General features: G+C 46.4%; 1 protein-coding gene and 1 pseudogene across 11 annotated transcripts; one reads left to right on the top strand and one right to left on the bottom strand.

Annotated features, from left to right (window-relative positions):
• Window positions 1–8,294: 8,294 nt before the first annotated feature.
• KIAA0232 (uncharacterized protein KIAA0232 homolog) lies at window positions 8,295–107,696 on the bottom strand. Of its 11 annotated transcripts, none has more exons than XM_038533075.1 (10): window positions 107,662–107,686; window positions 70,658–71,156; window positions 47,220–47,357; window positions 35,007–35,073; window positions 33,856–33,937; window positions 28,554–31,839; window positions 27,076–27,144; window positions 22,682–22,790; window positions 17,817–17,914; window positions 13,247–15,732 (listed from the first exon to the last, which is right to left on the bottom strand). In XM_038533075.1, the coding sequence occupies exons 2-10, from the start codon at window positions 70,886–70,888 to the stop codon at window positions 15,553–15,555; spliced, it is 4,260 nt and encodes a 1,419-aa protein (XP_038389003.1). In that variant the 5' UTR covers window positions 70,889–71,156; window positions 107,662–107,686; the 3' UTR covers window positions 13,247–15,552. The 11 variants fall into 11 exon arrangements, with proteins under 11 accessions (XP_038389007.1, XP_038389009.1, XP_038389003.1 ...); XM_038533076.1 differs by lacking the exon at window positions 107,662–107,686 and adding an exon at window positions 104,778–104,801; XM_038533077.1 differs by lacking the exon at window positions 107,662–107,686 and adding an exon at window positions 94,976–95,102.
• A 9,800-nt stretch (window positions 107,697–117,496) lies between these two features.
• LOC100688305 lies at window positions 117,497–118,008 on the top strand (annotated as a pseudogene).
• Window positions 118,009–120,512: the final 2,504 nt, after the last annotated feature.

Below are 120,512 nucleotides of genomic sequence, written 5' to 3'. Positions count from 1 at the left end.
AGGGGCCGGAGGATGGCCTCTCCTTTGCAGAAGGCATCTAGAAGCATGTGCTGGAAGATGCATTTGTTCCAGCCATGGCCATAAACCTTGTTTCTCCTGCCTGCGAGCTAGTCCTAGGGGTAAAAACTCTTAGAGCCTACTATTGGTTATGATGGCAGGAGGGGTGAGAAATTGTTAAGTGGCAGTCTCTTAAGAGAATATATTAACACCCTTTACGGTGCCTGGTGCGTAACAGAAGCTTTACAAATGCTGACTTTCCTGGGTGGTTTTCAGGAAAAATGTTGGGTCTCCTTCAAACCCCAACACCATTTCCATTTATTTTTAGAAAACACTAACAAGAAAGTACAGACTTGCTTCAGGCCTGACTTAATTAGCAGTGTAATAAATAGGATTAATAACTCTGCGTTTACAGTGTTCCTTGCACCTCCCCCAAATCCCTTCTTGCCCTCATTCTGAGTCCTAGGGTTTTAAAGCCCCACAATGACTGGGAACCATTGTTCTGAATCCAGAACCAAAAAAAAAAAAAATTATGGCCCACAGATTTACATTTGGCGCCCTCTGTCTGCCTCTTCCTCACCCTCTCCCCATCCTGCCGCCCGCGCCCTGCTCCCTGCCCCAGCACAGAGTCCCTCCCTGGGGTCCATCAGACACTTACACCCTCAGTGTGCCAAACAATTAAAAATACAAGGAACAAGATAAGCTGTGTGGGCATCCACACTTGTGTCACCTGTGAGACCCTCGGCGCCTCCCAGCACCCATCTGTGACACAGAGACAACTGTGGCAGGGTGGTCAGTGCCGTGTCCCCCTCTGCTGCCTCACTGCTGACTGCCTTCGCAAAGTCGTGCAGACTGAACCCCGAGATCCACAGGATTCTCAGCAGCATTGCTCCTTTGAGGGCTGCCAAGCTGTTGCTTGATGTAGACAAGCACCGGCTGTCAGGGTCCTCTGCTCAGTGCCAGGCCCAGCACTGACTGACCGGTCCTTGGCTGTGTCCAGAAGCCTTTCACCATCTACAAGGCTTACGGCACCTTCGCCACCCAAGATGTGTGAGGATTAGAGACAAAGTAAGTGGCAGTGACAGGTAAATGTAAAAAATTGCCTGGCTTTGTAAGTTTGTGGCACGTTTGGGGAGCTCTTGGCACCTCCCCTGTCATACAATGTGCACAAAGTGTGTTGTCAACCGGCCAAGGTGAGGGGGCACATGAGCCTCCCAGACAGCCCACGGAGGGACTCACATCTGACCTCTGAGCCTCCCTGGGCTCAAAAGCAGGAGCAGGTGCCTGATATCCATGGAAACCACCCTCTGCTGGGCCCTGGCCACACAGGAGTGATTGACAGCCCAGAGTTCCTGCCCTCACAGGTCCCCAGTCCCGAGGGGCAGATGGACATGTCACTTCACAAATTCAGCCACATCTTGCAAGGAAAACAATGAACTGACCAGATGCAGACCCCAGAAGGGTCACAAGCACAGTGTCAGGACCCCTACAGGTCCCCAAGCCCATCCTTCAGAGGCGAAAATTGGGGCCCAAAGTGTAGGTGGGGTAGGAGGTGGGCACAGGATGAGGTCGGAGGCCTCTTGTCCTGTAAAACCCCTTTGCATCTCTTTCAGGAGATACAGGGATCAAGTCTCCCAAACACACGTTTTGCTCCTGACTTCCCCAGCCCCCTGAATGTGAGCTCCATAAATATTTGTTGAATGGATGCATAAATGCTGCTCACAGCTGCACCTGTACCTGTAGCCATCCCAGGTGCCCTGTGCTGTCCTGGCTGTTGCATGCCATTACCACAGTCGAGCCCCATAACCTGCCAGGCTGGCACAGTGATTCGCATTTTGCAGGTAAGGAGACAAGCGCTGCGCAGGGAGGCTGTTCAGTCCACGGTTCGCTGCTTGTTCTCCGCTGTCCAGAAGGCCTTGCCCGCTCACCCTCCTCCCTCCCTGCCTCCCTGTCGTCAGCCTCTGTTCAGAGCCACCAGGGCCAGACCATCCCCACAGGTCAAAGGCAGATCGCACAGCCTCCATTTATTCCAAAAACGAGTTTCTCCTCAGCCCAAGCGTTTTCAGAAATCCACCAGAAAGCTTATCCTTTCTGCCTTTACTCCTTGGAGTGTTAACTCCTTCACCGCAGAAGTGGGGCATTCACTTCTTGGAAAACAATGCCTGGAATTTGCAGTTCTTTTGATGCTTCTGGAAACTGAGCCATATAATAAGAAATTTAAAATAAATAGAAACAGAGGCAGAGGGCAGCCCGGGTAGCTCGGCGGTTTAGCACCACCTTCAGCCCAGGGTCTGATCCTGGAGACCCGGGATCGAGTCCCACATCAGGCTCCCTGCATGGAGCCTGCTTCTCCCTCTGCCTGTGTCTCTGCCCCTCTCTCTCTCTCTCTCTCTCTCTCTCTCCTCTCTCTCTTTCTCTCTCTCTCTCACTGTGTCTGTCATGAATAAATAAATAAAATATCAAAAAAAAAAAAAAAAAAAAGGCAGGGAATGCCCAGGAGCACTGGAGGTCAGCCTTCCCATACCCTCAGGCCCAGAGAAGACAGCCAGGGACACAAAGATGGAAAGGTGTCAGAATGGACCAGGGAAGCCACCAACAAGCCCCTGCACTTGGGGGCAAGAAGCAGCACTCAGATCCCCACCACCAGAGCCATCAACTGGTATTTGGCAGTTTTAACAAGTGCACTCACAAGCTTCCTACCTGCAGTCAATTAAACTCCGTGAATGCAGGGAGGCAGAACTTTTAGTAGCAACACTTTCATGAACAAGAGAAGGCATGGCTCCAGCCAAGGAGGAAGCGAAAGAAAACAAGTGTAACACACAGAATGTCTCCGGTCTATTGGTACACTTGAAAGGAGCTATTTTTATCCCAAAATTCAGGCAAAAACTATTCTAAGAAAGATGTTCACTGGTGTTATTTGCAATAGTGAAATGGACATAACATGAATGCCCGATCATGAGGGAAGATTAAATGGAGAGACTTATATGCAGCCATTAAGAAATGTTTAAAGAATTTATTACAGCACAGGAGAAATGCTTAAGTTATAAGGGTAATACTGAATTTTAAATAAAGTATAATGAAAGAATATGGAATATGTATCATCTACAGGCATGAAGAGAAAGAAACACTGATATGAATATTGGAACACACCTGATTGTCTTCTGTCCCTATATATTTAGAAACTTTTAGATTTCCCCACAAGTATATGCTCTGTTTATAATGACAACATGCTGGGATGTTTAGGTGGCTCAGTGGTTGAGCATCTGCCTTTGGCTCAGGGCATGATCCCAGGGTCCTGGGATCGAGTCCCATGTCAGGTTCCCTGCAGGGGGCCTACTTCTCCCTCTGCCTTCTCTGTGTCTCTCATGAATAAATAAATAAAATCTATCTATCTATCTATCTATCTATCTATCTATCTATCTATCTATCTATCTATCTAATGATGATGTACTAAGATACTCACTGCTGGATAACCAGCAGACTTTGAGAAGCACAGTAAACCATCAGATGAGGGCTCTGTGTCCAGGGCCCTTCTTCTCAAAGCCTCAAGATAAGCAAAGCAAGACCTGTTCAGCGCTCATGCTGCAAGAGGTTAGGGAGACCATGCACAGCCAGACAGCCCAACACAGCAACGTGACTGTGGTCTGTGTGACCCACCCTCTGTGACAGCGTCTCTAGCCACCCTAGTGACCCCTATGATGCCGAACTGTTGCCCCGTTTTACTGGGAACAGTGAACCCAGGTGGACCTGGCCCCAAATCAAAGGTCATTCATTCCCAGAGCATCTCATGGAAATTATGGGAAAAAGTGAGCTTATAATGAAACCAAGAGACCCTGCAAATTAGGGAATGCATGGCCTTGCTGGGGCGAGGGGGGAGACCCAGGAGACCCCCTGTGGGCTCCTGGTTAGTGAATCTTTCGAGGTGTCCAGGGCCAGACGTCTTGAAGTTTCTAGGTATGAAGGGAACAGTGGCCAGGGTGAGTCTCCACACTCCTGCACAGCACAGTGGGATTTTCCAAGTAGTCTTGTGTTTTTGCTTTGTTTAAAGATTTTATTTATTTATTTATTTTAAATTTTTATTTATTTATGATAGTCACTCAGAGAGAGAGAGAGAGAGAGAGAGAGAGAGAGGCAGAGATATAGGCAGAGGGAGAAGCAGGCTCCATGCACCAGGAGCCCGACCTGGGATTCGATCCCGGGTCTCCAGGATCGCGCCCTGGGCCAAAAGCAGGTGCCAAACCGCTGCTCCACCCAAGGATCCCAAGATTTTATTTATTTATTCATAAGAGACACAGAGAGAGAGAGAGGCAGAGACACAGGAAGAGGAAGAAGCAGACTCCCTGCAGAGATCCCAATGTGGGACTCAATCCCAGGACCCCGGAGATCACGCCTTGACCAGAGGCAGATGCTCAACCACTGAGCCAAATAGCCTTGTTTTTTTAAAGACATCACCCAGTTGCCTGCTGCTGTCACCATCAGAAAGCACAGCCCGGTTTGGAAGCTGCGGGGTCAGGTCCCATGTGGATGCTGCAAGAGGAGAGTGCAGGAGCAGCTCCTCCTCACACACTATGATCCTCCGAGGGGCACCCCTCCTGGCCACACATGTGCCTCTGTCATTGGGCCTGAGGGCTCTCCGGGTTCACACAACTACCTGGGGTTGTCCTCACAAATGAGCCTTTGCACCTGCTCTGCCCTGTAGCCAGAACCCCCCCGACTCCCTTCTTGCTCCAATTCCTGGTCATCCAGTGAGTGGCTCCTGACATTACCCCAGGTACTGCCCACACCATCCCACCCCGCTTACACCTGTGCTCATCTCCAGGCCACCCTCTCAGATACACTCTTGCCTTGTAGGGTCTCTGTACAGTCCCCCAGGTCCCACAGCCAGGAGGGCAAACGGCAAAGCCATACTGAGCCCGGCACCAGGAATATGTCCACTCCCTTCATCCTGGCACCTGCCTTTGTCACAGAGAGGAAACTGAGGCTCAGGCCGGGGGACCTTCGAGCCCAAGGCCCCACAGCAGCTAAGTACACAGGCAGGATTTGAACCTAGGCCCTCTAGCTCCAGAGCACTGCTCTGGGCCACCATATTATCGAGTGAACTCACCTCCTGCCCCTGGGTCGGGGGGCACACCCACACAACACTCACCCCTCTCTGAGCCTTGGTTTGTTCACCTGTAAAACGGAGATGACCCTGGGTTGCTACATCCTTGGGCTCCTGGGAGGACTTGGGCAGATGGGGCCCCTGGAGAGAGGAGGGCTGGAGGGGGATCAGGGAGGTGTATAGGAGGGAACACAGGCAGCAGCACTCAGATGAGGTGAGTGAGTGCTTCCAGGGCACATGGACTCAAGTCTGTATTCTGAGGGACACAGAGTCCACCCAGCCTGCCTCAGCTCCCCACCAGGGCTCCAAGCAGATGTCTGAACTGAACATAAGCTTCTTCTATGTTCTTCTACATAGAAGAAGCCCAAGAGGGCCCCTCTAGTGCCCCTGGGGCTTAGGCAGGGAGACCAGTAGGGTGAGGAAAGAGGCCCAGGCTCAGAGCCAGGAGACTGGGGGCCCCATCCCAGGTGTGCGGCTCACTACACCTGAGTGACGATGGGGGCGGTGCATATAGCACGCCTGCTGGGAGGCCCCTCTGTTTCCACCACATCAACCTGGCCCTGGCGGGAAGCTCAGCAAGGCTTTGGGCAACCCGTGTAGGGTCTGGATGCCCATTTTATGCTTGGCCCACCCGAAGCAGTGGGACCTTTGAGAGCGCTGCGGGAGCACCCTCCCCACTGCAGACTCCACCGGGCGGGGCGGGGCGGCGGTGCTCCCTGTCCCTCAGGATCTGCGTCTAGGAGGAGCGCAGTGGCTCCCAGAGGAGGGCCGGACTGGGGGGCCTCACCTGAAGGGGGGCTCACCTTAGGGCAGGGGTGGGGGGGAGGAGGCCACATTGGTCCCTTCTGACCCCCCCTTGGGCTCCACTGCTGAGCGAAAACCCCACTTTTCCTGCTTCTGACAGACTTGTTTTCATCTTTCGAGCAATTTTAATGATGGAAAAAGTCCAATCTGTACAAAGCAGGGTGCAGGTTACAGTGAAGCCCCTAGGCCCACGGCCCCCGCCTCATGCTGCTGTGTCCGGTTTCCCCTGAGCCCTTTCCAGTATAGCTCAGATCACAGCTAGTTCGTGCACATCTCCAGTGCCTGAGCTTTTTCCTGTCACGTTTATGTGTCTCGATTACCAGCAGACAAAGGTTGAAGCCGGTGAAGAGGTAAAGAGCACTTTGGGGACCATGATGGTCTCATCGGTGTCACCCCCATCACAGACACGGTCAGTCCTTCCTGAAGTGTAGGTACAATACTGCCTGCATACCTGACCAATTTAACAAGAATTCCTCAGTATTTCTAATGATCTTTAAAAAGGTCTTTTTAAGGCGCGTGGGTGGCTCAGTGGTTGACTGTCTGCCTTTGGATCAGGTCATGATCCCGGGGCCCTGGGATCGAGTCCCACATCAGGCCCCCAACTCTCTGTCTCTCATGAATAAATGAAATATTAAAAAAAATTTTTTTAAATAGGATTTCCTGGGTGACTCAGCAGTTGAGCATCTGCCTTCAGCCCAGGGCGTGATCCTGGAGTCCCAGGATCGAGTACCACATCGGGCTCCCTGCATGGAGTCTGCTTCTCCCTCTGCCTGAGTTTCTGCCTCTTTCTCTCTGTGTCTCTCATGAATAAATAAATAAAATCTTTTAAACAAATAAATAATTTCAAAATTAAAAAATAATAAAAATATCTTTTTATCGTGTTGAAATCAGGATCCAAAGGCCACAAACTGCTCGGAAGAAGATCTCATACACTCTCTTCTAATCTAGATAGATCTTGCCTTCGTTTTTCCTGTGCTGTGTATTTGTGGGTGACACCGGATCGCTTGTCCTGTAGAATTTTCCGCACAATGGACTTGGCTGGTTACAGCCTGCTGGTGGCATTCAATGAGCTCCCTCCACCCTTATTTCCTATAAATTCAGACTTTTATCTCAAGCAGTGGTTCCCAGTCAAGGGCAATTTTGCCCCCCTGAGGACATTTGGCCGAGTCGTCTGAAGTGGGTCTTGGGAAGCTCTGTGTTGGGGATGGAGGCAGGGCCAGGGGTCCCTCCCAGAGTCCAAGTGTGCACTTCTTACATGTCCCACCCGGAGTGGATGGCTCCCCTCACTTTGAGCCAAGTCACCTTGGACTAGCAGGCCCTGTGCTGTCAGCATCACCAGCTGCTGGTTTACTGCCGTCATTAGGGCTGCAGAGTGTTGAGACCTGTTACTTTTCGTTGTAATGCAGTTATGATTTTTATTTTGCAGTTATGATTTTAATGCTCCTTCGCACACAGTTCACAAAGGGCTTTCCCATCCAGGATGGAATAGCCAAAGTCGCTGCCATGCTGGAGGCAGACTGATTATCTCTGAGTGATTTTTCTCCAGATGAGGAGACGGGTCAGAGCAGGGGAGTGATTTGCATAAGACCCCATAGGTCAGCAGTAGCACCTGGCTAAGCCAAGGCGTGGTCACCTGGCTAGAGCTCCATTCACATCAGCATGCGGTGCTCATCAAACTGTAGGGAAGGGAGCAAATGCCACGCCAAGCCTCTTTTAAAAGCTATAAAAGTTCTAGAAGACTATTATGCATCAGCTGATTCTAAAATCCCTATCCAACCTCAGCACTGTTCTATGCGCGACACAGATGGTGGCCCTGTTCACATGCCTTTAGGCTCCCTGCTACCTCCAGAGTGAACCTTTCCCAAGAGACCTTCAAAGTCCCTCACAAAGTGACCCCTCCCGACTTCGTGAATCAGGGCCCTCACCCCCACCATACCCACCTGGACACCACTGGTGAGACTCTGACAGACTAACCAGAGATTCTGGGGTGGTTTGACCAGTTGGCTTTGGTGGCCACTGCAGAGGGAATTAACACCTACGCACCACCCATATGTGCAGGCACATTACTCCTTCTCAGCCTGGTGGTAGGTCTTACTTTTCTAGTTTTGCAGAGGGAGGAAACTGAGGCTCCGGAGGGCAAATGGCTTACAGAAGCCCACATGGCAAAAGCCAGAGCTAATGAAGAGCCCGGCAGTCTGGCCCCAGTGCTGGGCTCCACCAGCTGCTCCGCACAGCCACCCTGTCCACAGGCCTGGGGGGGTGGGGGGGTGGAAGCTCCCCACTGTGCACCCCAGCCATTTTCCAGGCCTGGGGAGGCTGTGCCCAGGTAGCGGTGTCCCCAACTCTCCAGGATCTGTAGCCAAGCCGGAAAGCCAGAGGCTGCCATGAAGGAAATCACTTTGTCAGCAGCCCATTTGCAGGGTGATGGGTAGAGATGGAGCCTCGTGTGTCTCTCCCAGATGAAATGTGTAATTTGTTCTGCAGGAAGGGCCCCACCCCCCACCAAGTGTATAGAATGGATGGTTGTACCTCCCTCCTCCTTGTGCTGGGCCCAGAGATGTTGCATGACCTTGGCAAGGCTGCCCAGCTGGTCAGGGCCGAGTGACCCCAGGGCCGGGTGGGGTGGAGGGACTGCCTGGCAGGGAAATCTGGGGGGTAAGACAAGGAAGAGCCTTCTGATGGGGAGGGCTGCCTGGACTCACACCTTCCTTCAGAGCCCTCGAGAATGGTCGTGGCTCAGGTGGGCTGGAGAGACCCTCTGAAGTTTATCTAGGAGAGATGAGAGAGGACACTGTGAGGCCTTCCTTCCCAGAGAACTGGGGCCGCAGGAGTTTTACTGATTTAGAAAAATAAAATGTATTACTAGCATCGGGTTTATGGCCTAGCACATAGTAGGATTTTGATACTTATCTGTTGATTGAATGTTTTCAAACTCTATTTGTGACCAAGGTCCAAAGACCTCTTTTCCTAATTAGCAGCTTAATGCCAAGATGAAGACACCCCAACCCCAAAAGACCTCAACTTGCAGCCCCCATTTCCACTGTGAGGACTCACTAAGGTCAAGGCATGGCAAGTCATTAGGCAGCAAGGCTCCACCACTCACCAGCCTCACTCAGATGACAGTGTCACACATGATAGCATTAAGCCTGGGGGAAGCATGTGCGAGTGGGGGACCCAGGCTCAGCATGAGGAAGTCACCCAGAGGTCCAGGTGTCTCACTTCCTCCACCACTCAGGAAGGGGAAGTGCAGGTAGGGGGTGGGAGTCTGGGCACATTGGAAAGGTGGGGAGAGAGCAGGGGAGGAAGAGCCCAGAGGCACCCAAATACACGAAAGAGGCTCACCCAACACTCTGGCTAGGGCCTCATGCCCTGGGGGAGCTGCCCGGCAGACATAGTTTTCCAGGGCAGGGCATTGACACAGGTACAGGCAGGTGTGTGGGGCAGGGACCAGTGGCACGAGTGCCATGCAGTGCAGAGTCAAGGACCAGGCCTGCTGCTATTGGGTTTTGTTGGCTGGGGATCCCCAGTGTCTCTGAGCAGCTCCCAGGCCTGTGATCGCTGGGGGGGAGGGAGGCCTGGGAGCTTGGGCACGGCCAGCGGTCTAGCAGGAGAGTCACAGGGCTGGCTGGGCTGTCCGTTATCGCTGGCTTGCAGCTTGCGGTTTGTGGGAGGATGCCGTGGGTATGTGTGACACTTGTGACCGACAGGAATTGGGGCCCCAGGCCTGTAAGAAGAGCTACAGTCAAGCCCAGAGAGGGGTGAGGGGCTTGCTCAAGGCCCTCAGTGACCCCTGGGAACCCTGGGGTTTGGAGTGCTCGGGCTGGGGCCCCTTCAATGCTGCTTCCTCTTCGGCAAAGGGACAATGTACCCTGAAGCCGCCCCAGGCTGGACCAGCGGCCTCTCCCACCAGGCGTTGGGGTGCCCTGTGCTGTCCCCAGGCCAGGCCTGCAGTGGGTCTCGATGAGCCCTCGAGGGGACAGTGGGACAGGTTCCTGTGGAGGCTCTTCGCTCTGCCTGGGGATCTGGAGGAGGAGGGACTGGGGCGATGGAGGAGGGGAAGCCACAGTGGTGGGAAGGTGGGCCCCAGACCCGGGAGTGAGGAGCCAGCAGCAGACTCGGCCCAGGGCCTTGGACGAGACGGGACTGCTGGGCAGGGCCCTGAGGGGGGGGGCATATGTCTGCATGCTACAGCTGAGGCAGCAGGGGTGTCAGAGCAGGAGCCCCCAGGGGCCCAGGAGCAGGGGCCCAGGGGACAGAGAAAAGCGTGTGCAGGGGGAGAGGAGGTGGATGGGGAAAGCTAGGCATGCCCACTCCGGAGCTTGTCCTCGGGCCAGGGGAGGAGGAAGCTTTACCTGCCTGTCACCAGCCTCCCTGCTGGAATGCACAGCTGGGGGCACAGGGCTGGGAGACAGAGGAGGACCAGCTCACCTAAGCCTTCCCGTCTGCACACTGAGGGCTGTCGTCCCCATCGGTGACTGCAGGGTGGGTGCGGGGAAGGCAGGGCCCGCTGGGTGGCAGGCCAAGGGCCGGGCCTCGTCCATCTCCTCAAACAGGTCCCCTGGACAGGAAGTGGCAGACCCAGGGTCTGGCTGAACCCCAGTAGGCCATGTGCCTGTCCCTTTACCCCAGACTTGGACACCTGTTGTGTTGAGCCCCGCCCCCACCCTCCCAACACCACCTGGGACTGCAGCACTCAGGGGCACAGGTCTCAGCAGGGCCTGACCCTGAGGCAAGCAATGCCCCCCCAACCTTCTGTGGGGGAGAAGAGGAAAGAAAGAGGCAGCCTGTGGATGTGATTTGCTTCTGAGAGTTACCCACTGAGGTGTGGCAGCTTCTCCTTTGCACTTCCGGCTTTGCTTCTTTCCTGGCCACACCCCCAGGACACCCCCAGGATGGGACCACGTCCCGCTGACTCTGTGTTCTGGCTGCACCACCGTGCTATCAGCTTTATAGACCCTATGGGAGGTACTGTTGTGATCTCCACTTACACGGACTTGGAACCTCATCTCCACCTTTCAGCAGGTACCTCAGTCTTCCCGCCCATAAAATGGGGCAGGTGCACCTACTTCACAGGGTTGTCCTGAACAAGGCCGAACGCCCGGAAAGATGCCCTCCCCTCCATCCCTATTACTAGCAGACATGCGGTCACCATCCAAGCGGTTACGTGGTGATGTCACTGCCAGTCACTGCTAGTTCAGTAAAGTGGGGCAACCGTCCCTGGCAATCCTCTACCCACATCGGTGACGCAAGGCTAGTGGCGGATTCTCAAGCAGGAGTTCCTTTCCTGGACTCTGTGCTCACAACAGTGCCTTGCCCATGATGCCATCCATCCACTAGCTGCTTTCAAGTTCCTAAGATAGCCATGCAGACACAGGCCCCCCGGGCACTGCTCAGCCACGTACCCCACGTGCCCAGAGTCTGCCAGGGGTGGCATCTGCAGTGACAGGAGCAGCAGCATTAGCCAGAAGAGCAGTGGCTCTACACCTAGAATAAATATTTCATTTAGGGAGAGGGCTCTAGGGGCACCTGTGGGGGGGGGCTCCATCAGCTGAGCGTCTGATTCCTGATTTCAGCTCAGGTCATGAGATCTCAGAGTGTGAGATGGAGCCCCATGTAGGGCTTTGCGCTCAGCAGGGAGGAGACTCTCCCCTCCCCCCACTAATTTTTTTTTTCCTAAATTAAAAAAAAAAAAAAAGAGGGCTTTACACCAGTTGGTTGAAAAGGACTAAGCTGTGATGTCATGATTCCTGGAGACAGAGCCCAATTTCCAGGTGACTACATGCACAGAGCAACAATCTAGCCCAGTACCCCCACCCTGCTCTTGCAGGTGTGGGGCACCGCTGAAGCAAGCAGGCTCACCACAGTCAAAGGGGGCCACAAGACACCCCTCCTATGGACCAGCGAACGCTCCCACGTAGGGGAACACCTTGCTGCACAAATACCCTCCAGTCCTGCCTCAGGTGGTTCCGGGAAGGGACTGCGCCCTGCCACCTCCATCCAATTGGGCGCTGCTGCCATACCCAGAAGCGAAGACTCAGGTTACACCCAGTCAGTGACAACAAGTGACACTGGGTAGCTGGCCAACTAGCTGGCAGACAAGGAGGCTGAATCCTTAAGCCTTGCTCCCTATAAACAATACACGTTTCAAAGGCCAACTCTACAGGGGCACCTGGCTGGCTCAGTTGGAGGAGCATGGGGCTCTTGATCTCGGACTGTGAGTTCAAGCCCCATGTTGGGCGTACAACTTTAAAAAAAAAATCAACTCTAAGTATATGGGTTCTAGAAAAACACAAAGGCGTAGTATCTTCATGCTCTTTTAAGGTGAAGAAAGCATTTAAAAACATGCCCACACATCCCCAAAACCATAAACAATAAAGAAGGCTAAAACATCACTGAAATGCTTCTGTGTAGAATCCACTTGTCCTCCGCTCCGGATGAAAGACAAATGCTAACCTGAAAATAAGTACTCGCCTCAAATAACCAACGCTGAGAATCAGCTTGCACATGATGAGACAAAGGAGGTCCGACTTCCAACAGAGGCCCTGGAGGACCTCCTGGTTCCATGCGATGCTGGAACATCGTGGTGTGCAGAAGGTAACCCACAGGCTGCAGCCTCCTCTTGGGAGCAACTATACCGGGACACACGTTTACAGGTGTCCGCAGAAGTGCTACTCAGAATGCTGAATACACAGAAAAGGAACACTCTAAATGCTGATCAGCGAGGAACCTATTAAATCTCTGTAACGGAGTAATAGAGCTATAGAAAGTTCCCTACACCTACAGTCACTGCCATGAAAGGACGTCAGAGTGAAGACCTATTTCTCAAGTTGCAGAAGAGCCGGTGTAGCATCACCCTGTGATACAGTGCCCCACAGACGTTCAGCTGTCTAGAGAGGCGCTGGGCACGAATGGTAGCAGCTACCATCTCTGGGTGATGGACACGCAGATGAGTTTTCCCTTATACTTTAAAAATACACTGAATTCTCTTTCTACAATGAAAATTGATCGTGTTAATATATAGAGACTTGTTTTCCAGAACAAAAGGATGAAGTTTCGTCTACACCTATAAACAAAACTGCTGTGTTTCTTGCAGGATTCAGGTGGGAGGTGGGGTGGTGGTAGTGGTATGTTTGAAGGAAAGTGACTCATTCATCAGCAGGTGCCCCCCTCCTTTTCCAGCAAAGCAGCATGCCAGCATTTTGAGCAATGCCTGTGCGAGCTAAATCCCCTTCATCCAGAATGATGGGACTTGCGCACCTCTATCTTATCCTGGCGCAGGTAGTTAAGACAAGGCCGAGGCTCTTTATAAATGATTCTTTGCTATGATAAATAAAGACAACCAACTGTTTTTCGAATTTTTTATTTGGTGTTAACTCCACAAGAAAACAAAAAATCAGTTACTCTGGTGTACGTGAAATCAGAACAATACAACCACGGGGAAAAAAATCTCAGCCCAGGAATGGAAAACGGATACTTCAGTGCTATGGATATGCAATGCGCTTCATACCACAGTGCGTTTCAGCGTTTTGCCAACTTTTTAAAAAATGCTTTTTCTTTATGATCATCCATTCACAAAACTAAAAACCACACTTTCAACTCTGTTGCTGAAAGCCTCAGGGCTTCAGCCACTTAGCTATGAAAACAAATAAATACATAATCTGGTAGTCCCCTTGCCCATTTATAATCCACCCCCACCCCCGTGGAAGGTGCAATGTCCTCCTGCCAGTGCGTAAGGAAGTCGGCACCCTTGCCACCTGGAGCCCTGTCTTGATAAAAAGCAGCTGTCCAAAATCAACTGAGCTAAAGGTTGTGTCTGAAATATATTTATTTGGTCTCTGCTACATAAGCAACGATTTCTAGAGTGATCGTCACTGTAGTGATTTTAGGAATTTACAACTTCCAATTCTTTTTTGCCCTTGCTGTTAAATTATATTTCAGTGCAGATGCTAATCACTTTTTAGGAAGCTCCCGGAAGAAAGAAAAATACATAAAACCTTATAAAGTCTGTAAATAAATAACAGCAACATAAACCTTACACGCACACACACACACACACCCGCACACACACATACACACACGCACACTCTTTAAAGTGTCAAAAGATGTGCTGTATAAAAACAAACCCTGACATGTGGTGAGATCCAAGCCAACCGTCCATCAGGTTTCTCACAGTGAGGACACACAGAACCCGGGGTGACTCCACAGCTTTGGAGTCATCTGTGTTCTCAATTACAAGATAGGCAACTGAACCCAGGGCTCAAAGCAAATCATACATTTCTCAGCCACTCCAGCTCCCAGCTAGTGAACTGTACAGGTGTACTGCCTGCCAAGATTCATGGTGAAGCTGTCTCGTCCACGTCAGGCTTTCCTGCCGTTCCTGGTGTTACAGACATGCTAAACTGATTTTACACATTAGGTTTTGTTTGTTTTTAAATAATGAGCTGGTTTAAAAAGAAAAACAATTTGGTTTTACCAACACTGCTCCTCGTAGCTTCACCTGCTGCCCAGTGGCGTGAAAACTCGAGGAGGCGGCCGTCCTGAGTGGACAGGACTCGCAGGAGATGGACTGGCTGCTGTGCCCCCACAGCAAGTGGGAAGCCAGTCCCATGAAGCCATCACACGGGTCTGGGAGAAATGATTTCTCTGCCCGCCCCCAACCCACCACATAGAACTTGCCCAGAACATTCTCTCAAACACAAAATGAGATCTATGCTCTACTAAATCACAGCCACAACGGCGGCTAGCTGCAGCAGCCAGGGCTTCTTCGGGGTGATGAGGTGGCCTTTACTACATGCCAAACCTTTGTTATTTTGAGTTCTGGAGGCTTCAACTCAACGGCGGTCACTAGAAAAATCATAATTTGCCACTAAGACCCTCACCACGAATGACCCCAAAGGGGTGTTTTGGCGTAAATGTAACTGCAACTTCAGAGGCTAGGGGTACACTCCTCCCCTGCTTTGCCTCCCCTGCTACCCTACACCCCACAGCCGTGGCTCCTCCAGTTAGCCAGAAAGTCACAAACCATAGTATCGTCCATGATATTTCGGGGGGAGAATCCTAAGATAGAAAACACAGTATTTTCTAAGTCTCTAAAAGCACACCTTGTGGTTCCTACGTCAAATGTACATGAGAGCTGATTGAATGAAGATCGTGGATGAGTCACCCATGCTTCCCTTTGGCCTTCAGAAAGGCCCCGATCCATTGCAGGGGGAGGTATTTATGTCCCAGTTCTGAGAGAACAAAGCCTAAAGGTTCCAAAGCTCGAGTCTCTGGAGAGCGGAAGTGGTTGCGGACACCGCGGTGCTAAGGTGACAGTGACCCGGCCGCCGCAGCAAGGACAGCAACCGCGGCCAAGATGCGGAAAGCAGGGATGCTTCTAGACAAGCACATGCACACCCATTCTGGATTTGACAACACAATCTAGTCTATTTCAAATAGCCAAGAATTCAACAGCTTGGAAAACAAAAAAATCTTCAACAGGATAGCTGTCCTCAACTCTAAAATAAGCAAGAAGAGAAAGATAACTGCTGATCTGAATCAGTTAATTGAAGAAGAAACCTAAGTTGTTGCTTTAGATTAACAGGCCTCACAAAAGGGTAATTTGCCATCACATATCGCTCTCAAAAAATAATTTGTACTACTCTGCAGGATTAGAGATGAGTTCGAGAAAAGAGCTCCTCTTCGCCCGGGTCCGCCCACTCGCCTCCGCCCTCTGAGCCGGAGCCCTCTGAGCCGGAGCTGGTGCTGGAGTAGATCTTCCTGTGGAAGCCGTTGGATTTTGCTCCGGCATCTCTTTCTCCTGCACACCTCGCTTCATAAACAGAAGACACCTGGGATTAAAGGAACAGTGTTCAACAGATCAAAAGCCAGACTTTTTTTCAGAAGGGCTATGTGAATACAGAGGTTATAGAGCAAATCACTGGCTTTCCTGGGAGAGCTGAAGAGTATGAAGCATCTCACAGCTTCAAAGCAAAACCCACCACACCTCAACTTCATGATCTGTGAAGGGTCCAAAGTCCTAATTCTGTATGTTCAATCCCTGAGACAAAACGTTCCACATGTGGGGGCTGCACAAAACCAACGTCCGGAGCCAACCATAGGTGGGGGCCAGGCCGAGCACACAGAAGCCACCAGGAGGTGGGCACAGCCACATCCTCCCCAGGCTCCCATCCCGGGAGAGCCCCCAACAAGCCAACTGACCAACACAGTTTCACGCTGCGGGGTACACCAGGTGATGTGGCCGACGGGGGAGGCAGAGACAGGACACACACACTTCAGACAGCTGTGGCAGGGAAGGGAGTTCTGAGAAGTGTCCTCACCGGAAGGCTAGAAAGCAAGCCTGTGCAAAGAACAGCCAGAGCTTGCCTGGGAGCCTGGGGGCCGGGCTGCAGAGCCAGAGTTCTAAAAACTCTTTATTGTGTGGGATTGTCCCCCACACACCAGATGGTCAGCATCTCTGTCCCCCCCGGACACTGAATGCAAATGGTAGCCCCTCCCTAGTCACAGTAACTACCAAGGCTCCCCCAGCCCAGGCAGAGTAAATTAGCAACACCACCCTCCCTACTCCATAGCAACTAGTAATGCTCCTCCCACCCCCGAAGTGATTAGCAAAGCCCCCTTCCCTCACAGTGACCAGCAACATGCCACCCTGCCCCCCAGCCAGTTAAGTAACCAGTGACGTCCCCCACAGTCACAGTAACTAGCAATGTCCCAAACCCAGAGTAACCAGCACCCCCCAATCACAGTAAGTGGCAGCACCCCTGTCCCCCAGTCAGAGGAACTAACAACACCCCCACCACAGAAACTAAGAACCCCCACCCACCTGTCCTCAGAGTAACCAGCACCCCCTAGTCATAGTAACAACACCCCCTACTTCCAAATGGCAGCACCATCCCTGTTGGGACCCCGAGGCAGCAGCAGAAAGACGGCCATAAGGAAGGAGGGGAGAAGAGAGGTGAGGCCAGAGGCACGCAGGGGCAGAGCACACAAGGCTTTTGTGGGCAGAGTGCAGTGACAAAAGGCCATTACGGTTAGGAGCGGGAGTCGCGGAGTCCTAGCTGAGGCTCACAGCTCAGGTCTGCACTTGGCTGCATGGCTGCATGGCCTTGACGACCGGGTCCCAAGTCTGTGCCGAATGGTGGGTGCAGTGACGGTACCTGTTGGGCGCTGTGAGGACTGGCAAGGGAATGCTCAGCCTGGGGCCTGGACAGGGTGTGGGCGATGGAAGGAGGTGCAACGGCTGACCGGTGGGGCGGGCAGGGCCGGCAGGGCCGGCAGACAGTGTGTGCAGGTCACAGAGGCCAGAGAGTGGCCCCCAGGCTGGGGTGTGGCAGCAGGGGTGGGGCGGGGTGCCGCAGGGCGCCATTCATCAAGGTAGGGAAGGAGAGGCCCGTGGGCGCCAACACTGTAGGGTGCTTTGGGGGAAAAGCCCTCATAGGACATGGAGAAGAGAGATGCGTTCCCTCTGACCCATCCACCTGCCTGCCTGATGGGGGCTCCCAGGCCTGCTGGGGAGGCAGGCCTGCAGAAACCCAATGCAGCCTGGTGCCGGGGCTGAGACCATGGTGCCACACTGGGCAGGGTCCATCCAGGGAGCACCCCAGATAGGGGGAAAGGCCTCTCTGGTGGTGCCCACTCAAGGGCTTCCAGGGGGAGTGACAAGGTCCGGCTGGTAGGCAGAAGTTCCCTGTGGCAGCATGGGGAAGGACAGACTGCGGGGAGAGAGGACAGGGGTATGGGAAGCCTTGGCAGTAAGCGGACGAGTTGGGAGGCAATGCAGGCAGGGGCTGAGGGCCACAGAGCTGGGTGGCCTGGGATGGCGGACAGGGGGAGCTCCCAGGGCTCCCAGGCTCCAGCCTGAGTGGCAAGGGGGACGTGGCCGTTAGTAAGTTAGTAAGGAGGACAGTCCACTTACCCTATTAAAATCTAACAGACGCTCTTCGTTACTGGGTATGTCTTTACCATCTGGACACTCTTCTATACCATTCTCTCCCTTGGCATTTGTATAACATTCTTAATCATTTTGAATGGAGAAGGGAAAAGAGGGAAAGGGGGGGGAGATTTCATTAAGACACGGTTATGAAACATACATTTTTGTTTCATTTTTTGCTGAAAAGTCAGATCAATCAGGTCTACCAACACTTTGGAGAGCTGAAGTAGTCACTTAAAGCAGACACAGTCGCAGCCAACCAGCCAGGTATGCACGAGCAAAATGCTATGCCAACTTAAAAAGTCCTTTAATAATCTGTTTATTAAGTTTTTTAAAAAAATAGGCCAGCATAACCAGACATGCCTGTTATCCCACCATGAGACATTCATTCAACACACACATATTCACATCTGTAATGGGGTAAGCCCTAGGAACACAGCATAATCACCAACAAGGCCCCAGCTCACAGGGGCGTACAGAGGATGGAGGGAGGCAGACGATGTACCATATGCGTGTTCATCTAACAAACAAACAAAGAACTTCAGACAGGAGGAAGTGCGGTGGGGAAGACAAAACAGGGTAAGAACCTCGTCCGTTCCCCCTCAACTCAACACCACACTAAAGTCCATCTTTTCTGTATCTGCAGAATAGGGAAGAGAAAGGAAGCTAGTGGTTTGAGTAGGTGAGCAGCCCACAGAAGGAGATGGAACTGGAAGCTGGAATTAGAAGGAATCAAATCAATCACTTAGTGCAAAGGTTCCCAGCCCTGGGAGCTTAAGGCAAAGTCTACGAGCCCAAGGAGCAGAGCTTGCCTGAGATCCCAACTGAACTGGTCTGGGTCAGGGTCCAGGGGTCAGCAGTTCTGTAAAGATCCCAGGTGATTCGGAGCCATAGCCAGGGCTAACACCCACCAGGCTTAATCTACACCAGCACCCCCCTGCCCTGCCCACCCACTCCCCCAGCTTCCCCTGCAGCTGCAGAGACACAAGGATGAGAGAAGAGACCGCCAGCAGACCTGATGTGGACCCTGGTTTGAATCACTGAGTGCAAGTCCTGTAACGACCCCAACTGAGCATCTGTTTCCCGGCGCCTGTGGTCCAGCTACCATGAGGCATTCAGTGAGATGACAGGCTACTCTTGTGTGATACCGGAGAGGACAGGACCAGCACTCAGTGACTGCTGTGCCCTCCTACCATTGAGTGCTGTGCTGGGCCCCATCATACTCTCCATGACTTCTAGCCCTCTCTGCCCGCCTCAGGACCTCAAAGTTAGCAGCTCAGGTTCATGACAATTACACGGGCTCTGGGACAACACAGACGTGAGTGGATCCTTGGTCCTGCGACTCACCAGTGATGGGGCTTAGCAGATGACCATCTCTCTGAGCCCCAGCTCCCCCATCTCTGAAACGAGGCAACCATCTGCCCTCATGGAGTCCTGTGCAAGTCAGAAGAGGTGACATGCATACAGCCTCAAGGATGGTGCTGGCACACTTGCTGCTAACCAAGAGCCCGGCGTGCTCATCTGCCCTGGGCTCGCCTGACCAAGCTCTCATGGGCCCCACATGCCCAGCTAGCTAGTTACCCCAGTTACTTCCTGCGCTAGGATATGCCCCTGGACATAGCCAGCTCCCACCCTCCTCCCGATCCCTGCACTTTCCTGCCCTTCTTTCAGAATTCTGTAAGTACAAAAGGAGTGTATGACGTCACAGGCCTTCGGAAAAGGCAGTAGGGATTGCTGACAACGCTCTTCAAAAGCCCCCTTCAGACAGTTCCCATGTGCTAGGTGAGGACCACGTACCAGGCCTGTGCTATGCACACTCCTCTTCTTAAGTACCTCCTCAGGGAGGCACTATCTTTAGCCTCTTTTTACAAATACAGACAATGGAGACACAAAAGGGCTGGTCACAGCCCCAGGTCCACCAGCTGGCCGTGGAGGCCCTGGACTCTAGTTCCATTTTGTCTCCTGGGCCTATAACTGTTACCTATATGGTTTCACTGCTTTCTCTGTTAGACTAAAATAACACCCACACACTTACAATGAGCCTTCCAAACCTCTAGAGTCCAGTGCGTGAGCTGGAGAGACCACACTCGGGACAGACCCATCATGGCATAGAGCACGCAAGGCCCTTAGGCTCTGGCTGCTTGGTTCCAGGGGACCTTGTCCCCACCCCACTCTCGAACCGTTCCCCCTTGCTAGCTACACTACAGGTACGCCACACACATCCTCCTTCTGCACCCACCAGCGCTAGTGCCTGGGCACCTCTCCCTGTAGGTAGCCCTGGATGTCACAGGGCTAGTGTCCCTACTCCCTCTGGTCTGTGCTGGGACATGAGCTAAACAGGAGAATGGGATCCAGTCAGCTGGCCTCTGCATTCCCAGGGCCCCGTACCAGGTAGGACTGTCGGCAACACGTGCTACATGGCCACATGTGTGAATGCACAAGGCCAGCAGGGGGCGGCATTTAGGGCTCAGGCTTCTAGGCCCGATGGGCTCCCTGCTGCAGGGTGCCCAGAGAAGCCGCCTCACTCTCAGCCTCCATCCTGCCTTACTGTAAAAAGGGAAGGCCCCCTTCCTTCCTTCCCAGGGAGGCCAAAAGCTTCCAGGTCAGCCCCTGATTCGGAGAAGGACAGGGCCTGTTATTAACCATCAGCTGCACTCTGGTTTCTCCCGCTGAGTGGGCAAGAGGCCACCCATTCTCCTGGTCAACCTGCTCTGAAGACCACACGCCCCAATGCCCACAGGCTAAGAGAGTGAGGCTCAGAACGTCACCATCCCCACAAGGCAACTGTGCAGGCATTTAAAGCACAGTTGGGAGTTGGAGGTCATTCCAAAACCTGGCTACCATTATCTATCCACTGAGAGTTTCTCTATTTGCCACTTCACAATAAAAAAAAAAAAAAAAAAGCATCGAGCATGAACCTCCCCTTACAGCACGGACCTGGGACTGAGAGCCTAGAGTTGGGACGGACTCCTTTCCAGACTAAGGCTGCCAAGACTGCCCTCGACACACTAACAAAGCCAGAACTCAGGATCTGAAAATCATCCTAAACCCCCACAGGGCCCAGTCTTCCTTGACCCCTGGTGCTGCCTGCGGCCCCATCGTCCTCTCCCTCTGGCGGCAGGACTCTGGGGCACTCAGCCTCCCTTAGCTGTGCTCCTGTTAACTCATCTGTGACTGAATGCACCGGCACATAGAGTGATCTATGTTCAGGCCAGATTTGTGCTCCCCTCACCCTGGTGCCTCCCTGGGCATTGAGTGCAAACAGCTACTGTAGAGCATGAAGCTTCTGGACCACACTAAGCCTGAGCTTGATGGCTAATGCAGGATTCTGGACAAACTGCCAAACCTGAGTCTTAGATTGTCCTCATCTGAAAACTAAGGCTGACCTTGCACAAGGTCATGGTGGGGTCTATGTAAGAGGAAAGACAAGCAGCGCTCCATAAACAATAAAAGGCGACCCAAATATCAGCTAATGGTAGAACAGCAGGTCTTTCATAAATGCGGTTAAATAAACAAAGATGCTATAAATGAACACTCCTTCTATGCTGTCTTTCTGATCCAGCAAACCTCTGGGAAGGAGTAAGGCAAGGCAGGCTCTGGGGAAGGCATTTTTGGGCTCACAGAACAGGGGGAAGCAATCAACCCCATGTCCCCCCGAGTTGGCGAAGGCCAGGCTGCAGAGGGAGGCCAGTGCCAGCGTCCTGAGCACCAGAATTGTGCATGGCAAGGCAGGCAGAGAGCAACACCACTGGCTCCACATTAATCACAAATGAACTGGGAGACACAAAAAACACAAGGTCGTGTGAATACTACCAGTTTACATGCCCCTCTGGCCTTCGGCTTTAATGGCAGAGAGCCGGTCAAACGCCACAGCCCACGGTAGCCTGGGAGCCAGCCAGTAACAGTCAGGGCTGCCCTCGCCCTGGAGTGAGCCCCTAGCCTCTGCAGCCCTCACTCCTCCCCAGACTTCAGGAGTTTTTATAGCTGCTGGGTATGTCTACCTGGGAGGCTCACAGACCACAGTCATCTTCATCAAATGTGCAACTGCTCCATCTCCCCCTCCTGGTCCTCCCCTCAGGCCCCTCCTACTGCTCATGCCTCCCAGAAAGTCACTGAACAAGCCCTGGCAGTCCTCTGCGAAACCTCTCTGACCTGCTCTCAGATACTCCCCACTGCAGGGCCTGAGGCCAGGCCTCGACCATGTCCCTTCCAGAGAACCCACTTGTGGGGGGAGCTCAGAACCCTACTTAGTACCCTCCGCTTTTCAACCCCTTCTCCACTCTGCTGCTAGAACTGTTTTAAAACACACGCCTGACCTGACAGCCTCCAATCTGCAGTCTTTTCAATGGCCTTCCCTTCCTGTGGGTTAAACTTGACCTATATCAGCAGCACTCTCAAACCTCCCGATAGGCTTCCTCCGTCTGCCTTTCTGGCCTCAGCTCTAAGCCAGCTGGGCCCACTTGCCAGAGACCCTCTTGTCCTCGTGCAAGCTGTTCCTCTTACGGACTCTGCCGTTCCCCACCTTCCCCACCTGGGCAGCTTCCTGAAGATCCCCCTCACAGCTGATGACCCCTCCACCACCCCAAGATTCACTGGGATCCTGAATAGGTCTTGGCAAAGGTCGGTCCTTCTTATATGCATTTCCATACCTCTCCCCACATCAGGCTAAGGACAGGATCCAGTGCACACTTGTCTCTGTGTCCTCAGTGCCTGACAAAGGCTGGCTACACCAAGAGCCTCTTGGTAAATGCTTTTTGGACTGCTAATCATAGTGAAAGAATGCACTGCTCTCAATGGATTAGAACTCTGAATGAGTGGATGAACCAATGCCCCAGTATAGGCCTCCTTACCTTCACACTCTGGCGTAGGAAAGAGAGGAGAGTACAAGGCTTTTTCCCACCAGGTCTGCTTCTCTTGACTCCTATTCATTCCCTGAACATCAGTGTTCAAAACGGGAAACTGTTTAAACAAATACAGAAAAAAGTTTACAAACTTTCAGGATAAAGGAGAAAGTTCAAGCATTATTAATTAGGAACTACAAATCCTGGATTTTTAAATCAATGACTTGTTTTTTGTTTGTAACACTGTTCTAGACAAGGTTCATTAATTAATTTTCTTAAGATATTATTTTTTAGTAATTTCTATACCCAAAATGGGGCTCAAACTTATGACCCGGAGATCAAGAGTCACACACTCTGCCAACTCTGCCAACTAAGCCAGCCAGACATCTGAGAAGGTGAATTTAAAAAGCCAAAGTGTTCATAACATATAAAGGAAATTTTTTTAAGGAGCACTTATACTGGGAGTGGAATGAAGATCTTTAAAAAAACAAACACAATAAAATACTTACAAGTCAAAATATCCCCCCAAATATCCCCAGGTAAAGGCAAATTTCTAGATTTGGGAAGAGCAGAGAAATAATGGAGCAGCCCTAAGTCTCCACTGGTATGCAATGCTCCAGAGAAGAGCGGACCGTCTCTTCCTTCACATGTTCTTGGGGGGGTGGGGGGGTGGGGAGGAGTCAAAGACGACGACACTGGATGATAAAAATCGCGTAGGCAGAGTTACCAAGCTACGTAGCTTTATAACCCAACTATGTGCTTTGCTGAGAACCAGAGGATGTTGGGCCTAAATATAAATAAGGCCTGTGGACACTGTATGCACCTCCTGCTTCAGAAGACACCTCACTCTGTGTTCAAGCTGAGAACCTGAGCAGTCTTAGCAAACAATGAACATCACTCCTCTAACAGGACTTCGTTCTTCTTACATGTAAATGGTCTTCCAGATCTAAGAATTTTTGATTCAATAATGTGTGTTTTTTATTATTTAACTAATGAGAAATACATCAATCCTTCATTTTTCACTTAATATAACTTGACAGAAAGAAAGACTCTTAAACTAGATACTGGGGGAAACTGTACTGTCTACCCAGAGTGGCCAGTTAACCTTCACTATGTTCTCCCTCAGCTCTTTCCAACAACAGTAGTCCATACCACGCTGTTATATAAGCAGGACAAGGCTCAGCTTCATGCAAATGAAGTCACAACAGCCAAGGTCTATAGCTAGCTCAAGGAAATTAATTGCATCTGACACATCATTCACAGAACCCCTAGACCTTTCCAGAAAGACCTTGGCTTCTCTATAAGGCACACCTACACTGTGAGATGACAACTTAGTGCTATTTGGGAGGAGCAAGAGGCCTCCTGGACAGAAAAGTTGCCCTCATCCCCAAAGGACCACTAAAGGAAGATGGACTTGGAGACAAGTTTCTACTTGCAAAGAAAACGTCCTAGGCAGCTGCGGAGCAATCAAAGTTTATTCATTCGTGCGAGTGCAGTCACACTGGTTATTGTGTGACCCTGTCCCAAGACCGTGGGAGTAGGGGCGAGGGGGAGAAAGGGAGGGTGGGAAACAGGCGAACGAGCAGGCTGGAGGGGTCAGCATGATCAGAGAGGAGGCTGGAAGCTGAGGAGACTAGAGGGGAGAGGCAGGGCCTATGCCTATTCATCTGCGTGCCTCAGGGCACCAGGCCTACACAATGTCTGCTGGCCTGAAGGAAAGGCTCGAGGGGATGCAGCTCCCTGATTCCCAAACGTCATCCTCCGCCTCCCCACCCTCACCTTGGGCTGAACCCACTGTTGAAGTCATGCCATGAAGTCATGCCAGTTTCTGCTATAGTTTTAGGATTTTTTTCTGCATCCTCCCCTTGAAAGTCAATTCCAAAGGGAGAGACTTCTTTGTCCTGTTCTGTGCTACACTGAACACATACTCAATGAACCTGCATTATCTCCTGACATCATTTCACTTCGCTAGCTCCAGCTTCCGGGTTGCACAGCAAAGAGGACCAGGCATGGCTTAAGCAACCTCTATTGGACGCATGGACTTTACTTCTAGTTGGGGAGGACGGAGGGTGGAAGGGAGACCAGACGAGGACGCAGCTATGGGTGGGCCGGGAGCCTCTGCCAGGGCACTTCTCTCCTCTCCCCCAACAGCTGCTCAGCTCACATTCTCACCTGGACGCCTGTTTTCAGATGACACCTTCGCCGAGAAGCCCACCCTGAGCCCCAGCTTCTAGTGGCATGTCCTCCAAGCAGCCCTGAGCCAGCTCTGCACCTTCCACGCCTCTGGTCCACCAGCACACAATGTCATGGATGGCATGCCATCAGGGAATGTGACCTGACCAGAGACGGCTCTGTGCCTTCCTCCACACCCAGACTAGTGCCCAGACAGAGAAGGCTCCCCGCAAATACTTGATGAATGAAACCGTGAAAAAACAGAGAAGACACAAATTTAAGCCAGAAAGCCTGACCAGAAATGTTTTTAGCAACCGATGGGCTACTCAGAAATTCTTCAGAAGCTGGAAGCTGAGTATGAATGCTAAGTGCTCCCAGGTTTGGAAGACAAAGGTCATTGGTGTTTCTCTTTGAGTTCTACTCTGGGAAGAGCGTGGAAGAGTGGCCCTCAGCCACAGTCAGCTCCCACTCATCTAGGTCACAAAAGGAAAAGAAAGCCATTGTAAATGAAGAGCTGCAGAGGGCTGCTGAGACCAAGAAGAGATACTACGTGGCCTGAGTTTGCCTTCACTGACAGAAGTACAAAGCAGTGGAAAGATCGGACACCAGGCTCAGGGGCAGCAACTCCGTCCCTCTGGGCCTATGTGTCCTTCACAGTCACAGGGAGGGGGACAAAAATCCATCACAGGTCACTGTGGGCAGTGAGGGGGACAAGGTGACAAACCAGAGTGGATGTGACACTGGCACAAGTGGGCCAGGTGCCACAGTCCAAGGACCGCTCCTGCCATCCTCTCCACTCATCAGAACTTTCTGATGGCCACAACACACTGTCCTCGGGCACACTGGCTCCTCTCCTGGACTGGGCCACAAACTGAAGACAGCCCAAGCCTTCTCTGCTTTTCTGTGCTCTAAAGCACATAGCACTAAGTTGACAATAAGAAAATGACAAGAAAGCTTTTGCCACCAACTCATGCATGAATGGGCTCCCAAGGCACACTCCGCACCTTCCATTTTCTATTTCAGAAGCCAAGAACTAACTGCTGGCAGATATCCTGCACAAGTGAGAAACTTCAAGCCTCTTTGCCTCTGCTTATGCTCTTTCTTCTGCCTCTAGGCCCCCGCCTCCTCTCCCTTCTGCCCTGGGACCCGCAGGTGTGCTCAAAAGCCTCCCTCAACTCTCACCGCTAGGCGGGCTCTCCTCTGGGCTCCCACGGCATTTCTGTGCTCACCTCCACTATGCCGCCTACCCAGTTACCTACAATTGCATTTACCCAGATGCCCTAAAACGCAAGGAACTGGCTAGGTCAATCACAGTACATCTGTCCATACAACGTAACAGTATCCAGGAAATCAAAAAGGAAGGCTGATTAGGATAAAGTGCCATTTCTGTGAAAAGAGAAAAAAAGAGGAAACATGTGAACATGTCTTTGCTTCTACGTGCATAAATACCCCTGAAAGATGTGCCAAGACGCATGTTTGCAGTTGCTGTTCAGAAGGACCTATTCACTATGATATATATACCCTCTTATAACTTCTGAATTTGCTGTATGAATAAATTACCTTTTTCAATTAAATTATCTATTTACAAAGTGGTCTTTGTAGCTAGACTGAAATCTTCCAGGGTAGGGATGGGGTCTTGTTCCTAAAGGACATCTACCTTAGTGATGGGCATGTAACAGGTATTCAAAAAATGTTTGACTTGATTGAACTCAACTTTTGAAAAGAATCCATGCTTCTGGACACCAATTCTTTTAAAATGCCTACACTTTAAGGTTTTTCTTTTCCTTTTAAGCAAACTATGCCCAACATGGGGCTTGAACTCATGACTCTGAAATCAAGAGCTGGCCACGTGCCCCTAGAATTCTTACATTTTTAGTCTGCTCTGAAACAGAGCCTTTCATAGTGACCTTCACAACTGGGCTCACAGACTGCCCTCCCCCAGGAAAAGGGGGAAGAGGGCCCCCTAGACTGCCCAGACAGTGTGAGAGTGTAAAGGTACACGCTCTGGTCCCTTCTGGCCACTCTCCCAACCTTTCTGTAGTTCATCCATCCAGGACGTGAGCTCTGCCCCAGCCCTACACCATGCCACGCCACCCAGAGGCTGGGGCTGATGGCAGTGGCTACGCCAACCCTAGGAGACAACCCCACCATGTCCTCTGAGGACTTTACTAGTGGCTGAGACCTTCCAAGGCAACCCAGAAGTCTGATAACACATAAATCCATCAACATACTAGGAAGCGAAGCAATATGGCAGTGGTATGTAGAATCTCGCTTCTTCCCTCTGTTTCTTTCTTCCCAATCTGGAACCAGGTGAAATACAAAGTACATAAAGGAACATTCAAGGATAAAAAAGAGGGGCAATAAGCAAACAGATAAAGGCTAATGACATCACTGGTTTTTGTTCTCGGCAGCCGGGTTTTCAGTGTTTCGGCGGGACTCAACTCAATGATCTCTGGGCAGGCTACTCAGACCAGGGGCCCTTGAGTCATCTGTGGGGCTTCCTCCCACCACACGCACTCAGGTCCCCCCGGTACTGGCCCCACAAGCGAGGAAGGCACAGTCCATTTCCATAAGGAGCTTATAACCTAACGAGAGAAAGTACATAAATGACCCGTGAAACATGGAAAATGCAACAGAAAAAGAGGCACAGGAAGAGAAGAGAGGTGTTAGTTCTGATGCGGGGGGGGGGGGGGGGGGGGGGGGGGGAGGGAAGGGGAGAGAGGAGGAGTTAGGATGTGGGGCGGGGGGGGGGGGGTGTCTGAAGAGAGCCCCGCAGTTTGGGCAGGATTTAGCTATAGCGGAGGCGGATTGAGCATGCACAGGGCCAGGGAGGGAGGGAGGACATTCAGTGGCTCTCTGGCCACAAGCAGCATGACATTCAAGCACATCCAAATGTCTTTTAATCATCTGTTCCTGAACAAAGGCCAGGCACTGTTGATCAAGTAGCGGCTGAGAAATGGACAGATCGCTGTGTTCTGTGAAACCAGTTGTTACCTTCGGTGATATTCTTGCACACTCAATTTAACCTCAAACCACTTCTTAGAGATAGTCACAAAGGGTACAAGGACTCCCATTCACAAAACTACCATTAACCTTATCTTTGACACATAACTCCCATAGCTTTAGAAATATGCACTTGGTAAAAAGCGAGGTCCATCTATATATGTTCTGTAGGAGCCTTTTCGTTGCATTTGGATTGTGGGTTTTTACATGTACTGCCATCTGTCTTAGAGAACTCTATACAGATGTCATTTATTTTACATGCAAAACCTAAGTTCTAAACTGACCAGCGTTTCGGAAGCCATGTGACAGGGTTACAACCTAAAGAAACCATCCGCTTCTGCTCGTGAAGGGCGCGGGGCCTGCTGCAGAGTGACCCAGCACCGCACAATCCATCAGCTGTGAAGGCTGCAATGCTGGCATGCTCAGTTTCTCATGATGCATAGTGCGTGCATATGAAGACAAAATTTCCTATTCTTATGATTTTACAATGTCTTTTCTCTGCAAAAGAGGTCTATTGTCTAGTTCAAATGTATGAATGTCAAAAACCATTCTAAGTCCTTATGTAAAATCATAAGAATGTACATTTTCATATGCTGAAGCTAATTTCCCAATAATTCCACCATATCTTCCATTGCCTGATGTGGCTGGTCCTGCATTCAAGTCCAACCAACTTCAATACCCCCAACACACACAGACAACCACCTACCTCTTCCAGCTGTCCCGAAGAAACTGGATTATCTTCATAAGTGGGGAACTGACAACCTGCTTTGCAACTGCAAAAATTATTAATTTCTTCCTCGCATTGTGCCATTATTTTACAATTTGCTTCTGAGCTTTCTAAAGCAATTTCCAGAGATTCATTCATGCTACATTCCAAACACTGATTCTGCTTCCCCACCGGCAGAATCCCAGCTGATTCCTCCTGAGAATCCAGGGACGTCTGAGCACTCTTCTCCATGCCAGATTTTTTTAACCTGGGGAGGAACTTGCCCGACTCCAGCTCTGATTTTCCATAGTAATGGCCTTCTTTCTCGGCATCTTCTTCCAGCGGTTGGAGATCTGCCTGTGGGTCTTCAAATGCATCAACTTGAGAAGGAATGGGAATATTCGCTTCATCTTTCTCAGATTCAAATTCCGACTCACTTCCTCCCCCTGGGGACAGCTCAGATGCCGAAATTGGGCGGAAGTGAGTCCTGGGAGAGATCCGAATGGCCCGGTACTGGGTTCTGTCAACGCCACATATCCTGGGATGAAACACTTCGCTGTCTGAATCAGAGCAAAGGATGGATTTCGGTTTAAAACTAGGGCTGAAAGAGGCAATCCCTTCGGGTTCAAACGAACACTCAACGTGAAGAACTTGGGAGAACGGATTGCTCAAGTCGAAGGAAGAGAAGGAGTACTCCAGCCCAGGATCTTCAACCTGAAAGTTACCACATGCTCCTAGTAGGTCTTCATGGAAGATAAAAGAAAATCCTTTATGTAATCCGTTTTCCCCACTCCTCGGCTGATCGTTCTGTTCGAACGACACAAAGGGCTTCCATAACTGCCTGTGACCAGGAGCAAAACTGTTCCCTGGGGTCATGAAGACGTCTGTCCCAGCTATGGTCACCACGTCGGAAGCTGCACACTGTAACAGACTCCCCTTGGCGTGGCTGGGCGGCACGACGGCCCACTCCCCGTCGCTACTAAAGGTTTTGAGCTCTCCATAAACTCCTCCGAGAATGAATGTGTTCTCTTTGTCTTGGGCCACATCCCAAGGTTTAGAGGGTGTGGTATAGTCTCCACCGTCCACCTTCGACAGCTCCCCGGAAACAAAAGCTCTCTTCTCCAGGCTGTCTTTCTGCCCCTCCCACAGACGGTACTCGGACCTCTGCACAGCCTTGTGAGGCTCCCGCAGGGTCTCGGCCTCGGCCTCAACCTCCAGGCAGCAGCAGTAGCTACTGACGTCTGGCGGAAACAACTCCTCATCCGCTCTTTCCACGTCTGCCGTAGCCGATGCCCCATCTGCCATCTTTGTCCAAATGTCTTTAATAACCCCTGAGCTGTAGCCACCTCCATGTGGACCGCTTTCACCACACCCTCGTGCAGTTTCCAAGGTTTTGTGTTCCGCCTTTTGCTCTAGCTGAATACCACAGACAGATTCTAGTTTCGATTTTTTCTTGAAAACTAAGGTAGGAATTTCTCCTAGTGTTCTACTGTTTTGCTGGCAAGTTTCATCTTGCAAAAAATCTAGAAGTTCTTCATCTACATAATTCGACGAGACTCTAGGAACTACGTAATTAATATCTTCTGTGTTAAACTGTGTGGACTCTTCAAACTGAATATTTAATGTCTCGTTGTCTGAACGTGTTTCTTCTGAATGGGACCATGGGCTACAAGTTCTTGTTGAAAGATTAGAACAGTGTTCATTTTCTTCAAAGGCACTATTTTTGGTCCATATTAGCAATCTAGACTGGGTTTTCCCAAGCGTATTAGCACTAGAATCTGTATTTTCATTTCCCAAGTTGAGAGTTTCAAACGAAAATGGTAGAACAGAATTACTGCATTGCACTTCAAACACTGAAAAACACGAGTTTATGCCAGATCCTTCATTAATATCTGAAAAGAGCTCCTGATTGCCAGCAAGCAAATGCGGATTGAGTGCTGTGCTGTCCAAGATCGGAGAGAGTCTAATTGGAGAATCTCCTCCGAAACTCTCTCCGTCGGCATCGCCAGAGCTGGATGAACAGCACTCCCAAAACTGAGCCAGATTGCTGAGGTCATGCAGGAAGAAGCCCTCAGCACCCGCAGAGCTGGTGGAGTCTGTCCATATTGCACGTTCCCCTTGCAACTCCATCCCATCTAACACTATGCAACATTCTGCCTCAAAATCTGTTTTCTCTTTGCTTTTTTGTCGAATCATATTCAAGATCCGACTTTCTCCTTGCATTGTTTCTGAGGCACCAGGATCCAACATGGATTGATCAATATCCACTTCATAGAAGTGTGTTAATTCTGATAGATGAATATCATCCAGATACTTGTTGTCCTCTGGGAGAGAACAGAATGAGGTCCCAGTGAGGTCAATATCCTCATCGATAACTGCAGGCATTTCTACAAAATGACCATCAATGAAAGTACCTGCTGCGAGGTATGTTTTATGAATATTATTGTTGCTGATACAAAGACCGTGCACTGATTCCGACAACTCTTCCACTGCCTCTGATGCCAGATCACTCGTATCCTGTCGGTTTCGGTACGTGGTCTCTAGTTTACTCTTCCTACTCAAAGGAACAAAATACTCAGCGATGGGCTCGGTATACCACAGGGGTTCCTCTTTATATTCTCTGTCGTTTCTGGTCTCCAGGGACAGGTCTCTTCCTTCGGTGCTTCCAATGTCCCTTCTCGCCGGGTCCTTCAGGGGCCTCTTCCCACGCCGGCAGAGCGGCTTGATGGAGCCCCCGCCACTGCCGCTGCTGCTGCCCCCCACAGGCACGCCCCTCTCGGCCCTGTCGCTGGCCTTCAGCGACAGCCTACTTGGCCCATTTCGCCCTTTTTTGCTTCGAATTTCTCGGGTCTTGTGTCTCACTTTCACACACTTCACGGATGCTTTTAACTCTCCCTGATGGCCACTCGAGCTTGAGCCTGCTTCGCTTGAGCCAGAGGACCAGGAGCGAGGGCGAATCTTCCCTTCGGGCTTGTGTCGGATCTGCTTTTTGTACAAAGCAGGCTTTTCTTCCACTGTGCCGTGACTGAATGTGTTCTCCTTCTCGCTTTTACTTTTGCTCCGGGTTTTCTCGTGTGCAGTGGTGGGCACTTCGCTGCTTCTTTCCCTGATGGCTTCGCCTTCACTGTTGCAGTCCTTGGGGGAGGATGTGTCTGTGCTAGCTGGTGGGGCTGTGGATGATGAAGAAGAGCTAGAGTAAGAACAGACTTTAGACTTGTTCCACACAGTCATGATTTCCTGCAGGCAAACTGGTTTCTCAGACAGTGGTGGGAATGCCTCATAGTACCTGCAAAACAGAGGACAGAGTTCAGAATCAGGCACTCAGATGTGCGAGATACAGCAAAACCACCTTCCCTCCCAGGCGGGGCAACGGGCTAGTTCACTTTAGCAGTCAACATTTACGTCATCCACAAACTACCAACTTTTAAGAAAAATGAATAATACAGTGAAACATGCTCTCTGTTTAGTCACATGTATCAAGCACCTTTATTTATGTTCAGCACTGAGGTGAGCACTAAAAGAGTATTTAGAAAATAGGGAAGAGGACAGGTTTTATCTTTAAAGTCGTCGTTTTAACTAAGAAGTCACAAAGGACAGATACAACACAGAGAAAAGAATGTAATCTCCAGAAGAAATATCTGCATTTGGATCTCAGTTCACGTCATTTACTATGCATGTGACTTTAAGCTCCTCATCTGATGTCTAGGTCCACATTCTCAGCTTTGAGCCGGTGAGGACAGGACTTACCTCATGAGGCTCCTGGGAGCAGGGGAAACAGGCTGGAGAGCCTGGGATCTGAAGCTGCGCTCCCCGATTATGAACCCTGACTCTGCCCTGACCAGGGTGACCTTAGGCATGTGACACAACTTCTCCATGGCCTGCGAAACGCAGGTAATACTATCATCCACCTCACAGAGCTGTGATAGTACAGGAATAAATGTACAAGAGGAGCCGGAATATTACATGGTGGCTGTCACCACACGAGTGTTCTCAGGAGAAATGCCTGGCATCACACAGGCCCTCAGAGACAGTAGGGGTTATCGAGGATGTTCAAGTATTCAGAAAAGAGGATGCTGGTGCAGCCTAGAACCACTAGAAAAAGTGGACCACAGCAGAGCCTTGACGCCCCAGAAACAGAGCAGCTTAGGGAGTACTACTTATGAGGCACGGGAGTCTGTATGTAGACACAAAACCGGAGGAAACCAGTGAGTACGGGAAATGCAGAACAGTAAAAGTCAGGGAGGCTGCTTTTAGAGGACTTGATGACAATGAGAGTTTCCAATCTGCCGAGAAGCTGGTAGCCATCACAGATCTCAGACCAAGACGGGTTGCCAAAGCAAGAATCTAGAGTTGGGTTGCCTACCAAGGGGACTGTCACTCTGGAGTCAACAGTCAAGGTCACACGTGAAGTGATAAAAGGCCATGTTTTCAAAGGGTCTACACCTGATTCTCCTTTTCAGCCTCTACTAGAGCTGTCTAATAGAAATACATGGTAAGCCTCACATGTAATTTTTAAGGGGTCACATTAAAAGTTTAAGAAGAAAAGGTGCAGCTAAATTCAATAATGTATCTTATGTAACCAAATACATCCATCACATTATCTTTTTGGCATGTAATTGGTAGTTAAAAATATTAATGTAATATTTTACATTCTTTTTTATACCAAGTCTTTGAAATCTGGTGAGAATTTACATTTATAACACATTTCAATTTGAAGTATAGCCACATTTCAGGTGCTAAATAGCCACACGCAACTTATAGAGACCATGCTGGACAGCACAGGTCCACACCAACCAATAAAAGATATAGTCACCTTAGGTTCTAGAAGTTCAGAAGATGCAAATAAAATGTATAGTAAGGAAGTTCTGCTTATAGTGAAGCTGATTTTACTAACCATTTACAAAGAAAGAAGAGCATCTTCAGGAAACAACCTTGACAAGGTCAATGACTTGCCCACATTTCTTTGTAAGCGGCAGTAGACACTTGGTCTCCTTGTATGTAATACACTTTCTTGCAGCTGTCTCCAAAGACTGGTGTGACTGCACATGAATGGACTTTAAATAATAACCTTGCCTGCTCCATTCATTTCACAAATATTGATTCAGTATGTATGATAAGGATAGAACCATCTTATCTACCTCTGAATTCTCAGTGCAAGCACATAGTAATTGTTCAAGTGTTTCATGAGTTATTAGATATGAAACTAAATACAAGACAATGAACAAAAACCGAAAACCACACAGCAGTTATTAGTCTGATTTTAACAAATGCACACTTTATCACTGAATACAATCTTACATACATTTCCACTTGATCCTTTGCTGTAGGGGATAATTCTGCCTCTGGAGAGGGAGACCCCTCTAACTTTTTGTGAATCTTCTCTTCTGTTATGAAACAAAAAATTCAGAAAGATTTGTCTTTTATCTAATTAATAAATGCTCCTGTTTTTAAAGTTTCTCAAGTAACTTGTCAGAAATTACACAGGCTTTGTGGCTTAAAAAGAACTCTATACCATCTGTCCTTTTAATAAAAATCTATTTCTTCACAGCACCAGAGGGAATTCTCTAACTTACCCATAGGAACAATGGGCTGGAGGAGAGAGCTATTCACCTCATCACTGATCCAGTGCTCTAGAGGCACCTGATTAAGAGACTGAAATCCTCTATTAATTTCACCAGGAGAGAACATCTATTGAGATTCTCACAAAATTCTGCACCCATGGACTCTGCACTGCCTCATCTTGACTGATACCGATTTTAGAGAAAATCCAGTTCTCTGTTACAACATCTAGGTGAGCAAGGGCTGTGTGTCAACTAAAATAAAAGCAAAGGGCTATATGTTCAGCTTAGCTCATGGTACTGCTTTAGGTTAAAAACAAACTGTGCAAGGTGGCTCAAGGCTTGGTAGGTAGCAGAATGGCCATGAAGAGGACAAGGAGACCAAGACCCTTGACCTTGACATGGGGCTTTCATTCTAAGGGCTTGCAGAAAAGTTGCCACAAGAAGCTGTAAGGCTTCACGAATCAAAAGGACTCTAATGAGCCTCCAGACTGCCTTTCCCAAAAAACCTGAGAGTCAAGGCATAAGTTCCTTTGGAACCTGAAATACCGTGTCAACACCTTTGGGGTATGAAGATGGGAAAGAGGAAATATTGCTCCTGATCCCTAAGCTTCCATGTGAAGATGAAACAAAACATCCCCACCCCCACCCTGCCCCATGATGGCACCTGTGGATTATGTTACTCCTTTGAGAGCAGGGATCAATCTACAAGTGACTGCAAAGGGTAACCCAGAAGCCACTAACAGCTGAAGACGCAGCATGATGCTGGATGGCGACACACCAAAAACAAAGACTGGCTTCTTGTCTTTGGCCAATTCTAGGATCTCCTGAATGAAGCCTCACAGTGCCCACAGCCCACTGCGTGCAGACGGTCTTCTGGCAGCTGTGTGCTCACCTTGCTTACTCTGAAGGTCTTTCAGCCTGGAGCAGAGCTCCTCCACTAAAGTCTCGATACCGGAGCTCTGTGTGAGAACAGAAATACACATTAGTTTCCTGCCAGGCATTCGTACACCCTTGTTTGTATGTAAAGGTTTCACAAATCTTCCACGTTCCAAATGAAATACGTTATCAATGCTTAAACAACATAAAAGCTGGAACACTACAGGTCTGCCAATCTGATCCAGTCCACGTACTTTACCAATAAAGTACCCTCAATGGCACTTACGACAAAATGTGAAAATATTAATGTACCTCCCAGGATGGCCTGTCTTCCCAAGGGTCAGTGACTAAATGTCAGTCACCACTGAAAATATTTGATATCTAGGTGAGCCAGGTCTTGTACCAGACTCAGTATGAAGGAGAAAAAAAAAACTGCAAAAATCTCACATAGCTCCTCTAGTTGCTCACAGTCTAGAGAAAACAAGGCTAAGTTTTTCTGTTCTTAAGTGAACACTGATAACTGCAACAGAAACGGCAGCATGGAGCGCACCACAGTGCTGAGCGCACTCCCAAGCTCTGTTTTGTCTGCAAGGTCATGAGCAGGGTGTTAGGCTCCAGCAGACGGGGGACATCTCAGGACAGTGCCCTCAGGAGCATGAAACCGGGAGGATCACCAGAACAGCCAAACTTTGAGGAAAAATGAATGCTGGAAACAGACACCAACAATCTTTCACTATGTAGACTTTTAAACTTTAAGAATTTTCTGTTTCTGAAGGAAGAAAGAAAAATCCCTCATGGGGTACAAGAAGAGCAAACGTGTTTCTGAGGACTTTATTCAGTGGTCAGAAGTCCCTTTTAATTCGGAAGGGAGTCTCTCTTAGGTGGGCCTGACCCAGACAGGTGCGCTTGGCTCCACTCAACCCGCTGCCCTCACGGGGCCTGCAGCAGCTAAAAATAGAACTTTTCCCCCTTCACTGAACTCAGAGTGACTCAGCACAAGTATTATGGATATCCTCAACAAGAAAGCACAGAGTGCCAGTTCCAACAGCGAGAAAGAGAACACAGTGAAAATGGTTAACTGTAGACACGGACGGTTACCCTCTACCCATGGCAGATCACAGCTGTTAGTTGGGGACACAGCACAGAGGGGGCGCCAGGGAAATAGATGGGCCCCAAAAGAGCCGTTCTTCCCCTAAAGCCCCTCCTAAAACCCATGGCAAATGTTAGTCACAAACACTGCTCTGACTACACAAACCCATCAGAAAGCCTCTGCTTACCATAATGTTCAAGGGGTGTTGAATGTGGCTGTTTTATTGCATTTCCTCCAGACCACGAACTTAACACCGGTGTCAGCTGACACGCCACTCGCTGCATGCTGTTCTGTACAGCAAGCCTATGTCACTGTGTTTCTAAACCCAGTGCCAGGCTCCAGTGCAGAAGCCCAAGCCTCCAGGGACCCCACAGCAGCTGGCCGTTCCACAGTCTACGTGCGACAGTCATGATAAACCATGCTTTGTCTTGGAAATTACATCCACACATCTGTGAAGTTTAGTTGTTCTGGGCAGTAATGCAGGTTAGAAGTATGTGTATTTGCTCTCATACATAAATGGCAACAAAGCAGTGAGCTCACTCCCTAACTCCATATAGAAAAAGCAAGCTCTACCACCAGGCCTAGATCATCCTGTCCTGAATCCTACAGCATCCTACTTACATTACACTTAATCATTAGACTGTGGGGCTGTAATGGTGAACTGAAAAACAAAAAGGAGTACCCTAAGCAGCACCGTACCCGGTCATCCCCTGGCAGGTATTCTACAGTGAGAATTTGGTGTAGTAACGAGTTCTATATACTTTCCCCAATTATGATATAAACTATTAGATATCCCAGTATCTCTACAGTCTATCATATCCCAGGGGCACTCAAGAATACTGAGAGCCAGGGATCCCTGGGTGGTGCAGCGGTTTAGCGCCCGCCTTTGGCCCAGGGCGTGATCCTGGAGACCCAGGATCGAATCCCACATTGGGCTCCAGGTGCATGGAGCTGCTTCTCCCTCTGCCTATGTCTCTGCCTCTCTCTCTGTGTGTGACTATCATAAATAAATAAAAAATTAAAAAAAAAAAAAAAAAGAATACTGAGAGCCTACCATATCTTAAGAAATAAAGTAAATTAGGGGCATCTGGGTGGCTTAGTTGGTTAACCATCTGACTCAGTTTCACATCAGGTTGGGATCTCAGGATCATGGGATCCTGCCCCATGTCTGCTTGTTCCTCTCCCTCTGCTCCCAATAAATAAATAAAATAAAATCTTAAAAAAAGAAAAGTAACAGTGATAACTGTAAGGAAGAACACGTTATAGGTGAAAAAAATGCTAACATCCTGAAATTATGAACTGCTTTTCCGAACAGTATCACTTACAGTCACTGCACAGTATCAAATGAATATGTAAAAATGCCCCCAAACAGTAAGATCATGCTAAAAATTCAAGTAACAGTATTCTAAACCTGGAAACTGGTGCAGCACACAGGGAGACTGGCAAGTTTCTGATGCATGAGCATTCACTGATGTAGCATTCCCTCAGTCAACCAAAGATCACGAGCACCCGTGGGCCAAGTGTGACCCACGGAGAGAGAGAAAGGGCCCTTGTCCTCCCGGGTTTTACGCTGTAATCATGCCTGCCGCTCAGAGGAAATGGCCAAGTGGAATATATTTGGCTCTGGGGTTCCAACAGTCTAGGTCTTAGTATATGTGCTGCGGAAGCGAGCACACCAAAAGTCTAGGTCTTAATTGTGACCCTGCCACATACTCACAGGGTAGCATGATGTTTGTGCTGCTTGACCTGTGACCCTGAGAACACTACACTTTCTCCTCAAGATTCATGAGGGCAAACTAAGATGTCATACATGTGAGGCACCATCAGAGTGCCTGTCACATCAGTCACCTGAACGTTGGTGCCATTTCTAGATTTCGTGTATGTTTTTCATTTCCCAGAATCTCATTAATGTTATCACTGCCTCTAAAATGCCTTTAAATTTTGCTCTGCTTTGACTTTGAGGTTGGAGGCATAAGAAAGATAATTAACCTGACCCAGCTCACCCCACATCCTCTGGATTCCACCTGGACTCCGTGACCGCTGCCAGCCCTACTCCCTCACCGAGGCTGCCCGTGGAGGCTGGGCCTCGGTCAAATGCGGCAGCTACCATCCCACTACTTCTGGAAACTTCTTTCATTTGCTCCCTTCCCACAACATCTTCGGTCGTCCTCCTCCATGCTCTTCATTCTGCCCATCCTTCTCAACACAAGGGAACAAAGGCGATCACACTCACTGCCCCGTCACCACACTTCTCCATTTTCAAACCATACTCTTAACCACCTCAACAGTTCATCTCTTACGAAGAGATCATTTGAAATGGACACTCCCTAAGTGCTGGAAAGGGACCCTGCTCACAGGCAGCAACTCGGGTTAAATGTCATCCCAGGGCTCTCCACATGACCCTACCTAGATCACCCATCACCAACTCAGTTGCCACACCCGGAAAACAGCGACACCACAGCCACTGTGCTTCCCGCAGCAGCCCCCAGACTTCTCTCCTGCTACAGCTCCTGCAGTGTTCTTGTTCTACTTTCTGGGGATTCCCTCTGCCCTACCTTCCAACTCTTCTGTTGAACTTTTTCATTTCTATCATGTGTTTAGAACAAGAAAAGATCCCTTTGTCCCCCGAATGTGTCTTCTTCACAACAGTCCTGACCTTCAATGCCACGGCAGCTGGATGGAAGAAAGGGATGGGGATTCACCAATTTGTTGACTTTTAGCTTGCAATTTCCATTTAGGCATCTCCTAGCTTCCCCTCTTGGGTGCCTGGTGTCCTGCCTGGTTCTATTTCTCCAGAAAGTATCTACCAGAACAGGGAAAGCCTAGCACTTTGGTGTCCCCAGTGAACCATGTCTCCTGGGACTGAGCCCAGCACAGGCCTCGCCCACAGTGAAACACCACAGAGTGTGATGCATGGGCTCTTGGGATGCCAACTCCTGGGCTCCACCTGCCTGTACAGAGGCCTGTACTAGCCATGTGTAGGTCACAGCTAGTGATCCCTGTGGAGACACCAGACAAGGAGAGGCAATCACGGATCATCCAGTCCCAACTGCTATCTGATTGCCAGAGCATGAGACCCCACCCAAGACCAGCAACAAAACTTCCCAGTTGAGCCCTAGCTGACCCACACAACTGTAAGCAAGTAAAAATGGCTATTGGTATTAAGTCATTAATTTTGGACTACTTTGTCATGCAGCAATAACTAAGGTATACCTTTCCAAATACTCCTGTACTTAAACCTACCCTGCATGTAGATTGAGCTCTTTTACAATCTTTCAGATCTCATAGTTTAATTTCTATTTATTTTATTTTATTTTATTTTATTTTATTTTATTTTATTTTATTTTGAGAGAGAAAACAAGGAGTGCATGTGCAAGCTGGGGTTGGGGTAGAGAGAGAATGTTAAGCAGGCTCCATACTAGGCAGAGAGCCCAATGCAGGGCTCTATCTTGCAACCTGAGCTGAAATCAAGCTTAATTAAAGGAGCCACCCAGGCAACCCTCAGATTTTAATTTCCAAAGCACTGTTGGAAGATTATTGAGAGAAAACCCAACTAGATATTGAGATATGACTACTGGTGATGACATACATAAAGGATCACTCACTTCCATTTTAAAAACCTTTTTAAGGCCAGCCCCGGTGGCGCAGCGGTTTGGCGCCGCCTGCAGCCTGGGGTGTGATCCTGGAGATCCAGGATCGAGTCCCACATCGGGCTCCTTGCATGGAGCCTGCTTCTCCCTCTGCCTGTCTCTCTCTCTCTCTCTCTCTCTCTCTGTCTCTCATGAATAAATAAATAAAATCTTAAAAAAAAAAAAAACCTTAAAAAAAAAACTTTAAAAACCTTTTTAAAATTTAGAACTAAGTTAATGTAAACAAAAGAGCACCATGTGAGACAACTGAGAATCTATAACAGGGTTGATAAGCTCATGCCTTCAGTGGCCAGGAAGTCATAGAAATATGTGATATGGCCAGGTATAATGCAATACATAGCAGGGGCATGTAGATAAACACCTCTGGCCTACTGCCTTTCAAAGATTAAAATAAAAAAAAAAATTAAAACCCCAAACAAAAAGCTGTTTTTGCCAAGGCACCTGCATGAGGGTTGTGAGTCCCATCCTTGACCACAGGAAGGTCAACAAAAATCTACCCATTGGCTGCCTCCAGTTCTTATTTACAGCTGTTCTCTAGAATATGGTATAGAGGAAGAGAGAAATATCCACTGGTAAACATTATCAAATGCCTACTACATGCCAGGGAGGACAAGATCCACATCTTCTTAGAATGATGGGCAAAAAAGTTATAATTTGTCACAGGAAGTAGAGGATGTCAGCCTCTGTTACAAGTAACCATCAAAGAACTTGATTAATCAAAGCTTAAAAAACGGTAAGCTTTGCATCCTCTGCAGCAGGACAGTGTGACACACCCCCTCGTGCACACAGTCTCTTTTACATCTCACACCACAACCCCACACATGCCTCCTTTTTGCCCTCTTACCACCAAGGCTGCAGATTTTTTTTTTTTTAAATTTTATTTATTTATGATAGTCACACAGAGAGAGAGAGAGAGGCAGAGACACAGGCAGAGGGAGAAGCAGGCTCCATGCACCGGGAGCCTGACGTGGGATTCGATCCTGGGTCTCCAGGATCGCGCCCTGGGCCAAAGGCAGGCGCCAAACCGCTGCGCCACCCAGGGATCCCAAGGCTGCAGATTTTATAGCAGCAGCTTTTGTTTCTTTCCTTTCTCATATCCTCACTTGATGTTTGATATTCAGGAATTACTTGAAAAACCAAAATAGCCTACCTTTTCTAAAGACAGATCAGAAGATCTGGCCCCATTAGACAGCACCAGCCATAGCCACAACCAGTGTGGAGAGAGGCCTCAGCACTCCCTACTGCCGCACTTACTCAGCTTCCTACTTGGCCCTGGAAACACAAGATCTCCGGGTCTGGGCGAGATACACTAACAGACCAACCTCTTCCCCAAACCATAAAGCCTCACCAGCCCCCCACTCCACCCAGCCGTCCTTTCCAAGTCTCCACGTAGCCCTATCCACAGCAGCTCACGTTCAAAGGTCTATTCACACCTCCACACATAGATTAGTGGTTCTTCCCTAATTTCCTTTCCTCAGAAATGAAAATTGCATTTTTTAAAAAAGATGTATTTGAAAAAGAGAGAGTGTGTGCAGGAGCAAGGAGAGTGGCAGAGGGAGAAGATCCCAAGCAGACTGCGTTAAGTGCAGAGCCCGACGTGGGGCTCCATCTCATGACCCTGAGATCATGACCTGAACCAAAATCAAGAGACAGACGCTCAACTGCCTGAGCCACCCCACCCAGGCATCTCTAAAAATCGCATTCTTGCAAAAACCACAGCTATCCTCCATAATGTCACCCTTTTCTCCAGCCCAAATCAAGTCCTGTCAGCTCTACCTTCAAAATGTACTTAGAATCTCACTAGTTCTCACTGTCCTCTACCTTTAGACCGCTGCTTTCTCGGAGTCTACCCCGTCCTGTCCCATCCCAACTTAGTGAGACGGCCTGTGGGGTCCTATCAGCACTGAAGTGAGGCTACACTAGCCTCTGCTCCAGACCCTCCAACACTTCACTTCCCAGAGGAAAAGCCAAAATCCTCCCCAAGGCCTACAGGTCTTCTTGCACGCCCCCCTCCCCATCCCATCTATACCGAGGAGGTAAGGTCAAGGCTTCCTCAGCAAGGTAGACAGAGCCGTGAACTCCTGAGCTTTAGCAACCACTGACCGGCTTCGCAGGGGTCTGGCCTACAGAGCGAGCACAGCCTCATTTCTTGCAATGTTCAGAAACTTACACATTTTAAGCATTCCATACATGTCACTTATTACTATTTTGATACTCTTATTATCCAGAATGAGCTAAGTTCACAAGTCAGGTGCAAAGACACAATTAATATGTATTGTCAAAATTAACTTCAATAGTAGACCGCCATGAAACTCAGTCTTTATATATTCAACCCTGTACAGCATATAAACTATACATATGCAAATACTAAGATGTACTACATGCTTCTACTGGTGAGCTTCAATGTTGGAATATGAGCAACTCCAACAAGCCCCCCGCGGTACTCAGGGCATGAATCTCTCAGTGGGGCTCCATGGCAGCCTCAGGCCGAGCAACAGCCCAGCCCAGGGCAAGCACAGCACCACTTCCAAACTTCTTGAAGTCGTCACTGCCTGCGAGCCTGACAGGCAGTTTTGATGCAGTTTTCAGGAGCTCCATTTAAATAAACAGAAATATAACTCATTATTAAAACAAAAACAAGCAATATAAAAAGCTCCAATTCCAGGGACTGAGAAAACAGTACCAAGTAAACTTGAAGGTTCTAAAAAAACAAGAGCGGGCAAACTTTAACCTTGCTTCATAGTCTTTAAAAAGGGGAAAGAGGGGTACGTGGGGGGGCTCAGTTGGTGAAGCATCTGCCTTCAAGCTCAGCATGATCTCAGATCCAGTCACACAGGGCTCCCTGCTGAGTCTGCTTCTCCCTTTCCTTCTGCTCCTCCCCTCTGCATGCTCATGCTTGCATGCTCACTCCCCCCAACCCCTCGCTCACACGCTCTCAAATAAATCTTTAAAAAATATTAAAATGGGGCAAGAGGTCTGGATATAGTTGACATCAGACACACATCGTGTCCACTGACAACACAAACAGACAGCTCAGGAGAGCATCACTTCATAAAACCAGGCATCTGGGCGTGGCGTGAGGTGCACCACCCCCTTTATAGGCTCTGGTACAACTCTAACCAAAGCAGATGCAAAATGTGCTAGAGAAAGCAAGTGCCCAGAGAAGGGCACGTTACTTGCAGATGCAGATGCAGAGAATCAGCAAAGGCACTTCAGCGGGACCTCACAAACAGCAAAGCCCACCAAGGTCATGACCTCCTGGAGGAATCAAGACCAGATGCGCAAATCTTTGCAGGTGCTGCCAAACTTTATTCAACGTATAAAATTAAATTTGACATAACTGAGTTTTCTGTTTTGGTGACATCTCTTAGACAAAATATTGAGCTGAGCAGGTTAAAGAGATGTGTTGTCATATGGGGTACAATTTGTGGGGATAGATTGGGAGGAGACACAGGGTCCCATCACACGTATGCACAAGAGGAGTCAGGGAAGTTAGCCACTCTACCGAAACCATGACACAGTGATGAGTCTGATGCTATGGATGCTTTTATAGCAACAACTAACATGGTACCTGTAACAGGCACAAACGAAAGTCACGAGAAAAGAATTCATCTCACAGGTAATGCATAACATCACCTCTACCTACCTACCTAATATTAGGACAGCCTCTTTGTGTTATTGTCTTGTAGTTATGTCATTAACATTTTAGTCAGAAGGTAAACTTGTTCAGGGCTTTTGATTCTGATCAGATGGTAGAGACTGGGTGGGAAAGTGGAGCACAGAACCACATATGTATCATCCTCGATATTTAGGCAATGAACATCATACCCACATGCAAACATTCACTGTGGCCAAAACAGAAAACAAAACATTTGCATTCAAATTTCCTATGTAGGACCTCCTTATGCCAGCAGACGGATTCTAGAAAGAAAAGCCTGGGGACATACAACCTACAGTTTATGAACATCCACAGTGATTCCTTTCTGTTGTTAGGGACCATGAGGAAAGAAGGTCTTTTTCCAGGTTCTTTCCACTGACTCCCTCAAACCAGGAGAGCTGGCTTAAGAACTTCCTGCTTCCTCTTCATTCCCCAAGCAGACAGCCAGCTCCTTGTACATGTCTCGCACGTTCATTTACTCAGCTCGTTTTCATTTGGTGAGATTAAAAGCATTCATCATTAAGAAAAAACAATGCAACAATTTTTTTATAAAACGAGAAAAACAGGGATCCCTGGGTGGCGCAGCGGTTTGGTGCCTGCCTTTGGCCCAGGGCGCGATCCTGGTAGACCCGGGATCGAATCCCACATCGGGCTCCCGGTGCATGGAGCCTGCTTCTCCCTCTGCCTGTGTCTCTGCACCTCTCTCTCTCTGTGACTATCATAAATAAATAAAAAAATTAAAAAAATAAAAAAATAAAAATAAAAAAAATAAAACGAGAAAAACAGTGATGACTGGACGACTCAATGGCTGAGCGTCTGCCTTTGGCTCAGGTCATGATCCCGGGGGTCCTGGGATCGAGTCCTGCACTGGGTTCCCCACAAGGAACCTGCTTCTCCCTCTGCCTAGATCTCTGCCTCTATGTCTCTCACAAATGAATAAATAAGTAAGTGTTAAAAAAAAAAAATGAGAGAGAGAGAGAGAGAGAGAAGAACAAACTGGAAAAGTAGACTTCACTGGGCTAGAAAAATAAACTTCCCAGCAAAGGAAAGCATTTTTCCCAAGAAACAATGGAAAGAACCACTCTGTTTGCACTGCTCCTACTTCACACCAAGTCCTTTCCAGCACGCAGCACGCTCAGCTAGGATGAACCCGACACGAGCGCCATGAGTCAGGGAAGCAGGCTCTTGCATTGGGTTGGGACAGGTGCCCGTATTCCTCCTTATTCCACAGTTCATGTCAAGCACCCTTGTTTTCCACTCGGCTTCCCTTCACTGTGAGCTGAAGCCAAGAGTCACTTCTCAAGCAACTTTGGTCCAAAGCAGAAATAGGATCCTTTCCCAGACTGAAACTCCTGACTCACATTTTCCTCCCAACCATGACTCAGCAGCTTCTTTGGATTTTTTTCAAAGTATTTACCTGAACTAACCTCCTTAAAAAAAACCACCTGCCATTTTCAACTCCAAATTACTTTCCTTGCAGTGCCAGATAGAAATACCTCCTGGATAACTCTCCAACCACCCTGTTCTTTCAGAGCATTGCCTCTAGCTCCAGGAGTGGACCCCCAGGCAATGCTGCCTGTCCTTGCAGTCCACCGCCTGATCGTGTGTGCTCCTGCCCGCACCCAGCCAATTACCCTGTCCATAGCTGATCGGTGCTTAGGTACTAGCCTTTAGCAATGGTGTGGGGATGGGGCTAGCAGGTGGTGTTTCCCACCATCCGTGCTAAAGTGGAGAAAGCCAGACTCCAGAGAGAGATGGAATGACCCAGAAGCAGAGAGGGAAGCAAAGGAGAGACTGTGGATCATTACAGAAAATAACTTTGACTGCCAATCATTTTCTTCCTAGTTGAGGCGTTCCTCGGGCCCTGCATTTCCAGACGTGGTTTCAGTAAGATATCCCTACGTCCTTTGTGTATATTATCCCACTTTTTCTTAAACTAGGTTCATAATATTTCCACTTGCTGTAATGAGACAGTTCCTCAGACAGCCAGATGAGCGGTAACTTCCAAATCCCTATCCCACAGTCTAGGAGGCAGCAGTTTCAAGAAATCACAAGGCAAAAATCAAAGGGGTGGGGGAGAGGAACACAGTGGGAGAGGACAGGAAGGGTAGGGATGCCCAGGGGAGACTCCCTAACACCTGAGTGTGTGCAATTCCATCATCCCCCGTGCCTGCACTCACTTTCAGGCACCAGGAGACAGGCACACGGGGAGCTCAGCCTCGGTCCCCAAAGAGCACAGTCACGAACGGAGGACAGAAATGAACAACTGCAACTGAGGAGGTGAGGCACGCATGAACAGAACACGTCCGTGCCAGGGGCTCGGGCTCTCACATGCGGCGCTGAGCGGGATGAGAACACACAGCTGGGACGCACTCTTGGACAAGCCTTAAAAGGCATGTGAGCTGGGTGGTGGCCACACAGAATATTATCAAATGGAGCAAACCCAATTATCCCAACATCAGCCATTAGGTAACGCATATGATTCCTTTATTAATCTTCTAATACTTCATATAAAATAGTTCTCGTGTCTTTTAGCATCCTGAAAGAACAAAATGGTTTCAGAATATAATCACCCATTTAATGTTTTTTTTTTAAGATTTTATTTATTTATTCATGAGAGACACAGAGAGAGAGAGGCAGAGACACAGGCAGAGGGAGAAGCAGGCTCCCTGTGGGAAGCCTGATGTGAGACTCAACCCCAGGACCCCAGAATCACGCCCTGAGCTGAAGGCAGATGCTCAACCACCAAGCCACCCAGGCGTCCCATAATCACCCATTTAAATTAAGAAGTTTCTGGAGGACAGAATCCTTTCAATTCAACTCTGCTAATAAAAAGGAACTTAAAACCAGACCATCTCAAATAACTGGTAAAAGCAAAATAATTTTCTAAGTAGAAGGATCTCAGAGAGTACATCTTACAGGGAGTAATAAGAACTACATAGTATTAACTTAAATGGGTGATTATATTCTCAAACCATTTTGTTCTTTCAGGATGCTAAAGGACACAACTATTTCATGTGAAGTATTAGAAGATTAATATAATAAAATAATCTTATGGGGGAGCCTGGCTGACTCAGTCAGTAGAGCATACGACTCTTGATCTCTAGGTCATGAGTTCAAGCCCCATGTTGGGGATAGAGCTTACTTAAAAAAAAATAAAAATTCTTGTAATATTTTCTTAAAACAAAAAATTATATGAATCATAAGGAAATGCAGTGCCCTTAAAACACTAAACTGCTATCCTACTTCTAGGAATGGATCCAAAAGAAATAATCTAGAATATGGAAAAGCCACACATGAAAATATTCTGGAGAGCATAACAGAAAATCAAGAGTAAGCTGAACAGGAGTGTCTGATGGCTCAGTCAGAAGAGCATGAGACTCTGGATCTTAGGAGTCATGAGTTTACGCATAGAGATTACTTAAAAAGAAAAAAAAAAAGAGCAAGCTAAGGGAATATCCACTAATAAAGAGTGTATTATATTGCTGTTGGAATATTATTTGATGAAATAGAACTTAGCCATTACAAAGAAGATAATGTAATAAAAAGATGGAGCATGTTAAATGGGAAAAAAAGGATATATAATTTGGTGGATCCTCTAGTTGTAATATTACATTAAAAATATATATTTTATACAACTTCATTTATGCAGAAAAATGCCCTAGAGGAAGAAGTGATACTGTTCCCACCACAGTGGTAAGATAATGAGTAGTTTACTGTTTAAGTTTCTTTGGTCAAGATGTTATATTTGTATATTTAAAAAAAAAAAAAAAACCCCACCCCCCTCCACCTCTTTTTTTCTTCAGTATTAGAAGTAAAACGGGAACCTACTTCATCAGAAGCAGAGCGAAGACATTGGACAGCAGCCTGTTTTTTCATTTCTTCTAGAGTCAGATCTGAGCACTTTTTCTTACTCTTTCCCCATTTCTTGTAAGCTCCTTTTTCCCAGCCCAGGAAGATGTCATTCTCCTAAAGCAAGATTAGACAGACTTCAATGAACAAGAGTAAATAACAAGTTTCAACACTATTTCTCACACACATTCCCTTCCCAAGAACATTCATCACCAGGAAGTTCAGAGACCACAAAACATGGTCAATCTGAGCGCTTCAGGTTAATTATTCATTTGGTATCTATTTCCCAGGTTCTCATTATATTATTTAGAATTTATGATCTTAAGGAATATGACTCACACACATTCAGTAAATGCTAATAAATAATTCAATTTATGTATGTGTATGTAAATGCAAGTACATCATACATGTAAATATATGATGTAAGGATATTATAAATGCAAATGTAAATTTATGCAAATATAAGATCATATGTAAATGCAAGTACATCATAAATTCCAAACTATATACATAATTAAATGTCTTCTCTTCTGCGCTTCCCACTCTTCAGTAATGAGTGTTCATATTACTACCAGATTTTATCATTTAACAGTTAAATGGTTCAATCCTTATTGCTTTACCTGTAGTCTATAAAACAACAGATATAAAACATTTCATGTTGGCAAGAGAAGTCCCCCCACCCCTTGGTTCCACATGGCCCATAAAAAAAGTCTGAAGAAAATTTGAAAAGCAGGAAGAAAACAAAAAATCATAACTGATCCTACCACCCAGTAAAAACTAGAGTAATTTGGTCTGCCTTATTTGGTCTTTTCTATATGCTTTAAAAATCACAGATTTGAATTCATGCTAGTTATTGTATTTGATTTAACTTACTAAATTGTACCCATCACCTCAATGTTACCACAAATTCTTTGGTTACAAAATATTCTAAGATGTAAGTTTATAGCTATTTCCCTAAAAGGGGACATTAAAGTAGTATTTTTAATTGCTTTGCTACTTTGTTTTGCCTTTTAAAAAGACTTCCATTTGAAAATAAATAAATAAATAACCTTTCATTTGACAAATTATGATTAAAATCAGTGGACAGACAATAAGAGAAAAAAGGTCAGAAAGACAATGGCAAAATTTTTAAAATTACTTAGAAGATGACATGACCTAAGCAAGCCCTCAGGACATATATATGAATATATGAATTAGAAGTGAAAAGAAGGAAAAGCATAATAATAAACTCAAAAGATTTTAAAAGGTCAAATCATATACCATCAACTGTCTAACCCAATTTTTACTTTGATCCAACACATAAAAATTACTTTTAGGCCACCAGGTAAGAGTGGAGGAACAATCCTTCCTTCTATATCCATCGTCATTAGCATACTTTACTTAATTTTTTGGACACATTTGCAGATCTCATGAACCTGAAAAACATATTTTCTGGCAGAGTGGTATCAATTCCAATTTTCCAAGGGAAAATGTGCTTAATGGCCAAGTAAGTCCCATCAGTGTATTTCCGTTTATCTAACAGGTTTGGCTGGACTACACCTGAAACCTGACATTCTTTATCAGTGATATCTTCTGGAGATTGAGTTTGTCCTCTAACAGGAGCAACAGACAGAACCATAACAACAAAGACTCAAAGCTTCCAAAAGCGGAGAGAAATGTTGTAATTCTATTGTTTATGGTATATAAAACAAAGAAAGTAGAAAACTTATTGTGTAATTATGGAAAACAACTCTTTTTTGTTTTGAGCTACTGAGACTGGCTCTTTCTCCTTCTCAAGCATTATAAACATGTTTCTCTACTGAAGCTACATTATAGCTCAGCAGAGGTAACACACATCCAAAGGTCCTAAAAAAGTTTTATTATACAGATAGAAGGGACTTTCAAAATTCAGGCCACATGGACAGGTGCTTTTTCTGGAGGGCAGTCTGACAATACATATCAAACAACTTAAACATGTACATGTACTTTCAGTCTAATAATTCGGAGGATTTATCCTAACAAAACAGTCACCACTGTGTGCACAGATTTAGCCACTGTGATATTGATCAGATAGCTGTAAATCCAGGCAAATAAGAAGAAAACAACTTGGTTAAAAAAGTTAAGATTTATCCAGGCGAGGAGATATTATAGCTATTAAGGTGATTATGAAGCAGGGGCACCTGGGTGGCTCAGTTGGTTAAGTGTCCAACTCTGGATTTTTTATTTCAGCTCAGGTCATGATATCAGGGTCCTGGGATCAAGTGCCACATCGGGTTCTGACTTGAGAAAGGAGTCTGCTTCTCCTTCTCCCTCTGCCCCACCCCCTGCTTGCACACGTTCCTGCGTGTGCACCTTCTATCGCGCTGAGATAAATAAATCTTTAGAAAAGGGGGGGATATGAAGCATATTTATTGACCTGGAAAGCTATCCACAGTATGCGTAAGAGAAATCATTTATACAAAAGTACAATCTCACTTTTTGTTAACACGTGTGCACACACACACACACACACACACATGAATGTGCACTAAAAGGTCTCAGAGAAAACGAACTAAGAGATCACTAAGAAGCTTATCTCAGTGAGGAGGAGAAGACACAGACTTTCTGATTTTTCTTGTAATTACATCATACTCCTACAGTAGTCAAAGTTGTTGCTAATGGAAAATTTACTGAGGCACAAGAATGGAGAAACTCGAAGAGTTCTTGTGGCTCTTCACTTCGGACAGATATCTGGCATCTTCAGGTTTATCCATGAATGTACTCTCACCCATCCATCCAGTGAGGACTTGACTGTTCTCCCTGGGGCACTAGGGGTCATAGGAATGAATGCAGCAGAGGCCCTGCCTGTCAGAGGTGCACAGTCCGGTACCAAATACAGACACAAAGGCAGATGCCTGGGAATGGCTGTTGCTACCATAGAGGTCTACAGAAAGCACTCGGGAGGCCTAAAAAGGGCCTGGCTGATAAGCCAACCCTTCCTACAGGAGGGTCACTGAAGTGGAGTCTTAAACAGTGAACAGAAGTTTAGGCTAGAATAAGGGAGGAACACCAAGCAGAAGAAATGTGGCGCTAGAGCAAGGGATGGCAAATTTATTTTTCTTCAGGGAGCCAGATATCATTTTAAACTTCACAGGACAAGATGATGATCAAGGATATAAATGTAGTTACTTTTACAAAAAGGAAATACATTCTCACAATTTTTTTAATTGATGGATTTCAAATTATAATTCAGTATAATTTTTTGTTCCCAGATCTACTAACAACAAGAATGAAATTCTTTCGGGGAGGGGATGAAATAACATTTGCTTAACTGGGTTTCAAAGTTAGCATTCCCTCAACATCAAAATCAAAGACAAATGTTCATCTGTTAATGCTCATTTTTTAAAAAAAATAACAGCTTTACTGACAAACAATACAGAGACAACCAAATTTACTCTTTAAAAGTGTGCAATTCAGTGGTTTTTTAGTATAGTTCACACTGGTGATTACATAACAATCACCACTACCTAATTTTAAAACCTATTTATCACCCCAAACGGAACTCTGTACCGTCAGCAGGCACTTTCTACCACTACTTTGGCTCTCCTGAGTCACCGGGAACTACGGACCTGCTCTCTCTATGGATCTGCTTATTCTGCACATTTCATATACATGGAATGATACAACAGATTTCCTTTTGTGGCTGGCTTCTTTCCCTCAGTGCAAGCTTTTGAAGGCTCATCTATGTTGTGGCAGTAGAGGTGCTCCACTCTCTTTCCTAATATTCCACTGCAAGGACATACTTCCTTTCAGCTATGAAGGCACTGGCGGGCATCTGGATTGTTTTTACCTGCTATGAACATTCACATACAGGTTTTTGTATTGATGCATATCTTCTGTTCTCCTGATTATACACCTAGGAGCAGAATTGCTGGGTCACATGGCATCTCTGTGTTCAACCATCTCAAGAACAGACAGGCTATTTTCAAAGCAGCTACATATCACCATCACACCAGCAACATTTCAGGGCCCCACCTCCTCCACATCCTCACGGACTCTCATCATCGCCTGGGTTTTTATTTTAGCCATTCCAGCACACATGAAGTAGTGCCTCATCATGGCCTTCATCTCCCTAATGATTAATGAAGTGAGGCATCCTTTCATGTACTTACTGTCATTCTTCCGGAGAAGATATATGAAGGGCTTATTCAATACTTGGCCCATTTTAAAGTTATCTATTCTGAACACGCATCTCTCATTAGATACAGGATTTGCAAATATTTTTCTCTAATTCTATGTTTTTTGTTTTTTTTTTTTTTTTTTTTTTTTTACTTTTTCCATGATATCCTTTGAGGCACAAAAGTTTTTCATTGTGATAAAGTCTCATTTACTGATGTCTTCTACGGCTGCTTGTTTTTGGTGTCCTAAGAAATCACTGCCTCCTCCAAGTCATAAATATTCACTCCTGCGTTTTCTTCCAAGAGCTTTATGGTTTAGCTCTTTTATTGAGGTCTAGAAACCAAGTGGAGTCGATGTATGTGGTATGAAGTAGGAGTCCACCCACCTTTACAGGTGGCTACTCTGTTGTCTCAGCATCTTTCACTGAAAAGACTATTCTTTCCCCCCTTGAACAGGCTGGTTAGACCATGGATATACAGGCTCATTTCTGAACACCTGGTTTCATTTCATACAGCCATATATATGCTAATATCAAGCTGTCTTGATTACTGTAGCCCTATAGTTAGTTTTGAAATTGGAAAGTGTAAGTCCTCCAACTTTGTTGTTTTTAACAAGATGTTTTTGGCTATTCCGAGTCCCTTTAGAGGTCTATATGGATTTCAGGATCAGCTTGCCAGTTCTGCAACACAGGCAGCGGGCACTCTGACAAGGCTGTGTGTGCATCAATGCACCAGGCACTTCTGTCTTAATGACATGGAGTCTTCTGATCGTGAACATGGGAGGGCTTTCCACTTACGAGATTGTCTTTCATTTCTCAGTGACGTTCTCAGTGTGCAAGTCTTGCGCTTCTTTTATTAGATTTATTCTGAAGTACTTTATCCTTTTTGATACTGTTGTAAATGGAATTTTCTTAATTTTTCATTCCCTAAGGTTTTCTATATACAAGATCGTGGCATCTGCAAACCACATATAGTTGTAGTTCTTCCTTTCTAAGCTGGAAGTGTCTTATTTTTCTTCCCTAGCTGCCCTGTTAATACTGATCTGTAATAAGACTTCATGGCTTTTGTCTTTGAAAATGTCTTCACACAAAGATATTCCCAAATTCTGACATTAACTCACAGACATGAATTTAACTAAACATGTTAATTGCCTAAATAAAAGGCATTTATAAAATTCTGTTAGATTCTTCTCTTAATATTTGCCTTTTCACATGTCATCATAGTGTAGATTAGTCATTCCCAAGTCAGAGGTAGGTGGAAGCTTCTCAGTTGAACAATTACACGAATATGAAGATACAGAGGTCCCCTCAGCACCGTGTCAAGCAGAAGCCACAGCTTGGCACCACAGTGTGACCCTGGACAACATCCCGCCACAAAGCTGGGTCGGAGCGGGAAGTTGGCTTCTCGTTTTCACTTCTGACAGAATGAAAATATATAAAGCGGCTTGCCATTATTTGTGAGACAAACAATGTTAGCTGTGAAGATGGCTTTAGAAATTTTGCAGATATGCGCTGTTTTGCCTTGTAATTTCACATTGACTTCACTCAGAAACATTATCAAGTGTGTAGCAAAAGCTGCACAAACAACAGAGTAGTAGATACACTTTGTGCATTCTGGGTTTTCCACTTACTATATCTGAGAGTGCCTTTACTCCTTTTTTCTAGGTTCATATACTGTGTGAATGTATTAGGACTTAATGAAACAGTAACACTGAGCTAATCATAAGCTTTTAAAAGAAAACAGTATAAAAACACAGTTCAAGATATTTCTCTTTTATTGTTACGTTTTCAGTCCCCTATGCTCTGCTCATTACAAGTCCACTGAGGCACAAACATAAAATATTGGCCATGTGCCAAAGGTCTACTTGTTAAACTGCAAAGTCAAGCATGATTTTTCAAAGGCATCATCTTAAAGACAGAAAAATTATCAAGTACCAAAAGAAGATATGGCTAAAGAACGTTCTCCGCGTAGAAATCTATTGCCGAGTACTTTTCCAGACACTCCTGTGAGGTGACATAAGGCTAGAGTTTTGATTGACTTTCTCTTGCTGCCTTCTGTCAAAAAGGAAACGGAGAACTGGAGAGAGAAAAAGAACACACCATTCTGAAATACAGCTGGGATGATGACGTCTCCATCAGCTGCTCAGCATCCACCCCTGCCTCCCACACCTTCCTGTTAACAGCACCCTGAAAAACCAAAACCCTGAAGTGTCTGAATGGGACTGGTGCCACCCCCATCTTTGGGCCCTGACTTGCTTAATACAAATCCACACGTTTCATCCCTTTAGCTACAAAGATTGGCTCACACATAGGCGTGTGACCCATCAGACATGGGCAGTTGAAAAGGAGCAAAACAATAAAATAAAATAAAGTAAAATACAATAAAAGGAAACACCCCCTCTGGAAGCCAGAACCACGCTCACTTTCATTTGCCCTCTACCTTCCCGGGAGCTGGCTGCAAAACCAAGCTGACAGAGGAAAGCGAGTAGAGAGGCAGGGCAGGAGCCCTTGTGACCCTGGGAAAGCTCTGAACTAAACCAGGCTGGGGCCAGCCCTACTTCTCCAAATTCAGTTATAGGAGACTTTTTCTCCTCATAAGCCAATTTAGGCTAAATTTTTGGTTGCTTGTGAATAAAAGATACAGCTAGAATTTGAGGAAGGGCCTAAGTAATAAATCCACTTCTCACTGCTCAAAAAAACGGCAAATTGTCTCTAAAATACAAGCCTAATGGCAGCTTAATGACATCTATGTTTTTCCAGCTAGGTCCTCAGCCAACAGTGACAATTCCTCACTGGCCTCCTTGCCCTCGGGTGCCTAACTAGTTTACCTACCAGCACACAGGCCATCTGCAGTGCTGGTGTGCACAGCAAAGAGTCTTTCTGTCTCAGGGACTGAAATGCAACCCCCAACACAGCCCATCAGGCTCATGAGGCTTGGTCTGCTCACCCTCCCAGTCTCATCCCCCAATCGGACTCCCAGCCCTGCTCTTCTCTGGCCTCACAACACAGGCCCTTCCTGTTTCTGTGACCTTACATGTACTCTCCCTTCTTCCTCCCTTCAACTGCTCAACTGGTCTCTCCTCTGTCATCCCCACTGCCATCGTTCCCCGAATGCAGTGTCCCAAGCTCTGCACAGCCAGTGTTTCACAGATGCCGAGACCAGCAGCTCTCTCTTGAAGACCGTTCCTAGTCAGCTCTGTATTCCTGGCACCTGCTGTGGCATCTCATGGGCATCCACGTGGAGAGTTAAAAAGCAGACATGTGCATTTTACATAATGCAATTATTTATTTTTAAAAATGCAATTATTTATATTCAAAACCTTTTCTCTATTCCATTTGAAGAGTTTACTCCCCACTCCCCATGAAAACCATTATGTCATGGTATCTTAGGATGTCTGTGGACATTAATTTGCATACCCATCACCAGTGCTAACTCCTACTCGGACTGTACTGTCACATTCCCAATGTGTAAGGTTTACTTAAATCAGTGCCTACTGAATGAATGTCTGTTGAAATACAGCACATGTGATAAGACACTGGAGGAACCTAGGACTGGTCATATTTTGTAGGAGTTATTGTTCAGGAGGCGAACAATCTTACAGGGGAACAATGCAAGAGCACATTCTAAGTGGCTCCAGGAATAAGCAAGCTGTGCCAAAGGCAGATATCACCAGTCCACTTAGCAATCAGTACTGGGATTATTTTTACTGAACCTCTGCCAATATCAATAATGCAGCTACATTTCTAGAGTGATGGCCTCCCAGCTAGAAGATACACTCAATTAGGAGATATAAAAGACACTGCAACAAAGCTACAATAGTCAAAATAATGTGGTATTAGCAGAAAGACATTAGACCAAAGGAACAGAACAGAAACCAGAAAGAGACCCTCGCATATGCGGGCAAACAATGTTCAATAAGGGTGCCACAACCACTCAGTGGGAAAACGAGTATTTTCACAAATGGTGTTAAGACTGGATGTCCACCTGCAAAAGAATGTCACTGGATCCAAACCTCATGCCATATACAAAATCCAACCAGAAGTGAATCAAAGGCCTATATATAAGAGCTAAATCTATAAAACTCTAGGAGGAAACATAGGACAAAGCTTCACATTAGTTGTGGAAGAGATCTCTTGGACAGGATGCCAAAGGCAGAGGCAACAAAGTAAAAATAGACAAATTTCATGAAAATTTTTCTATTTTGTACAACAAAGACACTCTCCACAGGGTGAAAAGGCAGCCCACAAGATGGGAGGAAATATGTGCAACCATGTCTCTGATGGGGGGTGGGGGGGGTTAACACTAACACATATGGAGAACTCCTAACACTTAACAACAGCAATAAACAGCCCGATTTAAAAATGGGCAAGACAGTCCTCCACACAAGACACCCAGATAACCAGTGAGTACAGGAAAAGATCTTCAACATCACTGATCATTGGGGAAAGTCCAAATCAAACCACAATGACATACCACCTTACACCCATCAGGATGGCTACTATAAAAAAAAAAAAAAAAAAAAAAAAAAAACAGAAAATAATGAAATTGAGTAATTTTGTGGAGAAAATGGACCCCTGTGTACTGTTGGTGAGAATGTAAAATGGTACAGCTACTGGCAGTTTCTCAAAAAATTTAAAACAATTACCGTATGATCCAACAATTCCACTCCTGAGTACATAACCCCCAAAAATTGAAAGCAGGGTCTCAAAGAGATACTATTTCATGTTCATGGCACCATTATTCTCAACAGCTAAAACATGGAAGAAACCCAAATGTCCACTGACTAATGGATAAGCAAAATGTGGCATATTCCTACAGTGGAATATTATACAGCCTTTTAAAAGGAGGAAATTGTGAGACACCTGGGTGGCTCAGTGGCTGAGCATCTGCCTTTGGCTCAAGACGCGACCCCAGAGTCCCAGGATTCAGTCCCACATCAGGCTTCCTGCATGGAGCCTGCTTCTTCCTCTGCCTGTGTCTCTGCCTCCCTCTGTGTCTTTCATGAATAAATAAAATCTTTTAAAAGGAGGAAATTCTGACATGTGCTACAACATGATGTCATTCAGTACATAAATAGACAAGTACACTGTGATTTATCCAGATGATGGAATATTATTCAGTGTCACAAAGCTCCGGGCTATCCAGCCACAAAACGATCTCGAAGAACCTTAAATGCATATTACTAGGTGAAAGGACATTCTGGAAAAGGCAGAATGACGGAGGCAGTAAAGAGATCAGTGCTGTCAGGGCTTGAGGGAGGGGGATGAACAGGTGGAGCAGGGAGGATGTTTGGGGTAGGGAAACCACTCTGCAGGATACCGTGATGATGGATACGTGTCCCTCACTATGCATCTGTCTAAACCCAGAGAATGTTCAACACAGAGTGTGAATCCTAACGTAAGCTATGGACTTCAGGTAATTACGTATTGGTGCAGATTTGCTAACAAAGGTACTGCTTTGGGTGGGGATGTTAATAATGGGAGAGGCTCTTCATGTGTGGGGCAGGGGATTATGTTGGAAATGTCTTCCTCTCAATTTTACTGGGAACCAAAATTACTGTAAGAGTCTTTACGGGCAGCTAGGGTGGCTCAGCGGTTTGGCGCCGCCTTCAGCCCAGGGCCTAATCCTGAAGATCCAGGATCGAGTCCCATATCGGGCTCCCTGCATGGAGCCTGCTTCTCCCTCTGCCTGTGTCTCTGCCTCTCTCTGTGTGTCTCTCATGAATAAATAAATAAAATCTTTAAAAAAAAAAGTCTTTACCAAAAAAAAAAAAAGTAACTGGCAGCAGACCAACTCCCCTGCCCAGCCTAACCAGAAAAGCCAGATAAAATACAAAACCAAACCAACACATAACACCTGTCCTGAAACATTAAGAGACTGCAAAAGTATCCAGGCCTTGAAAAGACAAGGAGGGGCAACTGTCCTCGTCCTCGATGAGGGCAGCTGCCGGCACAGGGGAACAGACACCGGAGCCTGCTTTCTCCTCTGGGAAATGTACCCTTTTGAGGCCCAGGGCCCTTTAAGAGACAGAGAAAGCAGTGGAGCTGGGGGAGGCCCTCAGGCCTGGACAGAAACTGCTAGTGAGGCAGGTGCCAGTTGCCCCGAAATAAGGGACAAAAGAAGGGGCGGAAGACAGGCCACACTGCTGGGTTCTCCTCCAGACACGAGGAGCGTGCTGAAGCTGTAGGGCACACCGGGGCTTGTGTCGATGGTACAATGTGCTATTTGTCTATCTCAGTGTTATTAGATAGACATGACCTTTGTGAATATTCACCCATTCATTACTACCCTGGTCATTACGTACTCAAAAGCAGAAGGAAAAAAATCCTCTTGTGTTTCTGGTGCAGAATCCATGGTTGCTCCCTATCTGGAACTAAAAAAATTTAACATAAGAATACCTAAAGCAATCACACAGATTTAAGGACGATCATGAAAGAGCGTACAAAGATGAAACTCCTTCAAAAAACAAAAGAACAAAATCATGACGACTGAATATCACTACAAATGGTTCATTTGTTTCAAACACAAGTCTCAGAATGTAGTACAACCAAAGAACATTTCCCCAAACTTAAAAGCATTTTAGAAGTAAATGCCACTTTGTACGCAGGTACTTTGAAAGGATTTTTAAAATTTTATTTATTTGTTTATTTTAAGTAGGCCACACACACAGCACAGAGCCCAATATGGGGCCTGAACTCACGATCCTGAGATCAAGACCTGAGCTGAGGGGATCCCTGGGTGGTTCAGCGGTTTAGCGTCTGCCTTTGGCCCAGGGCATGATCCTGGAGTCCCGGGATCAAGTCCCACGTCGGGATCTTTGCATGGAGCCTGCTTCTCCCTCTGCCTGTGTCTCTGCATCTCTCTCTCTCTCTGTGTGTCTCTTGTGAATAAATAAAATCTTTAAAAAAAGAAAAAAAAAAAGACCTGAGCTGAAATCAAGAGTGGGACACTTAACTGACTGCACCACCAAGGCGCCCAGAGGGCTGCTTTTTGACAGCTCAGCACCCTAATTACCCCAGACTACCTCTGGGGCAGCATCCTCTCAAATTCTTGGTCCCTATGGCTCCAGGTGTCCCCTCCTCCTGGGAGGTGGGTCAGGAATCGGGGCAATGACCAAGCTGCCCTACCAGGAGGAGCCCCGGCTCTGCCTGCTGTGCTCACACAAATGAGGGTGGGAGTCTGGGGCTACAGTGGAGAGGGGAGGGGGGGGCAGGGTGTGTTTGAGAATAAAGGCAATAGATAAGACAAAAGCTTCACAGTGGGGCAGAGACTACAGAAGGCCCCAGGTCAAGCTGCCACTGAGGCCAGCCGTAGCCTCTGGACATTTCAAGTTTTTATCTATTTATTTCAAGTTTTTTTTTTAAGATTTTATTTATTTATTCATGAGAGACACAGAGAGAGAGAAAGAGGCAGAGACACAGGCAGAGGGAGAAGCAGGCTCCATGCAGGGAGCCTGATGCAGGACTTGATCCCAGGACAGCAGGATCATGCATGCCCCAAGCCAAAGGCAGGTACTCAACTGCTGAGCCACCCAGGTGACCCAAGATTTTGTTTTTAAGTAATCTTTACAACCAACATGGAACTCAGACCTACAATCCTGATCAAGAGTCGCAGTCTCCACTGACTGAACCAGCTGAGTACCCCTGGACATTTCCAACCTTTTAAACCAATAAATGAAAATAAATAAATAAATAAATAAATAAATAAATAAATAAACAAACCAACCAACCAACCAACCAACCAACCAACCAACCAACCAATAAACGCTCCCAAATGGACTAGCTGTGTGACCCTCAGCAAGGAACTGAGCCACTATGTGTAAGCACCTCTACCTACAGGATAGAGAGCTCAGGGCCGCTGAGAAGGTACAGGGCATGGAAAGTGAGCACTCTGACTTGTGGCTGCCTTGCAATACATGGTGTGCTGGTCTCTACTACCACTTCTGTGTAAGTAAGTCCAAGCTGGGTTTTCTGTGATAATCAAAGGCTCCTTGGGACACCCAGGTGGCTCAGTGGTTGAGTGTCTGCCTTTGGCTCAGGGCATGATCCTGGAGACCCAGGATCGAGTCCCACATCGGGCTCCCTGCATGGAGCCTGCTTCTCCCTCTGCCTGTGTCTCTGCCACCTCCCCCCCACATTAATAAATAAATAAAATCTTAAAAAGAAAAAAAAGGCTCCTAGTAAAGATTTCATGATGCTGAGAACATTAATATCTAAAGACATAAATGTTTTAATAAACGCTTGGATGATAGTCTTGATTTACTTAATTATAGAAGAAAACCAAGTATGTGTAGGGTTCTAAGAATGGGGTAGTGAAAGGTAGGCCTATCTTCCTAAAATAACTCTTCCTACTCGTGGCAAACTATGAGGAACTTGCTATTGACCATCAATCCAGCACAACCCTGAGCAGGAAAAGTAAACTCCCCCTTCTATTTACGGTTTTGAGGAGCTTCCCTGCTGGCCAATTTTAAGTAAGACTAGAAAATATTTTGGGGAGGCACCTGGGTGGCTCAGTCAGCTAGATGTCCACCTCTTGATCTCAGCTCAGGTCTTGATCTCAGGGTCATGGGGTTCAGGTAGCTTGCACTGGGTTCTGCAGCAGCCTACTTAAATATATATATATATATTTATGCTTTTATTTATTTTTTTTTTAAAACAACTTAACTCACATTTATTTTAACAGAGACTTTAATGCTCTGAATGTCTGGGCAATGCATGCTGCCATGGCACCCACTTTCACTCTGTAGGGACTCAACTCCTAATTCAAATGTGAACAAAAACAAATGCAACGTTTCCCCTCTCTACAAACCACAAGTACAGTAAAAAACGGTAAATCAATTCCACATCATTTCTAAAGCTTGCCTTTACAGCTGAGTGTTATGTTATTCATTCAGTATTTATTATATATGAAAACAAAAACAATAAAACTAATATTAAAAATGGGCATGTGATCTGGGTCTGACAGACACAAGTTTACATCCTGACTCATTATTGTGGGCCTCAGACAGATCACCTAACCTCTCCAAGTGCCCACTTCCACACAAGTGAAAACAGAGGTGTGGTATGAGGGCTGACTAAGGTGTGGTATGAGGGCTGACTAAGGCAGTCCCTACAGCACATGGCTGGCACTGCGCCCGGTGCTCTCTACATGACAAGGCTACTGATCTCAAAAAGATAAGGCATTCCAGTAGAATGCCAATTACTAAAAGTAGAGGGGAAACAAAGCTAGAAAAAAAGCACCACTTTGCAGCCATCAGTTATAGGTGATTCAGGCGGAAGCATCTAGGTACGGTGAAAGTGCCAGTCTCTCTGCATGGGTCACCTGATTACACGGGAAGAATGCTCAGGTTACGCTGGAGAAACCTGGCAGATATCACCAAAGCCAGCACTGACACCATGAAGCAGACTGACATCATGGGCACCTGCCACGGTGCAAGGAAAAGAAGGGAGCACCATCATTCATGGAACGTCACTGCCATCAACACATCGCTCAAGGAATGTCACTGCCAGCAACACATAAGCTGACTCTACACAGGAGCAAACGTCAGGCAACCACAAAGTTAGAAGATATTCCTCAAAAACAGCTAGTCTGTAATCTTCAAAAATATCAACATCGTGAGGCACAAAGGAAAGATACGGAACCATTTCAGACTAAAGGAGCCAGGAGGAGCAACCAGTGAAGTCAGTGCATGTTCTCCAATGGGATCCTAGATGACAGGAAAGCTGCGACGATGGACGTTACTAGGACAACAGATAAAAAGGGAACATTGACGGATGTTCTATACTACTGTGTTGATGTTAATTTTCCTGAATTTTATAACTGTAACACGGCTATCTAAGAAAGCCCACTCTTTTTTTATAAATTTATTTTTTATTGGTGTTCAATTTGCCAACATATAGAATAACACCCAGTGCTCATCCCATCAAGTGCCCCCCTCAGTGCCCACCACCCAGTCACCCCCACCCCCCACCCACCTCCCCTTCCACCACCCCTAGTTCGTTTCCCAGAGTTAGGAGTCTTTCATGTTCTGTCTCCCTTTCTGATATTTCCCACTCATTTTTTCTCCTTTCCCCTTTATTCCCTTTCACTATTTTTTTTTAATTTTTATTTATTTATGATAGTCACAGAGAGAGAGAGAGAGAGAGGCAGAGACATAGGCAGAGGGAGAAGCAGGCTCCATGCACTGAGAGCCCGATGTGGGATTCGATCCCGGGTCTCCAAGATCGCGCCCTGGGCCAAAGGCAGGCGCCAAACCGCTACGCCACCCAGGGATCCCCCCTTTCACTATTTTTTATATTCCCCAAATGAATGAGACCATATTATGTTTGTCCTTCTCCAATTGAGAAAGTTCACTCTTAAAAAAACATGCCAATTTTCTTGGGGTCAAGGAGAACCACAAGGAGTGAAAAGAAATAAAACAAAAATGGGAAAATATGAGCAACAGGTAACTGCGTGAAGCATGCACCTAGTGCCTTGCCCTATTTCTTGTCATCTGATGTTTGAAATTATTTCACAAAAAGTCAAAAACAAAAATGATGAATATTTGGGGGTGCCTGGGTGGCTCAGTGGGTGAAGTGTCTCCCTTTGGCTCAGGTCATGATCTCAGGGTCCTGGGATCAAGTCCCACCGACAGGCTTCTTGCCCAGTGGGGAGTCTGCTTCTCCCTCTTCCTCTACCACCACCCCCTGCTCGTGCTTTCTCTCTCTCAAATAAATAAATAAAATCTTTTAAAAAATGATTTCTATGCTCAAGGACCTTATAATCTACTGGGAAAGATAATACCTTCTAATAACTGCAATGAGCAGCTCTCCAGAAGAGACTCCAGGCTTAGAAGCAGATGACACAGCTTCAAGGTGGGGGGGTGGGGAGAAGCAGAGGAGGATGCCCAGGGCCACGGGGCCCTGCAAGGCAGGTTCGAACCCAGGTTTATACCTACATCTAAAAGTGACATGCAGCTGAGCTCCTGATTAGTGGAGGGTGCACTTACTGAAGCATGGTAATTGAGGGAGGGAGGAAGGGAGGGAGGAAGGGAGGGAGGGAGGGAGGAAGGGAGGGAGGGAGGGAGGGAGGAAGGGAGGGAGGGAGGGAAGAATTCAGGGAAACAGACTGTGGCACATCCCCAGCATCCACAGTGGAGGTGCTGCTCTCTAGGGCAGCTCAGGAACCAGGTGATGCCACAACGGCATTTATAACTGCTCAAATCGGAGACTGGTGCTTAACCCTGCTGGTTATTCCACCTCACAGGCCCAGGACTGATTAGCCTTTCTTTCTACCCACTCTGGGCAGCAGAGACCAAAGTCATGTACAAAACCGGTTTCTTAGAACTCAGGAGCTCGTGTGTTTGTTTTAACCAAGATTAGGAAAAATGAGGGATTAAATGTAATCCCTCATTTAAGGCAGGTAATGCTGGTAGCTGCAGCAATAGCCTTAAAACTGTCCATTTCTAAGTCAAGATTAGACTTACGGACTGAGGCTGCAAAAAGCCTTGAGGAAACAGACACCCAAATGCCAAGTCCTCTGGCCTCCAAACGAGGAGCTAGGCCATCACGATGTGACCCAGGGAGCAGGACTGTGAACCAGTGTCTGAATCACAGAGGGTGGGCAAGGCCATCCACTCCTCTTCCTCCTGTTGGGGAGACTGCCCTCGGCTCTACACCCAGACTCTCTTCCTGGGGGAACAGTGAGTGCATCCCTCCCCAGAGTCATGGGAAGGTAACATCCAGGGCAAACTGACCTCCCAGGTCATCTTTTATTTAAAACAAGGATCATTTTCAATTTGACCTTCCCCATCAGCAGGGGACTTGGCACTGGGCTGAGGGAAGAGTATTTTAGGAGCCTTTATTTCCCTTTGGAGTCTCCTTGCAACTCCAAACACATTCTGTTTTCACTAATCCTTTTAATTATTTTTTATTATTTTCTTTATTTGAGGGAGTGCACAAGTGTGTGCACATAAGAAGGAGCAGGGAGGGGGGCAGAGGGAGAAGCAGATTCCCTGCTGAGCAGGGAGCCCAAGGTGGGGCTCGACCCCCGGACCCTAGGTCATGACCCGAGCCAAAGGCAGACACTCAACCCACTGAGCCATCCAGGTACCCCTATTCTCACTAATCTTTATCTGTCCTGCTCCCTAAAAATGAGGCAGCACCCTGGAAGGAGGATCGAACACTGGGGACAGAGAGCTGCCTTGCCCCTGAACCCCAAGCCCTACTGAGAAAGGAACCAGAGGAATCACAAACACATCTCATCAGAGAGATGTCAACTCTAATCTTAACAGTAGGCCCATGTTTCGTTCCCTTCTTAATGTTCTACAGCATGCAGTACATAAATACTTGGTGCTAAGAAACTTATTGGCATTAATAATATATTCTGGAAAGATACTGTTAACACATAATCCTAAGAGTACACAATTTTTGAGTTAAGCGAAGTATCTTCCTCATTCCTGGAAATAAAAATTCTTCCATGTTTGTAGATGTAACATTGTATTTGCCCCTAAAAACATATATATATTTTACATTTACTAGGAAGATGATGGAAAATAATAAGAGCCTTAGTAAGGAAATGATATAAAAGAGTGATTACCAATATAACATATTCTCTGATTAGGTTATATGGAACACCCTGAAAACACTAACCTAATTATCAGCAGCCAAAGCAGTAAGCAACCTAGAAGCAGGGAAAATAGGGCTATGTCCGCCAGAAAGGATAAGGAACAACAGCAGTAACACACTCTATACAGCTGGTGAGTGACCAACGTTAAACACAGTGGTGAAATGCTGTATTTATAGTACTTGGAGGCTCTTCTGTGGTTTGGAAGGCCAAAGCCACTTTCTTCTGTTAGTGAAACTTTATTCCTGCTTTCAGTGTTAGTAACAATGGTTTGAAACAACAAAAGCAGCCACAAAACACTGCTTCGTGTGACCTTTGCACACAAAAGTCACCCAGAGCTCCTGTGGTCACTGGTGACAACTGTACTGCCCTTAGGGCAGGCCACACTTCAGGAGCTCCTTTTGGAGAGTGGAACTGGAATTGGGCTTTTTCTCTCAAGAACGTAGATTTGGGGGATCCCTGGGTGGCGCAGCGGTTTGGCGCCTGCCTTTGGCCCAGGGCGCGATCCTGGAGACCCGGGATCGAATCCCACGTCCGGCTCCCGGTGCATGGAGCCTGCTTCTCCCTCTGCCTGTGTCTCTGCCTCTCTCTCTGTGTGTGACTATCATAAATAAATAAAATTTAAAAAAAATAAGAAATAAAAAATAAAAAAAAAAAAGAACGTAGATTTGCAGGCAGCCCGGGTGGCTCAGTGGTTTAGTGCCGCCTTTAGCTCAGGGCATGATCCTGGGGTCCCAGGATAGAGTCCCACATCGGGCTCCCTGCATGGAGCCTGCTTCTCCCTCTGCCTGTGTCTCTGCCACCTCCCCCCCACATTAATAAATAAATAAAATCTTAAAAAGAAAAAAAAGGCTCCTAGTAAAGATTTCATGATGCTGAGAACATTAATATCTAAAGACATAAATGTTTTAATAAACGCTTGGATGATAGTCTTGATTTACTTAATTATAGAAGAAAACCAAGTATGTGTAGGGTTCTAAGAATGGGGTAGTGAAAGGTAGGCCTATCTTCCTAAAATAACTCTTCCTACTCGTGGCAAACTATGAGGAACTTGCTATTGACCATCAATCCAGCACAACCCTGAGCAGGAAAAGTAAACTCCCCCTTCTATTTACGGTTTTGAGGAGCTTCCCTGCTGGCCAATTTTAAGTAAGACTAGAAAATATTTTGGGGAGGCACCTGGGTGGCTCAGTCAGCTAGATGTCCACCTCTTGATCTCAGCTCAGGTCTTGATCTCAGGGTCATGGGGTTCAGGTAGCTTGCACTGGGTTCTGCAGCAGCCTACTTAAATATATATATATATATTTATGCTTTTATTTATTTTTTTTTTAAAACAACTTAACTCACATTTATTTTAACAGAGACTTTAATGCTCTGAATGTCTGGGCAATGCATGCTGCCATGGCACCCACTTTCACTCTGTAGGGACTCAACTCCTAATTCAAATGTGAACAAAAACAAATGCAACGTTTCCCCTCTCTACAAACCACAAGTACAGTAAAAAACGGTAAATCAATTCCACATCATTTCTAAAGCTTGCCTTTACAGCTGAGTGTTATGTTATTCATTCAGTATTTATTATATATGAAAACAAAAACAATAAAACTAATATTAAAAATGGGCATGTGATCTGGGTCTGACAGACACAAGTTTACATCCTGACTCATTATTGTGGGCCTCAGACAGATCACCTAACCTCTCCAAGTGCCCACTTCCACACAAGTGAAAACAGAGGTGTGGTATGAGGGCTGACTAAGGTGTGGTATGAGGGCTGACTAAGGCAGTCCCTACAGCACATGGCTGGCACTGCGCCCGGTGCTCTCTACATGACAAGGCTACTGATCTCAAAAAGATAAGGCATTCCAGTAGAATGCCAATTACTAAAAGTAGAGGGGAAACAAAGCTAGAAAAAAAGCACCACTTTGCAGCCATCAGTTATAGGTGATTCAGGCGGAAGCATCTAGGTACGGTGAAAGTGCCAGTCTCTCTGCATGGGTCACCTGATTACACGGGAAGAATGCTCAGGTTACGCTGGAGAAACCTGGCAGATATCACCAAAGCCAGCACTGACACCATGAAGCAGACTGACATCATGGGCACCTGCCACGGTGCAAGGAAAAGAAGGGAGCACCATCATTCATGGAACGTCACTGCCATCAACACATCGCTCAAGGAATGTCACTGCCAGCAACACATAAGCTGACTCTACACAGGAGCAAACGTCAGGCAACCACAAAGTTAGAAGATATTCCTCAAAAACAGCTAGTCTGTAATCTTCAAAAATATCAACATCGTGAGGCACAAAGGAAAGATACGGAACCATTTCAGACTAAAGGAGCCAGGAGGAGCAACCAGTGAAGTCAGTGCATGTTCTCCAATGGGATCCTAGATGACAGGAAAGCTGCGACGATGGACGTTACTAGGACAACAGATAAAAAGGGAACATTGACGGATGTTCTATACTACTGTGTTGATGTTAATTTTCCTGAATTTTATAACTGTAACACGGCTATCTAAGAAAGCCCACTCTTTTTTTATAAATTTATTTTTTATTGGTGTTCAATTTGCCAACATATAGAATAACACCCAGTGCTCATCCCATCAAGTGCCCCCCTCAGTGCCCACCACCCAGTCACCCCCACCCCCCACCCACCTCCCCTTCCACCACCCCTAGTTCGTTTCCCAGAGTTAGGAGTCTTTCATGTTCTGTCTCCCTTTCTGATATTTCCCACTCATTTTTTCTCCTTTCCCCTTTATTCCCTTTCACTATTTTTTTTTAATTTTTATTTATTTATGATAGTCACAGAGAGAGAGAGAGAGAGAGGCAGAGACATAGGCAGAGGGAGAAGCAGGCTCCATGCACTGAGAGCCCGATGTGGGATTCGATCCCGGGTCTCCAAGATCGCGCCCTGGGCCAAAGGCAGGCGCCAAACCGCTACGCCACCCAGGGATCCCCCCTTTCACTATTTTTTATATTCCCCAAATGAATGAGACCATATTATGTTTGTCCTTCTCCAATTGAGAAAGTTCACTCTTAAAAAAACATGCCAATTTTCTTGGGGTCAAGGAGAACCACAAGGAGTGAAAAGAAATAAAACAAAAATGGGAAAATATGAGCAACAGGTAACTGCGTGAAGCATGCACCTAGTGCCTTGCCCTATTTCTTGTCATCTGATGTTTGAAATTATTTCACAAAAAGTCAAAAACAAAAATGATGAATATTTGGGGGTGCCTGGGTGGCTCAGTGGGTGAAGTGTCTCCCTTTGGCTCAGGTCATGATCTCAGGGTCCTGGGATCAAGTCCCACCGACAGGCTTCTTGCCCAGTGGGGAGTCTGCTTCTCCCTCTTCCTCTACCACCACCCCCTGCTCGTGCTTTCTCTCTCTCAAATAAATAAATAAAATCTTTTAAAAAATGATTTCTATGCTCAAGGACCTTATAATCTACTGGGAAAGATAATACCTTCTAATAACTGCAATGAGCAGCTCTCCAGAAGAGACTCCAGGCTTAGAAGCAGATGACACAGCTTCAAGGTGGGGGGGTGGGGAGAAGCAGAGGAGGATGCCCAGGGCCACGGGGCCCTGCAAGGCAGGTTCGAACCCAGGTTTATACCTACATCTAAAAGTGACATGCAGCTGAGCTCCTGATTAGTGGAGGGTGCACTTACTGAAGCATGGTAATTGAGGGAGGGAGGAAGGGAGGGAGGAAGGGAGGGAGGGAGGGAGGAAGGGAGGGAGGGAGGGAGGGAGGAAGGGAGGGAGGGAGGGAAGAATTCAGGGAAACAGACTGTGGCACATCCCCAGCATCCACAGTGGAGGTGCTGCTCTCTAGGGCAGCTCAGGAACCAGGTGATGCCACAACGGCATTTATAACTGCTCAAATCGGAGACTGGTGCTTAACCCTGCTGGTTATTCCACCTCACAGGCCCAGGACTGATTAGCCTTTCTTTCTACCCACTCTGGGCAGCAGAGACCAAAGTCATGTACAAAACCGGTTTCTTAGAACTCAGGAGCTCGTGTGTTTGTTTTAACCAAGATTAGGAAAAATGAGGGATTAAATGTAATCCCTCATTTAAGGCAGGTAATGCTGGTAGCTGCAGCAATAGCCTTAAAACTGTCCATTTCTAAGTCAAGATTAGACTTACGGACTGAGGCTGCAAAAAGCCTTGAGGAAACAGACACCCAAATGCCAAGTCCTCTGGCCTCCAAACGAGGAGCTAGGCCATCACGATGTGACCCAGGGAGCAGGACTGTGAACCAGTGTCTGAATCACAGAGGGTGGGCAAGGCCATCCACTCCTCTTCCTCCTGTTGGGGAGACTGCCCTCGGCTCTACACCCAGACTCTCTTCCTGGGGGAACAGTGAGTGCATCCCTCCCCAGAGTCATGGGAAGGTAACATCCAGGGCAAACTGACCTCCCAGGTCATCTTTTATTTAAAACAAGGATCATTTTCAATTTGACCTTCCCCATCAGCAGGGGACTTGGCACTGGGCTGAGGGAAGAGTATTTTAGGAGCCTTTATTTCCCTTTGGAGTCTCCTTGCAACTCCAAACACATTCTGTTTTCACTAATCCTTTTAATTATTTTTTATTATTTTCTTTATTTGAGGGAGTGCACAAGTGTGTGCACATAAGAAGGAGCAGGGAGGGGGGCAGAGGGAGAAGCAGATTCCCTGCTGAGCAGGGAGCCCAAGGTGGGGCTCGACCCCCGGACCCTAGGTCATGACCCGAGCCAAAGGCAGACACTCAACCCACTGAGCCATCCAGGTACCCCTATTCTCACTAATCTTTATCTGTCCTGCTCCCTAAAAATGAGGCAGCACCCTGGAAGGAGGATCGAACACTGGGGACAGAGAGCTGCCTTGCCCCTGAACCCCAAGCCCTACTGAGAAAGGAACCAGAGGAATCACAAACACATCTCATCAGAGAGATGTCAACTCTAATCTTAACAGTAGGCCCATGTTTCGTTCCCTTCTTAATGTTCTACAGCATGCAGTACATAAATACTTGGTGCTAAGAAACTTATTGGCATTAATAATATATTCTGGAAAGATACTGTTAACACATAATCCTAAGAGTACACAATTTTTGAGTTAAGCGAAGTATCTTCCTCATTCCTGGAAATAAAAATTCTTCCATGTTTGTAGATGTAACATTGTATTTGCCCCTAAAAACATATATATATTTTACATTTACTAGGAAGATGATGGAAAATAATAAGAGCCTTAGTAAGGAAATGATATAAAAGAGTGATTACCAATATAACATATTCTCTGATTAGGTTATATGGAACACCCTGAAAACACTAACCTAATTATCAGCAGCCAAAGCAGTAAGCAACCTAGAAGCAGGGAAAATAGGGCTATGTCCGCCAGAAAGGATAAGGAACAACAGCAGTAACACACTCTATACAGCTGGTGAGTGACCAACGTTAAACACAGTGGTGAAATGCTGTATTTATAGTACTTGGAGGCTCTTCTGTGGTTTGGAAGGCCAAAGCCACTTTCTTCTGTTAGTGAAACTTTATTCCTGCTTTCAGTGTTAGTAACAATGGTTTGAAACAACAAAAGCAGCCACAAAACACTGCTTCGTGTGACCTTTGCACACAAAAGTCACCCAGAGCTCCTGTGGTCACTGGTGACAACTGTACTGCCCTTAGGGCAGGCCACACTTCAGGAGCTCCTTTTGGAGAGTGGAACTGGAATTGGGCTTTTTCTCTCAAGAACGTAGATTTGGGGGATCCCTGGGTGGCGCAGCGGTTTGGCGCCTGCCTTTGGCCCAGGGCGCGATCCTGGAGACCCGGGATCGAATCCCACGTCCGGCTCCCGGTGCATGGAGCCTGCTTCTCCCTCTGCCTGTGTCTCTGCCTCTCTCTCTGTGTGTGACTATCATAAATAAATAAAATTTAAAAAAAATAAGAAATAAAAAATAAAAAAAAAAAAGAACGTAGATTTGCAGGCAGCCCGGGTGGCTCAGTGGTTTAGTGCCGCCTTTAGCTCAGGGCATGATCCTGGGGTCCCAGGATAGAGTCCCACATTGGGCTCCCTGCAGGGAGCCTGCTTCTCCCTCTGCCTGTGTCTCTGCCTCTCTCTCTGTGTCTCTCATGAATAAGTAAAATCTTAAAAAAAAAAAAAAAAACAGATCCTAGATTTGCTTACTTTCTCACTTCCAACTCAGCACCGAAATCAAATAAAATGTATAATGGTCGACTTATGGGGTGATCCACAATGACTTAAGGCTACACTGTGTGCTTTTACCCAGCTTCTAGGGCCACTGGTTTATAACACATACTTCAGTTAAGAAGCAGTTTAACATGAAAATGAAACATTAAACTCCGGAATGTCAAGAAGTATAACTGAGTGAGAACGATGCTGGGTCATGATGTGTGATGCTCCTAACCCACAGAAAGGAGCACTACTCAAAGGCAGCAGGTCACCAAACCCTCACTGCCCAGGACAAGATCTAGAGTCTGAGCCAGAGCGTGGTCCATACTGAGAAAATCTAAGTACAGAGAAAGCAGCTGGACTAACCAGTCACATAACGCTCCCCAATAGGTTAGGAGTTTGTAAACGCTGGCAGCCTACAAGCTTTTCTGGAGCACCAAAGCGCTCTCTGAAGAGAAATGCAAACATGCAGACACAATCAGGATTTGTCACAAAACACATAAGGTAGGGAAATACCTGTTCCTGCAGATCGTAGTCATAGCTGTCGTGCAGCAGAAGACTAAGGACGTAGCGGGTATAAATCATGGCATCAATGCCACATTTCTCCAGCTCCTGTCCCAGCCAGGTCTGCACTGGGCCCAGAGCATGAAGCAGAGACATTTCAGAAACAGATACGGGGCCTGGATAAGAGCTTGAGGAGCTTTCAGATGGTAAACCATCCACAACAACTGTACAGATAGGGCGCATGAATTTAGGTTGCTGACATCCTTAAAATGTGAAGCATTTTCTGCAGTTGATGTTCTGTTGGTATCTGGAGGGGATTTTCACTCCAGTAAAAAGGAGAGATGCTTGACATCTAGGATAAGCATCTATTTTTGCTGGCAGTCAGCCATTAGAACAGAATTTCCCTCTTCAGGCATGACCAGTGAATCAACATCCTGACAGCAATACACACGCAGATGTGATTTTCTACTTTATTTTCACATTGAGGCCAAATGGAAGTCTCCGGCAGAACCTACAAAAATGAGAGAGAGAAAAAAAGGTACACATTATATAAAGATATAAATTACTGATCTTTTGGAAAAATTCAAATGAACTGTTTACTGAAATTTGATGTCTTTGAACATGGATTTCTTTTTGCTGTCATGTTTGACATTTTAAGTCAAGTGATATTTCTTTTTTTTTTTTTAATTTTTATTTATTTATGATAGTCAGAGAGAGAGAGAGAGAGGCAGGCAGAGACATAGGCAGAGGGAGAAGCAGGCTCCATGCACCGGGAGCCCGATGTGGGATTCGATCCCGGGTCTCCAGGATCGCGCCCTGGGCCAAAGGCAGGCGCCAAACCGCTGCGCCACCCAGGGATCCCAAGTCAAGTGATATTTCAAAATTTTAAGCTTACATCATTTAAAAGAAAGGAAAACTCAGAAATTTACATTGTTGTGCTTGTACTCAATCAAACCAATGTTTATTCTGCTACCTCAAGACACCGGGCTAATAAAATTTTGTTCCTCTGTAATGCTGAAAGAATTTGTATGGTAACAAATCACTAGTTCATTTTTAAGTGTAGCAGAAGCAAGCAGCTGAATAGTAATTTCATTTAAACAATGGTTAAAAATTAGTCCTTTAAAGTGAAGGGTCATAAAGGTAATCAATCATTTCGTATAGCTACAAGCTTTGCATGGCTGCTCACTATTTTATTTCATAAAAGTGAAAGTAAAACATGTATTTGGCTCATAGCCACACCAGGCTGTATGGTTACACCTGATGTAACTTTTATTCTTTTACACCTTGGCTGATGGTTTGCTTACTGCTATGATAGATGCCATGTTCTTAATAGCTTTTTCCCCTAAGTTAACCTACTTTCAATATGTCAAACTAATCTAACAACGGCCTTATTAAATCACTCATGCCACCAGAAGATGAAAACTACCACAGTGACAAGTAAATCTCATCAACTCAGCTTTTGCATGAATTTTAGCAGACAATAAGAGGGTTACCAAAAGTGATTTAGGAGCCACTGAGTGGCTCAGTCGGTTAAGCGTCCAACTCCTGATTTAGGCTCAGGTCATGGACTCAAGGTCAAGAGACTGAGCCCTATGTCAGGCTCCCTGCTCAGTGGAGAGTCTACTTGAGATTTTTTTCCCCTGTCACTCTGCCCCTTACCCTACTCACATTCTTACTACTTAAAAAAAAAAAAAAAAAATTAAAGGTATTATTAGTTAGTAAAAGTATCAAGTCTGAAAGACGTTTCCCCAAAGACTTAAGACTCCACTTCTTGTATTTCATGAATAACTACACAGTAACTTTTACAGACTTTAAAGAAAAATGTTCAAATCTACCATAGGACTAAGTTACTATATTAAGTTGTTAACGTATATTCTATTTTCAAAATTTTTCTCTACCATACAGTCTTTTCTGAATTATGGAAAATAGATAAAGTAAATGTTTTTCTATAATTTTCACTTGCTGAAATTTTCCAGCTGACTCTCAAAATTAAAACATATTTCATTAATTCTTTAAAATGACTGAATCTTCGGATGCCAGAGAGATCATCAATTAAACAATACACTGAATTCTGGGAACACCCCCTGAAGCAAGGTGACATGCTGGTTCTCATTCAATGACAATCAACCTAGATGGAGAACAGACTTGAAGCAACAGCTGAAGGCGCTAGATGAAAGATCTAAGGCAGCTTAAGCTCACAGCAAACAGCACTTAAGATCGGCAGAGAGTAGCCTTAAGAATTCAGTAGAGTACTAATCAGGGCATGCATGTGATAAACTCCCCGATCACAGGAGAAGATCATCAAGAAAACTAGAAGGAAATAGGACTTGGGGACGCCTGGGTGGCTCAGCAGTTGAGCATCTGCCTTCGGCTCAGGGCGTGATCCCACGGTCCTGGGATCAAGTCCCACATCAGGCTCCCTGCATAAAAGCCTGCTTCTCCCTCTGCCTATGTCTCTCTCTGTGTCTCTCATGAATAAATAAATAAAATCTTAAAAAAAAAAACAAACAAACAAAGGAAATAGGACTTGATGTTCAGCATGCCCAGGGATGGTGCTGTTTCCTACCAGCCAGAGTTGAAAACCAACTAATTCAGAGACACACCCCTGACTCTGTAGGGGAATTAGCCCTAGAGAGAACAGTGTGTGACTAATATATACCAAAAGGAAGACCTGAAGGGCCAAAGTATTTCTAATTTCATTATGGTCCCAGAACAAACCTCAAGAAATGTATAGGAACACAAAAATACTGAGCATCTTAAAAAGTAAGATTCAGGGGCACCTGGATGACTTGGTTGGTTGAGCATTTGCCTCTTGGTTTCGGCTCTGATCATGATCTTATTATGGTGATGGGATCAAGTCCAGTATCAGGTTCCCCACTTGGTATGGAGTCTCTGAAGACTTCCCTCCTGCTCCCCTCACTCCCCCCCCCAACTTGTGCTCTCTCTGAAATAAATCTTTTTTTTTTTTTAAGTAAAATTTATAATGGTTGGAATCCAATAAAAAAAGTAGGAGACATGCAGACAAGCAGGCATAAAGGAAATAGAAATGAAGAGAAAAATAAATTCACTGAAACCAACTCAGAATTGACACAAAAGTGAGAATTAGCAGAAAAGGATTCTGAAGCAGTGATTATGACTAAAGGCCATATATGTAATTAATGAGCAGAGAACAGAAGATATAAAGACTGAAAGTCAAACATATACAGATGAAAACTACAATGTCAGAGAAAAAAGCAGACAGGATGGGGGTAATGGCAGATTAACCCCTTCAGAAGGAAAGATTCCAGTCTTACACTGCAAAAGAAACCATACAAAATGAAACAGAGAGAAAGGAACAAATTAATACAGCTTCAGCAAGCTGTATGACAATTTTAAGAAACCTAACATGTGTAATTGGAAGAGAAAGAGAAGAGGACAAAGAAATATTTGAAGAAATAATGGCCAACATTTTCCCAAAATTGATAACAACTAAGATCTAAGAAGTTCACTGAACTCTAAACACAGAAACATGAAGAAAGTGATACCCAGGCTTCCTGCAACAAAACCATTCAAATGGTAAAGCAAAGAACCACAAAGCCTCTGGGGAGAAAAGACACATCAGGTAGAACAGAGCAAAAGATGACTAAGGACACCAAGTTTTGGAGCACCTGGGTGGCTCAGATAAGTGTCTGCCTTCAGCTCAGATTGGGATCTTAGGGTCCTGGAATCAAGCCCTGCATCAGACTCTCTGCTTAGCCGGGAGCCTGCTTTTCCCCTCTCCCTCTGCCTGCTGCTCCCTCCTGCTTGTGCTCTCTGTCAAATAAATAAATAGACTCTTTAAAATAAGATGAAGGAAAAAAAAAAAGAACACCAAGTTTCTTGTCAGAAACAGGCAAAGGAGAAAGATAATCAGTCAAAAAAATGTTAAAGGACTGGAAGAAAAACCCATCAACATAGAATTCTATACTCATCACAAAATCTTCCAAAACGAAGTTGAAACGAAGACTTTTTTCAGACATGCAAATGCTGGAAGAATCCAGCAATAGCAGCAGATAGCTCTGGGAAGTGTTACACGAAGTCCTTCAGGCTAAAGGAAGATGACACCAGAACAAAACATGCATCCACTCAAAGGAACAAAGTGCACCAGAAATAAAAAAATAAAAAGAAAAAGAAAAACTACATTTTTCTTTTTCTTTTTATTTTTTTATTTCAATATCTTCAAAAGATAATTCCACTATTGAAACAAAAATAGTAACAATTTATTGTGAGGTTTGTAACATACGTGGAAGCAAAATGGAGGGTAACAGAACGCGAAGCTGGGTGCGGGGGTTAATAACACTCCTACCAGCTCCTCCCATATTACCTGCAATGGGAGAATGCCACCTGGAGACAGATTGTGATACAACAGCTGTTAATAATCACAATAAACATAAATGGTCAAACCAAACAATTAAAAAGCAGAGGTGGTCAGACTGGATTTTAAAACTGCAAGATGCAAATATATGCTCCTTATAAAAATATCCACATTCAAAGTTCCAAGTAAAGGGATGGGAAGAGATACACCATGCCAACATTAACAAAAAGCAAGGTGCAGGGGCATCTGAGTGGCTCAGTTGGGCAGCTGACTCTTGATTCTGGAGTCCTCAGATCAGCCCACATGGGCTCCATGCTCAGTAGCGAGTCTGCTTGAGGATTCACTCTCTCCCTCTCATGTCTGCCCCTCCCCATGCTTGCCCTCCTTCTCTCTCAAATAAACATTTTCTTTTCTAGATTTTATTTAAGAGAGAAAGACACAGATAGCAAGAGAGAACATGAACAAGAAGAAGGAGAAGCAGGCTCCACACTAAGCAGGGAGCCCGATTAGACCCTGGGATTATGACCTGAGCCAAAGACAGATGTTTAACCAACTAAAGCCACATAGGCGCCTCATAAATAAATCTTAAAAAAAAAAAAAAAAGGGTACAAGGTAGAATGATTATAGTATCTGACATTTTAGAGCAAGGAGTAGTAACAGAAGTAAAGGTCATTTCGTGACGATAAAGGGGTCAATTACTAAGGGATGTAACAGTCCTATTTATTATATACCTGGTAGCAGAGTTACAAACTGTGTGAATAAAAACTGATAGCATTTCAAGATATAAACAAAGCCATTATTTGTACTAGATATCAAAATCCCCCTCTCTCAAACACTGAAAGAAATAAACACCAAGTCCGTAAGGATTTAGAAGACTCGAGCAATATTATCATCAATCTGACAGAAGACTATTCTGGGCCATAAAGAAGGTTGTAACAAATTTAAAAGGATTCAAATCATAGAAAATATACTCTTTGACCATATGGAACTAAATTATAAGCTAATCAGTAGTGCCTGGGTGGCTCAGTCAGTTGAGTGTTGGACTCTTGATTTCGGCTCAGGTCATGATCTCAGGGTTTTGAGATGGACACTGGAACCTGCTTGATATTCTTTCTCCCCCTTGTACCTCCTCCTTTCTCGCTTGCTCTTAAAAAAAAGAAAAAAAGAAAAGTGGTTTCAACCCAAGTATAGGATTCTCTGTTGTCATTAAGAAATTTCACACTTCTTTAGACAAGTGCAAAGATTCAAGAAGTGGGTGAGAAAAAAAATCAACATAAAAATGCAAAATGAAGCAAAGCACACTGAACTCCCAAGATCTCATCAAGGCTGGTTAAAACCTTCCCTTGCATTTTTACCCCTAACAGAACTCTTCTCGAACTTGTTCAATAACTGATGACATAACATTTTAAAATAATAGGACATATCTCTAGAGTTACTAGGGATTATGATCTTTTTTACTCTCTATAGTTCAGACTGCAGAGGAAAAGGAGAAGAGCAGAGGCTGCTAAGTCTGGTACCATCAGACTACCTGGCAGCTGTCCATGCAAGAACTCTGAGTGGATCCTAGTAATAGGGTCTGAGACAGAAAAAGTACAAGATGGCTCTTCTTGTACCATAATGGTAGGTCTAAACGTTCTTGGAGCCAGTGTCCATCCTCCCTATTCTGAACCTCAAACTTAGCAGATGACCCAGGTAGAGAATATGGAGCCCTAACAAAGCTGCTTCTCCCTAAGCAGCAAGCCTTCAACAGAGGGATGAACACATGACAGAATGAGACTCTGTTTCCAGTTCTGAACTAAAAGGAGACTCCTAGGTATGTTGGTTCTGATTTTTAATTAGAACTTATTTTGGAGGTGCCTGGGTAGCTCAATTGGTTAAGCATCTGCCTTCAGCTCAGGTTATGATCTCAAGGTCCTGGGATTGAGCCCAGCATTGGGCTCCCTGCTCCGCGAGGAGTCAGCTTCCCCCTTTCCCTCTGTATGCTCTCACACATGTGCACTCTCTCAAATAAATAAATCTTCAAAACAAGAAAATTGGGCAGCCCAGGTGGCTCAGCGGTTCAGCGCCACCTTCAGCCCACGGCGTGATCCTGGAGACGGTGGATTGAAGCCCGCGCGTCAGGCTTCCTGCATGGAGCCTGTTTCTCCCTCTGCCTGTGTCTCTGCCTCTCTCTGTCTCTCGTGAATAAATAAATAAGATCTTTAAAATAAAATAAAATAAAACAAGAAAACTTATTTTGGGTACAATCAATGACATGGTCAAAACAGTGGAACGGTCTGACAAACACAGGCAAAACCCATTTAATGTTTGCCTGGCAAATTCAAGAACACAGCTGGCAAACACCCAAATTTCAAACTGTTACGCTCATTCCAAATGTGAAATTTAATCAATATGAAGTTAAATTTCATTTCGGTTTAACTAAATTCTCCAAAAAAATTTTTTTAAGATTTTTAAAAATTTTTATTTATTTGAGAAAGAGAGAGAACAAGAGAGAGAGAAAATAATTGGGGAGGGACAGAGGGAGAAGCAGACTCCCTGCTGAGCAGAGAGCCTGATGAGATCGATCCCAGGACCCTGAGATGATGACCTGAGCCACATGCTTAACTGAATTAATCACCCAGGTGCTCCTCCAAAAGAGGTTTTTTGTTTTTTAAGATTTAATTTATTTATTCATGAGAGACACACAGAAAGAGGCAGAGACATAGGCAGAGGGAGAAGCAGACTCCCTGTGGGAAGCCTAATGCAGGACTCAATCCCAGGACCCCAGGATCATGACCTAAGCCAAAGGCAGACGCTCAACCACTGAGCCGAGGCACCTCTCTAAAAGAGTTTTTTTTTTTTTAAGACTTTATTTATTTATTCATGAGACACACACACAGAGACACAGGCAGAGGGAGAAGTAGGCTCCATGCAGGGAGCCTGACAGGGGTCTCCAGGACCACGCCCTGGGCTGCAGGCAGTGCTAAACCACTGCGCCACCAGGGCTGCCCCTCCAAAAGAGTTTTAAAGAAAAAGCACCACTATATATACTCCAGGCTTTCTGTTTTGCTTCACTTCATTCTTTCAACATCTGATTCTTTCTCCAAAAGTTTACAGAGTTAAGAAGGCCTTCGGATCACCGTATCTTTCTCCCATGCAAAACTAACCCGAATCATCCCAAAGACTGGATTGCATAAATGATCATTTAAAAGGTCCCACAATAGGGGTATCTGGGTGGCTCAATCGATTAAGTGTCTGCCTTCAGCCCAGGTCATGATCCCAGAGTCCCGGGATCGAGCCCCACACTGGGCTCTCTGCTCAGTGGGGGTTTGCTTCTCCCTCTGCTCCTCACCCCACTCATACTCACTAGCACATGCTCTGTCTCTCCAATAAATATATTTTTTAAATACATAAAAAAGGGGCAGCCCAGGTGGCTCAGCGGTTTAGCGTCTGCCTTCAGCCGAGGGCCTGATCCTGGAGACCCAGGATGCAAAAAAATATACATAGCTATAATTAAATGCCCATGGAAGTTTCTATATCACTTATGTCTTTTTTAATTCTTGAAGGTAGCACAAAAGAGTGGAAAGTACATGAGCCCTAGCACAAAAGAGTGGAAAGTACATGAGCCCAGCATAACATTTAGGGTTTTGTAGTCCATCTCACCTTCGCTACTTAAGAGCTGGTTTCTGTAACTTGTTTCCTCACCTGTAAAACAGAATAATATATATGTGCTCTCTCTACACCTCAAATCTCTCACAAGGTTGTTGCAATGAGCAAATATTTTGTGGCCTTTGCATTTCATAAAGTCATACGAATGGAAGGTACTGTTACAAACTACCCCCCTCGGGCAGCCCCAGTGGCCCAGCGGTTTAACACCGCCTTTGGCCTGGGGTGTGATCCTGGAGACCCAGGATCGAGTCCCACGTTGGGCTCCCTGCATGGAGCCTGCTTCTCCCTCTGCCTGTGTCTCTGCCTCTATCTCTCTGTCTCTCTCATGGATAAATAAATAAATCTTTAAAAATAAAAATAAAAGCCTTTAATTCTTTATCTAGTCTGTATAAACATTTTCGAGTCATATAATTAGTCCCAAAGGATTTGTCCACAAGGAAAAAAAGAAAACCGATCTAATACTTATTATACAAGTAAATATTTATTTAACAAATAATTAAGACTTGGTAAGGCTACAAGTTTCATATGAGTAATTTAACAAGGGATTTTTGAGGTGGAATGAAGGTCATTTTGAAGAAGTTCACTGATCTTCCAAAATCTCTTCCCTTATTATAACAACGTGCCAAGAAACATAATGCTGTCTTTCTGTACTCTTCGTAACACCACACACATTCCTAGAAGTAATTCAAATTACAGCCCCCATTAGTGGGTGTGACAAGTCACCTAGGGTACAAGCAGCAGTGAGTCCTATAAGCTCTGAGAATCAGACATTCTGTAGTTCAGTTTCTTTAGAGCTCAAGCACAGGAGACAAGTGACCAGCTAAATTTAAATATTAGAGTATTTCCCTTCTTCTTTTGTAATATAGTGAATGTTTTTTTTTATAGTGAATGTTTTTAGATTTGCTGGAAACATATAAAAATTATTTCAAAAGCACCATCTCGGGCAGCCCGGGTGGCTCAGCGGTTTAGTGCCACCTTCAGCCCAGGGCGTGATCCTGGAGACCCGGGATCAAGTCCCACATCGGGCTCCCTGCATGGAGCCTGCTTCTCCTGCCTGTGTCTCTGCCTCTCTCTGTGTGTCTCTCATGAATAAATAAAACCTTAAAAAAAAAAGCACCATCTCTTTCTGACATGGTACATATCTATCATCTGTGGAATATTCTCAATTTGCTTGTGTTACAGCATAACTGATCATAAAGAGCACCAGTCAACAGTTCTAAACCGTGTTTCTCTGGGCAAAATGGAAAGGGCAGATCTTGTGGAGGGAAATCTGTTCAACAGACTTACTCTTACTCTCCAAGCACTTCTGCTTTTCTGCTCAAGTGAATCCCATCTACTTTCATTAAAAAACAAAAACAAAAAAAACTAAGTATTTTTCTAAATACAAGAGAAGGATGTGGCAGCCTGGGTGGCTCAGCGGTTTAGCACCACCTTCAGCCCAGGGCCTGATCCTGGAGACCCAGATCGAGTCCCACGTAGGGCTCCCTGCGTGGAGCCTTCTTCTCCCTCTGCCTGTGTCTCTGCCTCTCTCTGGTGTGTGTCTCCCATGAATAAATAAATAAAATCTTAAAAAAAGGATGCCCACACACAATTTCTCCACCCTAATATAATTCACAGTATTTTCATGTGATAATTTTCATTATCAGTGTTTTTTTCCTTTCCATAGAACTTCAAATGTTTTCTGGGGCACCTAGGCAGCTCAGTCAGTTAAACATCCGCCTTCTGCTCAGGTCATGATCTCCGGGTTCTAGGACTAAGCCATGAGTCTGGCTCCCTGCTCAGTGAGGAGTCTGCTTCTCCTTCTCCCTCTGACTCTACCCCTGCTCCTTCTCTGTCTCACTCACTCTCTCTCAAATAAGTAAAAATCTTTTTTTTAAAATAGCACATAAAAAAAAAATTGGCCACACCAGCCACATTTCAAGAGCTCAAAGCCACACATGGCTAGTGGCTACTGTGCAAATATAGGACATTTCTGTCACGGCAGAAGTTCTGAACAATACTGGCTTTGATTCTCTTCAGCAAATGAACTACGTTTGACTAAAAAAGGGTCATTGGCTCAACAGAATCCATGTACCCTTCCTCATGTACCTAGGACCATGAGAGACACTCCTCATACCCAGAAAATGGGTGCTAAGCACAACCATTCTGAGACAGTACAATGTGCCAGAGGGATTGCCGGAGGGAAGTAGAAAACATCTGCCTTTGTGTTTGATAGGGGTCAAATGTCATTACAGTAGAAAGTAATCCATGGAAGGCTCAGTGACAATGTCAAACTGTATACAGAACAGCAAGAACCATGAAGCTTACTGACAAAGCAAAAAGAAAACCGAGAATAATCAGGATGGGGTGCTAAAGCTCAAAATTTGGTAAGAAAGGTTATCTAGTCAAATAAAGTATATTATGCTGCAGAAATAAACAATCCCCAAATCACAGAAGCTTAACAAAGGCTTTATATGCTCCTGCTACATGTCCATCCAGGACTGGCAGGGACACTCAGCATAACCACAGCATAACCTCTCTGGTACACAAGATGTCAGTAGGGTTGCTACTGCTAGTCCAGGAACCACGGGGAAAGAAAACCTGGGTCAGAGCATGTACCAGTGCTTTGGAAACTCCTTCCTGGAAGTGAGCCCCACATCTCACCAGTCAAAGCCAAGTCTCATGGCCTCACTCACTTCAAGTGGGGGTAGGGGAAGCACACTCCTCTCCCATGCCAGGGAGGAGGGAAGAGCAGTGATAGGTGTCAATAGCCTTAAGGATTACTTCAAGAGCTAAAATGTGAGGCTCCTGATAGGAGACAACTCTAAAGTTTAACACTAGGGATGCCTGGGGGGGCTCAGTCAGTTAAGCATCTGCCTTTGGCTCAGGCCACGATCCTAGCTCAGTGGGGAGCCTGCTTCTCCCTCTCCCTCTGTCTGCACCCCCACCCAACTTGAGTTCTTACTTGCTCTGCACTCCCCTCAAATAAATCTTAAAAAAAAATTTTTTTTTAAATAAAGTCTAGCACTACTGAAACCAGCATTCTGGTCAACTTGGGTGGAACATTCAAGGCAGATGAATTAAAACACTGCAAATAATAATAATAAGTCCCACAAGAGAGACTAAAGTAACAAGCTAAGGAAGGTTCTGAAGGCATGAGGACTGCTGAAACATTAACACCTAAATGGTAATGAGCCAATTCGTGCCCTAACTCCTCCAAGCAGCCATCCCTAATTACTTAAAGCCACACTGCTCTCTTCCTGTGACACTTAGGGCACTCACTGTCCTCCTGCTCTCTGCCTTTCAATGATATGCATCCATACTATTCTCCAACTGCCTCCTGCGTGTGGGTTCCTTTACAAGCAAGGCTGAAAGTTCTTCAAAGCCAAACTGTGACATATTCCACATGCTAATTAGCAGAATTTTTAGGCCTTGGCAGGTGAGCAAAACTGTGTCAAACTAAACACTCTCCCAATCTAAATGGAACACATTCTCAAAGACAGCCTTGGGAAATACAATATTCCTAATACTGGCGTGTGTGGAGAAAACGCTGAGCTCTGGTCAAGTTCTCAGCTCCCAGGTGGAGAACAACTCTAACCTAGGAGCCCCAGCTCATTCTTCCACCACCCACACGTGTGCTAGAGGCTTTCTGTGTGCCAGGTCTTGTGTATGCTGCTAGTGACACAAAATCAATAATCCTTAGGTCTGTTCTTTCTGTATATACCATCCTATGCTAGGGGGCTTTGGTCTTTATCCTTAATCAACTTGTACTTCTTCCTACTGAAACACACCACCTTCCACCTGCCCTTGGATCTAGTTTGGTACTTTTGCAATTTATGACTTGACACTAACTACATATTTTTTAACCAGTCTTCTTCACTACAACTTTCACAGTAAATTTGATAAAGTACTCAGTATACAAGAGTCTGAATTACCTGAAACTGTATAATTCCTCAATTTCTGTATTAATACAATTTTCACACATACACAAAAGCATCTGAAGGGGAAGCATAAATAAAGGACATACAAAATATAAACAGAAGAAAACAGAATAATGAAAGTAGATGTTTGAACTATGACGACTCTGGCTTTTAGATTCTACTACTTCTCACCAAGATCCTAAATATCTGCCCAATAAATCAGAGAGTGCACACATGTAACGAGGTAGTTACACACAGATTTGCATCAATTTAGAATATAAGGGATCGTTTATTTTCTTTAGTAGGTAGCACGCCTCCAGAGCAAATCTATGGCCAGAAGAGAAAATCCATAGAGAATTCACAGCCTAAACCAGAACTTGTATCACTAAAGAAACGACAGGCTAAAAGCTGATCATACATACCTGTTTAGCCTCTGAATCTGAAAAATTATGTAGATATGGACAATCAGACCCCATTGTCTCTTTCCCATCTAGAAATGTGTCAAATTTGAGGAAATGAATAAGGCTTCTGTTTAAGATAATATAACCTACAAGATTAGTGTGAGACATGAGTGCTTTCCTCACAAATAGAAAGAACTGCATGTAGATTAAATTCCCTTTTTACTAGCCAATCTATCAGAAATGAACTGGTTCGTGTATATTCTCCAGTGACAGTTAAAATGAATTCTTTTCATGAATGTAGGGTTGTTCTTGTAGGTAAGAGTATTTACTTGATAGTAATAGGAACTAACAAAGGTCTTACTAAATTGCAGACACATAACAGACCTGGTGAATCTCTAAACTGAAAAGATTAGAAAAAAGAAGAACTAACTAGATAATGATGGTAGGTAAAAGGACTTGGTTCTACAGAGAATCAGTAGTAAAGAATAGACGTCCACTAAAGGAAAAACAAATGGGAACGACAACACAGTCTAAGGAGAGGAAATAAAAGGGAAGCTGTCAGCCTAGACTGGATAAAATCTCTCCTCTTGTCGAGGGTTTACAGAATCCAAAGGCTGGGTCAGCCTCCAGGTTCTCAGAGCTGTAACTGGCCTAACCAGAGGGAGATAAACTGCTTATACAAAGTAACACTGCTTGATTTCTAATTTTTAGTCTGTTGTCAGTTATTTGAGGATTCATTCTTATCTGTTAATATTTCTGGTTTGAAAAACTGGACTGATTTTTCCAGACTGAAATCTCTGCAGGTTATCACATTATAATAATCAGTGTCTATAACTCATCTAGATCTATTAGACATCAGAATTTGTTACCAGGAATACAGAATGGCAGTTTTATGCCTTCAAAAAAGCCCTTATTGTAGACTTACCAAAAAATGCCATTTTTCCCCTAGAAAGGGCAAACCGCATGTTGGGCAGTTTACAGAATCAAAACCCATGAGGAAAATCCTTTGGGTCAGAGGGAAAGCAGTAAATGTATACGCTGACATCTAAAAGAAACAGTCTTCCTGCAAACAATAAAACAGCTACCAAACAAACTTCAAACATCAAAACAAAATTCATTATTATGAAATCCTAAAAGTTTTTAGAAAAATTGCTGGAAGGTGGTCAAGCTAAATTTCAGAAATTTAAAAACTTCAATTAAGAGAAACTGAACGGACCTTCAACTCTAAGAAATAAAAATTTTCAGAAACACTAAGCAAATTTATTTAGAAACAAAAAATTTAAATAAGCAGATTTTTAGAATTTTGAGAATGCAAAAAGCTCTAACATAAAATTCATTTAATCAAGGATAAAGAGTTTATCAAATAAGATACTAGATCATGGGGACATGTGGGTGGCTCAGTGGTTGAGCGTCTGCCTTCGGCTCAGGTGATAATCCCGGGGTCCTGGGATCAAGTCCCAAACTGGGGTCCCCACAGGAAGTTTGCGTCTCCCTCTACCTGTCTCTCATGAATAAATAAAATCTTTAAAAAAAAAAAAAAAAGGATACTAGATCATGGTGTATTATAGTAGTTTTTCGGGATGCCTGGGTGACTCAGTAGTTGAGCATCTGCCTTCGACTCAGGGCATGATCCTGGGGTCCCAGGGACCGAGTCCCACCCACATCAGGCTCCCTGCATGGTGCCTGCTTCTGCCTCTGCCTCTCTCACGAATAAATAAAATCAATCAATCAAATAATCGTTTTTCAGACTGCCCCTGTTGCTTGTCAAATGTCTGTTCATAAAAATTCTACAGCTTTCAGGGGCCTGGGCGGCTCAGTTAGTTAAGGTTCCGACTCAATTTCATCTCAGGTCAGGATCTGAAGTCACATGAGATCAAGACCTCCTGTCATCAGGTTTCCTTGCTCAGAGTGGAGCCTCGTTGAGATTCTCTCCCTCCTCCCCAATACACATGCACTCTATTTAAAATACATATATATATATATATAATATATATTTAATATATACATACTTTTTTTTTAAGTCTACAGCTTTCAACTACTGACCTCAAATTACAAAGTGAATTGTCTTCTGAGTTTCGAGAGGTGGGGGGAAAAATGGCCTAAAATTCTGAGGCTCACCAGTAAGAGAGTGGTTGGTCCATTTTTTAAAAATACTAATATAAAGCCATAAGCTAAGTAATACATATTACAGTTCTCCAAAATGACATTAGATAATAAGCAATTCTTTTTTAATAATAAATTTATTTTTTATTGGTGTTCAATTTGCCAACATACAGAATAACACCCAGTGCTCATCCCGTCAAGTGCCCCCCTCAGTGCCCGTCACCATTCACCCCCACCCCCCCGCCCTCCTCCCCTTCCACCACCCCTAGTTCGTTTCCTAGAGTTAGGAGTCTTTATGTTCTGTCTCCCTTTCTGATATTTCCTACCCATTTCTTCTCCCATCCCTTCTATTCCCTTTCACTATTATTTATATTCCCCAAATGAATGAGAACATATAATGTTTGTCCTTCTCCGATTGACTCATTTCACTCAGCATAATACCCTCCAGTTCCATCCACGTTGAAGCAAATGTTGGGTATTTGTCGATAATAAGCAATTCCTTGGTAAGATTTAGTGTTTCTCAATAAGAGATACCTAGTTCAATAAAAAATTTTGTGATCATTATCTGATTCATATCCTACTAGTTAGCAATTTTAAAGGATCAGTATAAAATCCTCTATTTGTAAAATGATATACATTTCAGAACTCAGAATAGGTTCAAAGTACATGTATTTTTCATCCATTAATTATAGGTTTCAAAGATTAAATCATCTTTAGCTGTGACTCTTAGATTAACTATGTAGTTAGAGTTCCTAGAAAGCTATTTAAATGAACATTGTCATCATTTAAAATGTAACCTGCTACAGTTTCCCCAAAGTGTATTCATTATTCTAGGTGATAAAAAAATTTATTATTTTTGCCATAGAAATTTCTTCCTTTTGCATAAATTAGGGAAATACCAGAACTGAAACAAAAGTAGGTTTATTTATTTTAGGAGGTCTTAAAACTTTTAATATGATAATGTGCATCTGGAACCTCTAGGGAGGAAACAAAGTAGATAGCATTTTCCATACTTATTTAATTACAGACCTCTTCTATGTTCCTGAGAACACTTTGGGAAATATGACCTTTTAACCAGAAACACTTAACATTTTCCTAAGGGCCAAGTCATAAGAAAGACCTAGATCTTTTAGGGTCCTTACATCCTCAATTTCCTAAGGTTGAAAAGTTAAACTAAAGATACCATTTAAGAATAAGATCATTAAGTACACCCTTCTCCTTTATTTCCCTTTAAAAAATCTGCATAAATTCTATTGTGCTGCACATCAATCCAGACTCCTTTTTATATGGGATCAGAACCTTCCAGATTTCCCCCTTTCCCCTAGACACACCTAGTCCTTATCTATAACCTTGGAATAGACATATAAGGTGCTATGCCTGCATTCAATGCACTCAATGCACACCACTTAGTTGCCAGCGTATATTATAGGCACAGCAGCAAGCACGCACCTGAGGGATCAAGGAGTTGCTTACAGCCATTGAAATGATCCTGGGTTTATTTCCTTCCACTGCACAAAACCACCAAGTGTTTTTAGCAGCTCAAAAGACGGAGATCTAATAGGATGCTAATGGCGAAGCCAGCACTAAGAGTCAATTCACCTGACCAGTGTGTCTGAACTCAAGATGGCCAAGCTTGGGTGCTCAGAGGGCGCATGCTCCAGGGGTGGTGGAGGGCAAGCTAATTGAGAAGTGCTTGTAGTCCATAAACATTTGCTGGGGTCAAGCACAGCTGGCTAAAAAATTTAGAAAGGCTACTGATTTTCAGTGTACTCTGAGGCACCCCAGAATCTGAGAAACACGCTGAGAAGCCCCACTACTCTTAGAGACCAAGTAGAGTGGCATTAATAGGATTGTATACCTATGGAATTCTCCATACATCAATGATACTCAAGACCCAAAATATAAATACTTTAAAGATAATGCAATATTAACAATGCAATATTCTTGAAAAAATTTTTTTAAAGGAAGTCTGTATTAGGCCTTGTTTTGACTTCCACTTTTTTTTTTTTAATATTTTATTTATTCATGAGAAACACAGAGATGTGTGAGAGAGAGGCAGAGACACTGACAGAGGGAGAAGCAGGCTCCATGCAGGAAGCCCGATGTGGGACTCGATCCCAGGACTCCAGGATCACGCCCCGGGCCGAAGGCAGGGGCTAAACCGCTGAGCCACCCAGGGATCCCGAAAATATTTTTTTAAGATTTTATTTACTTATTCATGAGAGAGACAGAGACATAGGCAGAGGGAGAACCAGGCTCCCCACGGGGAGCCTGATAGGAGACTTGATCTGAGGACCCCAGGATCATGACCCAAGCCAAAGGCAGATGCTCAACCACGGAGCCATCCAGGTGTCCCTATTCTTGAAAATCTATTTAAAATAGTCAGTGGTCGGGATACCTGGGTGGCACAGCCAGTGAACTATCCACCTCTTGATTTCTGCTCAGGTCATGATCTTGGGGTCATGGGACTGAGCCTCACACTGGGCTCTGCGCTCAGCAGACTCTTCTTGGGACTCTCTCTCCCTCTCCCTCTGCCCCTTCCCCCCTATGCCCACTCTCTTATACTCTCCCTAAAAATAAATAAATAAAATCTTTAATATATTCAGTGGCCTGCACAGGTCCCAGCCTGCCTGTGGTTTAGGGCTGCTACCTGCCTCATAAAACAAAAGGAAGTGTTCATCTTCTGGGAAGACACAATGGTCTTCTCCTCTGAAAAAGCCTCCTACAGGGCAGCCCCGGTGGCGCAGCGGTTTAGTGCTGCCTGCAGCCTGGGGTATGATCCTGGAGACCTAGGATCGAGTCCCACGTCGGGCTTCCTGTATGGAGCCTGCTTCTCCCTCTGCCTGTTTCTGCCCCTCTGTCTCTATGAATAATAAAATCTTAAAAAAAAAAAAAAAGCCTCCTACACAGTTGGCTTTAGCATCTTCCAGGAATAGGGAGGCAGGGATTGAGGCCTCATGAGTCAGGGTTTCAGCTGAGTTAGAGAAGACAATGCCTATAACCAGAAACTCCAGAGTCGTATAGTTACCTCCAGGTAACCCAGCCTGGGCTTCATGACAGTCATAGAAGTGAATTCCTTAACAATAAAATAATAGGGGGTTTTTTTTTGGAAGATTTTATTTTTTATTTATTTGATAGGAGGAAAGAACACAAAGCAGGGGGAGCAGTGGGAGAGGGAGAAGCAGACTCTCCACTGAGCAGGGAGCCCGATGAGGGACTTGATCCCAGGACCTCAGGACCATGATTTTGCTGAAGGCAGATGCTTAACTGACTGAGCCACTCAGGTACCCATAATAGTTTCAAAAAATAAAATATCTAGCAAAGTATGGCACAAAGGTGACAGATTTTGGATTGGAATTTTACACTAATTAAAACTCTTCTCAGGGCACCTGGGTGGTTGAGTCATTTAAATGTCCAACTCTTGGGCAGCCCCGGTGGCGCAGCGGTTTGGCGCCGCCTGCAGCCTGGGGTGTGATCCTGGAGACCCGGGATCGAGTCCCACATCGGGCTCCCTGTGTGGAGCCTGCTTCTCCCTCTGCCTGTGTCTCTGCCTCTCTCTCTCTCTGTGTCTATGACTAAATAAATAAAATCTTAAAAAAAAAAAAAAAAGTTTAAATGTCCAACTCTTGGTTTCAACTCAGGTCATGATCTCAGGGTCATGAGATCAAGCCTCATGTCAGGCTCTGTGCTCAGCACAGAGTCTGCTTATCTCTCTCCACCCATCCCTTGCTCCTCCCCACCCCCAAATAGTAAAATACTTAAAAAACCAAACCAAAAAACCCTTCTCAAAAAATAGACTGGCATGATGTTCTGTAGAGGTCTATACAGGTCAAAACTTTATAATCTCACTGATATGTTCAAATCATAAATATTACAAAGGTAAATGTAAAGAAAAAAGTAGCAGACATATGCACTCATATACACAACAAATATACACAAACAACTAAGAAAAGCAAATAAACAGAAACAGTTAAGTATCCAAACACTAAACATAAAAGTCAACTTTCAAATGACTCCTCTTAAATATAAAGTTGACTATGCTTTTCTTATAGATTCTGGTCAAGTTTTCTATCACATAAAATACTTAATTTGGGGGTTAATAATATTCTACTCAAGTTAATATGAAATTAAGACAACTCTGGGGGAAAAAAAATCTAATAATCCTTGGAAATATTTAATAAACGAGAGTAATCTTATCCAGATGCATCTTTCAGGTACTACCACCTAACAACCTGTAACAAGAACCACAGGAGTGATCTGGGATTAGAGTTGTGTTCTAGATCCCTGGACAGGGGGTGCCTAGATGGCTCAGGAGTTGAAAAACTGTCTTTGGCTCGGGTCGTGATCCCAGGGTCCTGGGATTCCGAGTCCCATATTGGGGTCCCCAAAAGGAGCCTCCTTCTCCCTCTGCCTGTGTCTCTGCCTCAGTCTCATGAGTAAGTAAATAACATCTTTAAAATTAAAAAAAAAAAAAAATCCCTAAACATTCACGTCTCAGCTCCTCAGTGACAAGGTCAAAAACCTATGTAATTTATGCAGAAGGCATTATCTACAAACCAATTCTCCACCCCCACCAATGGTGACTTTAACTACCAGAGCAATTGAGGACCAGGCTTAAGAGGAGAGAGGGTCACTACAATGACAGATGTTACATCAGAACTTAGCAAACCCACTGAATCACAAACTCCCTTCTACCAAGGTCCCCAGGTGACAAATGTACTTTTTTTCTTTTTTAAAGGAAGCTCTAGGCCTAATGCGGAGCTTGACCTCATTACTCCAAGGACAAGAGTCCCATGCTGTACGGAACGAGCCAGCCAGGCACCCCGTCTTTCCCCACCTCAAGATCAGTGAGATGCTAGTCTATACTTTCTTTTAAATGTATTCAAGGTTTCCTTCTCCTATTGTGGCAAACTGAACTACTATTCCCAAGCAGCCCCTGGTTTCCCTCATATGTCCCATCACACAGCAGGCCCCTGTGGTCATGGCCATGGGACAGGGCGGCGGTGCCTTCCCAGAGGCTGAAAGGCCCCGCCCTGAGCCCCAGGAACTGGTGTGGCCAATGGACCATAGTAGACGTGACCTAAGCCATATCCAAGCAGCTTGAAAAGCAATCATGTGATTAGGCCTGGCCTCCCGTGCTAGCACAGAAAGAACGTGTCCCAAACAGGGCCACCTCCTCAGCCTAGGTCTCAAGAGGAGAGCCACCACAACTGACTCGCAGATGCCAATGCATGACATGGGCCACGAAGAACTGTTTGGTGCTCAGGCCCCTGACATTTGGGGGTCCTGTCACCACAGTACAACCTTATCAAATCTAAAACAATATCCAGGTCCTCAATCTGTCTACAAGTCACCTATAGCTAGAATTAATGCAGCAGGACCTAATTGCACATCTTTCTATCTGGAAGCCCAACTGTGCTGGTGTCACTTACGGATCTACCCTCTGTCCCCATATGTCACTACACAGCTCTTTTAGATCCATAACCACACGTCTCCTGGGCTCTCCTCTGCTCAACACACTGCATTGCCTGAGCCACTATGCTCTTACGTGAGGCATCGATTGGTTCTCAGGAACGTCTTCCCAGTACCTTGGCCCTTTGTTCTTGCTTAGAATCTTAGGATCAGCCACCACATTCCTTGAGAAACCCTGCTGGGATTTTCATTGGAAATGCATTAAATACAGAGATCAGTTTCGGGAGAACGGACGGCTTTCCACTACTGAGTCTTCCTACTTATGAACGAGGACCATTTCTCCATTTATTTAGGTCTCCTCCTAGACCTTCCAAGTTTTCATGTTCCACACACAGGTTTATTCCCAGATACTCAGTCACAGACTCTCCTAGGTTTTATACAGAATCATCATCTGCAAATGCAACAGTTTTGCGTTCCTAGAGTTGCCATCCTTAGGTGGGTCATGTAGGCCTGCCCTCACCTCAGCAGCACAATGAAAACAAGTGGCATCACAGGGTGTCCTTTGTCCTGTACCCAACTATACAGGAAATGTCCCCACACTTCCTCATTAAAACTGATGTTCTCTGTAGGTTTTCTCTAGACATCCTGCACTGGTCAGGGACATTTCCTTCTTTGCAATTTGCTAAGATCATAGCTATAGTTCAGTCCTCGATGTCTAGAATAGATGAGTGAAGGTACTTCCTGTCCTATAACATAAAGGTGGTTTTCCTCCAGTGACAGCAGAAGCAGCTTCTGTTTATGGAATTTACTATCGAAGTGTTCTACATGCATGTTCATTTCATTTGAACACCCCATGAGGTAGACACCGTTATTATTCCCTTTGTACAGATAATACAGAAACTGAGAATAGAAAATTGATTTCTCCAAACAGCAAGAAAGAGGAAGAGCTGGGATCTGAAAGCAGACGAGACTAACTCCAGAGTCAAGCTCCTCTCCACTATGGACTATCTGGTAACAACTTGCAACCACTGAAAGGGTCCTTCTGGCCCCAAAGGAAGGCCTTTAGCAGCAATGATGCACACCTAACTCCAGCTATCCAAGAGTTAAATTCTGATCTTGGGGAGTCCCATTTGGCCACAGATCCCCCATAAGGAGTCCTTCAAATCATTAAAGCCGGACAAATTCAAACAAAGGGAAAAGGAAGGTAGGATTAAATGAACCAAGAACTTTATATTCACATGAAATAGGTCCCAAAATTTTGAGACTGAGCTATTGTTCCAGGGATCCTAATGCCACTGATAAATTTGTGAAAATATGCAGCTAGATGGTTAAAGAAAATCAAAGAAGTCTCAATCACACCAAGAAAATCACAGGTTATCATAGGTACCATGTGAATTTTTTTTTTTTTTAATTTATGATAGTCACACAGAGAGAGAGAGAGAGAGGGGCAGAGACACAGGCAGAGGGAGAAGCAGGCTCCATGCACTGGGAGCCTGACATGGGATTCGATCCCGGGTCTCCAGGATCGCGCCCTGGGCCAAAGGCAGGCGCCAAACCACTGCGCCACCCAGGGATCCCACCATGTGAAATTATTTAAGTTTAAGGAAACCAGTATGTTGCTGTTAAGATTTTATTTATTTGACAGAGCATGAGCAGGGGGAGGAGCAGGGAGCCTGACATGGGGCTCAATCCCAGGACGCCAAGATCATGACCTGATCCAAAAGCAGATGCTCAACTGGCTGAGCCCCCTTGGCGCCCACAACCAGTATGTTTAATGAGGAAAAGAAAAGCATAATGTGCACTTTAACTATTTATGCCCCCCCATTTCACATGTAGTGGGAGGAGATGGGGAGGACAGCTAACAGGACTCAGAGAAAGGGGAGCCCAGTTACCCTATATTTCTTCAGAAGGCCAATGAATACGTTAAATCAAATCAATAAAAACTTTTTCTAGGAAAGCTACCATCTAACTGTGGCTGACACTGCTGTACCACCCAGACCCCCATGAAGGAAGTGCTGTGGGCCACCAGGAGTGCCATGTCAGCCTCTTCAGGGACTGTCAGTCTCTTCAGGGACTGCCCCAGAGACAAAAAGCAGCCCCATCTAACATCCTTCCCAAGAGATCTCCACCTCCAACAAGTGATGTGAGCGTGCAGGTCTGGTCATTTGGTGCATCTTGGGGGTGACTCCAAAGAGCTATTCTAGCTTACACCTCCCCATGGGGTTAGCCAAGGCTGGGCTGGGCCTACAAAGGCAGCCCAATGTCTTCCTCCTTTCTACAGGAGCGGACCCCATGGGTGCCTTTTCTTTTTGTTTTTTAAGAGAAAGAGAGAACTGAGGGGGTGGGGCACAGAGGAAGAGAGAAGAAAGAATCTTAAGTACGGAGCCTGATGTGGGGCTCAATTTCACAATCTGAGCCAAAACCAAGAGTCAGACACTTAACTGACTGCACCACCCCCACAGGTACCTCTTAATCAACATCAGCTGAACTGTCTACGGGTACTCTCCAGAGAATCTGCTTCCCAAAGACCCCAACTTGTGACACTCAGATAGGAACTGACCGCCCCATCAGAGTCAAGTGACCCTTAACTGTATTTAAATATCAGAAACCAAAAATATAAATAAATAAATAAATAATATATATATATATATATTTTTTTTTTTTTTAATCAGAAACCACTACCATTTGGTGAATATGCAGGACACAGTGAGGGTGACAAAGCAGCTTAACATGAGGGGCAATGGTGGAATGTTCTCTGGTAATTTTAAAGCTAGAAGAATGTGATTTCAGCGCATGAAATGAAATAAGCATCTTCAATGGCCCATGTCATCATTTGCTCTGTAGATAAACCAGAATCCACATTTCCACTCCATGGAAACTCTCCGTTCCATGTTTAGGAACATGGATATGCTAATCAAAGTCCTAGGAACCACAGTCACTTTCAGCAAGTCTCTCCTTTCCATTCTCTTACAACCACTAGTCAATCTACCTCGGTTCAGACCCTAACCCAATGTCCTTATGAGATAAGGGAAACGGGGACAGGGACCCAGAGAGGAGGCCACGTGCCGACAGAGATGCATACAAGCTAAGGACACCAGAAGCCAAGAGAGAGGCACAGAATAGGTCCTTCCTCAGAACCATCAGAAGGAACCCAGCCTCCTGACACCTGCATTTCAGACCAGGAATGATAAATCTGTGTCGCTGTCAGCTACCCAGGCTGTGGCACTGCCTCATGGCAGCCCTGGGAAGCTCCTGCAGCTTCCAGTTCATGAAAAGAACATGCAATATGATGGTGAGGAGGAAGGAATGCACAGGCATCGGTGCCAGGAGCATGATGACGTAACACTCTGAGACACCGTCTCATCTAGTGCTGTTCAGACATTTCTCAAAGAGGCAAAACCTAATACTATGCCTGAAACAGGTTATAGTGGCACAGGTGAGGAGCACAGGGATTACCCAAACTCCTGGCCTCCCCCCACCACCTTAGGCCCTAAGTGTCTAGGCTCCCTCCCTCCCATCCATCCATTCATTCAACAAACATTTGAGCACCTGCTGTGTGCCAGATACCACTTTTACAGCATGAAAAAAACAGGGAGCTAAACCAAACCTCTGCATTTATGGATTAAGACACTAAACTGTAGTCAGGATCCAGAGGCAGGTGCAGACCAGGGCCATTGCAGTCCAGGTGCAGTCCACCATTGGCCCCTCATCCAACTTGCAGCCTCGCTGTCTCACAATTTTGAAAGATCAAAGCAAAGCCTTTTTACGTTGCATTTAGCATATCCTTCCTAATCAAAGTTTTTGGCTTGGCCACTACTGTTCACCATCCCCACAGACCTAGAGACACGTTGAGAAGCTGACAGACCTGAACCCTGCGCCAGAGGGAAAGTGAGACCAGCTTTGGCCCCACTTTAGCCAACAGCAGACTGCAAGATGCTACCAGGTCCTTTTCAAGGTACTCCTTTGCCTGCCTTGGCAAGGCCTGGGTAAGTCCACTCAGAGGAGTTTCCATTTCCATGACAGTTTCTACCACATAGCTAGGGGAAAAAACTGTCATGAACACTGTTCCTAAATGTGCATGTGTACGTTTAGAAATGGGAGAAATGCAGGGGGAAAAAGAGTAAGATGTAAAGGAAGAAACCTTCGCCTGATACTGTAACAATACAGCCACTGGTGCCCACCAGTCCTCACCGGTGCAGTAATAAGCAGCAGCCCGTGAGCAGCAGCACCTGCAAGGTCCTGAGACCAACTGGGGTCAAAGCCTGGTCCCAGCTCCAGGTCTCTGGAAGACGCTTAGGGCGGGAGTGCCCTGGACATGAGATCATGCACCGGAACCGAATGACAAGAGAGATGGTAACAAAGCCCTCCCTCAGGGTGGCTGAGTCCACTTCCAGGGCCTAAGTGAACATTAAAAGGTACTCTACTGAACACAGAATGAGAAGGGAGGTAAGATATTCTTACAGGAATTGCATCAAGCAAAGGTACAAGGTGGGAGAGAGCCTGAGACCAAGGTTTTGAGGGTCATTAGAGTCACCTGGCTGCATTAACTGCATCAAAGCTCCTACGTGTGTGTGCTTTCTTCAACTGTGTGGTTCTTCTGCAAAGGCCACATTACAGCAAAGCTCTCACTGTACAGGCTGCATCCTCGTCCTGATGAAACTCACTTTAAAACAAAACCAAAAACAAAAAGAGTCATAGGGAAAGATCCTGATCCTCCAGACCATGTCTGAAATCTGTTCCTGTCTAAAGAGTTAAGCCCATCTACTGTACAGTGGCCAGGCCCAGTTGCTCTCTGATTCTTTCCCACAAGTTCTAGAGAAACTTTAGAGAAGCTCACTTGCCCATAGACTACAACTAATATCACCACCACCCTCCTCCAACTCCCCTCCGCTGGCTCTCCAGGCTGTCCTTGGACTTCTCTACCTACATGTGCTTCCTCCATTAGTACCACCCAACAGCAAGATATAAGTTACCAGTATTCAATGTCAAATTTTCCAGTAGCCACATTAAAAAGGAAATGGGTAAAATTAATTTTAGCAATATATTTTATTTAACTCTATAGATTCAAAATATAATCACCCCAAACATAATCGAGGTAAAAAATCATTGATATTTTACATTCTTTTCTCCCCATACTGAGTCTTGGAAATCTGGTGTATGTATGACACAGCATTTCTCAAGTCAAACTAGCCACAATTTAAGTGCTCAAAAACCACATGTGGCTCGAGGCTAGCTTACTGAACAGCACCATCCTACATGATCTCCAGTCCCATGATTTTAAATACCATCTAGGTAGCAATTCCTCCAAACTATACTCTGCTTCTCTCATGAATGCCAGAATTCTAGAGTCATGAGGCTACTAGACAGTTAGGGGTCTGACTAGCATCTCAACTTGTAACAGGTCTTCAAAAAAAATACAAAAACTGCATTCTCACAACCACCATCCTTGCTGAGACCTTCCCAATATCAGCCAAGGCAACTTCATGCCTCCACTGCTCAAGCCAAAAGGTTTGGCATCATCTAGATCCTTCATCCTCTTCTCACATCTCATAACTAACCCACCAGCAAATACACAGTCCACCTTCATAACACACCCAGAATCAGGGTCTTTCACCTGTTCCGCTCTCCCTCTGGATGATACTCTGCTCCCCAGATAGCATCCTAGCTCTTTCCCCTATTTCCTTCGGGTCTCAGCTCAAGTGGCATCCTATCAGAGAGCCCTTTCCTGTCCACATATCCCACATGACCCTCATCTCCTGCTTTATTTTTTCTCTTAGCAGGAATTTTCACTTGACATATGTAGCCATGTGCTTACTCATCTCATCAGGACCGAACAGTGCTGCATGTGAGTGGAGACCAGGGGGTGCCCTGCTCTGACCCTTCACAAGAACCTGCTGTGGGGAGCCAAGCTGACCCACAGCCTCTCGCTGTGGCACATTCAGAGTCACCAAAGCAAGGATATCAGGCCACCCTCAGCAATGCTGAGCAGCAGGAAGTACTAGACCCAGGCCACCCAGGCTGTCACAGACCCCCTAGTAGCTCCTCCCATCGGGTTCCTCCTCCCCTCGCTCCCCTGTGCAAGGTCTCACCTGCACAGAGGTCAGCAGTCTGCAATTCCACACTCCTGCTCCCTCGTTTTCCCTCTCAAGGCAAATCCCTGTAAGCCTCCTGCATGTCTGAGCATCATGGCATCTGTGCCTAGGACACTGCAGGCAGTAAACAGTATTGTGGGAAGGAATAAACCTCTAGGAAGAGTAGGGCAGAGGAAAGAAAATGGACTAAGTTCCAAGTTTAGAAGTTTGGGCTCCAGCTTTGTCACATGTTATTTGTAACCTTAGGGAAACTTCTTGAGGCCTCTGAGCCACAGCTGCACCCTTTATAAAATGGAAAGGACACCACCTCTCAAGGTTATCAAGAAGATACAGGAGTCTCCTGAGGTCCCTCACACCAGGCTTGCTGTGAAGGAGCTGCTGAACAAGTGTGGACTCACTCCCCTCCTTACCCACTCTCTGTAGCTCTTTCTAAGCATTCTGATCACTTTTTAACTAAATAAAGCCCCAAATAATCCTGTATACCCACTAGTGATCCCTTGTTCAATTGACCCCAACTGATGGTTAAACCTTATTTTCATTCCTGACTTGCCTGTGATGGGTTAGGATTCATTTGACTAGATTTTAGCAAATGAAATCCCAAAGATAGGTATCTTAACAGCCTGAAACTTAAACTGTTTCCCTAAAGCTTGAAGTAAAGCATGCTTTAAAAACACAAACCAACCAATACGAAATCTAAAACTGCAGTTCAGTACCAACTTTCTACCGCTGTTTTTACAGCTCCTTTAAAGATTTTATTTGAGAGAGAGCGAAAGAGAGCGAGAGACAGCACCTCGAGGGCACACAAGCAGAGGAAACAGTAGAGGGAAAGGGAGAAGCAGGCTCCCCGCTGAGCAGGGAGCCCAATGCAGGGCTAGATCCCAGGACTCAGAGATCATAAACTAAGCCAAAGGCAGACGCTTAACCAGGAGCCCTTTAAAGCTCCTTTAGGGATCCCTGGGTGGCGCAGCGGTTTGGCGCCTGCCTTTGGCCCAGGGCGCGATCCTGGAGACCCGGGATCGAATCCCACATCGGGCTCCTGGTGCATGGAGCCTGCTTCTCCCTCTGCCTGTGTCTCTGCCTCTCTCTCTCTCTCTGTGACTATCATAAATAAATTTAAAAAAAATAAAATAAAATAAAAAAATAATAAAGCTCCTTTAAAATAGAGAGGGTGACAAAACATGAGAGACTCCTAACTCTGGGAAAGGAACAAGGAGTAATGGAAGGGGAGGTGGGTGGGGGGATGGGGTGACTGGGTGACGGGCACTGAGGAGGGGGCACTTGACAGGATGAGCACTGGGTGTTATACTGTATGTTGGCAAATTGAACTCCAATAAAAAAAAAATATATATAAAGTTTTTTTAAAAGATTTTATTTATTTTATTAATGAGACACACACACACACACACACACACACACAGAGGGAGAGAGAGAGAGGCACAGAGACCCAGGCAGAGGGAGAACCAGGCTCCCTGGTTCTCTCTCCCATGCAGGGAGCCCGATGTGGGACTCGATCCCGAGTCTCCAGGATCAGGCCCTGGGCCGCAGCTAAACCGCTGAGCCACCCGGGCTGCCCAAAAAAAATTTTTTTAAGTTTGCAGCATTCTAGATCATTAGAGGTTTCTCAAGAAAATACACACGGAGTTTGCATAGACTTAATTAGTAGACTTAAAAAGACTCAAGAATGACCTATGTGGACTTGTATATGCATTAGAAAGTCTCCAAGTGTATAATTAAATTGTTAGTGGTGGTCATTCACAGGGAGAATTAGGAGGCATGAAAATGAGGGGTACTTCTTTAAAAAGTGTTTACAGGACTGGGGTGCCTTGTTGACTCAGTCAGTTAAGCATCTGATTCTTAATTTCCACTCAGGTCATGATCTCAGGGTAGTGAGATCAAGCCCCACATTGGGCTCCACATTGGGTGTAGGGCCTGCTTAAGATTTTTCCTCTCTCTCCCTCTGCTCCCCCTATCAAAAAAATTCTTTTGAAGTCTTTATAGGACTGACATAATTGGTAGGGTCCAATGCAAAGTGAAAATGTAGGCCTCGATCAAAATTCTTAACAGTATCAAGGCTATGATACATGGGTGGCTCAGTCAATGAATCATCTGCCTTCAGCTCAGGTCATAATCCCAGGGTCCTGGGATGGAGCCCCATATCGGGCTCCTTGCTTAAAAAAAAAAGAAAAAAGAAAAAAGCATTAAACCAAATGAGGACCCTGTGTGACTGCACAGGTGGCTGGCTCATGAAGCCGACCCTGACGCTTTGTAATTTCTGTTACCCTAACACTGAACGTGCAATACAAAAACTTCTTCCTCAGTAGCACAAAATTATATCACAGGACTACCTGAAAGAAGAAAATATCCAGCCTAATGTCTGGAACTGTTAAAACATACCCACCAAGAAGAATTTTAACATGATCAATGACGATTTAGAGAAGTTAGAAACTTGATCATTTTTAGGCTGCTCAGAGTAAGGAGGTTATTCATGGAAGTTCACCAAGACACGTGTTAAGAATGTTCACAGCAACACTGTGTTAGAATAAAACACGGAAGTCTGTCCCATCAACTAGTTCAGTAAATTCTGGCACATTCATACAGTGGAATAGGAGGCACATAAAAAAAAACCCACAGGGAGGTAGATCTGTACATAAAGAAGATCTGTCTGTGCTGATATGGAAAGCATTCCAAGATACAAAGTTCAGGATTTGCTTAAACATAGAACACTCTCTACAATGACTCCATTTTTTAGAAGCATTGGTATATTTTTTTCCTAAGACATCCGAGAAACTTAATCAGTGTTTTTTTTTTTTTTCCCCAGTACAGGATGAGTACGGGAGGGGAAGGAGAATGCAAAAGAAGACTTTTCTCTTTTAAGATTTTATTTATTTATTCATGAGAGACACAGAGAGTCAGAGACCTAGGCAGAGGGAGAAGCAGGCTCCCTGCGGGGAGCCCAATGTGGGACTTGATCCCAGGACCCTGGGATCACACCCTGACCCGAAGGCAGATGCCCAACAGCTGAGCCAAACAGGAGTCCCTTTACTTTTCATCTTTTAATCTTTTTTAGATTTCTTAACATGTACTTTAAAAAATTAAACAGATTTTGGGCAGCCCCGGTGGCGCAGCGGTTTAGCACCGCCTGCAGCCTGGGGAGTGATCCTGGAGACCCAGGATCGAGTCCCACATCAGGCTTCCTGCATGGAGCCTGCTTCTCCCTCTGCCTGAGTCTCTGCCTCTCTCTCCCGCTCTCTCTGAATGAATAAACAAATCTTTGAAAAATAAACAAATAAAACAGATTTTATAATAGTTACTGTTATTTGGAACAAGGTTTTGATGAATCATACGAAATATATTTTAATAGTTTTTTTAAAAAATTTTTTAAAGATTTTATTTATTTATTCATGAGACATGGAAAGAGAAACACAGACACAGGTGGGGGGAGAAGCAGGCTCCATGCAGGGAGCCCAATGTGGGACTCGATCCCAGTACCCTGGGATCACGCCCTGAGCAGAAGACAGATGCTCAACTGCTGAGCCACCCAGGCGTCCCAGTTTTTTTTAATTTTTAAAAAATATTTATTTACTTAAGTAATCTCTACACCTAATGTGGGGCTCGAACTCATGACTGCATGATCAAGAGTCACATGCTCTTCCAACTAAGCCAGCCAGGCACCTCTACTTTAATTTAAAAAAAAAAATTTTTTTTTAAAGATTTTATTTATTCATGAGACACACAGAGAGAAAGGCAGAGACACAGGCAGAGAGAGGAGAAGCAGGGAGCCCAATGTGGGACTCGATCCCGGGACTCCAGGATCACACCCTGGGCCAAAGGCAGACGCTCAACCATTGAGCCACCCAGGCGTCCCCCCAAAATATTTTTTAATATTTTATTTTATTTGACAGAGGGAGAGAAATCATGGGGGCCGGGGGGCTCAGAGGGAGAGGGAGAAGCAGACTCCCCACTGAGCAGGGAGCCTGACATGGGGGCTCGATCCCAGGACCCCAGGATCATGAACTCAACTGAAGGCAGACGCTTCACTGACTGAGCCACGCAGGCGCCCCTAACAGTTTTAAATAAACTTTTTAAATTCATAAAAACAAGAAACTCCTTTGCTGGTACTAGCAAAAACAAAACAAAATAAAAATGCAATCAGTATTCAATTATCTATGGTGGTTACGAAAGAAAGCAGTGGTACATAACCACCACCAAAAAAAGAATTTAAAAAGTGTCTATTCCATTTCACCTTTCTCTCCATTAAAATCTTCACAGAAAATGCTAAGAAGCAAAATGTTATTCAGACACCTAAGGAAAAGCTAGTAACTGAATAAATAAATTAAATTAAGGGCTTGGATAAATCCTCAAACTGGGCAAACAATTTTGAAATAGTTATGTACTGGCTATTAAGATTCCAAAGGTACTCTGGAAAATGTAATTGAGCTAGAAACTCCTGGCTGAAAAGGGAAATAAGTCCCTCCTCATTTTCTACCCCCTGCCCTACTGAAGTAACAACTGCATCACCAAAAAATAAATCTGAAAATGTACTAAGGCACATTTTCCTTACATTTATTTATCTCCATGATTTTTCTCCTCCATAGGTGACGGACTTATTTCAATATGTACTGAGCAACACTGCCCTGTGCCAGGTACCCTGAGGACCGCTGACAGTGCCCAGCTCGCTTCCCATCACCAGAGAAGCAAACGCAAACACGCAAACACACACGCACACGCACACACACAGTGCCCGTATTCACAGAACTACCATTTCTTTAGAACTCTAGCTAGAAACACAAAGCAGCACATTCTCAAGCACATTGCAATTATTAAACTAACCATCTCACTGCGTTTATTTTGAATGTAGATACTAGTTCATCTGCTGGGATAGCCCTATCATCCCCAATTCTGTGAGGCACGTTTTAAGAAAGATTAAAAATATATAGATTTTCAATGATGTCTTTCAAAAAAGCTCATAATCCTAAGTACAGTCAATGTAAATTAAATAGCAATCAATACATTCACCTATGTTGCTGAAAATAGGGAATTCCATATTATGTTAGAACCAACAGATTCCACTTTTTAAAGTTTCTGGATACATCTTTCAATCAGTAATACATATAAACTTAAAAATAGTAACTAAACGATTAAATGTTTCAAAATTATAGCTGGTTTTCCTCACCTAGTTTCCCCTTCGCCAGCCAGGGCGGTAATAAGAATGATGACCAGACAAAGGAAGAGACACAAAGCTATGAGAAAGCCTAGTGATCAGAAATGGTTTAGAGGGGATCCCTGGGTGGTGCGGCGGTTTGGCGCCTGCCTTTGGCCCAGGGCACGATCCTGGAGACCCGGGATCGAATCCCACGTCGGGCTCCTGGTGCATGGAGCCTGCTTCTCCCTCTGCCTATGTCTCTGCCTCTCTTTCTCTCTCTGTGACTATCATAAATAAATAAAACTTAAAAAAAAAAAAGATTTTAGAAATGGTTTAGAGAAAATACCAAAATTAGAATTTCAACAGTCACAGGGCTCAGTCGGTTAACTGTCTGCCTTCATCTCTGGTTCTGAGATCTAGAGGAGTCCTGCTCTCTGCTCAGTGGGGAGTCTGCTTCTCTCCCCACCCCATGCTCTCTCTCAAATGAATAAATCTTTATTAAAATAAATTTTTTTCAACAGTCACTCCAAATATTCTAAATAGAAATTCTATCATTTAATAATTACAAAAGATTAAAATGAAAACATTTGCTTTACTGAAAAATAACATACGGTGAAAAGAACAATTCCCATTTTCCCCTGACTTTCTTAAGCCATGTGCAAAAAACCTGGTTCGAACCTGGTTCACCTACAGATAGGTCTACCTGTCTTCAGAATACTTTAGGACCACTGTCGCGAATCTGCTTCGTGCAGTGCAAGAGCCCTCTCCAACCAAATACTCACTTTTCCACTTGTTAGTAAATCAATGAAAGAACAGGGCTGCAGGTGGAAAACCCAGAGGACTTTTTCTTTTTTTAATTTTTATTTATTTATGATAGTCACACAGAGAGAGAGAGAGAGAGGCAGAGACACAGGCAGAAGGAGAAGCAGGCCCCATGCAGGGAGCCTGACGTGGGACTCAATCCCGGGACTCCAGGATCACGCCCTGGGCCGAAAGTGGCGCTAAACCATTGAGCCACCCAGGGATCCCCACTTATACACACTTATATGGGTGCCCCAGACACAATTTGTGAACACTGTTACAGTAAACCAACATATACAATCTATCATCTTATACAACCACTAGTATTCTCTACACCTGCTCAAAATAATGGTTAACAGCTGCTACTTACTGAGCACTTGCTATGTGCTGGGCCCTGTTCTGTATCCTGGGGGAGCACAAAGCTCTCACAGAGAGCCATTCCAACCCTGCTCCCCCTCCACTGAAATCAGAGGCTGCAGAGTGACTGAATTCAGTCAAGCATTTAATGAGTAAGTGCTGTATGAAATCACACTGCACACTAGAAGGAAGCAGCAATGGATAAGGTTTCTCTCTCTTCCCTCAAGGAGTTTAAAATCCAGGAAAGACCATCACGTAAAGACTGAACTAAATAAAATGTCACAAGGAGAAATAACTGAGTGGAAGCATCAGTCAAGCACTGTGTGGGAGAAGAATGATGGAAGAGTTAATTCTGAAAATCAGGAGAAGCTTCTCTCATAGAAGCAGAAGCCTTGAAGCCAAGCCTCCAGAATTAAGAACTTTGCTAGGAAGAGCAAGACTCAGAGGACATTCCAAAGTAAAGGAACTGGACAAACAAGCATGATAGCCGCCAGAGGTCTGGTGTTGAAATACGAGGTGACAAGAGAGGTGCAGGAGAAATGAGGCTGAAAGCTGAACGAGGCCAGGCGGCATCAGTCTTAAAGGGATTGCTTTATCACTAATTCCCAACTAGTGGTAGTGTCTCCAAGGTGAAAATCCTTGTAGGAGTAAGCCTCCCAATAGAACTAGGCCATAACTCTCAGGTGTGGCCGAATTGGGGGGGGGAGAGGGAATGTCAAGAACCTCCACACAGTGCATGGGGGGAGGCAGTACATCCTGGGGTGGGGGTGGGGGGACAGTGCATCCTGGGGAGAGCAGTGCATCCTACAGGATGTAGAACAGCCTGGTTGGGGGCAGGGAGGGGGATGGGACAGTGCATCCTAGGGGGGATGGGCTCTGACCTACCCCCTGAGCAATTCTGGTAACAGACCACAGGAGGACCAGAGAAACTAGAAAAAGGAAGGCCATTGGCAGGCCTACAGTAATAATCTATGGGAGGACGGGAAGGACAGGCTAGGGGATGTGCTAAGAGAAAGGTGATGGAAAAGAGATGTGGAGGCAGACCTGGTAAAAGGAAGACTCAAAAAGTTTCCAGCCTCAGTTATGAGGAGGACAAATGTGCGGTGAAGCCATCATGTCAGCTTATACCTGAACGAGGACAGGCCACACACAAAGTATAGCCACTTTAAGTGACGCTGCAAAGCAAAAATAGCACAGACAAGACTGTTCTCATTTCACAGAATAAAGACACGGAGTCCAAGAAAGATCTAACCAACTTGCCCCCAGTGACAGGGGGTGAGAGATGAGCCAAAACACCAACCCAAATCGTGCAAATCCAGGCCTAATGTTCTTTAAATAAGCCTCCCCAAAAGCAAGTTACTTTTTACATGTATAACAAATCTTAAAAAAAAAAAAAAAGCTTTGAACAAAAAAATCGCTCAGGAAAAAACAAACTTTAATCTGCTGGGAGGGCAATTTTATTTGAAAGGTAGGAAATATTTTAAAACTTGGGCTCTGCATCACTCTACCCAAAAGAGGGGTGTACAGACTTCTCAGTTTGCAGTGCAGGCTCAAGGATCCTAGAAGTTTAGACACAGACGACAGAGGTGGCTGTTTCTACTTTGTATAAAAATACCACCTAGTATTATGCAAGAGATCAAACATAATCGAAAAGAAATATTCTAAGTACTAACTATCCTCAAGGTAGTAAGACTGCACATCGACCATTGTGGTTGGTACTATTAAAATACTTTATGAAAACATACTACATAATGCAGATGACAGACTTCGACTTTATTTAGCAAACACTTGAATACTTTAATGTTTAAGCCCCTGACCAAGGTGTTAGGAGTAAAATAATGGCATGGCCACCACAGCCAGAGTTTCACATACAACATGCAAGGAGATACAGGCAATCATGAAAGCAAAACAGAGGGTTATGACTGCAGTAATGAATAACTCACATTGACAGGGTTTCTGAAGGGCTGCAGAGGACATAAAATTGGGTGTGGACTTTTAAAAAACCGGAGAGGGCAGGAAAGCACTGCAATCAGAAAAAAGGACATAAGCAAAGAAGGAAGTAGCCGGGCACATTTTGAGAACTGAGTGTAGTCCCATTCTGTGGGACAGTGTAGAAAGGTGACAGGACACATAAAGTTCAGAGATGACTCGGCCCAGGCTAAGGGGCCTTGAATCTAGGCTCCAAACAACAGGCAATCTTAGCTCTCTGAGCCAGAGACTGGCAAGATGTGATCTGTGTTTAGGACAGAGGACTCTGGCAGCCAGGCAAAAGTGTGCACAGGAAGGTGGGGAGGAGTCTAAAGAGAGAGCATCAGCCGAGAGAGGAGTCTGCGGCTTCGCAAACTAGTACGAATCTAATATGTTAAAAGAAGAGGACTGTTGACAGAATTATTTCACATCTCCCCTCACCTGATCATACCAACTGCCCCGTGGGACAGTGTCATCATTTCTTCCATCTTACAGACCAGAAAACTGACTCAGAGACCATTAATTGCTCCAAGTCAAATGCTGCTAAAACAGGGAGAAAAGCCAGACACACAATGCAAAATAAAAAAATAATCCTACTGCCTTTGAAAACTGTTACTTTTACCACCCTATAGAGTGGTCTATAATACCATTAGAGAAATACTAAAAATCCATGTAATTTCCCTAAATGTTTCCAATTTGTATAACAAATAAGCTAATTACCATTAAAATCATTACAGATTTGCTTCATGTTTATGCCATGTTAAAGGCGCACTTTTCTTTAAAAAACAAAAAACCCTCTAATTCCATTTAAATGGAATTAAACACTTAAGAGTAGTAGTCTCCCCTCCTCCATTCAATATTCCAGGGGCCAAAGTGACAAACATGAAAACTGACACGTGCCCAAACTGCAGCAGTAAATGACTTTTTAAATAATCTAACATTCATTATTTAACAGGTACAGCAATTGAATCTAGTATATACAGTAAGTAAATGACTGCAAGGAGCTGACCTAAAGGTATGCAAAGGCACAATTTTAGAAATGGTCTTTGTCACAAAGAAATGGCATAAAAAACATCCTGAGACCCATTTAAGAATGGATCAATCCAAAACAACCAATGACAGAATATTTGACCTTCAGGATGCAGACTGGTAGATTTCGCCCCCGCTTTAAGTGCATAGTCTACAAAATGGTCAAGGAGTTCTGGCACGGGTCTTACACTGCACAGGAGAATTCTAGTTTGGGGATCTGATGGAACAGTTTTATCCACAGCATCACCTATTATCAAAATTGCCTGCCCCCACCCCCCCTTCACCCATCTTCTACCACCGGGTTTTGGTTTTTTGGGGTTTTTTTCTTTTTCTTAAACAAGCAAAGGCCCAAAGATGTAAAACCTATCTTAGAAACTTGGGACAATGAATCCAAGTATCCAACCCAGGTCATGATTAGCAAAAACCAGAATGAAATCATTGCAAGGAGCCGCACGTCCCCTCCCCGCTCCATCGCCTCTACCCTCTCCTAGGGTTAACTCTCTACACCTAGCCCAGAGAGGCCCCAAACGAAAAGGCGGTGAAAAGACAAAATCAACGCTGGGTCCTAGCACGACCGGGGATCAGCCACCCGAGCCGGGCACGCCAGGTCACCTGCGCACTGCCCCGCGGCACGCGACACCCGCGGGCGTCAGGCGGCATTTCGCACGCGCCAAGTCCGCGTACCCGGCCGGGGGACGCAGGGAGCCGGGCAGGGGGGAGTTGGGAGGGCAGGGGGAAGCCGGGTAGGGGGGAGCTGGGAGGGCAGTGGGGAGCCGGGCAGGGGGGAGCTGGGAGGGCAAGGGGGAGCCGGGTAGGGGGGAGCTGGGAGGGCAAGGGGGAGCCGGGCAGGGGGGAGATGGGAGGGCAAGGGGGAGCCGAGCAGGGGGTAGCTGGGAGGGTAGGGGTGCGCCGGGAAGGCAGGGGGGGACCGGGCAAGGGGGAGATGGGAGGGCAAGGGGGAGCCGGAGGGCATGCGGGTGCGGGAGGGCAACGGGGAGCCGAGAGGGGAAGGGGGAGCCGGGAAGGCAGGGGAGAGCCGGGAAGGCAGGGGGGAGCCGGGAGGGCAGGGGGGAGAAGGGACGGCAAGAGGGAGCCGGGAAGGCAGGGGGGAGCTGGGTAGGGGGGGAGCCGGGCGGGCAGGGGGGTGCGGGAGGGCAACGCGGAGCCGAGAGGGGAAGGGGGAGCCGGGCAGGGGGGAGATGGGAGGGCAAGGGGGAGCCGGGCAGGGGGAAGCCGCGCGCCCCGGGGCCCCGCCGTCCCGCCCGCGCCCGTCCCCTCCGCGGACCCCGCGCCACAGGCCCGCGCGCCCGTCACTCAGCGCCCGGCCCGCCCCCGCGGCCCCTCCCCCGCGGCGGTCTCCCCGCCCGGGCCCCCAGAGGACAATGCTGGAGGGGAGGGGCGGAGGCACGCGCGGGCCGGGGCAGCGCGGCGAGCGCCCACCCGCCGGCCCCCGGGGAGCCCCGCCGCCGCCCCCGCCCCGGGCCCCGCGCCCCGGCCCCGGCCCCGTCCGCGCCCCGCCTCGCCTCGCCTCCCCGCCGCCAGCCGCTCCCAGTGCCGCCGCACCGGCCCATTGTGCGGACTCATCGTGCGGCCCCCGCGCGCGGAGCCCGGAGCGCACGGCACGGGGCCCGGGGAGCCGGGAGCCGGGGAGCCGGGGCGGGGGGGCCGGGGCGGGGGGGCCGCGGGCCGCCGTGCGGGGCGCTCCGGGCCCGGCCGGGTTCCCGCGGAGCTTGCGGGCCGTCGGGGCAGCCGGCCTCCCTCCGCCCCAGGCCGGCCCCGCGCCCCTCCGCGCCGACCCGACCCGCCCCGCCCCGCCCCCGCCCGCGGTACCTGCCGAGCGGCCGTGCGGCGCGGCGGCGGCCGGCGGGGGCGCCTCCTGTCGCGGCGAGGGCTGGAGCGGCTGCCGAGCGCCGGCGGCCCTGGCCTGCGCCTTACGTAAAGCGGCGGCGGCTCGGGCGCCACTCGGCGGAGGGCGGGAGGCGGCGCGGCCGCTCCGCTCCGTTACCCGGCAACTGGCCTCAGCGCCCCGCCAGCCCGGCGCGCTCCAGATCCTTCCGCCCAGCCGCCGGATTACATCAGCGCCGGCCGCCCCGCCCCGCCCCGCCCCGCCCGGCCCGGCCCGGCCGCGCCCCGCCCCTCCGGCCGGGGGCCCCGTGGGCGGACCGGCGGGCGCACCGGCGGGCGGCGGGGCCCTGGCCCTGGCGCTGGCCCTGGCCCTGGCGGGTCCCCGGGCGGGGCGTGCGCGCCGGCTGCCTGCGCGGGGCTGGGGCTGGGGCTGGGGCTGGGGCTGGGGGCAGGGCTGCCCGCGACAGCGCCCCCCGCCACGTGCGGGCCGTGGGAGGGGGAGGGGGCCGCCCCGAGCCCAGAGCCCCGCGACCCCAGACCCCGCCGAGGCCGCGCCGCCCCCCCTCGCCGCCCCCCTCCCCCCCGCGGCCCCGGGCACCCCCGCCTTTCCGGGCGCTGGCTCCACCTGTCTGCGCCCCCTCCTAACCGCGTCCTGGGATGGCTGGAGTGGGCGGTTTAAAATAAAGACTTTATTTTATTTTTTTTTTTTTTAAAGAAACCCAGAAGACAAGCTAAAGAGATGTGACATGGCTCTTTTTATTAAGGAGGCAAAAATAAATTCTGGAACATTCGAAAGTGGGAACCAAAAATGTGCACTAACCTTTTAATCAACGTCTCTCTTCACACCCACCTTCCTTAGATGTGATTCCTAGTCCTGTCCTTAAAAAGCAAATAATTAAGTACGACAGGCACCAGAGAGGATGAAACCGGGAGATTACCCGCTTCCAAAGAGGAAACCCCGTCCACAGGGGGAGTGACCTGCCCAGGGTTATCATCGTTCCGTTGATTTACTTATTGAGCACCCACCAGGTGCCAGGCACTGAGCTTTTCTGTTCAGAACTTGCGAGGCACCCGGCTCACAGGCTCCTGGCAGAAGCAGAAGTACAGACTGGGAAGGGGCCAGCTGGGCACTGTGCCCGGTGCTGGAGGGACGACCATGGGGAACTATCATTTACATACCACCTACAAAGTGGTTTTCTGCAAACATGTCTTTTGCTCTTCAAAAGAATCCTGGATATGATCATCCCCGTATCACAGGTGAGGGAGCGAGGCTCAGGGAAAGTGATTTTTCCTAAGCCGTGCTGCTGGGGGTGAGGGGAGTTGAAGCCAGGAGGCAGGATTTGAATCCAGACTCTGGCTCTGAAGTCTGGGGTCTTCCCTTGCGCAGCTCTTTCTCATGAGCTGGCTCGCAATTTTCTATTCTGAGGTTCATCTGGGTTGAGTGTACCTCCTCACAAATCACAGTGCGATGGTTCAATCAACACCTTCTGAGCACCTGTGCTGGGTTTGACTCCATGCCAGGCAGAGGTGGGGCCTGCCTTCTTGGAGCTCAGTCTAAGAAGGGAGGGAGAGGATGAGAGGGTGTGGGAAAGCCAGGGTGGTCTGGAACAAAGGAGAGGCCAGTAAAGGAAGCTTGGGAGTCTAGCTGCCAAGGGCTTCCAAACCTGGACTTCACAAACCAGTGAAATCTCCCTCCAAATAGGAGGGATTTGTGGACTGATCAACATGTTACATTGGTAACCTAGCTGTCATCTACACTCATCATTTTGTGAAAGAATTTATGAACAGTGAAAAATAAAAATAGTAACAATGTTATGTCAGATATTCTCAGAGACAAACACAGCTGGCAATGTCATAGCTGTACACACACAAACACACACATGGGGTTTACTGACCTTATTTTTCTCATTTTTGCCATAGACCAGATTTTCTGAACCATAAAGTGAAATCAGAAGGCTTCTTAGGGGACAAAGTATTTAAACTGAGCAGGAATTAACTAGGATTAGTAGTGTTTAGAGGTGGTAGGGGAAGATTACAGATTGGAGAATGAAAGTATCTTGGTTACTTTGTTTCCTTATCAAAACAGCTCCCTAGCCTTCAGATTATTTTGATAAATCCTGGAAGGTTTGACTAACTCCAACCTCAGGGCCTTTGCACTTGCCCAATCCCCTCTTCCCATATTTTTGCGTAGCTGGCTCCTTCTTGTTCAGGGCTCAGCTATAATGTCATATGTTCAGAGACACCTTCCCTGATCCCCAACTTAGAATGGCCTACTTCCCAGTCATGAGGCAACCCCCTGTCTTGGTTTTTTACTCATCATTCTTATCAGCAGATGAAATTATCTTGGTTGTATGTTTGTATAGTCATTAAACTCAGCTTCCCCCCAAACCAAGACCTGCATGCATCCCAGGAGAGCAGTCATCTTGTCCGTGGCGTTCACCAACCCGTCATGAGACCTGCCGATTTGTGGGCAAACGACTGGATGGCCATCTGTAATGTAGTCCGTTTGGCTACAAGGAGAGAAAACAACCCTGCTTGCTCACATGAGCAATTGAAAACAGTGTCTCAAACACGAACCCTTCACTCTTTAGAGTACCACCCTGCCGGCGACCTTTAAAGCTCCTGAGTGGTGATCAGCAGAGTTCAACCCAGAATAACAGTAGTTCCTCCTCAGCTCCTGAGGGCTATGATCTGCTGGGAACCAAAGGAGGCCAGAGGACTCTGGTGTGAAGGCACAACTGGTGTGGAAGCAGAGGAGTCCCACTTGGTGTAAGCTCCGATCATTGATTTCAGGTCTCCAGCCCCAGGACCATCTGCTGCGGCTCTTTGACCCCTGCATGAGGGTGAGGTCGTGAGAGGGAGCATATGACAACTCCTAGTGCCTCTGGCCCAAATGTTCTGGATGCCAGCAAGGATTCAGGCTGATGCCAGCTGGGGCAGTGGTTTTGTAACCACATCCATGGGTCCAGGATGCTTTGTGATGCTGCACAGCACAGGCTGGCAGAAAGCAGGAGCAAGGCTTCCTCAGCTCTCTGACCTTGGCTTTGCTCATAACCTCCCTCTCTGGAGCTCAGTTTCCCCTTCTGCACAGCAAAGGATTTAGGCAGGAAGATTTCAAAAGCATCCTCCCACTTTGTTTTTTTCCTCTGAACTTTGGAAACAAAATTTCAATGAAGCCAACTCTGATAAAAGAGGGAGGCTATGTGTGGGGGGGTGTGGGGCAGGAGGTATACAGGAAATCTCTGTACTTTCTCCTCAGTTTTGCTGTGAACCTAAAATTGCTTTTAAAAAGTCTAATTTTATTTTACTTTTTTTTTTAAAGATTTTTTATTTATTCATTTGAAAGAGAGAGTGAGCACGAGAGTAGGAGCAAGGGAAAGGATCAGAGGGAGGAGGAGAGAGGGAGCCTGATGTGGGGCTCAATCCCATGACTCTGAGACCATGACCTGAGCAGAAAGCAGACCCTGAACTGACTGAGACACCTAGGTGCCCCTCAAAAAGTCTGTTGTTAAAAATAAAAGAAAATGTACAAATCTCAGCTGTCACCCAACACCCACGATACCTGCTCCTGGTTACTGACCCCATCTGCGGGCCAGGTGCTCTACGCACATTGTTCCTACCCCGAGGATAGCCGGTAGATAGTCAGTCGGCAGGGGGATGTGATTGCCATTTGCAGTTAGAGACTTGGAGGACTCTGGACAGGTTAGTGGCTTACCCCTGGACAGGCTGCTACTTAAGTGGCAGGTTAGGTGGCTTGCCCCTGGCCACGCTGTGACTTAAATGGCAGGTTAGGTGGCTTGCCCCTGGCCACACTGTGACTTAAGTGGCAGGTTAGGTGGCTTGCCCCAGGCCACGCTGCTACTAAGTGGCAAGCACCCTGATTTGATTGTAGCCCTCTTCTTGCTACTATGCAACATGTTTCCATTAAAGTCCTGCCTGAGTCCAGATTTAAAAGAAGGATGCCCAGATAAGAACCCAAAACAGAGAACCTCCCCAGTGCCTCCCCTCATTGAGGACTCTAACTGGTCACCTCAGCTCAGAAGCTCGGTCAAGGCCATCAATGAACACCCTCCTTCTTGGCCTATTCTCTTAATTTCCCCAGGCCCTCAGCCCCTCCTGACGCCTCTCTCTCCTCTCAGCGGCCCTGCGTTCCCTTCAGGAGTGGCCAATCCCATTCCAGCATCTGAAGAGTTGAGGTCAAGGAGCGCCTAGCCAGCTCAGTTGGAGGAGTGTGTGACTCTTGATCTCAGAATCGTGAGTTCAAGCCCTGTGTTGGGTGTAGAGAATGGTTAAATAAATAAAACTCAAAAAAAAAATTTTTAAATAAAGAGTTGAGGTCAAGCCTCTGACACAGCCTCACAGTATGACCTTGAGGAACTCACTGACCTTCACAGGGCTTCCATTTCCTAGTATATGAAATGATGGAGGGATGATGGCCCTGTCCTGCTCCTCTGTCAGTTATGTTAAGAGCCAAACAAAATTAGAGGTATGGTGTCCTCTGTAGACTCAAAGATGCCGTGTAAATGCCCAGTCTCGTTATCTTTTCTCAAGCTTGTTTCAAGGGCTTATCACTTTATCCTCACTCTTGCCTCTCACCCCAAATCAAAGAAAAGTCAACAAGGTCACCAGCCACCATCCAATCTACATACAGGTAGGGTGGCGGGTTGGCTAAGCACCCAGGCTGGGCCACTGGGCTGAACCCAGGCTTTACCACTTAGCTTACTGACAGAGGTAAGCTCTTTTACCTCTTGGTTTCTTCGTCTGTAAAATGGGCATAATATAACACTATCTACCTCAGAGAGCTGTAGCGAGGGAATAAGTAAATCCACATAGGGGATCAGATCTGTCTCTGGTACACAGCAAACATGCAACAAACACCAGCCTTTTGTTGGCTTGGCTTGGCTACTGCCCTGCTCCTAAACCCTTCTCTGGTTCCCTCTTCCTCCACCCCTTGTCACTCCACTGCTTCACCCCTGCCACTCAGCATATTCCTGGGTGCTTCTATCCACTCTGCAGCCTGAACTCACTCTCCTCACTCTGACCTTTTTCCTAGGCCCCAGATCCACCTCCTGCACATGTTCACCTTGCTGGTGAAGTCTCTACTGTCCACAGCTACCTCGTGGCCTTCCCCATATAATCCATACCCCCTCGCCCAGTCCCATATTATAGCTTTGTCCTCTCCCCACTGCTGAGCTAAAGTCTGCATGCACTGCCCTATTGAACCTGAACTTGCAGTTGGACTAGGTGCAAGTCCAGCAGCTGTGCAACCTTGGACAAATTACTTCCTCTCTCGGAGCTGGCTTCAATATCCCTAAAATAGAAACAACCAGAGCACCCTCGAGTAGCAAACAGTAATCTCTGGATTTAGTCACCCAGGATATCAAGCCCGTTCTGACGTTTAGGGAAACCTCCCACCTTACAAGTCCAAGTGGGAAGCAAGGCCAAAGTTTAGCTACAAGAGCCCAAGGCAGGATATTGACCACACCTTGTTCCCAATCTCCCCGCTTCCGCCCTGATCGCTTGTCCTTATGGACAACAGGAAGCAATTCATGAGGCTTCCTCTGCACTGGTTTGCTCTTCCACGCCCAAGAGGACTGTGTGTCTGGGCGATTGGCATGTAAAGCACTTGGAGGTGATTTTTAATCAAGATATTCAACTGTGGGAGATCCCTGGGTGGCTCAGCGGTTTGGCACCTGCCTTAGGCCCAGGGCGTGATCCTGGAGTCCCGGGATTGAGTCCTACATTGGGCTCCCTGCATGGAGCCTGCTTCTCCCTCTGCCTGTGTCTCTCCCTCTCTCTCATGAATAAATAAATAAATAATATTTTTAAAAAAAGATATTAAACTGTGAACATCACCTACCAGCAGCTTGTCGGCAGCCAGGCCTTTTGTTGGGGAGGAAGTTCCAGCCAGGTTCCACCCTGGAGTGGGTGATCTGGAAGGCTGTCATCCCCTCTTCTCCATCAGAAAGGCCTCCCCGGTTGACATACCAAGACAAGGGCCTGAGAAGTAATGGGAGGGAATGCCATGCAGAGAAGCAGGTCCCACCACTGGGAAACCTGGGGTGGCCCCAGATCCTCTCCGTTTACCCCCACAGCTAGTCTGGACAAGTTCTTGTACCTTGCTTCCCAGTGTATGGCATGGGGTGGGTCCCAGCCAGGCAAGGACTACAGGAAACTGGCCTTTTCTTCCCACCACTGAGTGCCATGGGGCTCTTACAAGAACACTAATGTGTTCTAGTCACAATTCACAAGCACTCATGGGCTAGCTCTGTGCTGCATGTTGAGGACCACGGTGAATTGGACACAGAGACTTTGAGAACCACACTGACTCCTAGGGACTACACATCCACAAACAGAGAAACATCTGAGAGCGCAAAAAAGAAGGAAGGCACACCAGCCTGACGTTTGTTGAGTATCTACAGGATCCGTTTCCTAAGGGCTTCTGTAAAAAGTCCCCCAATCTAGCTGGCTTATACACTGGAAATCTGTTGACTCACAGCAGTGGAAGCTGGAAGTCTGAAATCAAGGTGTCTGCAGGGGATGCTCCTTCTGGAGCCTCTAGAGACTTCTCCCTTGCCTCTTGCAACCTCCACCGTTGGCGACCATCCCCGGCATTCCATGACTTGCCGATGTATAACTCCAATCTCTGCTAACATTGGCACAGGGCATCTCTCTCCCATTTCTCTCTTATAAGCATGCTAGTCATATTGGATTGGGGTCCACCATACTCTAGGATGACCTCATCTTAATTAATAGGGTCTGCGAAGACCCTATTTCCCAAAAAGTTCACCGAGGTGCTGGGACTTAGGATGACAATGTATTTTTTTTCTGGGGGGACACAGTTTAACCCCTAACACCTGCTATGTTCTTGGCCTTGCCTATTACACACACTACCTCCCTTAACCATCCCCAGGGGCTAGTGTTGTCTTACCGGTTGGGAAACTCAGACTCAGAGAACCAAAGTAATCCTCACAAGTCTGTGGTTCAGTTGCTGCTACAATGAGGACCCCAAGCTTTCAACCCCACATCCAGTTCTCCTTCCTTCTCTTCTTCTATCTATGCAACCACCAAACCTCTTCTGAGTGCCACGTGATAGGCCCTGTGCCAGACTCTTTTTAGGCCCTGGTAAATAAAGCCAGCATGGCTGCATGGAACCCACAATCTAAACTATAAAATGTTTAAGTATACCATTACTAACTGTGATAAAAGTCACAAGAAGCAGCAAACAGGACTATCTACTTAGCTCTAGCTGCTTGAGCTTAGTCAGCAAAAGGCTTCGATGCAGAAGTGATATTCAGATTATCTTAAAGAATGGGGGGGATCCCTGGGTGGCTCAGCGGTTTAGCGCCTGCCTTTGGCCCAGGGCACAATCCTGGAGTCCCGGGATCAAGTCCCACATCGGGCTCCCTGGAGCCTGCTTCTCCCTCTGCCTGTGTCTCTGCCTCTCTCTCTCTCTCTCTGTCTATCACAAATAAATAGATCTTTAAAAAAAAAAAAGAACGGGAAGAACTAGGTTCTTTATGGTCAGGAGGGCAGGGGAGGCCCAGGGGAGAGTTCCAGGTGGAGGAGTAGTGCATACAAAGTTCTTGAGGCAGGAAAGGTCATCGAGCACTGAGAAACCAAGAGCAGTCTGGGCAGGGCTAAAGGATTGCAGATGACAGATGACTTTGGAGAAGTGGAGGGTGGGGTGGGGTCTGTGTGTGTGTGTGTGTGTGTGTGTGTGTGTATGTGTAGGAGTGTGAAGAGGGTGCAAATCAGGCCAGGCCTTGGAGGCTATGGCACGGACTTTGGAACTGATTCATAGTGCAGATGGGAAATGTGGATCTATGGCAAATATGCTATGGGGCAATTCATGTACCTACTCAGCAAGTTTGGATAGAACCCATGGGACGTGCTTCTTGCTCTGGTCAGTTCGAGCCTGAGGAAGACTAGTGCCAGGTCAGATCTTAGTTGGAAAATGTCCACGAGGCAAGGCCATCATTCAGGAGTTAGCGTGTGACTGAGGAGCAATGAATGGGGAGGAGTTGGGATTCTAAAATTTTGCTTGCAGGGTGACCTCGAGCAAATTGTGCCCCTGCCTGGGGCTCCTGCTTCATTCCTTGCAAAGCTATTGGTGCTGTGTGCACTCTCAGAAGCTCTGAAGTAGAGAGCAAGAGGACGATCCCTGTGGGGACCCTCTGCCCTTGACTTCAGACCCATGTAAAGTTTATATAGTATCAAGAGCCAGACTCTGGCTAAAGTTGTCTGACTTTGGGTGGCCACTGAACTTGTTTCCTCATCTATAAAAAGGTATTAATATATATGCCTTGCACAGAGAATGAGCATTTAGAACTCTTGCTACACCTGGAATTGCCTACCAGGAAGGTCAAACATTTGTATTGTTAGCAGTGAATGCTCTTATTGAGCACCTACTATGTGCACCTGTGCTAAGAACTTTGACCTATGGGGTGCCTGGGTGGCTCAGTCGGTTGAGTGTCTGCCTTCGGCTTAGGTCATGATCCTAGAGCCCTGGGATCGAGTCCCACTTCAGACTCCCAACAGGGAGCCTCCTATTCCCTCTGCCTATGTCTCTGCCTCTCTCTGTGTCTCTTATGACTAAATAAAATATTTAAAAAAAAGAACTTTCATTTGTCACTTGTATTGTTTTATTTCCACTTCACCCACCACCCTACAATTTCCCATTTTACAGGTGAGGACGCTGAGACCCAGAGAGCAAGTAACTTGTCCAAGGTCACTAGCCAGGTCACCTCTCCTCTTCTAGTGCTCTTTCCACTTCCAGCAGCTAGAGGTACCCAGAGATGGGATGGAAGCTCTCAGGAGCAATTTACCAGTGGAGTGTTTGCACATAGCCTAATCACTGAGCTGAGATCCTATAGGAGATACTGAACCAGCTGGTATGGACAGGATGATATCCCAGGAGCCCTCCAACCCTGCAAGTCTGGAACAGGTGGCTAAAGAGTGCATTTACTAAACCACACCCTGGGGAGGAGGCAGGGAGGGCGGTAGTCACAGGTGGAGTCAGGGGGCCTGAGGCCCAATCACTTTGAGATTTACCCCAGGGGCCTGGAAATTCCTAATACAAGTTAGGTCATTATTGAGTCTCCTGGCTGCACTTGGTCACTCTCAAGGCCACTGCGAAGACTGGATAAAAAGGGTAGCAAGTGGGGCTCCCTGGGTGGCTCAGTGGTTTAGCGCCTGCCTTTGGACCAGGGCATGATCCTGGAGTCCTGGGATTGAGTCCCACATCGGGCTCCCTGCACGGAGCCTGCCTCTCCCTCTCCCTCTGCCTCTGTCTCTCTCTGTGTGTCTCTCATGAATAAATAAATAAAATATTTAAAAAAAAAAAAGGGTAGCAGGTGGATACCATTGCCAGGTCATGCTTGCATGAATACGTACTGATACTTCACCACCTCAGTCCAACCCAAGTTACATTTGCCTTAACTGAATTCAGAGGACTGACTCCTCTGCTGGTCAGTGGCATAGCCTTTGAGCAAAATTCCTCCTCCATTCTGAGCCTTAACTTCCTTATCCGTAAAGTGCATATGAGGATAATAGTATCCACCTCCTAGGTTGTCGTGAGTTTGGAGGGAGATAAGCAATCTATGTAACATGCTTGTTCACTGGCACAAAATCTGAGCCAGAGGAGATAATGTTGATGATGATCATCAGGAAGGTTGGTATCATTTCCTGAGGCTTGCAGAAGATTTTGTTGGGCTATTACAGACTTTGCCTAGAGAAAGAACCAGTGGCTTCTATGGTGAATGGATTCAAAAAGGAGCTGAGAGATCTTTCCAGACCTGGCTGAGCAGGAAGAGCCATCATGGGAGCCGACACTGGCTACTAGGAGGACAGAAAGATTAGGTGCAAGGAGCCCAAGAGCCAGGACACCTAACTGAGACTGTTGGTCAAGCTCTACAGGTTTCGGGCTAGACAAACTGACTCCACATTTAACCAAGTTGTGTTGAAGAGGGTGTCCATGAGTCGCACCAATGGTGGCCTCTGGCCCTTTCCCCATGATAGGGAAGATGAAGCTTCCTGTCCAAGAGGACAAATGGCTGTAGTTGTAGGGACTATAACCAATGATGTGTGTGTCTGAAAGTTGTCCAAATGGAAGGCGTGCACACTGCGAGTAGGTGGCCGTCCCAGAGCCACATCCTCAAAACTGGGGGCAAGATTCTGGCCTTTGACCAGTTGGCCCTGGACTCTCCCAAGGGCTGTGGCACCGTCTCAATCTTTGGTCCATGCAAGGGCTGAGACATATGCGGGCATTTCAGCAAGACCTCAGGAAGCCTGCACAGTCACATCCAATCCCACGAGAGACGGAAGGGCTAGAAGTTGAAATGCACCAGAGGCCACCTAGCCAGGTAGCCCCAGATCCTGACTTGTTAAATTAAGAGGATTTGGGATGCAAATTAAATTAAAAAAAAAAAAAGGAGCTGAGTTGTTCTAAAGAGGAAGGAGGGCAGCATTTACTGGGCGTGTGCTGTGTATAACTTCCCCTTCTGTTTTCCCACCAGAACTTCCGGAAAGCATGTGAGCTTGACAATGCTTTTGGAATCTGATGTGACTTTGGGGGGCATGCAGCATGGGTCTCCACCCCCACCTCCCTAGGCTATCCGCATCTTGGTGACTAGAGCAGTCCGATTATGGACCACATCAGGTCATGTCACCCCACTACCCTAAACCCTCTAGTGAGGCCAGTCCTTTTCCCACCAGGCCCTAGCACCAAGCTCCTTCTGACCTGCTCTCACAGAACCGCCCCCCGCAAGCCCGCTGCAGTAGCCAGGTTGGTTTTTGCTGTTCCCCAATTCTTCCCCGTTGCTCAGGGCCTTTGCATTTGATCTGCCTCCACCCATAGTGCTCTTTCCCCCACATACCTGCATAGTTACTTCCTCACTCTGTTCAAGGTGGGTCAGAAGTTATGAGTACTAGTTTCCTGGGACTGCTATAACAAAGTCAGGGGCTTGAAACAACAGAAATTTATTCTCTCACAGATCCAGAGGCAGGAAGTCTGAAATCAAGGTGTCAGCGAACCACATTCCCTCTGAAGACTCTAAGGGAGAATTCTTGGTCTCTTTCAGCTTCCTTTTTTTTTTTTTAGATTTTTTTATTTTTTATTTATTCATGATAGAGAGAGAGAGAGAGAGAGAGAGAGAGAGAGAGGCAAAGACACAGGCAGAGGGAGAAGCAGACTCCATGCGGGAGCCCGATACGGGACTCGATCCCGGGACTCCAGGATGGCGCCCTGCGCCAAAGGCAGGCGCCAAACCACCGAGCCACCCAGGGATCCCCTATTTCAGCTTCTGATGGTTCCAGACTTTCCTTGGCTTGTAGCCACATCACTCCAATCTCTTTGCCTACATGGTCACTGGGGCCTTCATGTGGCCTTCTCTGGCTGTCTGTCTTCTCTTCTTATAAGGACACTATTCATCAGATTTAGAGCTCACCTGGAATAATCCAGAATGAATTCATCTCAAGATCCATAACTTAGTTACATCTGCAAAGACCCTTTTCCACACACAGTCACATTTAGAGCTTCTGGGTGGACATATCTTTTGGGTCCACTGTTCAATCCACTATATCCCTAGTGATCTTCCATGGTCAAAAATAGCACAACCCTCTCTCTTCTCCTCCCCCTGTGTTACCTGGGTTTTTCTTGCTAGCACTAAACATCCCATGCTCCCGTGCATGTTTGTTTGTCTCTGGCCCTCTCCCTGCTCTAACTGTAAGCTCCAGGAGGGCAGGAAGGGCTCTCTCTGCTGTGTGCACTGCTGCATCCCCAGCTCCTAAAACAGGGCCACATACACAGTAGGTACTCAAATGAGGATTTGTTGAACAAATAAATAAAGATCAGAGGATGCCAAAGATTTATAGCTATTTGGGTCATTCCTAAGAATTTGTTACTAACAGCTCATGATGCTATAGTATTTACAGGGAAAATGAATATAATTGATACTTATTAAAATGGATATTATATTTATGTTTACATGCCATAATTAAGTCACAGTCTGATGACAATGCTTAAGTATCACTGGAGGAAGCTAGCATTTTCCAGAAAGAAGTGACTTTAAGTGAGAAGGTATATCAGGTAAACTCATGGCACAGAGGCAAGTGGCTTTGCTTCTCAGAGCTAATATGGAAAAGTTGGACTGGGTGACTCTGCCACTTGGCAGTTGCATAGCCTTGGGCAAAGTTCCTTTCCTGGGGTGCCTTGGTGGCACGGTTGGATGAGCTTCTGACTCCTGGTATCAGCTCGGGTCATGATCTCAGGACCCTGATCTCAGGGTCGTGAGATGGAGCCCTGCATTGGTCTCTGTGCTGAGTGCAGTCTCCTTGGGTTTCCCTCTGCCCCTCCCCCCCAAATAAATAAATACATCTTAAAAAAAAAAAATAAGTTCCTTTCCAGCTAAGGCCCTTTCAGCTCAGGCCAGGAGAATTAGTGGCAGGAATGCCACATGCCCTGCCTCTCCTGACCAGAGGCACCTTCTGCACTGCCTCTCTAGAGCTTGGGACTTTCACAGCTGAGAGGCATCCCTCCACCCACTGGAGGCAAATGGAGAGGATCTGGGTCCAGCCCTCATCTCGAGCGGGAGCTCCACTCACCCTTAGCCATCATTTGCAGCACCAGAAAAAAGGTCCCCAAAAGCATGACATCCAGGATAGTGCTTCTTCTTCTTCTTCTTCTTCTTTTTTTTTTTTTTAAGATTTTATGTATTTATTCATGACAGACACAGAGAGAGAGAGGCAGAGACACAGGCAGAGGGAGAAGCAGGCTCCAGGCAGGGAGCCTGACTTGATCCCGGGACTCTAGAATCACTCACACCCTGGGCCGAAGG

The sequence above is a fragment of the Canis lupus genome, chromosome 3 (genome assembly GCF_011100685.1).
Source record: "Canis lupus familiaris isolate Mischka breed German Shepherd chromosome 3, alternate assembly UU_Cfam_GSD_1.0, whole genome shotgun sequence".
In the NCBI taxonomy this organism is placed as follows: Eukaryota; Metazoa; Chordata; class Mammalia; order Carnivora; family Canidae; genus Canis; species Canis lupus.
This window is presented reverse-complemented; position numbering and strand designations above follow the sequence as displayed.

Excerpts from the sequence above, each read along its gene's own strand:
- KIAA0232 (XM_038533075.1), bottom strand. The coding sequence starts at position 70,888 with ATGCGCCCTATCTGTACAGTTGTTGTGGATGGTTTACCATCTGAAAGC. Across the intron at positions 22,791-27,075 it reads CCATATTGCTTCGCTTCCTA|TTTCCCGTTTTGAACACTGA; the intron begins GTATGTTGATGG and ends TTGTTTAAACAG. Across the intron at positions 15,733-17,816 it reads GTCTGTTAGATTTTAATAGG|GTGTCTTCTGTTTATGAAGC; the intron begins GTAAGTGGACTG and ends CTTTAATCCCAG.